Below are 144179 nucleotides of genomic sequence, written 5' to 3' on the forward strand. Positions count from 1 at the left end.
TTAGGTTTCAGACATTTAAATACACATAAGTACTAGCAAAACAATGATTTTGAGTTAGTAAAATACACACTGATGTCTATGGAAGCGGCAACAATAATCCTTTCCATTATAATAAGACGAAACGTTTTATTCATATCAGATACACATTGTGTAAGTAGCTTTACATTTTACCCTATTCTTCTCCCAGTTCACCGGCCACTTACTTTCATGTATTTCGTGAAAAACAACAGATCCGATTCTCTGAACTGTGAAACAAACTAACATGGCGCCGCCCGTCGCACATACAGCTCAACTAACGCGATCGTTATAAAGGTGTTTAAACAACAAAACACATCCACTTGCACATATTTGACAATCGGAATATCAGTGTTTCATGTTATAGCTAATACATTTGTTAATATTTTGAATAGAAAAGGGAAAAAGACATAAAAGCAGATCATCATTCATTCAGCTCTGTGTTGTGATTGCGCTGTGTCACGTGACAAGAAATGACGCGTCACCATGGAAACATTAAAGTGACAGGTTCTAAATAACGGTCGCCTTGAAAAACTCACGCTGGGGGGCATATTTTAAACTTACGTGTGAAAGGTTTAAGTGGGTTTGTGACAAGCTTTATTGTTCAGTCTTGAGCCTATATTACCTGTTGCAAACGAAGTCTGTTGAAGTTCAAGTCTTTGGACCCTTGTGTCTATTTTTCTTTTCACTGTTTCTTGGAAGCCTGGCTTCCTTTGTTTTGTTGTACTTTTCATCAGTAAAGATTGTCTTTTGTTGAAAATCTACAACTCCTTGCTTTTTGACCACCTCTCGGTGACTTTGAACATGAGAGACCCAGGTCCAATCCGCACCTAGAACAGCCCCGTTACAAGCCTTGATGTCAGAAGTCTTATTCTGAATATCTATATTCTAGGATGTAAACAGGATATTATAAACATGAGGCAGAATTTTGAAACCAATGCAATCACAGATGGGCAGAGAGCATACAGACTGAGTTAACAGATCTTTATGAAGCCAGATCCATCTGCACACTGCATTTCAGAATAGGCAAAACTGGATGTGGATTGAACAGTGTTTTACTGCATATGCCAAATTCTATGAGCCCCTTCCTTATCCTTTTATCCGCCTATAACTTATATGCCTATAATTTTTCACCGAAAAAATTATAGCATTCTGTCATCAATTATTCACCCACATGTCATTACAAAACCGAATGAATTTCTTTCATCTGTGGAACACAAAAGGAGACATTTTGAAGAATTGTACTGGTCACTCTTGTACATGCATTTAAATAATAGGGACTAAGGCTTTCAAGCTTAAAGCCTTAGAAAACTTTAAAAAAATTCAAGGAAAATACAGTTCTAAAAAAAACATAGCTAAGATGTAAAATTATTGATACTATTGTAATGACAGTGTATTTGCTCACGGGTGATATTTTGTATATTGTAGACCTTTTTAAATTCCTATAAAGAGTGCAAATGACTTTACCTTTCCTAAACATCATATCTGGATTTATTTATACATAAATTTGCTTGTGAAAGATACGCAAGCTCAGGTGTCTTGTTAAAGAGAGAGGAAGCTGATGTTTCATGGTGTTTTTATTTTGTGTTTGGCCACTTCCGAAAAGGATTTTATTTTCCCATAAATGCTGTTATTGCACTGAACCAAAACTTACTGACTTTGCTCACACACTGTATAACTTCCCAGAAATCAGGCTTTTTTTTTCTCCCACCTTCTTACACTTGTGGTGTTGCCAGTGAAAAAGGACTGGCCTACAAATAAATAGCTTGTAAATCTTTCGTTATGCTGTTATTGCCAAACAGGCTATCGGACTTGATATCTTTTTATCAACTTGTTTTCTTTCAATTGGCACAGGTTTTGTATTTCTTTTTGGAAATGATTGATCGTAGGACTCATCGATCTGATCTTACGCCTCACTTTTTTTTTAGGTGAATAAGCTTGAGTGAACTTTAGCATAGAGTAAAGGATTTTCAACACAGCACAAGGGTTAACACCAACTTCATGATAATAGCATTAATGCTAATTTAGTTCCAAAGAACACAAACCCGGGTAGCTGTCGATAAAGGGGTATTTAAGCCATACTGATGGGGTTCTGGGGTACAAGACACAAGTATAATGAATATGATGCTGATTTTTCTCATGAAAGCTTATTAAAGCTTAAAGCTTTGATTTTCCGTGCCATAGCAGACAAACTTTGCAATGCTTTGTAACTAAATCTCTGTGATTAAATGGCCACATTGAAGGTCAACACAGCATTAAGTTATTGCACACAATCATTTCCAGGCCTTTAAATACATTTGATGTGCCTTTCTGATAAAATAACAATTTCGAACCATTTCTTCATGTTCACAAGGGTTATTTATCCAGTATGTCTTAGAAATGACCTCCCCAATTCAGCCGCTATACCTCCAAAACAAAATTTCCACCTGTTGGCCTGAGATACCAATCAGAGCGTTGCTCCTTTGTTGTTGTTTCAGCTAGCAGAGTGCAGTAATCCCCAACACTACTCAAAAGGGCTGTAATGACAGCAAAAGCGTCATTCCGTAAGTTCCTCAAAATCCTGGTTTTGTGATGAAATGACTTTGTGAATGTACTTACAAGAAGCTTACACCAAGCAAAGCATCACTGAAGCACTAAACACAACCCCTTTGTCTCTATAAAGGATTACACAAGCCAGCGATCTCAGCCCAGAATGTTCCTGAGATGCATGAAGAGGCTCTGGGTAACTGCTGCTTTCCTAAGTCTCTATATGGGAGCATCAATGTTCATGTTACACCCACTACAGATGTTTGAAGCCTGCTGTTTTACTGTCTGAAAATGTGCTAAAATGCCTATAGCCAAGTTCATTGTTGCCTAGTGGTACAATACTACAAAATATTGCCATTTATTTAAATAGTTCGATTTGACATTACCGGTACTCATTTAATAAATCTACTGTGCATCTAAGATTTCTGAAATTTTGTGGGATGCAAACAGGTAAGGTGTTGAGCATAGCCACTTATTTTGGAATATTGATATTAATCAAAATGTAAAATCAAGAAATAAAAAAAATATTGATATTTAAGAACATGTCTCTCAGTCCTTAAAGGGATAGTTTACTCAAAAAATAAAATTCTGTCATCATTTACCCACCCTCTTTCTTTCTTCTACTGAACACACAAAAAAAAAATACTTTGAAGAATGTTGGTAATAAAACCATTTTGGTTACCATCAACTTCCACTGTATGGGCAAAAACAGTGAGGCGTTGCTAAAAATATCTTCTTTTAGAAAAGTCACTGGGAACATGGATGTCACTGAAGACTATCTTTTCAATTAAAATTTAACGTCTGAATTTGAAATGAATTTGAATTGAGGTAGCAAAAAAAAGATTTAAAGAATGTAAAGAAATTCAAAATTCAAGTGCATGGCCTAAAAAGGTTTGAGAACCATTAGCCTAGTTAGAAAATAAACAGCATGTGCATTTTACCACCAAGTCATCGCTGAGTGAACGGACTTGCCTAAACGTACTTTGGTTTGTTCCATGGAAACACATGCAATATTTAAATGCTAATGGTTATACTTTTGAAAAAGTGTAACAACTGCTGTGACAAATATTTCAGTTACGGTCAGAACTTCGTTGCAGACTAAAATTCATTGCAACGGTAATTAACTCTCTGTGAACACTCTAAGTGAATTTTTGCAATAAGAAATCTTTACGATCACTGAAATTGCACAAGATTTTTGAGTTTCCATACATACCACTATACACAGCCACACTGATTGAATTGCTCACACCTTTGTTGGATTACTCCAACAAGCAACACATTCTCCATCAGAGATAATCCAAATCCGACTGAGAAATGATGTGATTAATTGCAACATGAAAGTCCCCATTCTCATAATTTGCAAGGGTGGTGAGAGGGTTTATTCGGATTCCCACATGCAGCATAGCAGATAAATACAGATGAAGGACAAGAACAATGTGTTTGTACATTTCTTAGCTTTTAGACAGCTCGTAAGAGCATGTATTGAATAATTTGCACACTAGCTAGATCAATCAGAGAAATGAAGAAATGACTGCAGCTAATTACAATCCTCCTATTCCTTTCATTTGCACAATGGCTTTACTTAAGGTAAATGCATTGCAGAATAGCACAAACATGAATGCAGAATACTAAACAACAACTTCACAGTGCAAGTCAATACAGCATAGCAATTCTTCAGCAGCTTTAATGCATGCAGGGCTTGTCATAATGCAGTCCAAGGCATTAACCAACCTTTTAGTCATAGTCACAAGCACATTTTATGGATTTTGTGGGGAAGTGTTCACAGAACAACACATATGCATTTTTTTCTAAGCTTTTAAGCAAGTGTTGAACTTCATGATCAATTTTAAATGAGAGCTTTTGAAAAAGTTTGAAGCAGTGAAGTGCTGGCAGAGAAAGCCTTTCTCATTTGCCTCTGGTATATATTGCATATATTCTGTTTTTAAAGGCGAGTAGGTGTGTGGCTGAGGAGGATGCTTAACATGTTTTAGGAGAAACTTTCTGTCCCTCGGGTCTTATTCAACCCAGAAAGAAATTCAATTCTGCAAAGGCTATTCTGCATACATCTAAAACAAGACAACTGCTTTGGAGAGTCTGAACCAAATTTCATTTGAGAGAGAGGTGTGGATCTGCTTGAATTGACTGGTCTTGGTGATGCTAGCACTTCCTCAACAAACACCGAAATACAATTAAGAACTCTGGACTTCACACAACTCTCAGGCTACAGAGAGCCTTGCAGGCATAAACACACAACACTGCTTCATTTCATGTTTCATGGATTTTAGGTTTAAATCAATGTGCTACTGTAGATAAACAAGTACATAGTGACACACCATACCACAGAATGGAAAATAGTATAATATTAGTCACTATAGTCACCACTGCTATGCATTTGCATTTAAATGGAAACAACAATAAAACACACCAGATAGGTTTCCACTGTCGGACTTATGCTAATTCACATGCCACCCATGGATATATAAATAAATAATTGCACTAAAATAATCTCTTAAATTGACAACTCTAATAAAATATTTAATAAAATAAATTACGTTTTCATATTTTATTATTATTGTCAATTTAACAGATTCATTTATTTGGTGCAATGAATTATTTATTTATTTTAATAAATCTGTCATCTTTGTATTGCATATGCATTTCACTTTAAAGAAGTGATCAGAAAGTGATACAAAATGAATAGATATTTGTATTATGTAAAGGAAACGACATTGCAACGAATTATTATCTGCTCTATTTCTTTAAATAAATAGTTACAATCATTCAAAAGTTTGAGGTCGGTAAGATTTAAAAAAAAAAAATGTATATATATATATTTTTAAAGTCTCCTATGCTCCTTCAGAAATCATTCTATTATGTTGATTTGGTGCTCAAGAAATATTTCTTATTATAATCAATGTTGAAAACAGTTGTGCTGCTTATTATTTTTGTGGAAGCCATGATACATTTCTTCGTGTCTTTTTTGTCACTTTTGGTCAAGTCAATGCTTCTTTGCTGAATAAAAGTATGAATTTATTTATTTTAAATCCTACTTACCACAAACCTTTGAAGAGTAATATAAATTGCACAGTAAATTATTGTAAATTAATGTGATTAAAATTAAAAGGAAAGGCCCATTTGATAGTGATTACAGTATCATCATTAATGTAGCTGAAATAGAAATACCCCTTATGTTTATATATACTCACAATACTGCTCTACTTACTATATATAATACAATATATTGATATGTAAATTAATTCAAGTTAAGCCTCATGGGTGCAGATGTATTACTGATGTTACTGATTATACCTTACATCTTATGTTCATTTGGGAATGAGGGCTGACACACTGTTTAAGCATGGACGTCACAAGATTTATTTAAAGACTTGGAAAAGGGAAAAAAATACTATGCGTACGTCCTCTGGGTTACTACTAAGTGACCGGGCAGCAACGTTTTACTACTTCAGGATAATTTCCACAAGATTCCATTGAAAACTAACCAAACACACAGGACTTTCAAAGACTTCCTTTAGAAAAGATCAAAAACGTGTCTGGTATTAGTGCGGATGGCCACAGTTGCTAAGGTAGGACTGGCCATTAATGTTGCAAGGCGGCAGCAAAATGCATGCTAGGCAGAAAAGCACAAGTGACAGAGATAAAACAAATAATAGGCCAAGAGAGAAAAGAAACAAACAAACAGACAAAATTCTTTGCGATCATCGCTAACTTTTACAGTCAAGACTATAATGAAGTCCCCCCGCGCCGTGTTGCCGCACTGCTTTGGGGATGGATTGTTCCTCAGTCCTGTAGCATCTTTTCTGTTCAAAAGATGCATCATATTTTGTAGGCAAAACACAATTTCTCTCTGTGGCGAGACTTTCTACTGTCTTTTCTTCGATCCCCATGTGCACTTGCAACCCTAGACCTCCGATTTTCTGCATTGCCTCAAGTCTTCATGCTAGCAGTTATCTCTGCACAGTTGTAGCAACATTCTGTACCCTTTGTAAATTCAAAAGCCATCACCCGAACCCTGGCTAAGCTTTGCTATTCACAGCTGCGATGTGGATAAAGCCCTCCTCCGAGCTTCTCTCAGCAGCCTGTGGGCTGCATAATGAGCAAAATACAGTGACTGATTGCTGTTAGGATGCCAGCGGCTATTTGGCTAACCACAAGGCTTTTTCTAGTGTGAAAACGATGTGTAGACGTTAACATCATCCACACAGTGAATTTGTGTAATCTAGTGCAAACTGCTTTCTTATATACACTCATTTTTGTCATTTCAGGTTGTTACCATAGCATAAATCTATCGCCAATCATCTATAGATGTGCAACAATATCTAGAGCAAACTAAAATATGCAGAGGAAGTTGCATCCATGTGCTCGGTAACTTGATGATGGTAACAAATACCACCTTTCAGCCAGTAAATCTGATATAAAAACAAGCAGCATGTGCCCTATTATTCATTCTCAATAGCCTTTTACCATGAAGCACAATGATGAGCCAGTCAGAAGATGCAGAGGGGATGTTGGGATCAGTCCTGGGCCTGAGTGTGAAGTGTATATGACCTGATTGATTGTGTTGTTATTGTTAAGGACTCTTAACAAACGGGATTCTCCCTTGCTATTCATCCACTCGTCTGTTTGCTCTGGCTCTCATAAATTTCACAGGCAGAGCCAAGCTCTGCTGGGAGCTTAAACAATTGCCTTATTGATGGATGCCCACGTATGAGTGGAGAGATAATCTTTACAGGAGCTGCTCCTTGAGGTTTTGTGGATTGTCTAGTTTGCTGGCTTACATACCCTCAATATGTTCATTTTATTTATATATACACTAAGTTTGGGGTCGGTACGATTTTAAATACTTTTAAAAGAATTCTCTTCTGCTAACCATGGCTGCGCTTATTTGATTAAAAATACAACAAAAATCAGTTATAGTATTAAATATTATTCCAGTGTAAATCAGCTGTTTTCTGTGTGAATATATAGTAAAGTGTAATTTATTCCTGTGATCAAAGCTAAATTTTCAGCATCACCAGTGTCAGTGTCTTCAGTGTCAAATGATCCTTCACAAATCAGTATAATATGAGGATTTGATGCTCAAGAAACATTTATTATTATTATCAATGTTGAAACAGTTGTTGGTCTGTCAGTTGTACAGTTTTTTTTTTTTTTGGATTCTTTGATGAATAGGAAGTTCAAAAGACTTTTGTAACATTATAAATGTCTTTACTGTCACTTTCGATCAAATTAATTATTCCTTGATAAATAAAAGTATTGATTTCTTTCCTCCAAAAAATAAAAATAAAATTCTCACTGACCCCAAACTTTTGAACGGTAGTGTATATTAGTGAGACAGACCAACTCAAACACCACAGAAATGCTAAAAAACATTGCTGATATTTATCGGGATTTGATTAGCTGCGAAAATTATGTGTGAGTGAAAAGGTTGACTGAAATAAATACACTGATTTTCAGCGTGTGCGAGCGTTTGAATGTGCGCCTATAATTATTTCAATAATTAAGGGATATCAGACCTAAATGCTCCTCTCCTGAATGTCTCACCTCCGCAATGCCCTGCTTGTTGTGTTCCCTTTTTCAAGAACAAATACTGCTATAACATGTTTAATTCTTGCATGCATCAGCTCGAGGCACACAGTGAGTCAGTGGGGGAGCTGGCGAAATGGAGTGCTGAAATATTTATCAAGGAGTTGCATATTCAGCCTGAGGTCCTTTGTGAGTGCTCTTGTGATCTTCAGCAACACGTTCGCAAATTAAATATTGATGGCGTTTAAATAAATAGGCGAATGGCGCGCCCCGGCTCGAAAGGATGCCACGCTGAATAAGTGAAGATATCGGTGGTGGCTGGGTTGCTTTTTGTCATGAGGCACGGGAGTGATAAGGGGAGATTCGCTACTGTCTTCTTGGCCTGTCTTCCCTCTTAACATTGAGTAAAAGTATCGGTTCGGAGATAATGTTCACAAGTGATTTGATCGAATATGGTCATGACATAAAAAAAATAACCTGTCCGTAGGTTAGTGCGGAATTGATGTCTGCTCAATAGCTTGTAATGTTGTGATCACAGCAAGGCCGTAACCATGGGCGCTTCTCCTTTCTTATTTGTGCATCATCGTTTCCTTTCCTCGCGTCTTAGCTCCACCCCGTTAGGATGCAATGGAAGGATACACCTGTGTATCCTCGCTCATGACTCCTCAGGAAGCTTCCTCGCTCCTTATTCCTCGCCTCCTCGCTGTGCAATTAGAGAATTGAGATGTCCTTCAAGATGGCTGAGTTCGATAGGTTTCAGGGCTACGGACTGGAGAACAGAGGAGTGAGGAAACGAGGAAGCATAAATTTAAGTCTCATTAATCTTGAAGGACAGCTCATGAAGCTAGAGTGTTGTGGGTGGTTACCACCTTAACAAGTGCATTGATACATGGTTGTTAGGGTTGTTAGTGGTTGGTTGCTTAAAAAAAACTAAAAACTTTATGATATATTGTTGCTCTATGGTTGCTAGGATGTCTCTCTATAATATTCTGCTCCCTGTATATATGATTTGGGTCCCTCATTTAATGTAAGTCTATTAGAGTTTGTTTGCCTCTTTTACTGTCCAACAGACAAAACTCCCAAATTACATATTTTCCTTAACAAGCCACAGTTTCAGGTAGCATGTACATGACGTGTCAGTGTTTACTACTTATGGTTAGGTGTTTTAAAAAGATCTATGAGCAAAATAATGACTTTTGAAAAGCACATTACACAAACACTCCCAGTTTTACAAAGTCTTACCATTGACAGAGAGCACACGGTTTTCTGAGGTTGGATTTGCTGCAGACATGCAAGTGGTCAGATGCATTTTATTGATCTGATATATGTAATTGAACATTTTAAATAAATAAATACGGCCATATGCATACACGCTACAGAGCAACCAACTGTAATTTCACTAGAATGTATCACCTACACGGATGAGTAAATTCAAAGTTATGTTAAATAAAAATGCAAATTAGAACTGCCATCAGAGATAGAAAGAAAGAGAGAAAAGGATATGAGAAATAAAATCCTGCATCCTGTTTCTTCCATGTTTGGAGGGCAGCCAAAAGTTTAACACATGCACACATACAATAGTGCATAAATTTGGTGGTTCCATATTGTATTCCCTTTCAAAGGCGTCAACAAAAGCATGCCACACTATAATATGTATTGGTTCAGACAATGCTCTGTGAATCACACACACACACCACCTGGGCCTCACACTTATTCTAACCTACATTGAGAAAGATAAGCAAGAAAACATCAGAAGCTCACTCACTTCCTGTTTTCCATAGAACAGCAGCACCATGGGAATACAGCATCATTTATAACACTTCATATTACAAACAGAGCAGGATAAGGAGATGAATTCAAAGTGCTAGTTTGCATTAAGGTCTTGCCTTTCTGGCTTCTATGTGCATATGATTTGTTGTTGAGCATATAAATGTAGTGATCTTTTAGCTGTCAGATGCAGGCTAGCAGGGGTCTCCTGAGGTATGATCCAGTTTTAAAGATCCCCTTAGGAAACGCAGTGAATCCCTAGAGATGATACAATACACATGCTATAAATAAGCATGTGTCAAAATATGTAGAATACTGTACACTTATATTTGGCAGTTACTTTGTACCAATCCAGAAAAAGAGACTGAAAAAGGCAAGCTGTTTATTTGCACAGTGTTTCAACAGTATTTGAATAATGACAAATGAATAGTGGTTATCCTCAGCTATTAAGGAATAGGACCATTAATCTCTGATAATCAGTTTAGTGAGGGATAAGTCAGCTAGTCAATATCACACATCACAGAATAATAGGGCTACTCAAATAAATAAATGAAATTAATAACACCTTAATTTAAACACTTATATGGAATATTAATAAAATTATATTCTCTTAAAACAGATGTAAAACTCATCTCTGAATGCCACGAAGGACCAATTAGAATCAGTATTCCAGGTGCGTCCCAATATTTTGATACACTTTTTTGGTATTGCTTTTGGATATATGGATATAAATCGTCTTACCTAAAACCGTGTCGTTCACAAGATACACTTGGCACAAAATATTCTTCATCACTGACAAATGATTTACAAGTTTTGTTTCCAGTCAATGGACTAGGTAAATCCAGCATTTTTTTTTTGTAAATTGGGCTATCCCGTCATTATTTTGGTGTCACAATGAATCAAACTGAATCCCAAACGATTTCAGACATTTTTGCAAACCTGTTTGACCATTTAAATCATGGGTGGCCAACTCAGGCCCTCAATATCCATTTTTCTGTTTAGTTCCGTCCCTAATAAAACACACATGAACAAACTAAGCAAGGTCTTTGGGATTGCTAGACAGTAACAGGCAGGTGAGTTTGATCAAGGTTGGAGATGAACTTTGGGGCCAGATCTAGAGGGACAGAGTTGCCCAGCCCAGGTTAAGATCAATAGTGAATCATTCATGAATGTGGTATCACTGCTGGTTCTGATTCTAAACAGCTGACAGTAAACACACATGTATATTTCTGAAATATTACCAAGGAAAATAATTCTCAGGTCAGTATAGGTTAATCTCCATCATCAGACAAGGATTGATTATCAGTAATATTTTACCAGGGCACAGCTGTATGGCACTAAATGACATATTTAGGTATTTCAGTAAAAAAGGGTCTAGAGATTGTTTTATCTCAAGATGAAGTGAGATGCAATGGATTGCATAGCTGGCACTGGGTTTTTGAATGTTGCGAACATGCTCAGTCAAGGGGAAAATTCTTCTATCTGCCAAAAGAACCAAACACAGACACTAAACAAGCTCAGACTGTGCAGAGATAAGATTGATATTGACAGCTGCAACACTCAAAAAGACACAATAGATATTTCATATCTACGAAATCAACAGACCTTTGCTTATTGAGAGTCTGAGCCTATTTTTTTTATTTTTTTTGTATTTATGTATTTAATAGTCCACCCAAAAATGAATGTTCTGTCATCATTTACTCACCATTGTGTTTCAAACCCGTATGACTTTCTTTGTTCTGAGGAACATATACACACTTTTATTCTTGAGAATACATTGGAATACAGTGTATTATTATTTCCGCACTCGAGTCCATACTACGTCTTCTAGTCCGAGTCTGAGGAGTCAGATGACGCTGTCGGAAGGTAAACAAATCATTTCGATTTTCCATACTGACTTTCACGGGACTAATGAAAGAAACAAGACAGACTTTTCTTTTTTTCTGTTATTCTTTTTGCTGAGATATTGCACATCCATACAGTGAAATAAGCTTGTTGGGGGAAAAAAGAGTCATATAAAACATTTGTTCAAAAAATATATCATTTATCAATGACCAATCAATCAGTAAAAGCTTGAAAGACTCAGTTCTCATTCATTTTAATTGCACGCAAAAGAGCGACAATCTTTAGAATTTCTCCTTTTGGAAGAAATGGAAGAAAGTCAGTCAAGTATGGAAGCTTGTTTCTGCCACAGAATAAACTCAAAAACAATTGAGAGTTATAAACTCCAAATTCCAAGATATAAACTCGCAATTGCTTTTTTATTTTAACTCAAAAAAAAAATTCCACAGAACTGAGATATAAAGCCGCAATTCTGAGAAAAATAGTGAGATAACTGTGAGATAAAAAGTAGCAAATACCTTTTTTGTTTTTGTGTTTTATTCATGGCGGAAACAAGCTTCTATATTCGAGGGGGGTTGGAACAAAATATTTAATATTAAAGGACTCAGCAAGACTTTATTGGGGTAGAGTGTAAGACGTTTCAAGAGAGTCCACAGCCCTGTATTGTGCTAGGAATAAACTGGAGACATGACCACAGCCGTGGTATAATTTACACCTCAAATCATCACTCGGAAAACCATGTTGCCAAAAAGCCTTAGCGGGAGAGACTTAGGAGGGCACCTAATTGGGAGCAATGTCTGTCGTGGGTCAGAGCAGAGCGGTACAGATCTCCCTCTATTTTTAATTAATACCAGTGGGCTGTCACAGCCTCCGAACGAGAAGTCATAAAAGATGAGTGTGCAGCCAACCATTCAGCCATTTAAAAAAAAGGCACTACATTTGTTTGTATTGATGCCTCGTTCGTTTTCTGTTCTTGCTTCTCCGTTCACTGTTGTGGATCAAACAGTTTCAATAGGGCTGTTTGGTGAGCTGGACACGTTCAGAAATATTCCAGCAGCCCTTAGTTATGACATACAGTATATAAACGTGGGTCAGTATTGCACCATAACCAAACATTGACCATCATGTCACTTCTTCATCATACCTGCGTCATTAAAGATCAGTGCATAACAGTAAGTCACAAAGGGTTACCGTTTGACCACAAGAGGAAACCCCAACTATAATTTTGGTTGACATTGTGTCAATGAATGCATATGTAAATATGCATTACTTTAACGACAAGACAAGGCGATGTAGCGGTTATGGAAAAAAATTAATAAAGAATACCAGTTACGGCAGCAATCGATCTCCCCTCCGCCATAGGTCCGCCCATCTCGGGAACTTGGGTATCAAAATTATCCCCGAACTTCCCAGTGGTGAATACAACTTGAGAGGGAGTTCATATCCAATTTTTAACTAGGAAACTCATATTGACGATAATTCTGATAGCACGTGTAGGCAGCTGATTGGCTGTTTATAGGGTTGAAGCTGAACTATGCTGGACAGTGGACCAGGAGCAGGATTGGACACCCCTGACCTATATGATACAGTTCGATGGAAACATGAATAGGTACACAGCACTCTGGAAATTAATGTCATTTACTTCAGTGGCCGCAGCCAACGCGTGACACACTAATTAAGTTTTTCTGATATTTTCACTGTATTTCATCAAATTTAGCCTGAAAGAAAATGTGTTGAGGAGTTGATGAAGGTCATAAGCTAAAATTTGAAAAATGAAACCATATATTAAATGGTTCAGATAATATGGCATTGCAGTTTTGAAATAATTTTTGCAAGTGCTCATTTTTTTAAATATATTTCTTTTAAATAAGATTTTTTTTTATTTTTTTTTATTAAAACTAACCATATATATATATATATATATATATATATATATATATACTGTATATATATATATATATATATATATAGGTCAAGCATTCAGTTTAATTAAGTTTCCCTCAACAGTTTGATTATGATTGATGCTTATGAAATTCATGATTGATGACAAGTCATTAAAAGTTTCCCCAACTATTTGGTTATGATTAATGATGAGCCATGATTGACAGGTCATTCAGGAGTTCCATTACTAAATATATATTTTTTTAAAACCCAGAAATAACGATTTTCTTGGAATTCAGGGCATTGTAATTAGCAAATGGAGATTAATGGATCCATCAATAAATAACACCAAGCCTAACATCCCTCTTCTGACAAAATTTCCTTTGATTTGGGAATTCATCTAATTTAAACCCAATCCATTTATATGTGCTTTAAGTATATACTATTTTAAAATCAACATCAACTGTATTTGGAAACAATGTATTCTAACAGTATTCATGTAGATTGAGAAGAGAAATTAGAGAAAACATATCTCAAGATATAGTAAAAGCTCATCTGTGTCTCAAGAATGCCCAAGTAAGACATGCTGCACTGTCTAGAGAATACAATGAAAGAAACGTCATGCTGAATAAGCAGAGAGGTGCCCTTGATTTACCCAAAGTCTATAGGGGAACCAGATGGATCTGTCACCTGCCCAGCTTTGAAGTTCACAAACCCCTGCAGGATATCCACCAAATGAGGGATCAAATTCTGTTTGATGCCATTTTTCCCTCTGTATTGGAAGATGAAATAACGTGAGAAGATTTATTTTGTCTTTATTGCACATAGCTAGTGTCTTATCCTCAAGCCAGGATAATGAAATCTGAGGTTAGGGCTGCATTTCATAATAATGTTTGCTTAGACCTTTGGATTGCCGATTCATATGAGCCAATCTGAAGTTACTTGTCTATTAAAGACATACAATATTATGTAAGCCATAAAACCCCAAATTGCACAAGTATTAGTATCAGAGTTACACTTTATTTTAAGGTGACAGTAATATTATTTCACTACATGTACTAGAGTAGAGTTACGGTTAGGGTTTGGTTTAGGGTTAGTTACTTGTAGTTATGCATAATCTGTTTACTTTTTTACTTTGTTTAACTTTTTTTTACAGTGACCAAATCTGTCAAGCTCCAAAAAAGGACAAAAAAAGCACCATATAAAAGTATGTGACCAGTAGACAATATTCCAAATCTTTTAAAACCATTTGATAACTTTGTAAGGAAAAGTCTTTATTTAATAATAATAGCCCCATTTAAAATGAGAAAATCTTGTAATCCATTGAAAATGACGTGACGGTTGGGTGAGAATTTTCATTATGGTGATTTATTCCTTTAATGTTTATGTGCTGTAAAATATCAGCTCATGCTCACCTCAAGCTAAATGTCGCGAGTGACATGCTATAAAACTAGCCGATGCAGTCGACCATTCGGCTTCACTGACTGTTTCACAAAGCAGCTGGTCATGCGGTTGTCAACCGAACATGTTTTCTCCCATAGATGAGGAGCTCCTCAAGGTCCAGTGCACATAATTAAATGAAAAATTGTGCTATTATTTACCAGACATTAATCAAAGACCTTTTGCTCCATCTCTCATCACGGTCTCTTCTATTTTTCTTTGATTCTTAGAAACCACACTGACCTTTGACAAAGGGTCAAAGAAAAAACTACACCTCTGTGCCACAATACCATTCCATGAATCCAATCTTCTGATACCTCATGCTATATTGATTGACACTGTTAAGTGTTTGGTTCACTCTGAAAAAATATATGGAGGTATTTTCAGTTAAATATTTTTTGCAAAGACTATAAGAGCAGTACTTAGTTGAATTATAACAGTAAATTGATTTGCTGAAAAATAACACCTTAAACCAGCCTTGGACCAAATTGCAGAAAAAAATAAATTCAGTGTTGTAATCAAGTCTGGACACGACCGGACTCAGACGCAAGTCACTCTCAAGTCCATATTTCAGGCACGTTTAGACTCAGCTTCGAATAAACTGGTTTGATAGCCACAGAAAATAAGGCCTTGTACTCGGAACTTAAGCCGAACTTGATTCTAAGTCTAGACTTGTTCAAACTCAAGTACTAAAACACTGATTAGTTGGTTTTCAGTCTGGTTTAAGTTTGGTTAGCTGGTCTCTCAGCCTGACAAGGTGGCCAAAACCCTTAAAACCAGACTGGACAGCAGAAATTAGCCAGCTTGAACCAGCAAACCACCTTAGGCTGGATTAAGCTTTTTTTTTTTTAGTGGTGTACAGCATTGAAGGACAAAGGTTGTGTAAGGTTCAGAAGAGGAAAAGTGGCTGTGTTATGGTGGCATTCAGCAGTAGGGTGTGCTGTTTTGTAGCTGAATTCCAACTGACCTGGAATAGTAGGGTTATCTGACATTCACTAGTTTCCTACTCAAATCATGGGAGACTGGGGCTAATTGTCACACATGGAAGTTCGCAAGGGCTATATGTCAGTAGCTATAAGGTTCTGAGGCAAAAGTCCAATTGCATATTCTCTCTATAGCTGTGGCTTTGTATGTTGGCTACAAAGCAATATTACAGTAAATAATAATAATTAAAGAATTATGTCCTCCAAATTAAAATGTCAATATCTTATTTCAATAGTTGTTGCTTTTTTAAACTAACACAAAATAACATCTTAAAGTAGGTTTGAATTTTTTTGAAGTTGTCACATATATTTTATATGTAATTTTATCTGTAAATTATATTTATTAATTAAAATACTTTAAATGTTTTCTTTTTCATAATTTTGCTGTTTCATGAATTTTGTTATAATGTGACAACATGCCCCATTGGGTTGATTGATGTGTGTTCAATGAACTGTTTAATTGCTTTTTTTTTTTTTTTGCAACCAAGACTTTAAGGTATTTGCCTATAATTGATTTTCAAAAATAAACCTGCCCTGCGAAATATTCACAGGAGTAAAACGTGTGACAACTAGCACCCATCTCACTCGAGCTGTGAACAAACTGAAAATGCTACAGGGAGGAAGCTTTCGTGGAACAAATTAATCTTCTTACATTTTAGGTTTATCTTGAGCTGCCCTTGCCATATCTGAGCATAGCACACATAGATAAGCTTTATGCAAATGTAAGTGGAATTAAAGCAGAGACATTATGTTATTACAGTTCTAATATTGCAAATGAAATTCTTAAGGGTCCAGTTTATGACATCCCAATTTTTTATTACAATATCACAAACCAGAAATGGCACTGAGAGGTCAGGCGTTAGACAAGTGATGCAAATGATCACTATCACATACAAATCTTCCCTTTGAGGCACTTTGCTCATTGAATTTGGGGCGTGCTTACAGAGACACTCTTAGCTGGAGGGGCAGCAGCATGTTAGGTACCACAACTGCGCATTTCATCCACTGAGAGACTGCTGGAGGAGGGGATACGCATCATATATACCTAACCAACCGTCTTTTGGATCACTCTGCTGGTTGAAACCGATCACGGGGCACGTGTGTGCGGTGGATACGCCAGAGCGCTGTGATTCGTGGACTAATTGCGGGGCGCTTGCGGGAATACGAGGAGCATCTCTGTCCGCGAGAGGGAATATCTCGTTCTCCTGACCGTCTCCACAGAGTCTTCTATTTAGAGGGCATTTATTTTGTACTAAAAGTGAGAGAACGATATCAGGAAAGATGTTGCCGACGACATTATGGGGTTAGAGGTGCCGAGATTCAACCCATCACTGAATATGGAGTAAATTCCCACGTCTTCTCTAATTTTGACTGGGAATACAGTGAACGGGAGCGCATCACGGTGACTCGGTGAGTTGATTCATTAGCTAGTATGCACTGCAAGATTATTCAAAGTTAAACTGTTAGCTCAAGTTTTATTCGAGATGCCAAATAATGTAAATTATAGATTATCGAGATATTATGAATAATGATTTATTTTAAATACGAAAATTAAGAGCAGTTTTACACATGGAAACCTACAACGACCCCTATGACTTCTAGAATGCAATGAACTGATAATTAATGGGATTTAAGGAATTCAACGTTTTCTGAGTCTGACGAATCTTAACGATTCCACTTGCAATCTCTAAGCCTACTTTTAAGAACGGCATAGGCTATGCGGAAATAAAAAGAAATGCAATTCTTAATGAATTTTAGCCTTATCGGCAGTCGATGCGATCATTGATTTCAAAAGAACAGGCTATCTATTTAAATAGAATTCTTTCAAAAGGCGTTTAAACAGACTTTACCGACTTGTTTTAGACTAGAGTATTAAAAACACACAATGTGACATTCCATTCATTCAGTCATTTGATGCATAGGCTACACTATAGAACTCGTGTGTAGCCTATCAACACTGACATTTGAGTCTCAAGATATGTAGGTACAACATAGACTAGCAGTTCCTGGTTTGTTTAGCGGACATAAAACGTGCGATTCGGTTCAACTCACAACAAAAGAATCAGATCACTAGAGTCGTTATTCGTTGGGGAATCGGGCTACCCTGCTGCATTTTATTCACTGGGAAGAATCGGATTACAAAAATGAATCGTTCTTTTTGACTATAAAAAGAGAATCAGGAATCGTACTACGATCATCGCACGTTTTTTTGATTCACTAATCATAAACGCATGGTTCGAGAATCAATCAGTGTAGCGCAGCAGAATATTGTTTGCCTGAAGAATAGCCGGGGAATAGTATTAACTGCAGGACAATCTGTGTCAAATCAAAGCACTGAATTTAATTGAGGACTTACTTCTTGATCGATGATGGGCGGTTAGGTATGCAGGTGTGTGGTAGTCATAGTCCCTGAGAACATCCGCCATCTTGGCATGATGACCCATGTTCTTTGACCTATGACATATCAAAAACAGTGCAAAACAATTTAATCAGCTGTTGTTAAACCAATTTAAACAGCTTTCTTTGGGGGATATAGAAAGTGAACACTTAAAAAAGTGTATTTTCGAATTATATATGCGAATTCTGACAGCGCCTTATGCTTTTGTAGCAGCGGCACGTGTGATTTATTAGGTGAACTGCACACTGATCTCAGTCATGTAGGGCAGAAGATCACATGGGGCACACACATCACTCTTACTGCAGATAACCTCATATTTCCTCAGACTCAAGATACAATGTATAAGGGATAAAAATAAAAACTGGCAGGTGCTGTTCTTCAGCATCTCCATTCTGATACTAGTCGCCCGTAACACAATTCTCTTATAATAAATCCCTCACAATAGAAGCTACATGTATATGGAATTCCAAGAAGAGAAATTTCAAGGAATAGTTCTTTCCATGCCCAGCCCATTTGCTCTTTTCTAAATATATAATTGGTTAGATATTGTTCTTTAAAAAAAAAAATAGAATATTACTTGTCAGCATGAAAAACCATTATGTCTGTTGATGGTCCTGTTGTCAGTGAGAGGGTAAAACACATACTTGTGTAATACTTTTATGATAGTGATCTGATCTGGGTTGGTTGCTTTTGAAGTAAGCCCTCAAACAAGTGTTAGGTGGATCAATAAACTATCAGCCTCTCCTCAGATCAGCCAACACTCCTTCTATCGCCTGGTTTATAATCTCACAAAGGTGTGACTAAGCTTTGAGAACTTTAGTGCCATTATGTATTGCAGGAGTGAGACAGAGAAAGGAAGGACTCACATGAGAAAATACACATTCGGCTCTCTATCCACACCACATCTGCTATAGGAATGGGATCCTTCTCTCGTGTGTTCATGTTTATTTATGGATGCATCTGGGATGCATGTCTCATCTCATTTTGTTGCTAACAAGCACAGCCAAATTAGAGGTGAGAACACTGGGAAACAGCGATGTGCAGAATTCAGTCGAACCACTCCACAGCACAGCTTGGCTTCCTCCGAGACTATTTATTTCTCTCATTGTGGCGTATAAAGTTTATTTAAAGACTGACTAAAGATAAATTTGAACATGTGGGAGGAATTCATTAGAGATGAAAGTAATGTTAGTTTATATAATAGAGATTTTTTCCCTCTTTCTTAATATCCATCTTTCGAATTTGCTTTTTGCAGTCTGCATCACAAAATCTTTGTGCGTTTTCCATATCTTAAAAAAAAAAAATATATATATATATCTTTCATTGAGGCCTAAAGGAAAATTTCACCCCAAAATGAGAAATTGTCATCATGTTCTTCTAAACCCATGACTTCCATACTTCGTTGGAAGAGAAACAGAGAAGAAAGTATACTTGGTGACGCTGTATTTTAAGTCTTCTGAATTCAAGTTGTTATTTTTTTCACTAATAATCTTCCGCTCCAGTGAACCGTTAACTGATCAAATCATTAGGTAGTTGAACTTGAGAACGGGATCAGTCTGATTCATAAATGAATCTTTCTGAGTGATTTAATGTAACAGATCAAGCAATTAACTGACCATTTGCCTCAAAAGAGCAATATGCACAATATATCGGTACACCAAATCAGTTATCTGCCAACATTAGAGTTTTTTTTTATTATAATTATTGTTGGTGTTGTATATTTAATTGTTCATTTACAAACTCAGTTTTTACAATTAGATTGCAGTGTTTCCCACAGAATTTGATTCTATTTGCGGTGGTGGGGTGTCGGGTGGGGCGGGTTGGTTTTTTTCGGGTGGGTCGGGGTGGGTTGGTGTGGGGGGTGGTAGGGGGGTTAATTAAGGCACAACAAAAGGGTTAAATATATCATATATTTTTATTGACACGTATCTTTCTATGACTGCTCCACAGACTTCTTGTTGCAAATTTTGCACCCTTTGTTTGCACATTTAATTTTACGGGACTTTCTGAAAAAATATTCCAATGCCCTATCATATGGGAAGGCCTCAGGACAGGGTCCATTGATGGAGATCCTCAAGCAGGCAGCCAGGTGATCTCCTTGAAGCTGGTTTCGGAGGTCTGTTTTCACCTAAGGACAAAGCAACAACAACAAAAATTCCCACAAAATGCACTAAAATAAATAAAATGTATAATTTGATTGAATTTCGCAAAAACTCCCATTTATCACAAAAAAGGTTTTACGCTCGCGTGAGGTGGTTTTTCAGGCAATTCGGATTTTTTTTTTTTTTGCAAAACTGCAATGGAAACAGTTTTTGCGCATTTACAGTCACCTGACTTAGAAAGCGCAGTGTGTTTGGACAGAATACGAGACAGAGTTCTTTATTAAATTCATAAAAGACAAAATAATTACAGGAATACTGGATTCTAAACCTTAAAGAAATGCCACAATCAAGAGCTCGGAGCAGAAATGAGTGAGAAAACACCTCATATGTGCCGCTCACAGTATAAGGGTCTTTCCTTGTCATTAATGCTTGGATAACACGCGGCCTACGTCTCTTTACATTAATAGGCTAATGATAATAATGTCTAGTGCGGTGGCTGTGAAATTAACCTACCAACGTCCGTTGCCATGATTTTTGGAATGACTGATCGCGAGAGGAAAAAAAGGACGTTTTAGTCCCGCCGTCATTTCGCAATAGTTTTTTTATCGATATTTAGAAAAAATCTGTAATGGAAACGCGACAGCGTTTAACATAGACTAACTTCTCAGAGTTATGTTGTGCGTATACTAACCTTTCAACTCCGGGTCCGGATTGATTTCTGGAATCTTCTTCGCTGGGGAATAAGCACCATCCTCCTACGCATGCTCATGTTTTGATGCAGATCGTGCTCGAGGAGGAGGAGGGGATATTCGCGCGCGCGCCTCCGTTGTCAGTTTGTGTGTGTGAGAGTGAGAGAGAGGGAGGGAGCAAGCTAGCTGCGCGCAGCTCTACAATAAAATACTATTTACCCATATTAAATAGTTAAAAATTTGAAAATCAATCCGTGGCGGTCAGCGTTGCTATTGTGGCGGGCCGCCACAAATTAATGAATGTATGGGAAACACTGGATTGCCTTTGCCATTATCTAATGCTCACCTAAGGTTAATCTTTAAAAACACTAATGATTTAAGAACACTGTTAATCTTTTGGCAATCTCAAAATAAATTTTTCATACTGTAAATTGTAAGGTTGTGATGCTAAATTCACATGATTTTCATCTTTAGTGTTTTGTTTTGAATGTAATTTAACAAACTTTCAAGCTTCAAAAAGGATGCTAAATTATTATTTTTATTTTATGGCTGATAACCATACAATTGATGATATTAAAATGATTTACTATTTTGAGTCCCCATTCATTGTTGCACGAAAAGAGAGGGATGGATCGCTGGCTGCCATCTTACTGTTAAGTGCACTTTCTCTCCTTGCCCCTCAACACTAGTGGTGGAAAGAGTAATGAAAATGTTCACTAAAGTAAAAGCATTGCTACTTAAGAAACAATTCACTTGTTTCATGACTCAAAAAACATGACTCAAGAAGATGTGAAAGGGAACTCAATTTGGCACTTGTGCGCTTTTTTTGTTCTGCGCACACATCCAAAGCGAGAACAGAGAGACGCCTCTCAAATAGTGCACAAATGCTGAATTGATAATAAATAGCCGCGTTTCCACTGCCGGGCTAGGGCCGGGCCAGGGCTAACAGCGAGCCGAGCCGAGCCAGTGGCCTCGGGCCTCAAGCACCAGGCTTGCGTTTCCACTGCCGGGCCAGTAGCCCCGCCCTAAACCCTGCCCCTAACATGCCTTTCTGGATCAAACGTCATACAACGCAACCCATTCCAGCGGGTTTTATGAATTTATTTATTTTTTAACTTAGGAAGATAGCATGTATATTAACTCACCGACCGTGGCTGCAATAGTGTCCCGCAGCACACCGTCCATCAAGTCGATCCATGGAAAATCCCTTCTCTGAGCTCCGCATTGTTCATTGTGCGTTTTAATCGCCTTGTACAATACTGCACCCGCAACTTTTACAACTTTTTTCCTGAACTTGAAGCGTTGCTCGCTGAATGCTTAGCTTAGAAAGTTCAGCATTGATGTATTTTATAACGTCCTCGTTTCTTCACACGCCGTCAAATTGACGTTGTGCCCTTTCTTCTGCCAAATTATGTCAAAATAGCCTCGTATACGCAGTCAGTTTTGTCTTAAGTGAAGGTGAACAGTTGGGAAAGAAAACACGCGTGTACCAGTATACTGGATCTGTGCATTTGGCTTTAAAATGACAGCAGTCTATAGTCTATTTGCATATGAAAACTATACTGTGTTATTTTACATTTGATTACTTTTGATTTCAGTTTCTGTACCTGAACTTTGTTCAGTAGCATTTATTTGTGCTATTGATAATTTTTTATTTGTTCTTATTTTATTACTGTTTACTTTAATTATGTTTAGTGTAGTTGTTTTTTCTGGGTAGTTTTGGTATAACCACAGGCTAAAGTTCCTCATGTAAGTGTTCTGTAGGCTGCTGATTTTTGTTCATCGTATTCAACTGCAACAACAAGTTTTTAAAAAAGCCATCATAAATATGTTTGATATCTAAACAGCATGCTATGTTTTGGAATTGTCTAAAGTAAAATCTACAGATAACAGCCTTATCAATGAATCTCAAACTTATTTGATACAAATATACTGTATGTAACTTCAGGTTTAGTGAAAGAAAAAGATTGAGAAGCTCACTGATGGACTGGATCAACAGAACCATGAAAAAGATAAGCACGGTACAGATAGCCCCACAAAATGTATTATACATAAAACATATTAGATACAAACGTAACTTGAACATATTTAAACATTTGTTTTGTTAGTCATTCAAAGAATAAAGATTAAGACCGCCCCCAAAACATTTAAAAAAAACACCATAGTGATACATTTAACAACTGTTTAGAGTGAATGTTAAAACAAAATGTGAGCAACATGCATGATGATGGTACAACCAGTAACAAAGAACAGGAGCAAGGAGAAGTTATTGTAAAGTGCTGTCAGGTTATCCTTCCTCTTTCAATGATTTGGGCGTCAAATGTCTAAAAAGTCTTGAATCTTGAGAAAAGGATGGTAGCTGCGATAAGCTCAGGGTCATCCATCATTTCTCCAAATCTCTTTTGAAATCATTCTTGTAATGCTTGCAGCAGTGACACACACAATTTACTGGAGGCCTCCATTCTCCTCAGTTTTGCCCTTAGTGCAACACAGTTGGGAGCAAGCATCCCATGTAAGACAGTGAGTGCTAATGTAACAGGCTTCATCACTGCTACATACTCAGCCAGAAATGCAATCTCAGCTGGATTCAACCTAAATTATATTATTTATTTATATGCAAACCAAGCTTTAGTAATAACCTTGATTTACAAATGCAAAATATTCAGTTAAATAACTACAGAGAGCAGTTACATGTTTACTTTGAAGGCTCCACACACATTCCGAATCGCCTACTCAGCATGGTCTTTAATTATATGGACCACCCTTTCGACAGCCAGGTGTAGTGAACACCACTGAGTGTAAACTGCAGGTGGCACTCAGCGTCTACTTCCTCAGAAGCTGCTGAAGATCTTGCAGTTTTGTTCCACATAGCATTGCACTTAGAAAAAGCAGAGCATTATAGCTTTCTGTAGATCACATTCTGAGTTTCTGCTGCAAAAGCCTAGCTGTTGCCACTAGGTTTAACAGTTGGCATGCACATTGCTGGTGTTTTGGAAGATGATATTCTCAACCAGAATCAGCTGCCAAAATGATACTCTACTTCCTCTTCATGTTCAGTGTCATCATCAGCCTCAGTGTCAGCTGCTGTCACGTCAGTCTCTTCCTGCACGCCAAAGACTCTGAAGGTCTTCAAAAAATTCGACCCACTGTCTGTAGTTGTTCTTGTCACGGATGTGAGATTGGCTGTGGATATAATCAAGGGTAGATGCGAGTACATCGAGTGTGTGGCTCCCTCTGAGACGTTTGCAAGCTAAAGCAGCAGATCTCCGGTCTACTGTCTCATCAATCCAGTGAGCAGTGACCCTGATTTAGCTTCTCTGCCTCACACTCCAACAGTCTGTTGTTGTTGACACAGTCTCCACGTTTCTAAGCTTAACTGTTATGGCTTTTCTGACATGCAAGCTTCTTGAATTCTCAAACGCACCAGTTAACCAGGCTCTTGAAGGCAGGTGGTTCAACTACTGAGAATGGCTGAAGGCCTTCACAAATAAAGCTGATGACTAGCTTATCTAGCGTGGTCCGATAATAAAACGATCGGGTCAATTCTGCATTGCTTGCTTGAAGATGTAGAAGATGGAGTCTCCTTTTTTTCTTTTAATTCGCTAAGCAATGCAGTTTTCATAATCTTTCATTATGGGTGCTTTTAATGACACATTTAACTTCATTAAATATTATGATGTACATTTTATAGCATTTTTCTCAATTAAGCTGATAATTTACAGGGAAACATTTAAAATCTAGCCTACTTGTTGAAAGTTTTATTCCTCTGATTGATAACTAATAATAGTGCAGGATAGGCAGTTGCTTAAACTAGCTATATAGTTTTTTTCAAGGCTTTTTTGATGATGATGAAATGTAATTAAAAAGCCCTATTTCAGCTTTCACAAAATTAGTACTTTAGAGTAATGCATGCCCCGTTTCATTTTGCCCTACAGGCTCTAGGTGAAGATCACATGCAGTTTTTATCCAATTATATAATGAATTTGTCAATGTCATGTTTCACTGCAGGACAACCCCTGACAAAGAGTGTTTACAATTAACAAATAAACGGGTTCGGATCTACCAATTTTACAAATATAATTTACAGATGATCAAATTAATTCAATTAATTTTGGCAGTTACTAACTTATTCTGCATATTTAACTTCAGCTTACCAGTTTGCTAGTGACTTAACTCAATTTGTTTGTGCAATTTCAGAGAGGAGTTGTGAAAGGCTGATATTTCCACATGCATTCATGAGAATGCTTTTATCCTTACTGCTTCGGAAACTGAATAGCGGAGAAAGATGCAGCCAGGGATGCTTATCATCATCATAGGATCTGTTGGTCTCCTCTGCAGACATAGCCATTTCGCTGTATCTTTTTTCTCTCTTTTTTTTTTTTGCAAAGCCATACCTTCTTGTTGACTAGTGCCTTAATTGGCTCATGAATCTTACAAACTTTACTGTTTCACTGAATAGGATTAGAACGATGAGGGATGTTTTTTTTTGTACTTAGTACTTTGGGTGAGAAGTAAATGTGGCAAAGTTGAAAAAAAAGGCTTCTCCCGCTTGCATCTGTAAACCCTCGCTTCCACATTAATATTGAGAACCACCATATTTATTTAAAAATCTTTTATATATTCATATATTTCTGCCATATTTAAAGTAACAACAGGTAACTTTTCAGCCTTCATAATATATTTCCAAGTCTCTTGTGATGGTACATCGACTTACAATAGGTTGAATGACACGTCTGCCATAGCCTGACGGGGTCTGTAGCGTTTTTAATCGTACTTTTAAACTTTGGGTTTCGGGTAGTAACCGGCGAACAAAGAGAACTACAAAATTCGACTGCTTTACGGCATATACGTCACTTCCACCACCACCCCCACTTCCTTAAAATCGGACTTGCGAGCCAAATGTTATAGTCATGGCCCAAGCAGCACAGAAAAACAAGAAAGCAAAGGTTTTATCGGAGCAAAGCAAAAAGAGAAAAAGAGAAAGTGATCGCGTTAAAGGCAGAACGAGGATCAACATTGCAGAGCTGCCAACTCTCACGCATTGGCCGTGAGACACCCGCATTTAATTGGTTTCACACGCTCACACGCCACACCCCCGGTTTCTCACGCTAAATTGTCAACCCGGTCGGTCAAATGCCTGAAAGATGAGTTTATCTATAGATCTCTACCTGTTGAGCCACTCGTGATCGACAAGTTATACCGCAAATTAGTTCAAATCTCCCGGAATCTAGAGCGAGCGCGCACGCGAGACAAAGACTGTGCTCCAACGCGCGCGGACGGCAGAGAGAGAAAGCGAGCGAGAGACCTTGCGTGTGCAGGGAGCATCGAACCCCCCATCGAAAAAAGAATGCCTCTCTCTAATCTCTCTAATTCGCTAGAGTAATAGCGAATTATCAATCTGGTAGCTAGTAAACGATATTCTAGTTTTTGATGGTTAGCTATCGCTAGTATTCTCGTTCTGATTTGAACTTTGCAATCGATGAAATGCAAATAGCATATGTTTGACCTAAAAAGTGTAGTCTACTACTCAACATGTACAAAGAAAGGAGGAAGATTATTAATAAAATCATATTTTAGGATACCTAACATGTCTGTGATATTTGTTTATTTGTCTTGCCTCAAGCTATAATGCAAATCGATTTGTAAAATTTGCAGATTCATTTATGGTAGCTTGATATTATAATATTGACGATATATGGTTATTATCAACTACTCAAACATTGCATTGAAGTATCATATAGATTCAGTAAAACGGTAACCAATAGACTAGGCTACTATAATGGCGCTGGCTTGTAAACGCGATCATTTGTCGTTATAAAAAAAATAAAACACATGAAATTATATTCATATGACATGCTGAAATATATGCCACTGTACCTGGGATGAAGACATTTCACACACGCGAGAACACCTGCATGTGACCTCCTACAGTGTTCAGGGCTATCATGGTTGTCAACAAATGCATGTGCATGTAGGATGACAGTTTACGACAGTAGTAGAGGACAATACTGTTTCCCAACTGTAGGGGGAGCCCGAGAGCAAAAAACGACCTGTTGTTACTTTAAGTCCCACTTGAATGCTCCTCGACGAGAGGTGGTCCTTCTGTGTCCAAAATGTATCAAAAGCATCTTGGGACAAGGTTTTTACACTGACAGCTATCATTGTAAGACAGTTAGCAACTCTGTTTGTTTGTCCGAGTTCGCAATAGTAACTAAGGGGGGCGGGGCTTAACAATAGATCAATTCTGTCTAAACATTAACCAAAGGAATTTTGGAGTCTATACATCAATTCCTATAGCACCAAGTTGCATCCTTGTTTATGCTAATAACTTTTGAACTGTAAGGAATTGATTACTTATTTCCTTGGCTCAAGACGATTCGATTGCATCCTATGATATCATTTTCCGGCATGAAATTTGTTTCGCCATTTTAAATTTTCCGAAAAACTACTTTTTCAAACTCCTCCTGGACCGTTGCTAAAACCATTTTTAAATAAGACGCAAATTAATTTGATGAAGAGCACGCCAGAATCAACTTGATTTTTCCTGTCCACCATTTTGATTTTCTTTTTTCTTTAAAAAAAAAAAACTTTTACGAACTCTTCCTAGACCATTTGTCCAATTTTCACCAAATTCGAGTCAGATCATCTTCAAACCATGCTGGCAGCTGATTCTACCTTGAATTGCTATGGTTTGATGCATGGAACATGATTTATTACCATTGGCTAAAAGACAATATACAGTCCACTTTAGCACATTGTTACAAAAGCTGATGATTTATAACAGGAGTATGAAACCAGCTCCTACACCAAATGTTACTACCAAGCAGTTGATCTACAGTAATAAGTCTAAAAGTACACATAATGCCCAGGTTCAACTGACACTTTTTCCCAAAGCATCTTAAAGCACACTTATTAAAGAGAAAATCCCCCTGGAGTGGTTAAGTGGCTTGCGCAAGGGCATGACGGGATGGTTTTAGAGGCTGTTCCCTCTAGAACTTCAGCTTGTCAAGAGATGACTGAGTTTGCCAAGTAGGACGTGTTCATTAATCAACATTAGTTTTTGGTTTTGGAACAACAATCTAGCCAAAAACCATTGTTTTTCAGGGCTGTCAGGGTTACAACTCAACAGATGAGAACCACTAGCTTACACAAAATCTAATTGACTAAAAATAATTTGGTTTATAAAAAAATATAATGTTGATCTAGGAACACATTAGGGCTTGCATAGACTAGTTGGGGTAGTCAGTTACTTCAAATTCAATATTCATTATTCTTTTTATACTGAAGACCTTTGAAATGTTATATGACGGGGCTAATGTTACAAAATAGGCTAACTGGGCTAACTGTTAAAATTTTAATAATGTATGCACATAAAACGTGGATGTTAAGGTTATAATGTTGCACAATTTTACAAACCCGTTATGTTTTCAATTACAATACATGTAAGAGAAATAATTGGGGCAAATATTGGGCTGACAATTAATAAACACTTGTTGATACAAACTATTACTTTTTATGTCTTTTTTAAACGGTAACATAAACCACAAGTACTGGGGTATTGTTTTGAAGTAATCTACTAACTGAGGAATCAGTAGACGTCCTACTTGACAAAATCGCCTAACAAAATGTTAGAATCAGATTGACATGTAGGATTTATTGCATAACCAACCACAAAATCACCATCTATCGTGGAATCTATTTTATAGCTTCAAGTGGGAGATTTACTCAATGATTGGCTCAATATATAGCTTTAATCATCAACCAGTGGGCTGCTGGCCTATATGCACCATAATGAGACCAACAGTGCTTGGCATGTTGATCATCCACTGTATGTAATACATTGTGTTAGTGGATTATAATTACATAGACCTCATGTTGCATGTTGGTCCAGTCCTCACATGTATGTATGAAATCAGCATGAATACCGACCTTTGATCCTTTACAATCATTTCTTGGGGCAAAACATATGCCTTTAACCACTTCTTATATCAAATATATATGCCAAAACAATGTTCATGCTAACCAAGTAGTGATCTCATTTTCTGGTGCAATAGAAGCATGCAATGGTGCATAGCACTGTTGCTGAGGTGATGCTGCACTGCCTCATTATATTTGCCAGCCAAATGCTCATCATTTTGCTTAATAAGTTGGTTGGAAGCTTGTGGAAAAATCACACCCCTGCTCAGTTTTTTGGGAGGATCATGAGAGATTAATTGTAATTGCAATTCATGCCCTGTCTCTCGTGTTGCTGGATGTGACATGCAAGCTATTTGAAAACTACATCTATTTTTGTTAACCCACATTTTTTCAACAGAAATCTGCCCTTGAAAGCTTTGCTGTCAGATGTGGGTTGTCCTTTATTTTGTTGATGTGCCTGTTAGTGTACTTTTTGGGGGGTTGCATGCAGGCATAAGCGTAATTTGTGGGTTGGACACCCCACCACTTTTTTGCCATGGGTTGATATTGTCCCCACCAATTTTTTTAAACATCTCGCAGCACTGAAGTACATAATACAACAAAAAACTTCTCTAGTTGATTAGCAATTTGTTCGTTAGTGTTAAATAATAAGCGCTCTGGCAGTGGAATGTGTTGTTTTTTAAATCATGCTGAGTGCTTGTTGCCACGCTGTTATCAGTGGCGGAAGGCAACAGTGTTCTATTGGCACTCATGCAATGCATGTCTTCACACAGTCGAGCGCTTCAATATATCGCTTAACTCTCTATTCATTCCGGTGAAATCACAAAACAAACTGCACAAAAAGTGTCCCTGCTCTTGATATACAATCACTGATGAACATCTTTGGTTTTAATGAGAACAAATGTGACCCCAGAACCTCTGGCACTCTTAACGAAAATGCAACTACCTGTCCATTTGGACAAACAAATCTATAATCTACATATGTATTCACTAATGTAAATACTCTCGAGACTAACAATATATTTTATTATAGTAGATGTAGGGATGAAACTATGACATTAAACATGGATTTTATGTCAATAAATGAAACTGAATGTACTAGTGAAATTGAGTTTAATTTATTGACTGAAAAAATTACAGGTTACATACAGGGGTCACAATGAGAAACAATGACAACTGAAATGCTTTTCATGGGAGGACTGTAGCTACAGTTCCTCTTCCCTCTTGTCCTGTGTAAAAAGCCGAGCTGTGTAATCCAATCTGACAGAGTTTCCTGCGGCATAATGCTCCCCCAAACTTAAGAGACGCCAGGCAAATCCTCCCAGAGACCCCCTGTCCCTGCAATTATGACAGACACCCAGCAGTTATCCCCACTAGGATACAGCGCTAAACAAGGGGCTCATCTGAAGATTATGCAAGTATAGTGCAAAGATAGCAGATTACCCTTCCTCTAAGCCTTCATGCATTTATTGATTTAAAGGGCCAGTATTCCAGAAATGAGTAAGCTTTATGAATCTGAACTAAGAAAAGGGTGTATACAAATGGTTTTAAGCCTCAGGGTGTTTAAAAAAGGCTGACTAACTGGCTCTGTAGACAGAAAAAAAATATATTGCCTCAGGCCATAGAGCTGGATCTGTGACAGTTAGGGATTTCCAAAGCAATATGAAGCAAATAAAAGAAAATCTCAAAAATACTAACAGGAGCGAGCTCCTCATGAAATGTTATAAAATCTTTTGTAATCTTTTTTTGATCCCAATGCCCATATGATAGCATATAAAAGAGCAACATATAAAGCATCACTACTAGTGAATAATAACTGAAATAGATGATCTATTATCGATATACATTCTTAAATATAAAGGTTCTTTAGGCATCTATGGTTCCATATAGAACCTTTAACATCCTGGAACCTTTCCATTTTACAGAAAGATCTTTATAGAGGAAACAGGTTATTTTCTTTAGATATTAAAATGTTCGTCACACTAAGAAAAAAAATGGTTCTTTTAAGAGCTGTTCACTGAAAGATTATTTGGGTAACCAAAAAGGGTTCTTCTATGGCATTGCTGTGAACACCACCTATTGGAACCTTTATTTTTAAGAGTGTACTTTCAAATTCATTTTATGTTAGCTGTGACTGTGCAACATTATCAAAAGTTTGGAATGTCAGTCAATTAAACATTGTAATCAGATGAATTACTCTGGCTTTTCGCCAATGAATTAATGAATCAAGATTAACTGTATCAATATGTTCTTTGAAAACTGATAATTCACGAAGGCTCTGTTATTAGGCACTGGTATTAAGATGCGTTTTGGTCGATCAGATCACAAGGGGACGAAGCTTATACGGGTGTAAATGGGGTCTAAAACGCTTTGAGCTTGACCACTTTCAGGTAGTCGAAAACGCGTTTCGATCGGATTGCTTTCGTAGTGTAAAAGCTTGCATGGTCAAAAGCGTTCGAATAGCCACAAAAGACTAATGCGAGGAACATTATGGGAAGCTCGCTAGCCAGATGGGATTTCAACTTTGTCAGCTGAAGATCCAAAATTGGTTTGAGGACAAAAAACATACCAAGCACAATGTTCTCCCACCATTCCTGATTTCTAACACACACTCACAGTGTTCGTCATGGTCTTGAGGCTATCAGAGCAGAAACAAAAGCTAATACTCTCAATATGTTTTTCCATCTATAGAAGAAATGAGGACAGAATAGAGACGGATTAAAATACCAGGTGTAAATGGGAAAGTTTAAAGTTTTAACTTTTTAAAGAAAAAAAACACTTTGAGGCCCCATTTCGAATGCAAGAATATTTCCTGCAAGATGGCATCCCATTGTAATTGAAACATGCATAAACCTCAAATGTAAATGGCTGCATTTCTGGTAATCAAAATGAAAGGTCCTCCGAGAAGTCATTGCGAATTATTGTGTCAGATTCAACCCTACGCAGGGCCTCCGAAGATGTCATTTTGCCTGTATATGTGGGTGGAATTCTATGTGCTAGTGAAAGCGACTAACAGTATTTAGGTTGGCTTCTAGCTCCTATTAATAGTCGAGAGAAAGTAGCTTTTGAGGTCAACAAATTCCAGCCCCCTGATTTCTCTGATGTTGCAGGTTTCTGTTTGTTTCTTTGGTATTGAGAATAATAATGCATAATTTAGACTGCATCAGGCTTCACAACAAAAGCAGAAATTCTCAAAAGCAGTTGTTACTTTCTTTTAAATGTGCAATGAATATTTTTTAAGGAGTTAACAGTTGGGGGATTCTAACTGTCTTCTTCTTGTTTTATTCTTCCATCGAAGCGACACTTCCATCTGTCATTTACACTCAAAATATCATTGCATTGATTTTCTGCACATTTTTGACTCTAGTCTCCCAGGGCTTTTGTTTGCAGAGCTTTAATATTTTAGTTGCTGTCACATAAAAAAAAAAACCTCAGTTGTTAACTTTCTCTTTGATCCAACAACATTTCACCAGCATTTGTTCCTACAGTCAAGGTGGTCGCTTTTAAACAGGAGTGTAATCTTTCAGATCTGTCAATAGAAGCAGCACGTCTGTCATATATGCATCAAAATGTCTTATTTTAATTATTTCTGTAATTACTTCCCCCCACAGATTATACTTCTCACATTCAAGGGAGAAATCATTCCATTCACAAGCAATTGGATGAGAGTCATACTTGCCCTTGGCAACTAAAGATGACGTTACTATGGAAACGACTTGTGGTGCTATCAATCATTGGCTGCCTCACAGGTAAATTATTGTCCTGCTGTTTTTTCTATTTTTTTCTGAATGTGTTGCAATGGACTGTCATGCAAGAAACAATTTCATTACGATCGTAAGCCTTCGATTCATTCAGTCCTCGGTGGAGGTTTGAGACAAGGTGTGATGAGTTGATACACACAGTCATCTTGAGAATATTGTTGTTTTGAATATCGTTGAATTGAATTATATTATATCCAGAAAATAAATATATTGAGGAAGTAATCCTTTATTTTTAAGTATACTAAACTTTAACAGGAAATCACCACTCACACACAATATAAATAAATAACACCTAACCCTAATTTTGAGCCTCAAGTTATTTGTCGTTATATATCTATAGTACTGGTCAAAAGTTTGGGGTTGTTAAGAAATGTATTGTTTTTGTCTCTTTTGCTCACTTATTTAATTAAACATACAGTAATATTGAGAAATTTTTTTACCATTTAAAGTCACTGGGTTTTTTTTAAATACGTTTTAAAATGCAATTTATTCCGATGATAGCTAAACTGAATGTTCAGCAGCCATTACTCCAGTCTTCAATATCACATGCTCCTTCAGAAATCATTAATTATTACTCAGAAATCAAACATTATTATCAATGCTGTGCTGCTGCTTACGAATAATGTGACAAAATCCGAAACGAGTCATCCTCAGAGCTTGGTTTCAATAAAAGCTGTTTAAAAGGACTTTTTTTTTAGTACAATGACCTCATGTCAATATTTCTTTCCAAAAGCGAAAATCTTACTGAACCCAAACATGTGAACACAGTGGCGCAAAAAGTGGGTATGCGCTATATGCGGCGCATAGGGGCGCAGCACCATGGGGGGCGCCAAAGCGATGGTAAAATATATATATATATATATATATATATATATATATATATATATATATATATATATATATATATATTGTACTGCTTTTGTGCGTTTTTTAAATCATTTCTGCATTTCTTCAGTTATATAAAATTAGGCTAGAGTAGGCGCCCTCATGGAGAAGGGGGGCGGGGTGATATCGCGAGCGGGCGGGGGCGCCGTGAGCGCTGAGCGAGCAGGTACGAGTAGAATTCGTAAAATAAAATTCGTACATCGGCGGCCCATTCGTTTTTTTTTTTTGTTTTTTTTTTTTTTTGCTTAATTGACTGGGTTAGTGCCGGTGTAATGCATTGGTCAAAAAAAGTCAGTGTTAGTTTTTTTTTCTGACACATAATTTTTTTCATCATGTGCTTATATCTTTCAAGTATAGAAATTAGTACAAAACTAATTATAAAAAAAAAGTTTCATTTATTTTTTAGTGCATTTGTTTTACAATATAGGCCTATGGCTATAACTATCATGGGATTAATATTATAACTATTATTATGTAGTTGTGTAATGTAGACAGACACTAATTAAAAGAGGTTTGAATTTTTCTTTGTTTAATTTGCACCCTGAATATGGGTTCGAGCTTTTAATTTTGAACTCTCAAAGTGCACCAGACTGCTGAATTTAACATTAAAGAACACAAAATTTTCTTACGGGGGGCATGCCCCCGAACCCCCCTAAAGAAACAGAGGTCCACCTACCACAGTTTTACCTAAAATCCTGTGACAAACTCTGGTATTGCTGTTCCAATGGAGCTTATAGTTTTTTAGGGGGGTTCATCACGGTGGAGTAGCTATAGATTAATTGTATTAATAAATGACAATTTTGCACTTTTATCTGTTAGCTCTCACTCGTTCCTACTCACTTATTACATGGCACACTTATTTATTTTTCTTTTTTTGAGGGGGGGGGGGGGGGGGGGGGGCAACTACCCCTCTGACACGGGGTAGTTGCGCCCCTGTGTGAACAGTAGGGTTTATATAATATATTTTTTCACTCTCCAGTCCTTTTATGTATCTATTTATGGTTGATCTCCACAAAGGCTGCAGGACAGGTAGGTTGCCAATACCCTTGTTTGTCAAAGATGATTATGGGATGGAGGCTTGTGACTTGTCTGTATCTTATTAGAAACTGCTGCGTCTTCCTGCCTCTCTGGATGCAGTTGATTACAAATGGAACACAGACGTCACTTATTTCTGTTCATTGGTGGCAGTGTTTATAACAGAAGTAACATTTGATTAATGAGAGTGCGGATCGTATTGTGTGGAGAAATAAAGACTTAATCATTTTCTTTTCATCTTGTATTCATGAAACCAAAACACAGAACAATTATAACCAGTACATGCATCACATAACGTATAGTAATGGTGTGTAATTTCAGAAATGAAACGCACAACTTTTTTCTGTTGATATTTCCACAACAGCAGCTGACACAGGAGTGTATTTTCCTGTAGTGTGGGGTTTCAGCATGTTTGCAGAATTCTCTGGCTGTCTCACAAATATGACTGCAGGGTGTACTGTATAATATTAATGAATACAGAGAAAATAATGACTGCAAGTGTTTTGAATTTATTTAGATAAAATTCTTGCAAAAGATATGTAAATTATTTACTGTAGTTCTGGATATGTTCAGCTTTCTCTAATGAAAGCAGCTGTCAAAGCATGCACAATATAATCAAACAATATTGCCGTTTTGCATCAGTTACATTTTTTTATCTATTCAAGCACTATATTTTATAATATAAGCACTATACTCGTTTGTAATATATTATAATGCTTTGATCTCTGTTTTGTCTTTGTGGTTAAAGACTTATCACAACAAACACCAGATTTGGATATTAAATGGATCATTGAGATACATTTATGCATCCAATCCTCTGAGTTTCCTTAAAGGGATATTTCACCCAAAAATGAATGTGTCATAATTTACTCACCCTATTGTTGTTTCAACCCCTGTATTAATGTCCTTCTTCTGCGGAACGCAAAAGAATATATTTTGAAGAATTTGGGTAACCAAAAAGTTGATGGGTCCCATTGACTTCCATAGTATATGGAAGTCAATGGGGATGGAAGTCAATGGGGCCCATCAACTTTTTGGTTACCCAAATTCTTCAAAATATCTTCTTTTGCGTTCCGCAGAGGAAAGAAAGTCTTACAGGTTTGGAACAACTTGAAGGTGAGTAAATGATGACTCTCCCTAAATGTAAATGTAAATTTTACTTAAATGTAAAACAAATGGGATTCCTCTGTCTCAGTCTCATCAGCACAAGCAGAAGACACAAAGTTTATTGGTCCAAGGTGGAAAACAGAACCAGAGGACCTGATACTGCCCATCCATTCCCCTGAGCAGGAGGCCGTTTTAACCTGTGAGGCATCTGGAGTCCCTTCCCCTCAGTACAGGTAGGAATGCTACCAGTTTATGCATCCTTTCATTGCTATTACAAACCATTTAAGCAGTTGGTTTTGGCAAATTGGCAGCTTATTCCCGTAAGGATCAACTTGAAAAGGATTGGCACCGATTGCTATTGATTTTCCAGGTGAGAGGCAATTTATCTGTCCTCAGGGTTTGCCATTGCATACATCCAGTAAACTACTGTATTCCTAGCAGCCAATCCCAGTGGTATCCGACTGTGACCCATTTTCATTTGCTTTCCAGAGTTTCACCAGTGTCAACAATTTTAAATGTGCATCAACTAGCTTCGCTAAAGACTGATCTAAAAAAAATTACAAAAGGCAATTTAGCCTACTTCCGAAGATATGTTCAACAATCCATTACTCTGTGTACACATCTCAGCAAGAGCTTTAGGAATTAGCATTCCAAATTTATCTTTCTAAGAGGGGTATGCATGCTACTGTAAGGACGGAAATTGGCTTTGAAATTGGGAGGGATCTAAATGACTAATTTGTGCTAGAGATTCTAAGATACTGTCCCGCATATTCCCTGGTGAGGCGTCTGCTCTGAAAATAGCAGTGTGCTCTATAGCTCTGTGGTATATTGTGTTTCGTAGCTTGGGTCAGCATCATGTAAATGCTCAGGCAAGCACTAGGGAGGGAAATAATAACCTTGTGAGTGACATTCGATTTAAACGCTTACATTTCCCTTTAGTGCATCTTTGCGGAAAACACCAATTTAACTGAACATTACGAGGGTATCAAAAGGAAGAAGAGCACACTGACAGTTTAAGTCATGCTACCTTTACTTTTGAACAAACAATACAGCTAGAGTCTCCAAGGTCGAATAAGTTTGACTTTCGACCCAGATCCTGTTTTTTTTATGCAGATATGTAACCATAAATAAACTCTGGTGGAAAGGAAATGAAGAGGCTTATGCATATATTCAACAACATGCAAAATAGTCATTTTCAGCTTTGTCACACTGAAGTACACTGCACTCCCTTAATTCTTTAATTCCTTTCTCACGGATATTTGGTTTTGGATTGTCATAAAAATCATTTTCCTGAACCAGCTGAGTGTGTGATTGCTTCTAAACATTTTGTACATATAACTGTTTCATTTTTTTTGTACAGTAAAAGAGAGGAAACTGTGAAACCATGAAAGTAGCGGCACTACTAACTACATTTGTCAGTAGCATGACAGTAGTTCAGTTGTTTTTAAAATAAAATCCTTTCTGGTAACAAACTACTTTTTCGAATGAGTAAAAATGTTGCAATACCTAATAAAGTATTGGAAAGTGGTAATGAATTAGTTCGTACCGTTCTTGTAAATGAACAAAAAAATGCACAGATTTTCTGTGCACAATTTTAATTCTTTAATTGAATTAATTATTTACGATTTTTTAATAAAAATGTAAATATATTTTCTTAATAAATCCTCAATTTAATTATTTATAATTTTGTACATTGCTATCGATTCAACTCTCTCTTTTTAGTTGCATCTGTTCAAGTTGTACATTTCAAAAAAAAAAAAAATCTGTGCTTAGAGTAAATGTATCTGTTCAAGTTTAACGTGTCACCCTAATTGAGATTTTTTTTGGTGCCATTTTTTGATAATATCATAAATTGTCATTTGATAGTTATACATTTTTAGTAGTTTGTATTGGTGATATAAAAAAAAAAAAAACATGTTACTATACTACAACTAATGTACTAAATATGAAAATGTACTCTATTAAAAATTTGGCAAGCTACAGTTTCAAAGAAGTTTCCCCAACACTTGTACCAGCTGTGTATTGTCTTGCTTTCTGGGAACATTTTCTCTTTCTGTGTCTGATAAAACCTACACCAATCATTCAATGAACTTTACAACAATACACCCAGACACTGATAAGATTGAAGACACTCTAAAGATAATTTCTTGACCTTAAAAAAAGAGACATTTGCTGAGTTCTCTCTGACATTAAATTCTTCAAGGCGTGTCGTCTTATAACATCCCATCTGGTCAAGAGGCACCCGCAAAGTTCAGTCCACCCCAGCAGTCATTTCAAGTGTGTTAGCAAAGAACAGTTGAGGCAGCTAATGTTGTCTGAAGGTTGGCCAATTCTGCTGCAAAACAGTAAGAGGAAGAAGAGTCTCCAATGAGCATCCCGCTACTTTCTTTGTCAAAAGAAATCGTCAGTGTTCCAACAGAGACTGGTGGTATTTCAGTGTCTGCAGGGGCCGGTGTGAACTTTGAGAACACAACGCGCCAGGCTATTTTGCATCTCAGTTTCAGATTCCATAGAAAAGTAACTCAGAGCTGAGTCAGAGAAGTGCACTTGGCTGGCTTCGGCTCTTCTCTCAAGAAAGCTTTGTAAAGAAAATTGAGTTGCTGTAGTCTTTTGCACGTCTAGGATTATATAAGAACCAAGAAATGATATACCAAATCAAAAGTTTTTAATTCCAAATTAATTCCTTTATGCTCACCGAGGTTGCATTTATATGATCAAAAATACAGTAAAAAATCAAGTAATAATGTGAAATATTATTACAATGTTTAAAAAACTTTTTAAAATAAAAAACAAACAAAACAATTCCAGTGAAAGCAAAGCTGAATTTTCGGCATCCTTACTTCAGTGTCACACGATCCTTTAATCATTCTAATATGCTTATTAGATGCTCAAGAAACATTTTTTCTTCTTCTTATTATTATTATCAATGTTAAAAACAGTTGTGCTGCTTAATATTTTTGTTTAAACCAATTTGGGATTCTTTGATGACTAGAAAGAACAGCATTTATTAATAAAATAAATGCTTAATAAAAGTATTCTTTTTTTTTTTTTACCATTTTGAACGGTAGTGTATATTAGTGAATGTTAATAAATCTAGTTCCGACTGTACCCTTGACTAGATCACAACTGACTTTGCTTCTAATGAAAGAAGTATAATTTAAATATGATTTATGTTTCCAAAAAGCCTTCCTCCTAAATTTCACAGTTGTAGAATCACAGATGTAATAAAAATTAAATAGATTTCCTCCTCCTCCTCCTAATATATATTTCTGTGGAAATAGCCTGGCTTCTGTTACTAAGGTTTAACCATGAGAAATTGTTGTAAGGGTGGTGATGTGTAGTTTGAAAAGCCTTCAATTCTGTTGGTGTTTCTCCACTTTATGTCAGTGCTGTTTGCTAAGGCTGTCTAGCTGTTTAAGGTGTTTAGCAGAGTTATTTGACTTCCTGCTTTAAAGATAAAAAATTCTCAGTAGAGCTCAAATGTCTCACACAGATTTAGTGCCCTGTGATGTGTAGCTAAAGTGATAATATTTAGCACATCTACAGAACATGCTGCTGTGCTTTATTACATGTAACAAGGCTTCATGCCACTTGCATGTAACAAGGCTTCATCCGCCCCATAGATAATTGGTCCGCGCTGTGAATAACATTTAGCTCTTATCATTTAAAAGCACAGAGCAAAAGCATGCCAACATTTAGCGTAAAATGTACAATGCCATAAAAACACTGACCTTTGTCTCTCTCTAGTATTCTGTGGTTTGTTCTTTTTGGTCCAGCAAAGTGAAGTAGCATTAATGTGTTAGTGTCCACAGGGAGGCATAAAAGCAAGCTGTGAGGCAAATTGAGGCCATAGGACAGCCATGACTCCATGACACAATCCTTTGTGGGCTCTTGTGGTCGGCAAGCACTCATACAGCAATTATTTACATGTAAGTTTTACATTAGTTTCAACTACTTGCATTCAGGCTATACAATTTTTATCAGCTTATGCTTTCCTATGGAATCAAACCCATGACCTTGGCGTTGTTAGTGCCGAAAAGTTCTGTTTTACTCACTTTAAGCCTCCCTTTGGGGCTGTTTTAAAACCTTTGAAACAGCCAAGAATCTGTTTTCCCAACCTACACTTAACCTGACAGGTTTTTGAACCTGCCCAGCATGCTTTTGAGATTGTAAGGATATGAAACCTGGTCCATGGAGCAGGCAGTCATCAGAGACGAGAAAGTGAAGGAGAGCTGGTTAAAATGCAGAGATTACACTGAGAAAGTCAGAGGTGCTCCTGTGTCGGCCCTCATTAGCTCGGCTCTACCATGATCTTTGTTGAATGCAGGTTGCTTTCCCGGATGTAAGAAGAAGTGCGGAGCATTCTTTTGGAAAGATAATTGGAGCTGACTGTTTTTTATTTTTTGCACTTTTCACATCCATTTTTCGTGATACTTTTTTCTAATGACCAGGTGTAGGCTTTGTCTCTGGGCAGTTTGTTAATGTAGTCTGAAATAACATAGAGATTATAATGATAATTTTTATGAGGCGATGCTAATAGTGACAGTAATAATAGCGGTGAGGATCATAGCGACAGTGATGCTGATGGAGGCTTGGACAGTTTGCTGTGCGGGGGCAGCATAATTGTCCATTAAACTTCTCAGAGAACTTTTTTATACTCATTATCTGAAAATACTTTGGCTCCCTGTCACTACTAAGCCTTTTTGATTCTTGTTAAGGGGCTCCTTGGAGACCGGATTGTTTGTAACTATTTGTCTAGCCTTTAAAAACAGTCATTCATGCAGCAATTACCATCAGGCTGAATTCTGTTACCTTAACCTACCACTGTGATTTTGACCATTGTGGTCCTTTAGTATGACTTCAAATAGAACTGAATTCAAAGACTACTTCATCCATGGAAAATAAATAAATAATCTTTGAGACGCAGAGTATATATATATATATGATATTAGGGTCTTTTGAATCTTTTAAGATAAACAGACTCAATGTGCTTTGTGCATTCAAAGGGTACTGATTTGTACCGGTAATGTTTACATGTCTCCAAAAGTGTTCGAACCAGGTAAACAGCCAACAGGAGCACGGATAAAGCCATAGGTGTCATCACATCATGGAAACGGCAAAATGCACCGTTAAGGTACTAATTCCCTGTATAGGTAGATACGAGGGTACTTTTGAGGTACTGCCCCAGTAACTGCCCCGCCCGACATTTTTTTTCTCTTTTCGATAAACCATTTCACTCGGATACACATTACAATACGGAAGAAAAGATCTGACTCTACATACATTGCATTGCAGACTCAATGTGCTTTGTGCATTCAAAGGGTACTGATTTGTACCGGTAATGTTTACATGTCTCCAAAAGTGTTCGAACCAGGTAAACAACCAACAGGAGCACGGATAAAGCCGTAGGTGTCGGATAAACATGTTTACATGTCTCCAAAAGTGTTCGAACCAGGTAAACAGCCAACAGGAGCACGGATAAAGCCATAGGTGTCATCACATCATGGAAACGGCAAAATGCACCGTTAAGGTACTAATTCCCTGTATAGGTAGATACGAGGGTACTTTTGAGGTACTGCCCCAGTAACTGCCCCGCCCGACATTTTTTTTCTCTTTTCTCTTTTCGATAAACCATTTCACTCGGATACACATTACAATAGGTAGGTAGATACGAGGGTACTTTTGAGGTACTGCCCCAGTAACTGCCCCGCCCGACATTTTTTTTCTCTTTTCTCTTTTCGATAAACCATTTCACTCGGATACACATTACAATACGGAAGAAAAGATCTGACTCTACATACATTGCATTGCAGACTCAATGTGCTTTGTGCATTCAAAGGGTACTGATTTGTACCGGTAATGTTTACATGTCTCCAAAAGTGTTCGAACCAGGTAAACAGCCAACAGGAGCACGGATAAAGCCATAGGTGTCATCACATCATGGAAACGGCAAAATGCACCGTTAAGGTACTAATTCCCTGTATAGGTAGATACGAGGGTACTTTTGAGGTACTGCCCCAGTAACTGCCCCGCCCGACATTTTTTTTCTCTTTTCGATAAACCATTTCACTCGGATACACATTACAATACGGAAGAAAAGATCTGACTCTACATACATTGCATTGCAACTTTAAAGATACTTTTTTTATTTTTTATTATAGCCCCCTCACTAGAAAATGTATAGTTAATGAAATGAGTTGTACTTTTGAAAAAAGAAAAAAAAAAGATTTATGATAGATTATTTTTATAATTTATATAATATGAAGAGGGGGGAGGGGGTGGGGGAGAGGGGATGGGGGGAGAAAGGTTGGAAGAGGACATGATATTTTTATTAGCATTAAATTATTTGTCATCATTGAAAGGTGACCGTATATACTCATACAACATCTCAGCACGTGTTAGAAATCAATAATTCATATTTCCATATTATTCTATGGCTATTGATCCATCAGAAGTTGCTCCCATCCGAGGGCTGTGATATATCCAATCCTCTAGTTGAAACTGAAAAAAAAAAATATTTAAACAGTTATAGCTGAGGCAATGAAACAAACGGAGCCAAGACTATACCACTTATAAAGAGTGGAAAATCTGCATATTAACTCATGTTTTTCAGATGCTGCTCTTGTAGGGTTCTTGCATAGATCTGCAAAATGGCCAGTCAGGACACAAATGATGGTTTTACAGCATCATGATTCATCTTAAATGCTTATTTTAGTTATAATAACGGGTTTTGGTAAGAGTATTTCCCAAGCATGCTGTTAGGGTGTGGTGCAGGCAGAAGAAGATGAGGAGTCCAAAGTTCCAATGCAAAACGTTTACTTACAACAATAAGCCTATAACTCAAACTGGTACAGACAGGCAGAAGATACACACACGTAGTAGGATGGAGAACGGACAAAGACTGACTGAACAGAAGGGAACTAAATACAAACACAGATGAAAATTGATTGACAGAACACAGGTGAAACAGATGATGATGATGATTAACTAAACACAGGTGATGCAGATGAACTAAAGGACAGTAACCATGGAAACAGATGAGTGGCGGGAAAACAGAACAAAGGAAGACATGTGACTAGTGACAACGAGATCACAAGCATTACGTTTGTGAAAGAAATTTGAGGAACTGTTGTTGTGTTCAGGTGGTCTGTGGATGTCTGATCAAAGTTGCCTAAATTGTTTGAGAACCAGATAAATTGATGACAACATTATTTTGTGCTGGCGAATATGTACCAACACAGATGATATTAGATTCTTTCAGTATAATAGACCAGTTATTTCATTCATTTTATATACACAAGACCCCACCGTATGTTAGATGTAGGAGCTTTGTTGATTTATCACGCTATTGAAAGTGTAATGGAAAACTAGATTAGTTTGATGTTGTAATATAATATTTGACTACTTTGTGAGAACACAAATATTGTCTGTATTTACAGCAAGCAGCCTCGCAGTAATCAACTGTGTAACCCTGCAGGCCGAATGTCACAGTAAATGATATCAAATACAGTGGCTGGCTATGATATTAGACTCACAAATGATGACTAAAGGAGTCAGATTAACTCGCCTGCCACACTGAGATCTATAAATAATGTAGTAGAAATGGGCTTCGAAGAGCTGCAGTAGATCTATGCTTTGTTGTCTGTCAGATCTGGGAGAAACCGCGTTGTCCACCCCACTCGTTTTTTTTTCACACAAGTGGAATAATGTACATCCTGCCAACACCCTTTTCCCCATTGTTTCTGTCAATTCTCTTCTGCCAAGTTTTGACTTCATCAAACTACAAATGTCTGATTTAGCACAACAACTTCAAGGTCAATTCTGAATAGTAAAGTTCTAGATATTGAATATCTTGAAAAGGTACAAATTTATGCATTTTTCCATGCTACATAAGTTGGTATACATTTTATGATTGTGCTTATTGGTTATGTTGGTTTTCTGATGGAAAATGTGCCTCTTTGTAATATGATTATCCTACTGTTTAAGTAGAAAACAATATAAACCCACAAAATTACAGCCTTCTTTGATGTACAGTGGCTCAGAAAGTAGGAATGTAGGAACGTCATTGCATTAGATAACAAAATATTAAACCAAATGGCTTTTATTTTAAAGCTCAAGCACATTTTTCAAGCATCTTACATAAAATGTGTTTTCTGAATGTTATACATGGCCATAGTCCAACATGTCTGCTACAATTGAGGGTGAACTAACTTCATACTTCCTTTAAAAGTTGGGATCAGATGTTCATACATTTTGTATAAAATGAAATCCTTTAGCAACCAGCAATGATTACTGCATTCCGAATATTCTTAAGATATCACATTATTTTTTTGTCAAGCTGTCCCGAGTTGCTAATTTGCTCTTTTTCTTCACACTCCATGTTGAAAATTTGTATATTACACATGCAAGTGTTGCTAAATAACTGAAATCACACTGAAAAATAATGAACCTTTCATAGTTGAGTGTGAAAGCTTTATTTTATAATTAGAAGGTAAAACCAACCTTCTCACAACTACACATTGCACATCTTCAGGGTCAATAAATAATTAGGCATTTCTGATTCTTGAGTGCTGTTTTGCTTGCTTTTATCAGTTATTAGTCAGACTGTACTGCAGAAGAACAAAGAAGGAAAACAAATGTCAGCAATGAGCTTTGTTTCATGCTGAATCTGGCTGTATAATGAAGCTGGCTTCATCAGATCGATGCATGTGATGGATATTGGTTAGTTAGCTTCTCAGGAGACCACACTCCTGATTGTGTTTGCGTCTCTCCAGATGGTCTCTAAACGGAACGCTCATTGATCTTCATGGTGACGAGAGGCGTCGCCTGTCTGGAGGTAACCTGATCATTACTGGCCTGGATCGAGACCAAGACAGTGGTGTCTACCAATGCACTGCCTCCAACGCCCGGGGAACCATTCTCAGCAAGAGAGCCACACTACAATTTGCATGTGAGTAATGCAAACGCATACAATTTTAAAGATGTCAGTTAATGTATTCAACAATATGTTTTTCGAAAGCCACAATACATACATACATACATACACATACATAGACTACCATTCAAAAGATTGGGGTCAGATAAAAAAAAAAAAAAAAAAAAATTAAGAATTGAAACTTTCTCGAAACACGATTGAGTTGATCACCTCCCAATTTACACATTCCCTTCACCCATCCCTACCTGGATTCACCCACAGATCTATATGGTTTAATATGAATAATTATCATACAGTATTATACATGTTTGGTATCATTTAAAATGTCTCAGTTCAAATGGTACAAAGGTCTCATTCCCACAGAAGTAAACCAAAAAGGTAATAAGGTGTGGAGAGTTTAGAGATATCTTGTTAACTGCTGTGGATGTGCCCCCTTGTCAATCAACTTCTGTCCCCAGTAAGTCTGGGATGGTGATTAATGCAGATTCCCACTGTGAACTCATGTTTACATTTGAAAAGAGGTTTCTGCCTTGGTCTGAGTATTTAGGGAGATGCTGAAGAAGGCTCGTGGCGATTTGTAACTCAAATTAGCCCGTGATGCAGAGTGTATGCAAGACACTCCGCATCATGTAATTTATTATGTCAGGTAAATGTATCATGCCAATTTCATAATCAATTCAAATATAATAAATACAAAACATCAAATGCTCTGGAATAAAGAAAGAAGATGCGAACCTTAATATAGATTAGCTCAATCAATGCCATTGAGTTTGGGGCAGGATTAAAAATGTGTCCAAACAATGGCATCTGGGAGGAGCGCTTGGATGTATATAAGCGACATTGTAAAAGCACCAGCTTTGGTATTTGGTATTCACATGGCATTGCTTAAGAAAGAGCAATCAAACGAGCTGTCAAATGTGACAATTTCACAGGGTGAAGCACCATTTCATCGACTTCAAACTTCAACAGCATCTTTGTACGCTACGAATTGACTCGCAATATTAATACCCGTACTGTCTGCTCCACAAAGTAAACTGCCAAGTATGAGAATAGCCATCTATCCACCTGGCCTCTGTGCCTTTGATTTAAAATGCTGTCCTTGTGCATGCTCAAAGAAATCAGATGCTCAAGTCAGGTTTTCTCAGAGATGGGAGAAGGATTGTTTGAGATGAGAACACACCTGACCACGGACTTCTTTTGTCTGTCTCGAAGACTCCTCACTCTCATGCCGTCTACCTATTGATCCACACAGAGCATCATACGTCCCCCTTAGGAGACAGATTATCATCTTTATGGGTGGGATAATGAATCTCACTTCAGGGCATTGGTGAACAGGACTTGCTTGACATTTATTTCCTATATTGATCATTGGTTAGTCAAAGGGAAATTATGATTTTAATAAGATGATAATGCCGCTGGCTTTGATAATATGTCATTGTGGCATTTCTTATCTTTCAGACAGCTGTTGAAAACTGCATCCCGTTGCGTTTGCAAGCCAGTGTGAAATACATGCTGTAAAATTTGTCATTGGGAGATTTATTCCACAGTGGCTTTCTATTGGCTGTGTATTGGGGTAATCCTCTCCTGGGGCGAGTTTGAAATGAGTACCTTTCTCAAGGGTGCAATAGCAGCAGAGTAGATTTGTGACCTGACAAAGCGTGGCTCACAGAAGCTCTCTAGAATTCAAAGCCTAGTTGTGACAACTGGGATTAGTCGGATCATTAACCAGTAGACATATATATTGTGATGGGGTGATCATATGCATGTTTAATTTGTGTTTTTGTATATTATCACCCCTCAATACACCAGCATCCACCCAGAAAACCTAGCAATGCACTAAAAGCCACTCCATTTAGCAATCGCATAAAAATGATTAGAACAGCAACCACGATGCCCTAGCAACTATGGTTATTATTGGTTTAATCTATTTCAATTTAATTCATTTTTAATTTGTTTTACAATTTGCCATTTCAATTTAGTTTTCAATTTATCATTGTTTGTTTAGACAAACAACATTGTACATCATCATTTCTCAGAGTCTGAGAACGGTTAGATCGAAGCCTCTCTAAACTCCTCCTTTCCACGACCCTACTCTGCTCTGAGTGGTCAGACGGCAAAGTCTGTAGTGATTGGCCTACCGTTTGCAGATCATGTTGGAAACAAAACGCCCATTACCAAATCTAAATTTCAGCTCCGGAAGCTTCCCCAGGCTTGATAACACAGTTATCCGAATGACGGCGTCGATTCCAGCATGAGTACTTAACCTTTTGAAGTGCATGCAAAGTGGATTTGCAGGACTGAAAACAGCATCTTCTCGAAATGTCGACAACTCTTCCAGGCCTTTAGCTACAACTACATTGTTTGAGGGCTGGTCAGAGTAGACATCTTTCGTGGGCAGCCAATGAAGACCACAGGCTGGCATTTTGCAAATTTGTTACATTGTTACAACTGGAATTACTGATGACTCATTTCAGCAGTTCAGAATTGTTTATGTCTTTTAGGAGACAATAACTTTATTTGCGGTGAACTTTGATCTTTAAAACTTTGCAGAGTTTGTACATTCACAAACAGCTATTACACACTGCATGAAAGGTAATATTCGAAAAAGCATAATAGGGGCAATTTAACAGGATCTTAAAGTTGAAAGTTCCGCCATCTTATTAGAAAGAATCAATAAACGTTCTCAAAATTAATCCATAAAAGCTCACATCTTGACCCTCACATATGAATGTTTTCCATTTATGAAGCAACGGCATTCACTGTGAAGATGTCTGACTTACCACCCAGTCTACAGCCTTCACATGAGTCCAGCCTTATAGATTTTAACACAAGAGACCATTAATCAGCATCTGTGGCTCTGCCGCTCAGGCTCTAAAGCCATTCATCCTGTTACTATGAGCCGAGCAAGTCCTGCTCTTGCCACTTCCACCACGGCTCAGTACTGTGTGGGACTTCTTTTCAGTCAGGAGGGGATCTCTCATTAATCTTTCTCACTGTTTTCCACCACCTCTCCCTAATCCTGATGTTTTCTTCTGCTTGTTTTGTTTTTCTGTTTCCCCCCCCCCCCTACTCTGTAATTTGTCTTATCGGTCACATTGACTCTATATTCTTTGTGCTGGGGAGCCTGGCTCTTGGCTTGTTTGCTTAAGGGTGTGGAATTGGCACAGCAGGCCACAGTTACAGAAGGCCTTCTCTGTCACGATACAAGGAGAAGGTTTTTATCATGCCAGGTATACGAGCAGGCTGCCAACTTCCTCTCCTCCTGTTAATTTGCGAGGATGAATCGTGTGGACATGTATTGACAGGGAAGCTGCTGGCTCAGTGGGTGAGATTAGGATATCTCTGGTAATGATGCTGGTAGGTGGAGGCAACGTTAGCATTCCTTTTTTCATACAGCCTCATACTGTTTCACTAGACTGCATTGTCAGACACCCACTGTATGCTTTGGACTTTTCTCAATCCCTGATTCCGTTTCCTTCTTTTTACTTTCTGAAATTTGAGCGCTACTAAAAGATTGCAGTTAACATTGCTTTTCCACTGCTTACTTTTTTCCACATTTGATCTGTTACAGATCTGGAAAACTTCAAAACGCAGACAAGAAGTGCTGTCAATGTCAGGGAAGGCCAAGGGGTTGTTTTGTTATGTGGCACACCTTTGCATTCTGGAGGTAAGTCTGTATATCTCGCCATTTAAAGCAATTGAACAATTTGTCATATAGTGAATAATTAATTGGTTAGTCAAGCAAAAGATCTGTTTTCATAATCTTTAATCAAAATGCTCTTCCTTTTGCAATCACATTGCTTTTCCTTTGATGTCACTTTTAGCATTTTATACTATAATAATATTTATTCATATTTCCAATTACTTTATAGTTTTGTTTTTTCAGTTTTGATTTTAAGTACAATTTTAGTCATTTTGTTATCAGTGTCTGATATTTTTTATTCTTTTTTTATTTATTACTTTGTAGCTTTGTCAAGGCAACTATTCTATTTTTTTAAGTTTTAAGTTTTTAATCTAATATTTACATTTTGTTTTATTTCAGCTTCATTTCAATTGCTGAAAATTATTTTTAAATTTTAGTTTGTTTTAGTTAATAATAACAACACTGGGTTACACAAGTTGTTAGATAATGTCAACCAATAGCAAAATAGATATTTAGGCCATTTTTAATTCTTTCATTTAGTCTAGCTACACTCTAGTATGGGACACACACTTCTCACCATCCAGTGAGCCATCAGGTCCTTATGGATGAAATTCCTGCCCTACATTTTTTTCTTTTTTAATATCCTGCTTTACTTGAAAATGTCAAATTATGGAAGTAAAATGGGTTTCAAATGGCGATTCACTTTTGACTTAAATAAACAAAGCAGTCAGAATCTGTGAAGCGCTGCATACATACATGTACTTGCTCTTAAAACCATAAAATGCTTCCTTTTATCCCATTGCATAACATGAAACCATTTTCCCTTGTTTCATCATGCCTGGGAAATTATACGAAACTTGCATAGAGCTTTTTTAGATGAACTGTTGGTGATTAAATTGTAAAAAAAAAACAGCAACAACAACAGAACAATTGTTCATGTTTCCTCCATTGAAACTACTATTTAAGAAGTATAATAAAGAACACTCCAATGTTGTTTCCAGGGGCGGATCTACCGGGGTGGCACTCTAAGAAAAAGCATTGCCACCCCATCTGCTACCTCAGATTTATCCCAGTATAAAATATAAATGTAAATAATGTTTTCTGTACTTCATTTTTAGCAGCTGTGCTTTAATGTGATGACATAAAAAAAGATGTACCCTCAAAAAATGGCATGAAAACACTTCTGCTCCACCGGATGCTCACAATGTGTGTAGTCAACTTCATTAACAGGCGACTTCATTCTTATGAACGGGTTATTTTTGTGAGTCAAAAACACACAGCACAACCAGTGTAGCTCAATTCACGAACAAATTGACTGTTTATCCATTTGTTCTTTAATCCAATCCCGTTCGTATAGTCTGGTTTTGCGGTATTATTTTCCGCAACGCTTCTCGCTTTATTTTGACTGAGTTGTTACTAGTTGAAAGTCTCAGAAGTCTCATTTCTGCTTTGATATTTTTGCTGTTCTTTTTTTCTAGCGAATTCAAACTTTTTTGTTGCTCTTAAATTTGATGCACTAAAACTTGATTTTTATGTCATCAAAGTAGCCTACATAATATTAGTTAACTCTTCTTTACTCTAACAAGCTCAGAGACATTAAGAATGTGATTTTTTTTTAGGGGTCCAAACACTGAAAGTGAATTGGACCCCAAATCAATTTATATTGCTAACTGCAAATTCTAATCTATCAGCCATTTCAACTGAAAGATGAAGGCTGCAATTTTAATGTTGTCCACTAGGGGGAGCCACAGGATAAGGAATATTTTAAGCCTAATTTTCTATAATTTTTCATCCCTTTGAATGGAACTAAATACATTGATCTATTTCATCTGTATGGCAGTATAGTTTTATATAATTAGTGTACATAGAAATATGTGAAATGGTTATATATCATTAAATATTACATTTTTATTGACAGACATGATTAAATATAACGCTGTCCGTTTAAAATGAAGAGACCATTTTATTTGTCTTTTTCAAGATTATACATTTTCTATAGAGACACTTATTTTCTATTGATAATAATAAAGCAATTTTTTAATCTCTAATAATAATAATCTTTATTATTATTTTCTAATAATAAAGCAAACACTTAAACTGCAAGCATAAGGTTAGGCTACACATATTAAAGAAAAACATTAATTGAAATGGGCCTTAAGTAAGTCTTAAAAAATGCTTCAAGTTTTTGAGCAACAAATGATATGAAATTGTTCTGTGGCATCCTATGACATGTGATTAATCTCAATTTAAATGTTGATACACACCACATCTATTAAAACGACAGTAAACATTTTTATACTGGGTTTGAGTTTATTTTTTTATATTTTTTTTTTACTTGTCTTTTAATCTATCAGTAAGAGGAAGTGATTTCTTTTGAATTTCAGTTGTCCCTTTACACACCAGTATGTTGCTGTTGCCTAACTTTCTGTGAAGATTCGAGACTTTTCCAACTTGAATCAAAACACATCATAAGATACATTTCAATGGCATCATTAATCATTTACATGGGACATTGGTGTTTGCACCCCGATGATTTCTGCTTGCGGCTGAATTTTGTTTTTAATTATAGTATGGATGTAGTATATAATGTAGCTTGAGTATTGCTTTCGTGTTTCTCCCCCCCCCCCCCACTCTCTCACGGTCCTCATGTCACCCCCCATCATTTTCTAGATCCACCCTCGTTGTTTCACAGGCTGGAACCAGGAGTGGTGGAAATGCATGTTCGCATGATAATTGTGCTTCTCTTAGGCATATATGCGCCTATCCTCAGACAAGACTGAGGTTGTAATTCAACCAGCTGTAATTGGACAGAAGTCATTAGACCCCAAGTGCAAACAAGAACCAGGCAGTGAGAAACATCAATATCAATTAGAGGTCGTGACTATTACTGCGACAAATGAGATGTCAGAAATGAGAAGATGTGAATTTGTTTGATAGGCTGGCAATTATAGTTTGCTGTGATAAATCTGTAATTAACCAATTGTTTAATTAGAAAACCCAGAAGAGAAGCATTTCATATGAGAATACTCCAATGTTTGGCTTTAATGTCACAAGCGATTGAAAACGTAGGCTAACTATGACTAAAAAGCCAAAAATAAATCATTCAAAAGAGCTCGAGAAGGCAGAAATTTAAATTGTGAAGCAGACTCGTTTCTGGTCATTTTACTTGGAGTAAGCATGCTGGTTAGCATTAGACCTTCTAAAGAAACTAATTTACTATGGATTGGAGATCCTGCCATCGTTTGTTTGGCTTCAATTTGTTTTCTCATTTGGATCACTTTCTTTTCAATCAGACCTGAATCTGGAGGCAAATGGAAATAAAGACCTGAAATTGAAATCTCAACCCAATTAGTAGGAAATATGTTTTTTTTAGACGAAAGCTTTTTTTTTTTGTGTGTGTGCTGAGTAGGTAATCAATAGTTTATCACTGAAAAATGCAAACAAGAATGCTAAGCTTTGCAAATTTCGAACTGATTCTATTATAAAAGTTTTTGCTGTGCATAAGTTGGAAGAATTACAATATAGTTGGTTTTTATATGTTTAGATTAGGCTGCATATTGAACTCAAAAGACAAATGGGTTATTATTACCAACCTGTTTTATCGTGGAAGAAGCTATATTGTTTTACACTTGTAATATTTAAAACATCTAAGCTATTTTCTCTAAGAGCCATGCTGAAGATTTTCATTGTTGTAAAACTGCATGTGATCAAACATTTTAAAAGCAAGTTTTCTCTGCTCCTCATTTGCAGTTTCCTGCTAGATCAAAATGTCTTATCAAAGTACCCATGATATAGCTGTCTATTGAGATTGCTGAACTCAAAAAACGAATTGGTTATTATTACCAACCTGTTTTGTCATAGTGGAGGAAGCTATAATATTCTACACTAGTAATATTTAAATCACTTTTTCCCAGGGCAACTGTTTTATCTGTTGGAAATGTAGTGTGTTATCAAACCAATTTCTCTGCTCTACATCTGATAAATCAAATGGCACAATATCAATCCACATACACTACCGTTCAAATGCTCAAGGTCAGTACGTTTTTTTCTTAAAGAAATTGATCATTTATTCAACCATGTTTAAATTGATCAAAAGTGGCAGTAAAAACAATGTAAGATTTTTATTTCAAATAAATGCTATTTTTAGAACCTTTGGGGGTGGAAAAACTATCATGGTTTCCACAGACTGGTTTCTGTTTTTTTGCTGTAAAATGCAAAAGACTTCGGACTTCGGAGTGGCTACAGAAAAAAAGAGACTGCAACCGGCCCATGTGAAAACAAGGATACATATCGGAAGGACATTACATGTAGTCACGCAATGCTGACGTTGTTAACATTAACAATTTGAGAACAAAGTATAATTTGCATGGTTTTGCGTGATATGATAAGCGATTGTTAGATTTAATCAGCGTGATTTTACTGCAATGTCAGAACCAGAACAAAAGTGACAAAAGTAACAAAAGTTACTTACTTGTTCAGATTACATTTTCGGGTGAAAATTCTTATGTTGGTCATACTTTCAAAAAGAATAATCTGTGATTCTGAATGCCAGTATACAGACTGGCATTCAGACTATCTTTGCGCCATGGCAGGCGCGGTGACTGACAGCTGCACGGCACACTCTCCTCAAACATTGTGTTCATCCGCGCTGTGCGTGTCGAGGGTGTCGAAGTACAACTCACATAAAGTTTATAATTCTGCGAATAACTGCAATTACAGATTTCGAACAGAGATGGCGACAAAGAGTAAAAACTGCGGACTGCAGCTTTAAAATATATTCACATTGAAAACAGTTATTTTAAATTGTAATAATATTCTAAAATATTGCTGTTCTTATTGTTTATTTGATCAAATAAATTCAGCCTTCCTTCCAAAAGCATTCTTACCTACCCCAAACTTTTGAATGTAGCATTCGATTTAGCTATGAATTGAGCAGTTACAGGCTAACTTAGAGTAGTTAGGATTTTTTGGCTCTTTTTGTTGCTGAATATATTTGTTGCTGAATATATTTTCTATGAATTACATGTATAGACATTAGAGGTGGGCATAGATTAATTTTTTGAATCTAGATTAATCTAGATTAATATTGAAATTAATCTAGATTAATCTAGATTAAAATGGCTCATTTGAATTCTCCCGAAGGCATTCAGAATATGTGTGCTACCCAAATAATGACTAAAAGTAAGTCTTTGAGAATAGTTTGCCTCGCGTAGGGATGTGCATTTCTGCCAAAAATGCCATTCGACAATCGAGGAGCAAAAGTCGAATATCGTTAAAAAAACAAAACAAAAAAACGCAATGACAGAAAGGGAGGCCAATTTCATCTTTAGCGATTTGTCATCAAACAAACTGTTTATTAATTGAACAAGTAACATGTTTTCGTCCTTTTTTTAACATAGTAGGCTAATTGGAAGAAGAAGAAAAAACAATACGCACAACAGTCCGTTTTTGCATCGCCAATGCTCGTTAGATCAAAAAATAATGTCATCATATGTCATAAGAATTTTATGTGAACCTGCCTTGTTACTGCAATAGCCTCATTTTTAAACAAATTAGTTTCAATCAATGTAAACTATTCGTGTGATTATGCCACTGCGCAATACACGCGCAATACACACACAATGTATTACCTGAATGAAATGAAATCGAATGTATCGTCCTGTGGAATCATTCATTCACAGACAGCTTACGAAGATGTTCAACTAATAAAGATCTTCATCGCTGGCAAAAATATGATGCATTTGCAGATTTGCATTCACTAGACTAGACTGTAGATCGGCCACTTCATCCAACGCTCTTGATGCTCTTAAATCTTACTGTTTCGACTCCGAGTGTGAATTGAAAGCGCTTCAGACGATTCAGTGCGCGAGGAACTGAACAGATCAACTGATTCGCGAACCGATTTAGACAGATCATCTGACAACTTGTTTGATGAAGTCTTTGAACAGAATCGACTCAAAAGAGGGATTCATTTGTAAATGAGCATCGCTCATGCCCATACAAAGGACACAGCGCGCTTGGAATAAACTCATTTAACAACGTAATGCATTAAATTAAAGTAACGAGAGGAACGTCGTCCAACGTAACAAAGTAAAAGTACACCTTGTGTCCCTGACAGGAAAATACCCTACTGCGCGACCTGTGACAGTAGGCGCGGCATCATACTACACATTAGAATTGCGCGAAAATATAACGATATTCGAAAAAGCTATTTATGATCCCAACCCAACTTTGATTAACGGCGATATTTTTTTTATCGCCCGATAAGAGTCTCACGTTAACGCAGCACGTTAACGCCGATAACGGCCCAGCACTAATAGACATACATATTTCGAATGAATGGTAGAGGATTCAGAGCATTTATCTCTTCACCTTGTCCGTGTCATTATTTTAAAGCTGTAGGCCATTTTCTCCGGCATTTTTGTTAAGCATCCCTTCCTTACATTGCCAGAGCATAGACAGCTCTTATGTATATCACAATGCCGAGGAAATGTCATGTACTTTCCCAGTGGTGGGCTCTTTCATTGTAGTTCTGAACAGCAGGTTTGTTAGTGTTTTCAGTAACAATTCTCTCTTTTCGATTGTTCAGCGCATTTTGACTGACAAGAGCTCTGATGCAAGGATTCCTGGGCCAACCCGATCATAAAGAATTGCTTTTAACTTCATGACATCCAGCCAGCCAGCGTGTTTCCCTGTCTTTTGATAGGCGGCGCGGTCTCGGGGGACACTTTTTGAGTGGCAGCCATCCCGTACACCTTTCCAACAGTTGCATCATGTGCACGAGCCTCTCTTTCCCATTCCCTTCCCCCTCTTAGTCTCCTGTAGATGACACGCTAATGCACTGTGGCAGGGCCCTCGGTCTTCTCTGGTTCAGCCTTTTTCAGCAAAAGCCAGCCATGCATGAATGACGCCAGCAGAGAAGCCTTCGTCCCTAGCCATGGTGAAGCCGGACAGGGCATGTGTCATAAGAGTGCCAGTGAGGCGCTTTAATCTAGTTTGTTTCGCTCCCTTTCCTGCCGCCTCACAAAGGAAGAGTCACTCTGTTTACTGAGCCTCACCTGCCCTAAGGAGGTCAGCCAGAGGCAAAGCGAGTGGTGTTATACAGACACTTTGTACGCTTTGTACTCAAGATTATAGTTTACCAAACAAAGTGACTCTACACCTTTCTGAAAATATAAATGTCTGTGTCAGAATATAACTCTCTGTTTCTGACATCTTTCTAGACCTCACATTCACCTGGGTCTTCAACGAGTACCCTCACTTCGTCCTGCAAGACAGCCGACGCTTTGTGTCCCAGGAGACGGGGAATCTCTACATAGCTAAAGTGGAACCATCTGACGTAGGGAATTACACCTGCGTGGTTAATAACACTATTACCAAGGAGAGGGTGTTCAGTTCGCCGACACCTTTAGTGCTGAGAAACGATGGTAAGAGGGTTGTCTGTCAAGTTTATGCACCAAATAGGAGCACACTGTAAAACGATTATTGTAATTTTAAAGTTAAAAGACTGTAAGCATTAGCCTGGGAAAACCCAGACAACTTCCGGCAAATTTAGATTTGCTCTGAAAGTTAGTCTGGCAAAGAGCTCATTCAAGCTCATTTTCAATCCGCCGAAATCGCGGCACCAATCAGAAACGTTGGGGCGGGCTTTACACGATGACGACAGCGCTGGGATTTTGAAGCAGATTTTGTAGCCTACATTACAAAGATGGATGCCGCCGTCGAACATCACTCGTTCGAATCAGCTATCGCGTCTGTTTTAAGCGATTTGAACGTTTCCCTTTTGTTAAAAACCGAGCAAAGAACAACACTCTGAGATGTTTCTCCCCCCGCTCTGCATACGTCATCTCCTTCGTCGCTCTGATTGGTTTTAGGTCTATCCGCGACGTCCGTTGGTGACGCCCCTCTGGAAATGATTTGTCTATGACGCTTTGCCAGACCATAACTCAGTTACAACTGAGAATGGTCTGGTTTTAACCAGGCTATGTAAGCATGCTACTCGAAAAACCTGTTACTTGGTTACCGGTAAAGGCCCCGATATACTTCAAACAAGACGTAACAATATCTAAGAACCAACTGAAGTCATTACGAACAAAATCAGGCGAAAACGAATGGCTTTTGGAGTTCGTTTTGAGAATTCGAAACAGCTAGCCAAAGCAACCTTTTTAAGAAAAGTTTGCTTGTTTGTTTTGTACTTTCATTGGTCCATGGCGATTACGAAATATGTAGGTGTGCGATGAGGCTCTGCCCCTCTTTGACGTGGATATCTTCTGTGGTTCATTTGTTCTGTTCAGCCCCTTGAGGTTGTACATCCTGCTTTATACGAGAGCTGCTTTATAGTAGAAAATAAAGTAGTAATTATAATTGAAAGCGACACTGTCACTGTTTTTCATGTTTAAAGGAACACTCCGACTTTTTGGGACTTTAGCCTATTCACCTTATCCCCCAGAGTTAGATAAGTCCATACATACCTTTTTCATCTCCGTGCGTGCTATAAGTCTGTTTGACGCACCCACCGCTAGCCTAGCTTAGCACAAAGACTGGATGTAAATGGTTGCAGCTAGCATACTAATCCAAATAAGTGACAAAATAACGCAAACATTTTTCTATTTACATGTTGTGATTTGTATAGTCACAGAGTGTACAAAAAACAAAGTCACATGAGACACAGACATATTTTAACCGTAAATACTGGGAACTATATTCTCTGAAGGCGAAGCACTGCTACTTGGGCGGAGTGATAACCGCAGCACCTTAGACGCGCTCTCTGCTCCTCACCACGGCGCGTCTCAGGTGCTGCGGTTATCACTCCGCACGGAGATGAAAAAGGTATGTATGGACTTATCTAACTCTGGGGGATAAGGTGAATAGGCTAAAGTCCCAAAAAGTCGGATTGTTCCTTTAATACTGTAAAGCTACTTGCTTTAAAGCAATATATTGAATAAAGTGCTATGCAAGTAAATATGACGTGAGGCTAAATTGCAGAGCTTGTGCATATACTGTATTCATTCACATCGCTATGTTCGGATGTTTTCTGAACTCTTATTTTCTAACTCCTGTCATTTTTGTTGTCTGTAATTTTGTTGTTGGGAGGAAAGTGCGCAGCATGTACATATTCATCTAAATGGCGCTCTCAGCAGCTTGGGCAGCATAAGGATGTTCATTAACAGTATACCGCTGCTCATGTATTTCTTTTTAACCCGAAGCAAAAAATGAAGACATATTCCCTATGTATCGGGGCCTTAAGAAACTATATTACTAACCTTACTCTATATTGTGAAAAACTGTAATAGATCTAACTGGACATTTCATGTAATTTTACAGTAAAATACAGTTAAATCTATAGTTTTTGTAAAAAAGAGCAAGTCATCTTATAATTTACAGTGAAAAATCGTAAATAGACTTTCCCAGAATTCTCGGTGTGACAGCTCACGTTTTTCAATGAAATATCTGTTTCTTCTTAGTTTCAGTTTATGTACATTAAGGTTTTATGTTACATCTTATGCTGTTAAATTAATGTTTATTACATTATTTTAGTGTGTTACCATGATAGTGGTTTGTTAGTATTAGTATTTACCTCAGCTTGTCGAAAAGCTACTTGTCGTGAAGCTTTCTCTTTCCCACCTGTGTTTTAAGGTGGTTGTCATTAAGCTTCATTAAGCTAAACAAATATATTTTAGTATTTGGTATATCAAAAAAAATTCAGTTAATGAAATGTAAGATTTTTTTACATATATTTGTTCAGTCTGTAAAACTTAAAATGTTAAAATGGTAATTTTATGGCAAAAATACTTTTTTTCAGTTGGGTCAAAAGAGCATGTGGCATTTTTTGAGAGATCTTCATTCGTAAATGTCAGAGATGTATTTATGCCACTGTCTTGAAAGCTAAACTGCCTCTTTTAAGAACACTAACCTGCACTCTTGACAATTTCTCAAAGGAGACCACATTTCCATTTGAGATGGATCCTGTTTTTATTATGTGTGTTCCATAAATCTTTAATAACATGTCTCTGTATTTTTGGCACAATCTTCTCGGTTCCCCAGCTCATTGACAGGTCTTTGTGTTTTGCCATTTGTTGTTGTTTTGCTTGTATTCTGGAGTACAAAGCTTGTATGTCGTAAATCATGAATGACAAAGCCGTTTGCATCTGTGGTGTATTGTCTGCCCATGGCAGGAGCGATGGGAGAGTACGAGCCCAAAATAGAGCTTCATTTCCCAGACACCATTCCAGCTGCTAAAGGATCCACGCTGAAGCTAGAATGCTTCGCCCTGGGAAAGTAAGTCCGACATGCACACACCTGGGTCTGTCTGCGTCCTCTCTCTACAAACTGTTGCCCGAGTTCACAGCCTTGCTTAGTGCTGTTTCATTTTATCCTGCGTTATAAAATACACCAAATTCGTGATCAGCACTTCAGGTTCTTTTTTAATGTGATTTGCAATCTGTCACGGAAGCTTTTTACAGCCTTTTCACTATAATGGCCTGCTTTGCAGAGAGCAATGACCTGCAAGATTTCCTCCTTAAATAGTGTGGAAATAGAGCTGCAAGCTTCTTTTCAAAAGAAGAGCAGAAGGGTTGTCGTTTAGAAAGGGCGTAATGCAGGTTTTCAAAAAGCGGGAGATGGTGGCTTTTCACACTATACAAGGAGTGCGTCACCCTAGATTCAATTCTGAATAAGATCCATTCACACTCAGATTTTCTATATATTTGAAGAAATAAGGGGGAAATGGATTTTCTTTTGCCAAACATTATGGAATTTCAGTTCCTCAGTCAACGTTCCTGTAGATAGTGCTAGCAACGCCGGTGTCATGGATTTGATTCCTGAAATACATGAACTGATCAAATTGAATGAAATTTAAATCAATTTGGATAAAAGCATCAACCAAATGCAAATGTACACTACCACTCTCAAAAGTTTGGGTTCTGTAAGATCTGTTAACATTTTTTGAAAGAAGTCTCATGCTTAGGGCTGCATTTATTTGATCACAATTAGAGTAGAAACCATAATATTGCACAATTTTATTACCATTTAAATTCATTGCTTTCAATTTGAATATATTTTAAAATGTAGTTTATTCCTGTGATGGCAAAGCTGAAATGTACGGTGGCCGAGAGAGCTCAACGCGCTGCAACTGAAGAAAACAATTGCAAATAGAAAAAAACGCATGCAAATAGAAAAAAACGCGTGCAAATAATAAAAAAAAAAACACATGCAAATAAAATAAAACGCATGCAAATAGAAAAAAAACGCGTGCAAATAAAAAAAAAAACACCCGCAAATTAAGAAAACAACTTCATCAGTTTCACAACACACATGAGCTCCAAATACTCACAACACCACCAAATACAGAAACGCGCTGCAAATAACACAGAGCACAACGGAAATGTTTCCAGGGGAACCAAATAAGTGACGAACCCGGGTGGGACGTGCTGGCATAGATATCCATAAATCTATGCGTGCTGGTGCTTACAGCTTAAAATGATACTTTATTTATTTATTTGTGCAAAACATACATAGATTCAATTTTTTTATGACATACAACTTGTATACAATGTACAAAATGTATTAACAATATGTTCAATGTCATCAGAATACAAATGAAAAAAGAACAATGAGCTGGAAACTAAAATAAATAAATAAAAAAGATAAAGAAGAAAAACATGAAGGAAAGATAATTATCTATACATCAGTTACACTGTACAAATTGTTTCATGTTATTACATTTTCATAAAGAAAAGTTTCGTAAGAAATGTTAGGTAATGTAGGGTCCAAAATTTTAAAGTTGAGACACACAGATATATAATGCATATTTTAAAAGCTTTTTTGTAAACTAAAAATAAAAATGTATTTGCATCCGTTATGTTAACAGCATTATATTTCTGTCGTAAGACCAGCTGATGGACACCGTGCTGCGTTGTCATGGGAACATCCCAGGTGAAAATAATGAGGAAATTACGTTGTCTTTCGTTGCTCCCTTCATCAAGTGCGTTCCACACGGCTGCCTAACAGTAGGGTTGGGAATCGTTAGAAATTTTTCGGTTCCGGTTCCGATTCCGGTTCCGCCAAACGATTCCGGTTCCGGTTCCCATTCAATTAAAATTATTAAAACAACTAATACAAATAGTAGTACGGGGAATATACACAATCCTTTTTGTGTTTTATTTCTGATATTTGTCAAATGAGTTTAACAGACTGGCAATGTCAACAAATGCAACATATTATTTAGCAATATTTTTTTCTGAAGGAAAATAAAAATTTTTGCATTCTCAAGGATAATTTGGGACCTCTCCTATATCTTATTGTATCTCCAGCAGTGGAATACCTCTCAGAAGGGGTAGAATATGCTTGAACACACATGTAAGATCCAGACAGGTGAAACATACTATTTTTAAAATCGGTTTGAATGATTGATTCATAAAAACTTCACTTGTTTCCTTACTGGATTAAAGTGCTCTAGCAGTAAGGGAACCCAGGCTGTCTGTGGGAATTTTCCCATTCATTTAAGTTGCCATTGTCATCGTAGGCACTCCGAAGTCCGCGTGCTCGAAAAGGACGCCAGATCCTGCTTATTCGGATGGTGAGTGGTACTCTTTCCGAAATCGCATATAAAGTAGCCAAAATCAGCATAAATTAACATAGGCTCTGTGTGGTAGCCTATAGGGGTGCCAGTGCACTACTGGGTGGTCCACCAAGTGCTTTTGGGGTCCGCCAACTACCTGCTCTTCACCATAGTCCTCCTCAGTGCCACGGAGGGCCTATTTCGACCCCTAACTACCTTTTCTCTCCTTCATCGCCACGAAGTGCCTGTGGGGTCCCCTAACCACCCAAACTTCACCATAGTCTTCCTCGTGGTCCACGAAGTGCCTGTTTCGACCCCTAACCGCCTGTCCTCTTCTTCATTGCTACGGAGTGCCTATGGGGTCCCCTAACCACCTGAACTTCACCACAGTCTTCCTCAGTGCCACGGGGAGCCTTTTTCGACCCCTAACCACCTGTCCTCTTCTTCATTGCCACGGAGTGCCTGGGGGGTCCCCTAACCACCTGAACTTCACCACAGTCTTCCTCAGTACCACGAGGAGCCTTTTTTGACCCCTAACAACCTATCCTCTTCTTCATTGCCACGGAGTGCCTGGGGGGTCCCCTGACCACCCGAACTTCACCATGGTCTTAGTCTCAGGCCACGTGCTCCTCGAAGGGTGGACAGAGAGGTCCGATCGGCCTGAAACTGACGTATGCGTCCCGTCACGGGCCCCTGGGACGGGTTCTAGAGTTCCGCGTCCCTCTGACCTTTTTTCGCGCTAATTGGCCACCAACAGCCCCATGGAACAAGTTGCACGTGGGCCGTCAAACAAACGGGGGCCAAAAGGGGTCGAAAGGTCGCAGCGGCCCCAAACTCGGCACGGCGGTAGTCCGGGGGCCCCCGGTTCTAGATCCTGGATTTGGTGGTTCTAGATCGGTTCTAAGTGTGGGTTCCAGCAAAGCGGCTTGTTGGAAAGGCCCGATCGGCCCGAAACTGACACACGCGTCTCGTCACGGGCCCCGGGGACGGGTTCTAAAGTTCCGCGTCCCTCGGACCTTTATTCGCGCTAATTGGCCACCAACAGCCCCATGGAACAAGTTGCACGTGGGCCGTCAAACAAACGGGGGCCAAAAGGGGTCGAAAGGTCGCAGCGGCCCCAAACTCGGCACGGCGGTAGTCCGGGGGCCCCCGGTTCTAGATCCTGGATTTGGTGGTTCTAGATCGGTTCTAAGTGTGGGTTCCAGCAAAGCGGCTTGTTGGAAAGGCCCGATCGGCCCGAAACTGACACACGCGTCTCGTCACGGGCCCCGGGGACGGGTTCTAAAGTTCCGCGTCCCTCGGACCTTTTTTCGCGCTAATTGGCCACCAACAGCCCCATGGAACAAGTTGCACGTGGGAAGTCACATAAACAGGGGCCAAAAGGGGTCGAAAGGTCGCAGCGGCCCCAAACTCGACACGGTGGTAGTCCGGGGGCCCCCGGTTCTAGATCCCGGGTCGCAGGGTTCTAGATCGGTTCCGAGTGTGTTTTCAGTTTGACCCTTCGAGAGGGAATGTCAGTCTATGAGCTCACTATGAGTGCAAGATGCTTTTGAGAGAAACTTGAACAAGGGAGGCAAAAAAATGAGCCCTGAGTTCTAGAGACTCGTCCCCCTGATATGTCGTTCGGGGGCCCGAGGGGGCCCGGCACGCAGCGTTTGGGGCCCGTGGGACCTCGGGGGGCCGAACAGGGGCCACTGACACGTGCGACTTATCCCATTCATTTTCACAGGTGTTTCGTGGAACGTGTGACAGAAAGGTCCGATCGGCCCGAAACTGACTTATGTGTCCCCTCACGGGCCCCTGGGACGGGTTCTAGAGTTCCGTGTCCCTCTGACCTTTTTTCGCGCTAATTGGCCACCAACAGCCCCATGGAACAAGTTGCACGTGGGCCGTCAAACAAAGGGGGGCCAAAAGGGGTCGAAAGGTCGCAGCGGCCCCAAACTCGGCACGGCGGTAGTCCGGGGGCCCCCGGTTCTAGATCACGGGTCGCGCGGTTCTAGATCGGTTCTAGGTATGTGTTTCGGCCAAACGGTTTGAAGGAAACGCCCGATTGTCCCGAAACTGACGTATGCGTCCCGCCACGGGCCCCGGGGACGGGTTCTAGAGTTCCGCGTCCGAAACAGCTCGTTTGCCCGAAAAAAGACCCCCTTGACCGGGAAGCGCCTGTGAAGTTTGCATTGAACAAGTTGCACGTGGGCGGGCGGAAATGCAGGGGTCGAAAGGTCGCACCGCCTCCAAATTCCCCGCCCTGGTAGTCGAGGGGCCCCCGGTTCTAGATCCCGGGTCGCAGGGTTCTAGATCGGTTCCAAGTGTGTGTTTTTGCAGTGCAAAAATCTCCTCACTTTGGTTCACTCTGACTGCATGTATGTCTATGTGTGAGAGAGGGCGGCCATTAATCGGACCATGTGCTCGCCGAAGGGTGGACAGAAAGGTCCGATCGGCCCGAAACTGACGTATGCGTCCCGTCACGGGCCCCTGGGACGGGCCCTAGAGTTCCGCGTCCCTCTGACCTTTTTTGGCGCTAATTGGCCACCAACAGCCCCATGGAACAAGTTGCACGTGGGCCGTCAAACAAACGGGGGCCAAAAGGGGTCGAAAGGTCGCAGCGGCCCCAAACTCGGCACGGCGGTAGTCCGGGGGCCCCCGGTTCTAGATAATGGATTTGGTGGTTCTAGATCGGTTCTAAGTATGGGTTTCAGCAAAACGGCTTGTTGGAAAGGCCCGATCGGCCCGAAACTGATACATGCGTCTCGTCACGGGCCCCGGGGACGGGTTCTAGAGTTCCGCGTCCCTCTGACTTTTTTTCGCGCTAATTGGCCACCAACAGCCCCATGGAACAAGTTGCACGTGGGCCGTCAAACAAACGGGGGCCAAAAGGGGTCGAAAGGTCGCAGCGGCCCCAAACTCGACACGGTGGTAGTCCGGGGGCCCCCGGTTCTAGATCCCGGGTCGCCGGGTTCTAGATCGGTTCCGAGTGTGTTTTCAGTTTGACCCTTCGAGAGGGAATGTCAGTCTATGAGCTCACTATGAGTGCAAGATGCTTTTGAGAGAAACTTGAACAAGGGAGGGAAAAAAATGAGCCCTGAGTTCTGGAGACCCGTCCCCCTGATATGTCGTTCGGGGGCCCGAGGGGGCCCGGCACGCAGCGTTTGGGGCCCGTGGGACCTCGGGGGGCCGAACAGGGGCCACTGACACTTGCGACTTATCCCATTCATTTTCACAGGTGTTTCGTGGAACGTGTGACAGAAAGGTCCGATCGACCCGAAACTGACTTATGTGTCCCCTCACGGGCCCCTGGGACGGGTTCTAGAGTTCCGTGTCCCTCTGACCTTTTTTCGCGCTAATTGGCCACCAACAGCCCAATGGAACAAGTTGCACGTGGGCCGTCAAACAAAGGGGGGCCAAAAGGGGTCGAAAGGTCGCAGGGGCCCCAAATTCGGCACGGCGCTAGTCCGGGGGCCCCCGGTTCTAGATCACGGGTCGCGCGGTTCTAGATCGGTTCTAGGTATGTGTTTCGGCCAAACGGTTTGAAGGAAACGCCCGATTGTCCCGAAACTGACGTATGCGTCCCGCCACGGGCCCCGGGGACGGGTTCTAGAGTTCCGCGTCCCTCGGACTTTTTTTCGCGCTAATTGGCCACGAACAGCCCCATGGAACAAGTTGCACGTGGGCCGTCAAACAAACGGGGGCCAAAAGGGGTCGAAAGGTCGCAGCGGCCCCAAACTCGACACGGTGGTAGTCCGGGGGCCCCCGGTTCTAGATCCCGGGTCGCCGGGTTCTAGATCGGTTCCGAGTGTGTTTTCAGTTTGACCCTTCGAGAGGGAATGTCAGTCTATGAGCTCACTATGAGTGCAAGATGCTTTTGAGAGAAACTTGAACAAGTGTGGAAAAAAAATGAGCCCTGAGTTCTAGAGACCCGTCCTCCTGATATGTCGTTCGGGGGCCCGAGGGGGCCCGGCACGCAGTGTTTGGGGCCCGTTGGACCCCCGGGGGCCGAACAGGGGCCACTGACACTTGCAACTTATCCCATTCATTTTCACAGGTGTTTCGTGGAACGTGTGACAGAAAGGTCCGATCGACCCGAAACTGACTTATGTGTCCCCTCACGGGCCCCTGGGACGGGTTCTAGAGTTCCGTGTCCCTCTGACCTTTTTTCGCGCTAATTGGCCACCAACAGCCCCATGGAACAAGTTGCACGTGGGCCGTCAAACAAAGGGGGGCCAAAAGGGGTCGAAAGGTCGCAGGGGCCCCAAATTTGGCACGGCGCTAGTCCGGGGGCCCCCGGTTCTAGATCACGGGTCGCGCGGTTCTAGATCGGTTCTAGGTATGTGTTTCGGCCAAACGGTTTGAAGGAAACGCCCGATTGTCCCGAAACTGACGTATGCGTCCCACCACGGGCCCCGGGGACGGGTTCTAGAGTTCCGTGTCCAAAACAGCTCGTTTGCCCGAAAAAAGACCCCCTTGACCGGGAAGCGCCTGTGAAGTTTGCATTGAACAAGTTGCACGTGGGCGGGCGGAAATGCAGGGGTCGAAAGGTCGCACCGCCTCCAAATTCCCCGCCCTGGTAGTCGAGGGGCCCCCGGTTCTAGATCCCGGGTCGCAGGGTTCTAGATCGGTTCCAAGTGTGTGTTTTTGCAGTGCAAAAATCTCCTCACTTTGGTTCACTCTGACTGCATGTATGTCTATGTGTGAGAGAGGGCGGCCATTAATCGGACCATGTGCTCGCCGAAGGGTGGACAGAAAGGTCCGATCGGCCCGAAACTGACGTATGCGTCCCGTCACGGGCCCCTGGGACGGGCCCTAGAGTTCCGCGTCCCTCTGACCTTTTTTGGCGCTAATTGGCCACCAACAGCCCCATGGAACAAGTTGCACGTGGGCCGTCAAACAAACGGGGGCCAAAAGGGGTCGAAAGGTCGCAGCGGCCCCAAACTCGGCACGGCGGTAGTCCGGGGGCCCCCGGTTCTAGATCCTGGATTTGGTGGTTCTAGATCGGTTCTAAGTGTGGGTTCCAGCAAAGCGGCTTGTTGGAAAGGCCCGATCGGCCCGAAACTGACACACGCGTCTCGTCACGGGCCCCGGGGACGGGTTCTAAAGTTCCGTGTCCCTCTGACTTTTTTTCACGCTAATTGGCCACCAACAGCCCCATGGAACAAGTCGCACGTGGGACGTCAAACAAACAGCCGCTCAAGGGGGTCAAAAGGTCGCAGGACCTCGAGATTCGCCACGGACGACCGCCACGGGCCCCCGAATCGGGCCCCAGAGTTTCGTGGCTCTAGATGCTTCCTGAGCCTAATAGGCCCTCTGATTCTAACTGCTGAATTGACCCTAGCAGACATGTGCTCCTATAGAGATCAATGTGAGACAGAGAGGTGCATAAAAAATAGCTAAAAATAAACTTGGCGCGTCTCGACCTCGCCCGCTCGGTATGTCGCAGAGGGCCACGTGACGCAACTTTTTGACGAGTTTGGGGCCCCTCGGACCCCCGGGGGCCGCACGGGAGCCACTGACACGTGCAACTTATCCCATTCATTTTCATAGGCGTTTGGTGAACCTTCCACCTGTAACTTATTTGACAGGGCCCCTTTGTGCACTCCGTGGACATGTCATTTTATGGCTAATATTGCATAATTATAAACTGTAAAGTACCCCAACATGTTGGATTGTCTTCCCTGTGCACTGTACTGGCTGTTTAGAGAAATAAAACATGTATAATTATGAAATATGACCTATTAATGCATTGACCACGGAGTGCATTAAGGGGCCCTGTCAAACAAGTTACAAGTGGAACCTGACACCTGTAACTTATTTGACAGGGCCCCTTTGTGCACTCCGTGGACATGTCGTTTTAAGGCTAATAATGCATAATTATGAACTGTAAAGTACCCCAACGTGTTTGAATGTCTTTCCTGTGCACTTTACTGGATATTGTAAGTAATAATATATTTATATTTACGAAATATGACCTATTAATGCATTGACCACGGAGTGCATTAAGGGGCCCTGTCAAACAAGTTACAAGTGGGACCTGACACCTGTAACTTATTCGACAGGGCCCCTTTGTGCACTCCGTGGACATGCCCATTTAAGGCTAATAATGCATAATTGTGAACTCTAAAGTACCCCAACGTGTTGGATTGTATTCCCTGTGCACTGTACTCTATTTTTAAGTAATAAAAACATTAAAAATCACGAATTATGACCTATTAATGCATTGACCACGGAGTGCACAAAGGGGCCCTGTCAAATAAGTTACAGTTGGTATGTTTTTTTATATATATATATCTTGGAAACCCGAGAAAATCTTGGAAACCAAGCCGACTTGGAGCTCGGGAAAATAGTTCCGCTGTGTTGACGGAAGGTGGCCTATTTTCAGGCGCTGTGTCATATCATTGTTTACTCCGTGGACATGCCCATTTAAGGCTAATAATGCATAATTGTGAACTCTAAAGTACCCCAATGTGTTGGATTGTATTCCCTGTGCACTGCACTCCAACTATTTTCAGGCGCTGCGTCATATCATTACGCCTGCTGCACTCATAGTACGGCAGTGAAGTTTCTTGATTATTACGCAGGAATGAGAGTATAGTTCCTAGCCATATCAGCCTAGAAAATCGCAACTTTACATTTTCCGTCGGTCTTAGTGCACGATGTAACTACAGAAGAGTCAAGTTTTAAATAGGAAAAATATCGAAACTCTTTGGTCATTTTTTTTTGAGAAATGCTAATGGTCTTGTCCACTTCAGTGATGTATGCTAAGCTATGCTAAAAGTGGTACCGCCAGAACCGGAGATCGGCTGAATGGATTCAAAAACGGTAAAACTCAACAGTTTAACTCTGGGGGAGTTGTAAAATGAGCCTATTTCCAAAAAAAGTGGAGTATCCCTTTAATAAACAGAAATGCATGTGTCTTGCGGAAGAACATTGTAGCCGGAGCTACTTCTCTATGTTTATGTCTATGACGCGGGTGAGTCACGCAGGCACTGGGCTACTCCGCAGCAGTGCCGAACCGACCAGTGTAAAGTAGTCCGAGTCTAAACGCTTATTACAGCCTTACCGTAGTGATTCAGGATAAGACAAAAACACGTTTTGAAAAAAGGCATTCATGATGTAATCGCTCATTATATACATTTTGTAAATTCTGAAGCGAATTTTCGTTATTTGAAGCGACTTTCAAAAGGTGATTAACTGTTTTGGTTGCTACAGTAGACATCAGTGTTTATTCTCGAACTATAAACTTTTATCTCAGTACTTCTGTGATCATTTGAATATTGTTAACACAGAAATATCGATACTGTGTTGTTGAAAAGACTGAAAGTAAAGCTAGCTGTTTCATGTAGAACTGCTCTCTCTGGGTCAGCGACAGCGCAAACAGATTTGAATGTCCCGGTGTGAAGTTTTTGTCATTTAGGAATAAGATCGCGTGGGTGTTCAAGATCATTTAAAGGGGTCATATAATGGCATTTTTGTACAAGCTAATATGATTCTTTAGGGTCTAAATTAAAAGTTTGTAATATACTTTAATTAAAAATTCTCATTAGTATTGTAAGAAAACACTTATTTTACCTGGTCAAAAACAGCTCTGTTTTCAGCACGCCGTTTCAGTGCATATGACTTTAAATGATCATGAGCTGCGCTCACTCCGCCCCTCTGTTCTGTGCATACACCGTTTGTAACACAATAACACAATAACCATAACGCGTTGTTCAGTATAAACGTGGAATTATGAATTATATTGAGAACGTCATACATAGAAAACATGCCGTAATGTACCCTGAGTGTAAACCTTAGACGCATTCGTTGTGAAGCGTGCAGCTAGCGATTTGCAAAGATTAATATATTAATATAAAGTTTAATAAAACGTTTCACTCACTTCCATTCTTCTGGAGGTTTAGCAGGAACACGAATATCTGGTACCGATCCTTTTTAGCAATGCTTCTCAGCAAATCCAGCTTTATACTGACCCTCGTTTATAAGCAGTCTGGTGTGTGAAATGATTCGCGCAAACATGAAAGCATTGACGTTGCTCGTGTGGAATATTCCCTTCGAAAACAAAACTCAGCCACTGCGTCTTCAGCGGTTCGGATTCAGGAACATTAAAATGACTGTGTTCGTTATTACACCCAAGAACAGAACACCACAATCGCTTAGACGCCATTCTACTCATAGACAGTGCTCCGGCACATCAACAATGACCGCGCCGGTCCGGTCCGCGCCGCGCAGACTATGATTGACAGCTACCTCATGTGCGAGGGCGGGTCTGTGTTGAAACGCTCCCGTCAATCAACAATCGTGGGAGGGGTGTCCGTTTTTATTGACGTCACAAAAACGAACGGCTCGATTTGAGGCAGGGGAAAACATATAAGGAGATTAAAACAAAACCACTGGATGGATTTTTATCATTATATGATGTTTGTGTACAGGCACTGCCAACACACATTTCAGTACAATCAACTTGTAAAAGTGCATGTACCATTATATGACCCCTTTAAAGATTAATGGTGCAGCTCTACTGTCTTTATTCTCTCTCTCTGCGTTGATATCTGACGCAAAAAAAAAAAGAAGTAACTTGTTATACGAATAGCGCGAGGGACAGTGCATTCATTACAATTTTAATATTCATGTGGTGAGACGTCGCTATTAAAGGATAAGCTCCCAGCACTTCGTCCAAACATCGCATCAGAACCGTTTTCGGAACCGAATCTCAGGAATTTCGCACGGTTCCGGTATTTTTGAAAAAACACTACCGGTTCTGCATAAGAGCCCTGCCCACTAGAGCCCTGCTCACTCCACAGTCCCACTTTAAGGGCTCTGCAATCTGCCCTTCGAATGGAGTAGGGCATAGGGAAGCTCACGAGCAATAAGCACGTCCCAGCCGGGTTCGTCACTTATTTGGTTCCCCTGGAAACATTTCCGTTGTGTGTTATTTGCAGCGCGTTTTCTGTGTTTGGTTGAGTTGTGAACTTTTGCAGCGCGTTTCTGTATTTGGAGCACACGTGTGTTGTGAAACTGATGAAGATGTTTTTTTTTAATTTGCAGGTGTTTTTTTCTATTTGCATGTGTTTTTTGCTATTTGCATGTGTTTGCTTCAGTTGCAGCGCGTTGAGCTGTCTCGGCCATCGTAGAAATGTCCTTCAGAAATCATTCTAATATGCTGATTTGGTGCTTAAGAGATTGTGTGCTGCTTAATCATTTTTTTTTTAGGATTATTTGATGATACTTTTAACTTGATGAAGTTAATTTAATAACAATACCAAGTCTTTACTGTAACTTTTGATCAATTGAATGCATCCTTGCTGCATAAAAGTATACATGAAAAAAAAAATCGTACTGACCCAGAACTTATACATTGATAATAATTATTAACAATAATTAAAAATTATGAAATGCATAGCTATAATTAATTTTATGACACTTTAGATAAAAGCATCTGCTAAATGGATTTCTACTCACCAAACATTACATTTAACCATAGTTCATAATTCTGGAACCAGACCATGTAATAGCTCAAATGGAATTGTGTGAATGAAAAAAAATTGTTTACCTGGTGGAAAATGAAGCTCGCAATGCCAAGGTCGTAAATTTGATTCCTACAGAATACATTAATGATTAAAAACCTTGAATGCTTTGAATAAAAGTGTTTTCCAAATGCATAAATGTAAATGCAAAATGCGTAGCTTGGATGCAATGTAGCCTATGTCACTTTGGATAAATACACTTGTCAAAAAATGTCTACCGTAGCAATGCCAAGGTCATGGATTTGTTTTCCAGGCAATTAACATACTAATTAAAAAAAAGTATATTTGCTTTAGGTGAAAGTATCTTTCATATGGATTTGTCTAACTACTAATGGTGGCTCTGCTTCGGTTTCACAGTCCAGTTCCTAAGATCAGCTGGAGAAGAACCAGTGACGTTTTATTCCCAAACAAAGTCAAACTGAAAAATTCTAATGCCATTCTGGAGATTCCGAGTTTTCAACAAGAGGACACAGGGACGTATGAGTGCATAGCGGAAAACAGTCGTGGAAAGAATGCTGCAAGGGGTCGCGTGTCTTTCCATGGTGAGTTGTTCTAGGTTATTTTCTTATATGTATTTGTCATTTAATACCTCTTTCTCTTTCCATCTTATATCATAAACACGCTTGTCAACATTTTCTACCTTTTGAATTTGTTATCCGATAAGTAAATAGATGCTTCTGTTGAGAGATCAACTTTTACTAATCAAGATTTACAGTAATTTGAAAAATTATGACTGTTGCCATATGGCAGTTCTGTCCCGGCTTGAAACTGGAGTAATAAATCAGTAGACAGTGGCATCAGTTATACTGCAGTTATTTATTCATTTGGAGGTGTTTTATAGAAATAAAATAAAATTTTTGCAGTGAGAACATTATGATTTATGTTTAATCTTTTGAGAAAAATGAACACAGGATAAAGTATTATGGTTGACTTAATTTGAGTTTGTAGGGGATCCAACTGCCTCCATATCAATTTATTAAAAAGACATGAATTTAATCAATAAAAAACATTTTATATTAAGACAGCACAGAATGCCACTTTATATTGTTAACTTTATTTATTTATTTAAAATAATTTATTTGCATTTTATTTATAAAAAAGATATTTTTGTTACTGAATACATATATATACATCTTCAGACATATATATATATATATATATATATATATATATGTCTGAAGAAAATATTTCAGTCATAATGTTTACCAGAAAGAAAGCAAAGCTATTGTAAGTTTGGCATGATTCGTTACCAGTTTTATAAGGTTCTATACTACCTGGAGTGGCATAATTATGACATTGTCTACTGCCATTATGGCACGTTAAACAGCACACAACCTCGCTATGCCATATATGTCATAACTCACATTGAGGACATGTCATAACAAGTGTCTCATTTGACTTGTGTCCTTGAGAGACATGACATTTCATGATTCACGTGATTGTGACCTTCTGCAATGAGCACCTCATTGTAGAAGGTCACAGTGGCATTCCATGAAAAGTCAAGCTTAATTTGAAATATATGGCATTGTTGTATTAATAATTGTATACCCTTTACCTTTATCCTCTCCTCAAATAATTTTTCTTAATTTTTTTTTAAATTGAGTGTTTATCAGAGTGGTACAAAACTTTGTGAGTTTTGAAATTGAAATTGGAACAGACACAAAAACAGTTTTTGTAGTTGTTGTATTAATAATAGTAACGAATCCTTTCCTCGCGGGTCAATTTGACCCCCATAGGAATGAATGGGAAATAAAGAAAACGGGTTTTCAGTACACACACACACACACACACAAATTAAAGAATACGACCACAGAACATCCCAAATGCAGAACACACTTACATACATTACACACACAAACACACACCTAGAAATTCCCTTTTTTTTTCTGAGAGTTGGAAAATATACAATTGTAATTGCGAGTTATCGGGTTCAATTCGAAGGGGAGAAAGTCAGCTCACAATTCCAAGTTTTTATTGAGATTTTAAATCTTGCATTTACCACAAAAAAAGTCAGAATTGCCAGATATAAACTCACAATTGCGAGGAAAAAAGTTATAAAGTCTTAATTGCAAGGTATAAACTCGCAAAATTGTGAGATATAAACTCGCAATTCTGACTTTATTTCTCAGAATTGCGAGTTTATATCTTGCAATTCAGACTTTATAATTTGCAATTGAGAGTCTGCGAGTCTTGCAATTCTGAGAAAAAAGTCATAATTGTGAGATAAAAAGTCGCAATTACCTTTTGTAATTTTTTAGTCAGTGGCGGAAACAAGCTTCCTTATCTAACACACAAGACTTTTTGAATTTTCTGTCTTTGCAATGACTGTATGAATAAATATTCATCTATATGCTGTGAAAACGGGAGTTTGCCTTGCCAAAGTAGATTGTCTCTTCCACTATTTGACTTTGTGCAGAAAACAAGCAGTTTGAAAAGCACTGGATTGGTGTCGGTCTTAAAGGATTCATAGGTCTTATCCTAGGTTTTTTTAAATGAACATTTGTGAAGAGAAATGCAATCATACAAATGTGTTAATTGATCTCAAGACTCTGTACGTGGCACTGGAGTGTTTGCCAGCCAAAAGGATAATAAAGCTTCCAGAAGGAGGTCAAAGGATTTGTAGCTCGGAACGGAGCATGTGCTGTAGTGTGATTGAATTGATTTATTCATTGAACATCTTACTTCAGTAGTTAGATTCATATTCACATGGCTCTTGTGAAATGAGTCGTCTATTGTTTGTTGTTATAGGAGTGTCAAGCATGCAGTCAATATTATACAGACTAGCAAATGAGTGTATGGCGAGCCTTTTTGGAGGTGGTGAAGCGGCTTATTCTCATATTGCAGCCTTTTCTGATTATAATTAATAATTCAGGGTTCACACTGTGTGATTAGAGCAATTTAATTGAATGTGGGATTTGCTGTCTGTAAGTCAACTAACTTTGAAGGAATAGAAAAATGGTGTCATCATTTTCCCACCCTTGTGAATCTGATTTATGGCAAAGTTTAAGGACAAGTAAGATTTTTTTTTTTTTAAGTAAAATGTATGGGGGGGGGGGGGGGGGGGGGGGGGGATGTATGCAAATGTACTTAAATGTATGGGTAAAAAGCAACCAGGAGAAGCCTAGCATCTCCTTTAGTTTTGCATAGATGAAAAAAAAGACATATAAGTTTGATATAAGTTGTAGGGTGAAAAAACAATGATGGATTTTTCATTATTGGGTGAACTTTTACTTTAATTGTTTCTGTCATCAAGGCCTTTGAATCTATTAGCCTTGTGTAATGTGGCGTGTTTTAATATGCAAGTGTAAAATTTAATTTATGTGTATCATTTAATATGTCCATCATTTACCCTTTATCCATTGTTTGATTGATCAATGTGCTTTCTTTCCACAGCAACACCTCATTGGCTGCAAACAACGACAGACACAGCATTGTCCATTGAGGAGAATCTGTTTTGGGAGTGCAAAGCCAATGGGAAACCAAAGCCCTCTTATAGCTGGCTGAAGAACGGAGACACTCTTATATCTGAGGTACTTTAGGGCTTTATCTGCTCTTACTGTACTGTAGTTCAAGGTCAATGCAAACATATTCTCATTGCTGACATAAAAGCGAGGGGGAAAAAAGCCAACATGTGTTTAAGTAGGAGAGACTCCCATCAACAAACAAAAGCAGTTATAAGGCAGCAGAAAGACTCCATTAGATGTGACCTGCATTCAAGCAGAGAGTGACCCGCACCTCTTCCCCTCCCTTCCATCACACATCACGTCAATCTCTCCTTGTGACTCTTTGTGCTGAGGTCAGCCCTTAAAAAACAGCCGATAGGCTTAAATGTCTGCTATGCCATTAGCAGAACCATCAACTCAACACCTCCCTTCCTGTCTCATATACTTTTCCGACTGGGTGCCCATGCCAAATGAATTGGCCATTAGTATTTTACTGTTATGTTCAACGTTTCTTTTCTGTTCATCGGAGCAGAGGGTCAGCATTTTTTCCCTCTTTCTCCTTTGTAACCTCCTCCACCCTCTCCAAACCCATCCTTAGATGTTCAACCCAACAGACTTTCAGTGTTAAAGTGTTTTTATCGGTTGATATTGGATATACATTGGCTGATATTGGATATCAAATTTTTCAGTTCCCATATTTTTTACATTTAAATGATTTAATAACACTGTCAAATGTATAATTTGTGGCAAGCCATCAATATCCATTTTCATAGTTTTAATGTTCAAGTTGCAATGGATGAATTCACTTGTAGCTTTTAAAATGATTGATTTTAGTTTTAAATGTTTTATTTTGAATTTTATTTAGACAAAATCCCATAGACACAGTAAATCAGTGTTATTTTTGTATCATTGAGATATTATAATAGTTTTTAATAATAATTTTACATTCGTTTTTATTTTTATAATTTTTTTTTTTTTTTTTTTTGGTCATTTTGTTGTTTTTGTCATATTTATTTATTTTATTTATCGTTATTTTATTTGTTTTCAGCCTATATAGTTTTTTCTTAGTTTTTATTTTAGTTTGAGTTACTTTAGTACATCAAGTTAAACTAAATAAAAACGAGAGGTTTCATTGGCAACTAGCTGAAATAAAATACGTTTTTAAGTTTTTTTATTACCTATAATAACCCTGCTTTGAAGGAGGGACCCAAACCATATCTAGTGACCAGAATATCATAGAATCTTTTGACTTTTGACCAGTAAGAAAATCAAGCAACCCAGCTACCGCATAGCAACCATTTTCCTGTGATTGTTTGTGTATGTGTCTACAGGGCCGAGTGCAAATAGAGAACGGCGCGCTCTCCATCTCCTCGCTAAACCTCTCAGATGGCGGGATGTATCAGTGTGTGGCGGAGAACAAGCACGGCATCATTTATTCCAGCGCCGAACTGATGGTGCTTGGTACGACCTCTGCGTTTCCACTGCCTGCTCTCCATCCTTCATTTGAATGATAAAACTTTGAGTAGTCACAGCCCAAGCTCAAATTACAAGGCAGTGCTGAAAACATCCATGTGATTAAGTGCTCCATTGTAACACTCATATTTCCCCCATTGATTCTGAAATGTATTCATTTTAATCAGAACACATTGGTCAGTATTGTTCGTACGAGGCCAGTGTCAAATAAATGGCGCCTTTTGAAGATACAGCACAGAATGGCACAGCAAAATGTAGGTTTAGTTAAATACAAATGGCCTGGAAGCAGCCAGTGGAAGCGGACAGCTTTATTTGTAAAGTCCTTTAGACTTTTCTAAAAGGCTTTCTTCCTTTTTTTTTCGCCAGAGGCGGTTTGAACGTCAATTGCTGTTCATCACAGATTCCATTGAGTGTGAGTCTGAGGACTAAATCTCTCTGTCTCCTACAGCCTCTGCTCCCAGCTTCTCCCAGAATCCTTTGAGCCGAGTGCTTAAGGCTCGCTCGGGTAGTGACGTTAGCCTAGATTGCAGACCACATGCTTCGCCCAGAGCCATTAGCCTGTGGAAAAAAGGGACTGAGATACTGCAAAGAAACGAAAGGTATTTAGCTTTTGAGTTTATATTTTATCACACTGAAGACTTTGGCCATGTGATTTATTGATTTTTTTTTTTTTGTGATGTTTATCAATTATCTATTACTCTCAAGGATTTCCCTCTTCCCCAATGGAACTCTTAAGATTGCCAACGTAACTAAGAGAGAAGGAGGTAGTTACACGTGCATCGCTAAAAATCAATTTGGCACTGCTAGCACAACAGGAAGACTGATAATCACAGGTGAGTCATTGTGTTTTATATTCTCGATCAAAGTGTTTTATTCAAATTCTGCTTGCAATATTTTCCAGATCCGGTTTCTCCTCTGTTTCTCTCACCTCACTATTTACTGTGGCCCTTTTCTATTTTCCATTACAATAATAAAAAAATAGCAAAAAGCCAAACAAAAAGAAAAAAAATTTATTCTCCAAGCAAAGACAAAATATAATTTCTTTGTTGTAAAAAAAGCCGATTCATTTCTTTCAAAAACGTTTTGGGATTCTTTTGATAATCATACATTTAGCTTTAGACTCTAAAGTAGCTTTGGATGAATAACAGCTTTATTTTTGCTGTGCAGAAAATACACAGCCCAGTTCACTCTCATTGTTGACTCAGATACTGTACTCTTGATGGTTTAACTATGATTAGCTTTGAATGAAATGCCACATCTGGCACGTATCATAATGCATTGCTTCAGCTGTTTCAAGAAATGTATTAGCCAACTGACATCTTCATTCTTCTAAGTTGCTGTTGTCATCGTTGTCAGCCTTTCAAGTCAAAAAATCACAAAGCATAAGTTTTGTTTTATATAATCAAGCAGACTGAGAAGTCTCACACAATGCCTCTACTCTGTTTCAAGACAAATAGCTTTTGTTGTCAAGTCTCTATGTGTAAAAGTTTTAAGAGATCTTTTCAAACTCTTGTTTAAGTAATAGTTCACCCCAAAATGTTCATTCTGTCATCATTTACTCATCATCATGTTGTTCAGAATCAGAACTCGTATGATTGGAACACAAAAGGAGAAAATATGAAGAATGGACTTACTGTTCTTGCATGGACTTACTCTGTTAATTTCTCATTTTGTGATTCACTGAAAAAATACAGTTTTGGACCGCTTTGGAACTACATGAAGTTGAGTTGAAATATTGATATTTTGTTATTGAATATTGAAGTTGATGAAATATTCTCTTTGGGTGAACTGGCCCTTTAAGTTAACCACCTATATTGTGGACGTTTAACATTGTCTTCTCTAGTTTAGTTCATATGCCCTCTTGCTTCAATCTTCCATACAGTTCAGTCCATGTTACGCTAATTGCTCATTGTTAAGGTCAACCTTAATTGCTGTGGCCATTATCCGTGTGGATTGTTATATCCTCGTTACGCTATAGGATGAATGTTATTCCTCACTTTTGTTCTTCATCACATAGGTTACGGGTTTAATCAGCAGTATTTTCATGGCAAATCAGAAGAAACTCATTAGCTATGTACCATTGAGACCTCTATGTGAGCCCATACGTCTTTTGCAGGGTTTCTCTTTCTTCTCTTCCTTGTATTTTTCTCTCATTATGTTTTTGTCATGCACCGGCAGTTGACCTCCATAATGTAATTTAATTAAAATGACCTTTCCCTCACAAAGTGCCTTCACCCAACTGTATTCTGTTCACAGTAGACATTCTGCCAATTCATTTGGCTCTTATTAAAATCCACTTTATGTTCTTCTCAAATTAATAGTCCCCATATGGAAAGACAGCAGCCAAAAATCTAAGTATAGCACCTAGAAATTATGATTATTTATTACTGCAATAAACCACCGCAGGCTGTGGTAAAAATGCTAACCCACAGCCTCGAGTGCATGGCCTACTGCTCATCAGGACCATAGCAATGTGTTCAATACATATGTTAATAATAATAATCACAATAGGGTCATTCTTACCATGCAGATCATTGTTATGCCCCAATCATGCAGTATTTGAATTAATATATTATATAGGCAAAATATTGTAACAATTTTTTTTGATGAAAGTTTTTGTTTTATCACAGAATCACAAAACAATTTAATTCATTTATAAATAATGTTTAAATAACATTGGTGTCTCATTTTTAAATTTCTAAATTGTAAAAATGAAATGTTTATGCATAGTGTATGTTATATCATAATATGTTATAAGCTTGGAATATGTTTTTTTTTATTGCTGATTCATTTATACATATTTTTTCCTCATGTCCTCAATATAATAATTTTAGTCTTTTGTTTACTTTTTAACAGTTCAAATGTGGCTCATCCAATCAAGCCTTGTATTATAAATAAATTAATGTATTAGTGTATTATTTGCATACAAGTTTGGGTTAAAATGTGACTTTTAACTATTTTGAAATATTTTTTATTGATGCATTTCATTATTTAGTGAAATATAAGTGTATTTATAATTGACATTTGTCTCAATTGTTGCGGTGGATTTTAGTATTATAATGCAGAATAGTTATGCAGCCTATACCCTTCTGGAACAGCCTTTGGGTCGGGAGCATGATGCCTTGCAATGCTTTCAGAGACAGCTCGCTAGGTTTTTGGAAGAGAGTGATTGTCTTGTTATTTGCCTGGTCATAGAAGAAGTTCTCTCGCTTTAGTTTGTGTCCCAGAGCTAAACTGACAGACTGTGTTGGCACTGTAACTAACAGAGCCCACGAGGATCAGCCAGGGCCCCAGCAGCACTGAAATCACTGTGGGGGAGAGCATCGTGCTTCTCTGCCAGGTGACTGCCGATCCAGCCTTGGACGTGGCCTTCTCCTGGGCCTTCAACGGTCAGCCCATCGATTTCCATCAAGACGTGAACCACTTCGAGCGAGTGGGAGGGGTGAGTATTGTGGTTTTAGGGCAATATGGCAACCTCAGCACCTTCATCCCACACCACCACCTCCAAACATGAAACATTTATAGGGAGCGTATCTTGGAAAACAGGATTTTTCTTGCTGTTTTGAAAAAAAAAAGGGGTTGATACTGTGTAGACATAATCTAACATTCACAAATCATTTATGGAGACTTGACTGCAACTGCAGGTCTGAAATGAATGACTAAATTGCAATAAACACAAGTGTATAAAAAAATAAATATGCTCCGAATTTGTAGAATATTACGCAGCCCATAAGGGGACATGGTGGTGGAAAAAAATATGAGATGGGAGGAAAAATAATAGATCTATGTTTTTGCATTCCCCCTGAGACACTTTGCGTTCGCGTTTCACGCGGGAACCCGAAACATTTGCGATTGAATGCAAAAGCATTGCCAAATAAGTGTTCCTCCCATCTCATTTTTTCTTCTTCTTTACCATGTCCTTTTAGGGGCTCCGTAGAATATGGTCCTTTTCATGAAGTACAAGAAATTTGTCATGAGAAATCTGTACAATAAATTGCGTGTTGTAATATCTTAACAAATTCAAAGTAAGATGAGTTTATTTGAGTCGGAGGGGATAGAAAAAAATAATTTGTATGAAAAATTGTTTTGTTTTGTTTTGTTTTTTGTGCTCATCAGTTGAATCAAACCAAAGAACCCAGCATGCAATGCAATTAATTTTATTGAATAAATCTCAAACACGAGCACTTGGACTACTGTAACTGGGTTTTAATCTTATCATTGTGCTGGACAGGAACAAGCTATTTGGACTTTGAATGCTCTCTCTCAAAGAGATTTGCCAGCTGTTACAGTATGTCTGTAGTTTGATATTCATCCCATTCTCGGGATGAATTTTGCCTTCTTGTTCTGGGTCATTCTGTTGCTGACCTACATTGAATGTGAATGATTCAACATGTATACCAAACAGCTGTTCTTTACAAACTCAACCAGGGAAAGAGGCCAGATCAATTAAGAGTCTTGTTCCCATTTTACCCCTCCAGTTTCACAGGACGTTTTACATCTCAGGGGAGACAATTCCTTATTGCAGCAGGACTCCAATGAATTAAAATCCTGCCTTATAAGAAATGCTTTGTGTTGTCACATTCCATTTAGCTGTTTTAGTTTAGATTTTTCCTTGGTTGGCTAGGGGTTTGAACAGAATAATAAACAGCTCTTGATCATTTACAATCAAGGATTTGAAACCTGGTTGCAGTCTAAGGTTCTTGAAAGCCTGTCTGAGAGGGCCTTTAGATGGTTCATTTAAATCAACACCAAGGAACTTTTCCTCAGCGGTCGCCCTACAGGTTGGAAGCGGAATTGTCGGAATTACCTACCGCAGCCTACTGTCGCACACGCACGCTCGCTGTTTATCCAGCACAGCTTTGGAGTCAACAATGGCAGACATCCCAACCTGCAAGAAGTCATTTCAGGGAGGTATATCTTAGTGACTGGATTGTTGACTTGGGGGGGGTGGGGGGGGGTGGGGGGGTGGGGGGGTGGCGGGTTGACTAGCTTTCGTGAGGCACACTCGCAAGGTCTCTCGCTCTCTCCCTCTCTGCCGTGCTCGCGCTATGTATGTTATGCGCGCAGTATGTTCTGTCTCGCATGCGCGCTCTAGATTCCGGCAGATTTGAAGTAATTTGCAGGCATCAGGGAGACGCTATAGACTTGGGATGTCTGCAATGGCCATAGACAATTTGAGGAAGTGGTGGGGGAAGTGACGTATGCCGTAAAGCAGTCGAATTTTGTAGTTCTTTTTGTGCACGGGTTCCTACCCGAAACCCCAAGTTACATAGTGCGAGTAAAAGCGATACAGACCATGTCAGGCTATGGCAGACGTGTCATTTAACCTATTGTAAGTCGATGTACCATCACAAGGGTCTTGGAAATATATTATGAAGGTTGAAAAGTTCCAAAGTGTTGCTTTAATAGGCAAATCGTAACTTCCTAAATTGTATTGAGCTGAAAAAGGAAATTATATTATAATATGGTTCTATAACTTATTTCTTTTACAAACATTTTTAGAATATTCTAAAATAAATGATTAAATATTAATATTCTTTATTATAAAATAAATACAAATAAAATATATAATTTTTTCCCCCACACCCCTTGGGTCCATTATCATGATCTTGATTCGGACAACTCAAACCCACGGCCAGGCCCTGCCTTTTATTGTCATGTGCTGGTGGCTGCGTAAAGTTCATACATGGGCTTCTCTCAAGGGCAATTACATATGACATTGACATATGCAGATGAGGGTTATAATGAGATATGGCTTTCACGGATTCACACTCTCTCTGCTCCCAAAGATTACTCCTTCCGTCTCAGCAGCCTCTGATGAGTGCATTACCATAATTAAACATCACCCGCTCCACAGTCTTCCCTGTCCAACCCTGAAATTTTGGAGTCCATTGAACCATTGAATGGGCCCTCTTAGTGATATTGATTGAGTTTAAGGCATTTTTTTAATAGCAATTGAACTTGATTGAGAGGAAACCACAGTCAAACATAAGTGCTGGTCTTGTTTTGAGAGCATGGAGGGCATCAGACACTTTTATGTACTATTACAGTAGAGTTAGTGGTCTGTGGTTTGGGGATGGTAGACCACTAGAGACATCAATGTGACATGTAGGCTTGCTATGATTTAGCTTCTATGAACTTCTGGGCATACTTTATTTAAAAGCCAGGGAGAAACACAGAGATAAATTGTGTCTGCAGTCTTGAAGTTTCATCATTTATTTTATAAAAAAAAAAAAAAAAAGTTTTATTTTAAATTTTTTATCATCATCTTAATAGGAAAAATAGCATAAATAAAATGTTTATTTATTTTTTATTTGGATTATTTATTTTTAGAAAGTCAATGTCGGTTCATCAAAACAACAGCATTCAATCAGAAAACCCTGTCAATTAAAGTCTTTAGGTTTAATTTAATTTGCTTCTTTAGCACGCGGTGCTGTCTTATGCTTAGCTGTGTCTTCATTTAAAACGAAGTCTGTACCAGAAATGCAGAGTCTTTATGACTTATCTGCTTATGCATATCTGGAACAATATTCACTCTCACTCTGCATGTTCTTTGTTCATTTACCTGGTCATGGCTTATGTAATTGTGGAATAATTAGTATCGTCTTACCAATTAGCCACAGTGTGTGTGTGTGTTTCACTGAGCTCCTAGTGTCTGAGAGAGCTGGATCTGAGTGAATCCCTGAGGCTAGTCACCGAGGCTGTTTATGAAGGTCCACGCATATCTCAAGAGCACAGCAGCCATTTTAAAGGGGTGGATGAGTGTCTAAGTATGCAGAAATCTGCAGATAGCATGACAGGGAACATTATTGCACCTGCCTTTGTTTTGGTGATAATTACTTAATAAAATGGCAGCAAATATTGTTGTTTAAACCCGGTTCTTTGTTACTCAAGCAAGCTATAATAACTCTGCAGTTGCAAGTGTCCCAAATATGTGTGTGACACAGATCTGGTTTGTTGGATGACTGTGTAAACAGTAAAAATCACTGGATGTGACATTTACAATTCTGAGCGGGGCCACTTACGTATGTGGGAATAGATCTGATTATTTTTTACATCAATCTAACGCCAATTTCATATTTATATAATTATAAAACTAGTGTTTATCATTAGAGATAGGTGTCTTGTGCTGTAACAACATGATAAATTATTAAAGCAGTAATCTTCATATTGTGTTTCCACTTTTCCAACAGAGCTTTTCCGGTGATCTTATGATTCGAAACATCCAGCTTAATCATGGTGGGAAATACGTTTGCCTTGTTGATACAGACGTCGAGAGTTTGTCTGCTGACGCAATATTAGTCGTTAAAGGTGGGAACAAATTGTCTTCGGTTTATGTCTACATGCACAATATTTGCCTTCTTCCACAGTGAAGAGCTTCCTGCGAGGTGTGTATTTCAATAAAAGGGCACTGCTAATGTAGCAAGAGTTCAGAGAGTGCTAAATGTGTCACTTGGGATGTTTTATGGGGCCTCGTCTTTGCTGCTGCGTTTTTTTGAGTCACATTGGTATTCATGGTCATTACACATCACGGTTCTGTCCCAGGTGTTTGGAGAGGAGCTGTTTATCATAGAGGATGTCTTTAATTGGCTCATTTACACATCGGCTAAGCAGCACGCCGGGCCTCAGAATGCAGTGCAAATGAAGAGAAAACATTTAAATGGCAGAGAGTTATTTGGAGGAGAAATATGAATCATTTAGTTGCGCATATACAAGCGTACACACATACACACAACTTGTTGCCCTTGCTAAAACTGATGCAAGCATACACAAGCACAAGCTTGCCATGTCTAACACCTTAGAACACACACTCCTAAACAATAGTCTTCTTCTAATCAGAGTGAGGCAGTTTCCAAGTCATCAGTATGCACAGTGCATGGGCCAAATGTAACATTTGAGCAGGTGTGAAGTATAATCAAATGCTCCTAATTAATTCAATTCCTTATGGGCTATGTGATTGAGTCAGGTCCCCCCAGCCCCCCAGACTTGGTCGTGGTGGAGGAGGTCACAGACAGCACGGCCCAGCTGTCCTGGAGCCCAGGCCAGGACAACGGAAGTCCCATAACAGGATATGTCATCCAGGGCAGGACTCCCTTTACTGTCGGCTGGCAAGCTGTCGACACAGGTACATCGCCCATCCCAGACACATGCCATTGTGTTTGTCTGTACATGGAAATAATATCCATGTGATCAGAACATGAAAAAAAAAAAACAATCTCAATGAAAAAGCTGAATTATGATTTTATTTTATAAAGTTATAAAAATATATATAAAGCCTACAATGTATGTAATATTAGTTTTTAGTTTATTTGTTTTCTATGGAAGCTTGTTTCTACCACAGAATAAAAATATTATAAAAAGGTAATTGCAACTTTTTATCTTGCAATTCTGACTTTTTTCTCAGAATTGCATGATATAAACTTGCAATTGTGAGTTATAAAGTCAGAATTGTGAGATATAAATCAATAGGATTCAATATAAATTTTTATGAAAGTCAGAATTGCGAGAAAAAAGTGAGGATTGAAAGTTTGTATCTCGCAATTCTGACTTTATAACATGCAACTGCGACTTTATATCACACAATTCTGACTTTATAACACGCAATTGAGAGTTTATATCTCACAATTCTGAGAAAAAAAAGTCAGAGTTGTTAGACAAAAAGTCACAATTACCTTTTTTTTTTATTCAGTGGCGGAAACAAGCTTCCATCATTTTATTTATTTATTTGTATTTCTGTTTTAATTTTAGTGCTTAAACTTGAACTTGTTTCAAGTTAGTTGCTATTGTATTTTACTGTTCTTCTTATCCTCAGTTCCTGAGGTGATCAATGGGAATACTTTGACTGCAACCGTTGTGGGTTTAAACGCCTGGGTGGAATATGAGTTCAGAGTGCTGGCCAGTAACAGTGTTGGCATGGGAGAGCCCAGTCCCCCATCTACCAAGATCAGAACAGAAGACGCTGGTGAGTATGCTAGTGTGAGACTCCACTGGATCTCTTTCTAGTTCAGACAGGCACTAAAATTGAAAGCACTGGAGCAAACCATACATCTGTCACTTTTACTCCACATGCAACACTCAAACCTATGCATTCTTTTATTCACACATTTCTAAAGGGGGTGGTTTAAAGAAGGCAGAAGCTCTGTGAGAGTGATAGTTTAGAGTCTTAATGTGATGAAAATTTAAATACACTTTTAATGCTCAAACTTGCAATGAAAAATCCCAATCAGAGCTCTGCCGACAGCTTTTTAATCTCTTCTTTGGGTTTTTGCCCGCAGTACCTGACACGGCTCCCACTGATGTTGGAGGCGGAGGAGGTACCAAATCGGAATTAGTGATAACATGGGAGGTAAGTCATTTGTCAGATTTTACTGCTACCTCGGCCAGCCTGGGCTAAATGCCGGTGCTTAATTGTGTAGAATGAAATGTAGCCATTTTATGATCGTTGTAGCCCTCCCTCCTGCCCTCTGGACTCCAGACTTTACTACTTCTCCAAATGAAAGTCAACTCAGGACCAGAGAGTTTCTTAGAAGTTTATTTCACTCACAAATAGGCTTGATTCTGTTCAGATACATAATGGAAGTTAGGGTTTAGCAAGGGAAAATTCTGACATTATTTTGCTGTTGAGCATAAGAAATTCTGCAGAAATTTGCTGGTGCATTTGAATTTCAAAGCCTTTTGTGAACTGTAGCAGTGATTTAGTGCGTTTAAGCTAACCTAAATACAAACACATGTCGGAGGGCCATTTTTGCACTATTCTGTAACTGTCCTGGTTCAACAATGACTGGAGTGGCACAATAGCAATTTCAGCAAAAGTGGAGTAATAAAAACAGTAAAAGACATTTGAATTGCTGCTTATTCAACAACAGTTATATGTCTTAAAGAAATAATTTAATTAATACTTTTATTCAGCAAGGATGCATTAAACTGATCAAAAGTGACTAATAAATTCATGTTAAAAAATTGTTTCAAATAAATGCTGTTCTTTTGAGCTTTCTATTCAACAAATAATCCTAAACAAATACATCACAGTTTCCACAAAAATATTAAGCAGCACAACTGTTTTCAACATTGTTTATAATAAGAAATGTTATCTTGAGCAGCAAATCAGCATAATATAATTATTTTTAAAGGATCATGTGACACTGAAGACATGAGTAATGATGCTGAAAATTCACAGGAATAAATGACATTTTAATGTATTGAACTAGAAAACAGATATTTTAATTAACAAAATGTAGCCGTGGTGAAAATAAAAGACTTTCAAAACCATTACAAATCTTACCAACCCCAAACTTTTAAACAGCAGTGTGTACAAAGTATTGTTTTTTAACCATATTTATTACCAAATTGCTTTTTTTTTTAGGTGAGTTAAGTCCTTTAAATGTTCCATATAGTCTCTCTATATAGGTTATGAAGAGGTTATGAAACTTGCATGTATAACAATAAAAAACGGACAATTGAGAAAGAAAGCGGTTTTTAAACTAAGTGCTAATAAAGCCCTGTTGTCATGTGGGTCAGTTGGTGTGTTGACCTCAATTTGTTTTAATATCACTATAGTTTTGTGTTCCACTTTAAGCCTGTTCCAGAGGAGTTGCAGAACGGAGAGGGCTTTGGTTATATCATTGCTTTCCGGCCAGTGGGCATGGTCACTTGGACCCGCGCCGTGATCTCGGCACTCAGCGTCACCCGCTACGTTTTCCGCAATGACACCATTCCACCATTCTCGCCGTTCAATGTCAAAGTGGGAGCGTTCAACAACCGCGGGGAAGGACCTTTCAGCACTATTGCAACAGTGTTCTCCGCAGAAGAAGGTAGAGCTGGATTTATGTACATCAACACTCACAAACACATGTGCATAGAATAACTTTAACCTTATTTTTTTACAGATTTAAAGTGATAAAAACAACTAAGGTCATTTAATTATATTTATTATGACTGATAACAATGTGATGGCCAGTATTATAATTTTTATTTTTCAAGCCTCTTTAAATTACAGACTAATTTACTAAAAGGGGTCCTATAATGCCCTTTTCACAAGATGTAAAATAAATCTCTGATGTCCCCAGAGTGTGTATGTGAAGTTTTAGCTCAAAATACTCCACCGATATGCTTTATAGCATGTTAAAATTGTCACTTTTTGGGAGTGAGTAAAAGCACGTAGTTTCCCTTTAAATGCAAATGAGCTGCTGCTGCTCCTGGCACAGAGGGCGGAGCTTTAAGAGCTTGGGTGTTAGCAGCTCCGATTTCCTCACACAGACATGTACTGAAAATTTCTAAAACTTTTAGCCTTCTATGTTCAAACCGGAGTCAGACAAAGATGGGGAGACTCAAGAAGAAGTGACAACATGTAGAATGCAACAGGACATGTCTGAATGGTTAGTTCAGGGGCGTAGCCAGTATTGGGCCAGGGCGGCACTGGCCCGCCCACATTACTCACTGGCCCGCCCAGGCAAGTTTGATAAAAATACATTTTTAATTTATTTTTATTCAAATGTATTTAAGAAAATATATGAATATATACCTGATTTATTGTTGACTGCTGTGTGTGTTTAATTCGTTTCCCGAATAAAATGGAACTGTCGAACCAAGTTGTAGAAAGCCTCCCTCCGGAACGTTATTGGTTGCTGGGGGTTCCGACAGGAAAACTCTCAGCGGCGCCGGTGCCACAATAATGGCTAAACAACTTTCTTTAATGTGCTATTTGAAAAAAGCAAGAGTTGAGGAAGAAGACACGCCACTGGCTTCATCTTCCGAGTCCACCCAGCCCAGTTCTTCAGACTGATTACCCCAGGAGAAGGCTAGTCAGGTGCTGGTGGCGGCGGCCGCTTGCTCCCTCTCTCCCGATCAGCCTGACGCGGGTTTACCCGCCGATCTAACTGCGATAATATTATTTTAGCTTTCTTTATTTTCGGGTGAACTGTCTTTGCACTGCTGACTAGCCTGAATAAAATAGACAGGTTATTGTCTACACTGGTTTGTCCAGCCTTTATTAAGCTCTGTTGGTTGAACATGATGATTTGCCGAATATAAAGGTGTAACTGTTTTTGCAGTTTGTCTATTAATTTTTCTACTCTCTAAGGTTAATTATTACTGAAGTCATTTTTTTCTATGAAAAACTATAGGCCCACTCACATTTTCACTGGCCCACCCAAAATACAATTTCTGCCTACGCCACTGGGTTAGTTGATGAATGTATGTAGCTGATGTGGAGTTAACTATCTTCTAGTCATTGATTAGCATATAATCTATAAATCCTGTTCCCGGGGGCAGGGTTTATGTATATTTTAGGGTTAGTGATGTTACTAACACATGAAGCTCATTGTAGTCCCTACCAGCCGTTTGTTGTAGTCCTTAAAAAGCGATTTCTGTAAAATAAAATATCTCCCTTTGCATTGAACTTTAAGCGTTGTAACTTTGCAGACACTAACTGAAGTTAAAAAAGTGAAATCATAATCAACCACCCCTTTAAGTTAAAAAACATATATTGAAACATTTACAAAAAGCAGTAAGTTAAGAGAGGAAGTGTGGCACATTAATAGTAATATTTACTATAGAAAATAATAGCAAAATAGTACAATTAGCCCAAATTGCTAGTCCTACGTATAAGCCTCATAGTCTAATTCCTGATGTTAGCTGCTTTCAATACTAGCCTAATCAACAGGAAATATTAATATAGGCCAGTGAACGATACATTGTGTGGGCCTGTGGAGCTAAAATATTAGGCACACATTCCGACTCAGCAATAGTCCCTTCACGTTCTCACACACTCTCGGTTCCCTCCCTTCACGCATACAGGTGTGACCTTGAATGAGAATAATGGAATAAGTTGATTGAGACAGCTTTCGCCCCTCCTCCCTCGTTCAAGCTGCGAATGACAACCTTATATTAGTTATTGCTGCTATAGGTTACAAGAAATCCTGCTAGACACTTACAGGCCTATTCATGTGCTAGAGTGTTAATTGAATTTTCCAAGCAGATTGTCTCCTTCTCTGTCAGTCACAGTTCCCATTAAAATGAAGTAGGGCCTCTCTCAGGTGAGACCGGGGCTTCTTTCTCTGACTTAATCCAATTTTACCTCGTTGGCTTTGGAAAGCTTTTTGAATAAGAGCCTCAACATGTCTCTGTTCCTTCGCAGTGCCGAGCGTACCGCCAGAGAGGGTGTCAGCAAAAAGTCTGTCGGCGGCCGACATCGAAGTTACCTGGGAGCCGATTCCTGTCACCCCTGAAAGAGTTCTCGGATATGAGGTTTGATTCAATTGTCTTGCCATTCACTGTAACGTTCAATGTCATGTTTTTCCTGTAATGATGCAATGCTGATCTCAAGCAATTATTAAAAGTGCTTCTCACCTCTCCCATGCCACCTCAAACATCGAGAATGCCAGTGTTTAGACAGCGCTTTGTTAAATGTCTGCGTCTCTCAGAAGCTGGATGAAAGCTCTCCGCTGGCCTTTCAAGAATGCAAAGAGTGCCTCGCTTTCTCACAAGCCACTCTCTCCATCTCTGTCACCCCTGCCCTGAGGCACAAAACAGCCACGTTGCCATGGTAGCTGCCGTATTGTCTGGAAAGAATAGAACTATCATGTCAGTGGATTCTAGATGAGGGGGAAAAAAGAAAACTTTCTAGGTTTTATTTTTGTCTCGTCTTTGGTTAGCAAGGACTGAAAGACCAAATCAAAGCAGCATGGATCAAGGAACTGCGCTGTACGCCGTATATACCATTTATTTGTGCTCAAGGTCCTTTGAAGCACCTGCAATATTTGAAATAGAAAATTCCTGTTTAAACCATCACTGCATTTCCTCTTTCACAAAACCAAACAGTGAGCTCCAAAAGTCTGAGACCACTCATGCAAATGCATCTATTTAGCATTTTTCTAATTTAATGCTTCTTTTCAATTCATGACTTCATTCTTTTCAGTCACACCCACAGGAAGTAAGATTTTGAAATAAGATTTTACATTGCAAACTTTGATTTACTTTGAATTGCAAATCAAAGTAATTCAACACAGGCAATGCATTCTGGGAAAGTGTTCGTCTTCCCTGATCTACAAAAGTTTATGAAATATGATAAAATATATACTCCACCGTTCCAAAGTTCTGTTTTTTTTAAAGAAATTAATTGTTTTTTTAAGCAAGGGTGCATTGAATTGGTCAAAAGTGAGTCAAGACTTTTACTTTGTTACAAAACAATATAATGCTGCTCTTTTAAACATTCTGTTCATCAAAGAGTCCTGAAAAACGGTTTTCACAAAATGATTAAGTGATTTCAACATTGATAATAATAAGAAATATTTCTTAAGCACTCATATCAGAATCATACAGAATACATATATCATAGAATACCTATTCTGAAGGATCATGTGACACTAAAGACAGGAGTAATGATGCTGAAAATTCAGCTCCGTCAAGGAATATATAAAAAAAAAAAAAAAAACCCAGTTATTTTAAATTGTAATAATATTTAACAATTAACTTTTTTCTGTATTCTTAATCAAATAAATTGGAGAGACTCTTCTTTCTAAAATATTACTGACTCCCAATTTTTGAACAGTAGAGTAAACAAAAATGTCTATACTGTAGGTAGCATTTCAAAAGTCTGTCTGACTCTCCGTGACTTTCTTTGAATTTGTTGATTTCTACTTCCTTACATTCAATTTTGAATTAAAATTCTGCAACATGTTTGCGGTCTCAGTTAAAATGTAGGAACTGAATTGGAATGAATAACTGAATTCTCAATTCAAGTCTGAATGACGCACAACCCTGCTGTATGGACAACATTTCTAAAAGTAGAAAATAAATAATTTAGAAATATTCCTCCCTTGGCTGGATCTCATTATTATCTAATCAAATACTTAATGCCTCAATATTGATATTACATAGGACTCAGGGTTAATAATTGATTATTTCATTTCCGCTATCTAATTGTTTTTCACCTAGCACACACAGCTAAAAGTTAATTGAAATTTCATATCCTTAAGGGAATCTCCATACAATTTTACTAAAATATCATATTACCAGATAGCCAGAGATATGTTCTCAAGCTTGTAAGCTGCAAAAAAGACACACATGATAAGCTGAATGAAGTGAATAGTGAAGTCAAATATCGTGAAATCTCGTAAAACCGTGTCATGTTGAAAGACTCATCAGAAATCTCATGCCAAGTGTAATGACTGTAATGCATTTTGTGCATATCATGTCTCACCTTCTTTGGCAGCAGATTAAAAAAATGTGGCATTTACTTTGTATATTATCCTGATATTTAACACTGTAAACCCAGTTAACATATTTCAGTTTATAAGTTTTGAGTGAAATGAACATGTCAAACTCTTATCTGCATAGTAGCACTTTGTGAAAATCTGCAATGTTTAGGGTCACAGTGGGTTGCAAGTAGGGATGGCCCGATACCGATACTGGCATCGGGGATCGGGCCGATACTGTCCTAATATACTCGTACTCGTACTCATAAAAATTCGCCGATACCACGCACCGATACCACGTACATTTTGCAAAACGAAACTGGCCGCCGCGAGTGCTTTGTCGAGGTGAACTGAGGCATAGGAAAGTATAATGCCGGCGGTTTGGGCTCATTTCAAGATAAGGGATGATGACAACAGCAAGGCAGACTGTGAGTTATGTTCAGCTAAGGTGTCGAGAGGAGGGAAAGAAAGTACATCGTTTAACACCAGCAATCTAAACATCTGAAGACGCATCATAGATCTGATGGCCGAGCGCGCGCGCGGGTGGTAATGCACTCACTCTGTGTATGCGGGTTACGGGAGAATAAAACGATTCGCGGGACTCCCGCAAACTAGAAATATCTATGAATAAAACATAAAAACTAAAAGATTTTTATTCATCTCTTGCAGAAAAGCAACAAGAACAACTACAACAAAATAGAAACGATTTACAGGACAGAGTTTCTATTCATAACATGGTTACAGCGTTGAGCGATGTAGCCAATCACAGACATATGTGTTGATTTCTGGAACGCAATGGCCAATCAGAAGCATTTAAGATAGACTCCCCTCACCGCTCAAAACGGACTTTTTTGTTCAGTGCTGAATTCTGTATGCTGGCAAATCCTCTAATTATAACAAACAAAGTGTGGATATTATGAAAGATTGATTGTGCAGTCAGCTTCATTGATAATAACAGAGATGTGTGAGATCGTGATGAACTGTCAGCTTTTAGGATTTATTAAGGGAGCGCACTTTGCGCGCATTCAGTCATGCCAGACCATGCACGCAGTAGCCTGCTTGCTTTTATGTTAAATTAACAGTGGTTTGTGTGTTAATACATTTATTATTTTACTAATTTTTTTTTATTTTTAGACTTGTTAAAACAAGCAGAGAAGAAAATAAAAACAGTCTTCTAACCTGTGTTCTAAAATAGTCGTCTTCTTTTCTGGGAGCCTATTACTTTTGCGGTAGAAATATCGGTATCGGTACTCGGTATCGGCAAGTACACAAATGTAAATACTCGTACTCGTATCGGTTTGAAAAAAAATGGTATCGGGCCATCCCTAGTTGCAAGAGTGAGTAATTGTATTGGCAGAGAGCTATTTACATGTAAAAACATAGTCAAGGATATATAAAATGCCCTTGCTGTGTGTCCTGGCGAACAGGTGGTGTACTGGGAAGATGACACCAAGCCGGATACAGTGGGTAAAGTGCGGATCACTGGAAACTACACAGCAGTGAATGTCAGCGGCCTGCAGGGGAACACTCAGTATTATTTAGCGGTGTGTGCCTTCAATACTGCAGGAACTGGCCCCCAGTCCGTACCTGTCAATGTTACCACCAAAAAAACACGTGAGTCCATTTTTAGACAATTATTCAATGTATGGGTTTTTACTTGGAAGATATTGGTAAAATATTCTTTGTTGAATGTAAGAAGGTTCAATGGAAGCCTGTTTCGATCTCAGAATAAAAATAATAGTCACACTTTAGTTCAGGGTCCAATTCTCACTATTATCTAACAATTATCTACAACTTTTACCACAATAAACTCCTAATAACTGCTTATTAATAGTTAGTAAGGTAGTTGTTAAGTTTAGGTAGTAGTGCGTAGGATTAAGTGATGTACAATCTGGTCATGCAGAATAAGGCATTAATATGTGTTTTATAAGTACTAATAAAAGAGCCAATATCATAGTAGCATGCATGCTAATAAGCAGCTAGTTAATAGTGAGAATTTGACCCTAAACTAAAGTGTTACCAAAATAATAAATTATCTGCGACTTTATATCTCACAGTTGTGAATGCATTTCTTTTTAAAGGGGTCCTATTATGCCTTTTTTACGCTTTCTCTAGTGTGTAATGTTGCTGTTTGAGTATGAAAAATGTCTGCAAAGTTACAGAGTTCACTCCAAAGGGAGTAATTCTCTATATCAGTGCACACTGATTCTGAACTCCCTGAAACGCCTCGATTGTAGTCTTGAGTTTTCTTCCAGAAACATATGTCACACTATTCTTTATATAATTATAAAGTATATAAGTAAATATATAAATAATTCCCACCAAAGGCATACAGTAAGGGGCGTGACATTTTCAAAACACGCTCGAAGCGGTTGACCAATCACAATACACTGGTCCAGCCAACCAACCAGAGTACATTGCGCTTTTCTGAAGGAGGGGCTTCATAGATACAGGAACTAAATGGAGTGTTACTGACTGAAGGGGAAGAGAGGCAACAATATAAAATATGTGAAAAATAAGCTGTTTTTTGAACATTCAAGCTTGAACACCTATTCTTGTAGACACCAAAAACAAAATCAAGACTTTGAAAAGGGGCATAATAGGTCCCCTTTTTAAAACTTTTCTAAATTATAATTTTTTTTATTTACTCTGCTGCAGGAATAAACTCCCATAACATTCAGCAGAGTTTTTTTAAGGACCATCAAATCTTTTAAAGTTGTCAAAGACATTTTTGCTTGAGGCACCGAGTAGTAGATAAACTAGCAGAATTGTGCTCTGAAATATTCATAACTTATAACTTTTGGACAGATCTACATATTGCTTGTAAATTTCTTTAGTGTTGTTGTTGAAACCATTCACAGAAACTGCTGAGACATGACTTGAAGGTGTGTTTTTTCCCTACTGAAGGAGTTTAACCATCTATTTTTGTAGTAGTCAAATGAAGTCAAGTCATGTTTATTTATAAATCATTCAGGGCTGAACAGCAGACAGTGTCAAACTGTAGAGGCTTAAAACCAAAATCAATTCTATCTAATTAGTATGGTATGAATCACAGTTTCCAAGTCCGTCTATGAGAGAAACAGTTAGCAATGGATATGGGCTGAAATAACTATCCCTGCTAACGGTACTAATGAGTTTGTTAAACGTGTTTGTGTCATTGAATGCAATAACACAATTGATTGCACATTGTGAACCTTTTCTTTCTTCTTCTGTCCATATCTTTCACACACACGCAAACCTCAGCGCCTGGACAGCCCCCTCAGAATGTAGAGTGGAATCTGATTGGCTCTCAGCTTTTGCTTCAGTGGGATCCCGTCATTGCTCTCGAAACTGAATCTGAGGTCACCGGATACATAGTGAGTGACATTATTAGGATGTTTTATGAGAGTTTTACTGGAAGTAATTCATCGCTTTCCCTTTAGCATGCAGGCATATCCATTGCTACATTGTGAGCCAAACAATGATGGCAGGAACTACAATGCATTATTGCGTCTGATACTATTGATACACATAATAAGGGTTGTCAGGTGCAGTAATTTAGCTACAAAGATATGCCCGAAACCCATTCATTTGTGTGTTTTTATAGATAAGGGCACAGCATATGCTATTTCATGTCTCGTTCCACCTCTCTCTTAATTACAAATGCATGCAATTAACAGCTCTCACAGTACTAATTTCCCCACAAGGGAAAACAGTCATGAAGCTCAGGGGAAAAGTACTACTAGCCATTAGCATCAGTAAACATTATCTACTGTAGAATAACAGGGCATCACCTATGTTTAACTCCTTTCATGGCAAACATCACTGCTATTGCTTATACTTAGGAATAGAGATTTTAATGAACCACTTTCTCTAAATCTTAAACTGCTACAGACACGAATGATGCCTCAAATCATGCAGCTTTTTGAGAAGAGGTATGTTATTATTTTTCAAAGCGATCTGACTTGGGTCAGTTCATAAAATAGGTTTGTATTGAAGGACGAATGTGATTCATTTCAGTTTTTATTAGAGCTGTCAATTTGATGCATGTAATTAATAAAAAAAAAATATTTTGTCTATGTCTATTATAATATACGGTATGTCTATTATAATGCCACAATAATGTAATGTCTTAAAAAATATATACATTTGGGGGCTTTTCTCAGCAAATATGTGACAAATTGCAATAGATCTAATTGATGAACTTATAACGTAATTCATTTTATTTTTTAAATGATTAACAGCCCTAGTTTTAATTCTTTTGAATGAAACTTTGATTGGGGTGCCATCATCCGCAGGTGCTGTACAGAAGACACCGGAATAACGACATGTACTCTGTCATCACCAACAAAACCTCGGTGGAGTTGACCCTCAATCCAAATGACAACTACGTCATTCAGATCAAGACCCTCAGTGAAGGGGGCTTGGGGGAAGGAAGCGAGCCTATCCACATCCACCAACTCAGTAAGTCTCATTTCCTGTTGCCGTCTTTTATTTCATCTTCCGCTGGCATTGATAAGCTCTTAATGGGGATTCAGTCGGTTTGGACGCCTAAATATTTTCCTCTGTTCACTTCAGTCTTTCAGTGAGTCATAGAATCCGACCTTTTAAGAAATGCACACTCCTCTGCTATCTATCTCTGTCACTGCGAAGCCCGAGTGGCATATAAATGAGTGAGAATCACCCCCAATTCCTTCTTTCCCTCAAATGGGCGGCAATCAAAACATGCTCTACTTCCCTCCCCCTTCTTACAGAGATCTGCTTACAGATTCAACCCGAGCATTATCACGGGATACTTTCCTCAATAATGGCTCTTTCCAAGAACAGGGTATGAATTGGTATGATGAGCATTAGATATGGTATGATAGGCACAGATCTCTTCTTTTTTTTTTTTGGTTAGAACTATTAGATATGCTAGATAAACTATCATCTATCTATAAAGTATCATGTTACATTTCATTCGTCTAGCTCTACCATTCTATCCAGCTATATATGAAGACTTCAGATGCAAAAGCCTCAAGTGCCACCTGAAATTTTCTTCTAAAATGCGCATTTTTATCAGGCTCGTATATTCAAGTTCAGTAATTTCACTTTAATGACAATTAATAGGTAATTTTCATTGACATTAAAGTGAAATAACTGAACATAAACATACAAGCTTGATAAAAAATGATCATTCTAGAACGATAGATTGCACTTAGAGGCTTTTGCATCTGAAGTCTTCATATATATACATATATATATATATATATATATATATATATATATATTTCCAATTATTTAAAATAATGTAAATAATTCCTGCAACAAAATATATATAGTTTTTCAAATAAAATACGTAAACAAAAATGTACATTATATTGTCCGTTACATCGGGTCAATGTAAGTTAATAATAAATATAATGTATATGTGTATGTGCGTTTAGATATATTTTGAAAATATATGATTATATATATATATATATAAATTCTAATATATTAATTGATATTGGCTTTGACTCCCTGAAACTGACAATTTTCTGACCATTTATTTGGAAAAGGAAAAAAAGTTATTTTTTAAGACTTTCAGAGTATAATTTGTTCTTGGAAATTGCCTAATAATTTATATTGTGGAGCTGATCTTATACAATTGCTCTTTGATTCAGGAAAGAGCTGTCTGCGAATTGAAACCACAATGCTCTGTCTGTCTGTCTCTCCTTTGGGAGGTTAAGTAGTGTTTCTTAATGGTTGTGTTTGCGTTTGCTTACAGGCATGGGTGCACGTGGATCCAGAGCGGGAAGGCTGTGCACACTTTCTCTCTCTCCGCTCCTCATCTGCGCTCTGTCGACGCTCAGTGCCTCCTGATGTTCGCCTCCCATGAGCACCAGACCAGGCCTCACCGAGAAAAACATACTTTCTGCTCTTTCCTTATACAAGGCTTATGTTTCTCATTACAGTCTGACTTGATGGGATTCACCAGCTCCGGCAACATGTTTGAAAGAGCCGGATATTGAAATGTCATGGGAATCTTGGGAAATTCATCTTTAGTAAACATGGCAAAGGCCTGCACAAGAGTAATTAGGGGTTTTGGGATGGACTAGAACAGACTGCAAAAAAATATTTTCTGAATCAGTTTTTTTTTTGGGTGTTTTTTTTTTTCCTGTAAGAATATCTAAACATCCTTAAAAAAAAAGTTAATATTAACTTAAATTAAATGAACTTAACCATAAAATATTAAGATACTTTACAGAGAATATAGCTTATATATATATATATATATATACTGTAGCTTTTATTATTTTCTTATCCCTCTGGCAAATATATATATATATATATATATATATTTTTTTTTTTTTTTTTTTTTTTTTGCTGTCATAATTTGTTGTGCTTAAAACAAGGAACATTTATTTCTCAGTGGGGTAAGAAAAATAAATTTACTTTTTAATATACACATATATATATATATATAGATAGATAGATATATATTATAGATAATTAGGTTATATAATAACTATATAACTAATATTATAATATACTTAATGTTTTACACAGCTAAAATGATCTTGTTTTCGTAGTGTTTAGATATTTTTATAATTGGCAAACAAGACAAACACACAGTTTAAGAAAATTACGTTTTTGCATATAATATTATATGTTCCTTTGGCACTCTAAAACCAGGGGGGGGGGAAAGCTTTTGCTTTTTGTATAATACGCTTCTGTATGCTGTGTGCAACATCTTTTCCTCTGATCTTTGAGAACAATCAATGCCTTAAATTCATGTACACACCAAAGTAGATATAAAAATAGTTTTGCAGTTGAGGACAAGGGCTAAGAAACCAGTGTTGGTGGGAAGTTGCTCTAATATAATGCAGATTTTTGGATCGGTTTGTGGCTTCTTTTGTGCTGAACTAAGTTCTGCGTCTGGGTTAACAAAGCTGAGCATTGATTTGTCTTAATGGAAATCTCCCATTAGTTAAGAAATGATCGCCGCTGTCCCGTCCCGATTACAGTGCCATCGACTCCAAAGGCTCCCTCTCAGTCTCTTTGATGGGTATTAGCATTTTGTTCGACACTTCATGACAGTTAAATTATTGATGCATTAAGCATTAGACACTCTGCACAATTAAGGCTTGCTTTTCCTGTGAGAATTTGCTCCTTATACGTCATCCAGCTGAACCAGTTTCACACTTTAATTTCCTTTTGTTAGTCCCGCCACACTATATTGCTATTCACAATCCATTCATGCCTTTTGAAGTGCCCCTATTATACTTTTTTAAGGTTCCTAATTTAGTTTTGGAGGTTTCCTACAATAGGTTTACATGTACGGAGCCCCTAAAGGGACCTTTGCAAAAATAAAAATATACAGACTTTCACGTGCTCACGAGAAACTATTCTCTACAGGCTTTCTCAGCACTTGTATACACAGTGACAGGAACTGTAATGATGGCGTCGGTTTTACCATGTCAATTCAAGCCTGAGTCGTCATTCTTTTTGAAGTGAATTTGCTTTCACAAAAAAACTTTTCCAGGCCTCAGCTACAACTATAGTGTTTGAGGGCAGGTCAAAGTAGATGTTGTTCACGGGCAGCCGATGAAGACCGTAGTCTGGGATAAGGCAAATGTATTACAAACCTACAGAGGTTTGTGCAGGAGGTGAGACTGGAATTACTGACGACTTGTTTCAGGCACTCATACATGTCTACCTGTACTTGTCTCTGTGCATGTTAGTAAACTGGCATAAACTGCAAAACAAGTTGTCAAAAACTAAGTGACAAGATGTGGAACACTGCTGGAAGTGGGACTCGTATCAAATTTTTATAGCTCTAATGGCCTTGCGGATGTGAAAAGATTTGAAAGCCTTGCAAACAAGTACAATGTGTGATAGCCCCCAGAGGTCCCTATCAAGGTGGTTCTCCTTTCTGGTCCTGTATTACTGTGCAAAAGTCACATTATGATATTGCATTACCAAAATATGGAGATCATATCTCATGTTGATGCCCATATAATGCGCCTTGAATTCTGAATTTCTCATTTGTACCTTCAATGAGACAAGAGGCCGGGACGCTTCGGGGGTGACCTTTTAATGCTGAGGTTCGCTGCCAAGGAATAGTGCCTTCACTGGACAATATGTTCCTGGCTCTGTCGTGGCAGTATCAGGCTGTAGAGTCCATAATTTGCACTTGTTCTTCTCAAAGTCATAAGAAAGCACAAGGTAGTGAACCACGGTGACACAGCCTTTCAGTCCAAGACTCCAGAACAGGTGCAGAACAGCCCATGAAGACATGTCTAAAAAGTTAGTGAGGGAGATTAAAAAAGTGAGGCTGCAGAGTCCAAATCAGGACAGCCTATCTGTTCTCCTTCAAGCTTTCATAAAGGTCTGGGCACCTTGATTAGGCTGCAGTGGCCCAGTCAATGGGATATTGATTTTTCTGCTCTGTCACAGTGCAGACGCTTGATTGACTGATGTCTGTGTTTCTGTCAGCCATCTTGTGTGGAGTTTGTGCTTTGAGTGTCTGAGATGTCCTTGCCCTCTTCTCCCATTCAGTTTTTGGATGGACTTGAATTTGGCAAAAAGATGCTGAGAACAATGCTCAATGTTTCTTGAAGAAGAATTAGATACATATGACAAGTCAGTGCAAGGGAAAAATAACTACATTTCAGGAGTTGCAGACTACCATTCAAAAGTTTGGGGTCGGTGAGATTTTTTTACGTTTTTGAAAGAAGGCTCGAATGCTCACCAAGGCTGCATTTATTTGACCAGACAATACAGTAAAAACAGTAATATTGTGAAATGTTATTACAATTAAAAAAAAAAACTGTTTATTATTGTAGATGTATTCCTGTGACAGCTGAATTGTCAGCATCATTACTCTAGTATTCACTGTCACGAGTCTTCAGAAATCATTCTAATATGCTGATTTGGTGTTCAAGATACATGTCTTATCTATGTTGAAAACAGCAGTCCTGCTTAACATTTTTGTTGAAACCTTGATAGATTTTTTCAGGATTTTTTGATGAATTAGAAAGTTCAAAAGAACAGAATTTATTTGAAATAGCCATTTTTTGTAACATTGTAAATGGTTTGCTGTCACTTTTGATCAATTTTATTAATCCTTTCTGAATAGTATTTCTTTCAAAAGAAAACCTTACTGACACCAAAAGTTTGAACGGCAGTATGCATTTAAGCATCATTGAAGTCATTTAAGCATTTCTTAATACATATACCTGGTTGCATTGTGACTAATTTCAAATAGGCTCCGCCCCTTAAACAACTTTCCATTTCGACTGATGTCACCGAGTTCTCTTATTCTTCAAGACCTTTAATATGAGATGGCGTTTGGTCTAAATTATCCCTGATGGATAAATTGCATACAATTCTGCCCTATGTTACATTATAGAAGTAAAGTGGGTTGCAAACACTTTTCATTTTAAAGCCAGTATCATGAATAGTTTTACATTTATTTTATGGTCATGTGTTCTTTATAGTTCTATAGTTGAGTTTATCTCTTTGGAATTGTTGTCTATTATTTCAGACATAGCATTCATTGTTCGTTTCTTTTCAGCATAGGAAAGTGAAAATAAATATTTGATATGTACTATAAGTATTTCATATTACAGTCATTTAAAAATAGTGCTGCTTATGACACCCTCTTTACAAATAACATGTTAGTTTTTCCATTTGCTGATTTTCTCCAACTAATGTGCCCCATCAACCCTCAGTTACAGTCTCTGCGTAATGATGCATATAAACACTGAAACAATAATTGTTGTTTAATAGCAATGATTTCTTTGATACTCTTAAAATTGTGAAGTCTAATTTGCCTAATTTTGTGTATGCTGTATAATCAGTGAGTTTCATTTCTTCACATTATGGTTTCCCTTTGGCAAAACTTTGATATAATATGAAAATCTGAGCTGTTAATGACAGATCTTATCGCTACAATCCAATTATGTTTCTAAGTAATCTGAAATGAAAAATGACGAGACCTTGGCCTGATGTAAATAGTGACTATATATTTTTAGAGTCGGCCAGCATTGATAACCTAACGTTTTCTACTGCACACGGCCCTAGGAATTTAATACTGATGTATTAGTGAATAATCTCTGTGAGATGACTTACATATAACATGAAATTTTCACATTGAAAAGTAACTGTTTTGTCTTGTATACTAAAACTGTGCATGTGGATAAATGTTTGGTGCATATGTGTTGAATTTTATAATTCTGTTAAAAACTTAATAAAAATGTCAAAAGCCCGCTGCTTGCCGTATCTCATACAACGTTCTGTCATGAAACTAGATGGTGCTGGCTGATAGGTCCTTAACTCAATCTGATTACAATCACGTCACTCTCTATAGGGCACAGCTGATTGGTTCCTGCTTTATCAGTAGCTAATGAGCTCGCTGCTCAACCTTTAAATACTTGGTCAGCATTTGCTGTAGCAGTGCAGCGCACTTCCAGAAACCCTCCACCTTCCCCAGCTCCACCTGTATAGATCTGCTACGGGTAATTCATGTATGCTATATTGTACAGCAGCAGCATGTCTTGCTTGCTCACAGCAGCTTGTTGTGTATACATTGCAGTAGAAAGTCCCATACTTGCTCTACAGCAGCAGCAGCGTAGATCTATTCTGCCAAGACCAAACATATCGACATTATATCCTCTTTTTAAAAAGAGGACAATTTAATTAATTATATTTATTATTTTTGCAATCAGAACAGTATTCATCTTGTATAAAAACAAGAATCTCAGGTGATGCCATTTGTTTTACACCAAATACAACCGATTAAACAGAAAACTAATTTACCTGAAACAGTAACTACAGGCATCATGCGATTTAATATTCTGCAATTTTGTAAAAAAAAAAAAAAAAAAAACTTTTAAATAATGTTAATAATAAATTATAAAGAAAGAAATATTTACAAAATAATATTAATTTAAATAATTATTAATTTTTAAATTTCGTATATCACTACAAAAAAAAATACTTAAAATGTTGAGCATGCATTAAAATAATAAAATTATTATTAACTTTGGGAAAAAGTACCACTACTTTTAAAACACTGTATTGTAAACTAATTTGATAACGGGAAAATCGATTTAAGCGCTGATGTCATGTCTCTATTCGCCATATTTCCTGTGCAGGACAGAGAAATCAATAGCTCATATGTAGCTCCTTAGATGTAATCTAATGCAAGATTGTTTAATTCAGAGCATCTTTCCTGGGCCAGCCTCAAACTGTACATGAATAATACACTGGCCGTTTTAATCTGCAGGATTTAAACTGGATTAAGCTTTGCCATGGCTGCTTGTACAACAAAGTAGAACAAAGAGTCATGTGATCGCTTATATTCATTTTAAATGTCAAGAGTAGTTAAAGAGTTTAATAGCTCCTTTGAGAAGCGATATTATCCTGATAATAGTATGGCCTACTAATGGTAATTTAATTAGCTGGACTTGCTAATCAATATTTGAAGCAGCTTGGGAGCTGATGTCTGGACTCTAACCTTCGCTGCAGATAAAGCTGAGTCATACCGACTTATTTTTGGCCAGTTATCGCCGCTTTGTTTGATACGCGGTGATGTATCACTCCCCAAACAAGCCTAATTTCAGATGAGTGTGGAAAGGGTTGGTCTGGGTCATCTCCAGCAGCTGGATGAATGGTGTATAATTAAAGGTTCAGCAGACCAGAGTGTTTTCCTAATTAAGTATAAATGCCAAGCTCGTCAGGAAGACGCCCAGGCTCCATCTTAATGCCAGCGAGAGATTTTATTACTGAACGGCATGTCTGGAGGAAGTCTGCATCTCTTCCCTAATTGCAAATACACACTGACGTGGCACATACACATACCACTGCGGTTGGTCAAGACTGGCATTGAAAATAAACAGTGGTGGTGGTAACTCATTTGTTTCAATCAACAATTGTTTGAGTGAACCAGTTATTTTATGTCATGCTCCTTTTTATCCTTAATATTCAATTAATTCAATTATTTTTAAATTAAATTTCATTATAAACAATAAGTCACACTTTATTTTTCCTTGCTCATTTCAAGTCAAACATGATGGTCAGATCATTGGCCATGAACTGGATCACTGTAATGTCTGAATAAAACATTGGTCTAATTTGCGAACCAGTTCAACTGATTCACAGAGCAGAATCTAAACAACATAATTATTCAATCACAAATCAGACATCACTAATCAGATATTCTATAAAATATCAAAATCTATATTTTTCTCATCACATATACAAAAAGATGATAACAAAATGGTGGTAACCAAAAGTGTGTGAACTGTCTAAAAAATAGAAGGACATTTAAAAGTTTCCTGTTTCCTGAATATATTAAAAACCATGAAATGAAAATTGCATTTGTTTAATTCCGCTAGGTGCCACAGAAACTACATACTGTACTTAACCATTAAAAAACCAAGAAAATGCATTTAAAATGTGCAGTCTCTCAAGATGGACCAAAAATATTAATGACTCATCTTGCACAACAAAATCTTTTGTCCAATAATGATCTCTACGTCCCCTTCCCCTAAATCATAAATGGCTTATCAGCAAATCATAGTTCGTCGATGTGTCATTGGGTACATTGACACTTGGACTTTATTTCCCATCCATTGATCAGTTACATAGGAATTGTCTTTTAAATTCAATTTAATTTGCTTTCTTAGACAGAACAAGCTGTCAAGTCCAGTTTTGACATAAACCAATACGAGCCCTTCAGTGTGTCCTGTTCCAGCCCCCTGCAAAAATGTCAACAAAGAAAAGAAAATGGTGATCGTTAGCTAATTTCATAGGATTTGTATAGGTCTATAAATGTAAAAATTAACTCCATGTGATAATGGATGTTTCACTCCATGCTGATCTTACAAATACTCTACATGATATGTACACTTAATGTATTCATCTCAAAACTATAACAAGTTTGTGTTACGGAGTGAAAGCACATTGACCGGTTCATCACGCTGCTGTCAAAGTGAGTTGCCCAAATGTCCTTATTATCCAGATAATATCTCTCTTGTAAGTCTCTCGCTGTCTGTCTCAACGGACAGATATATTCACTCATTAGCCTTAAGGTCTTCAGGCATGCACTCCGCTTGCAGTTTAAATTCAGCATATGATTCATGACAGATTCTATCATATGCTGGCACCAGTTTCTCTTGGAAAAAGCCTGACATGTTGGCGTTTTGAGAGCTGCTTTAGGGCTCTGCTCGGGAGAGGGCTAATATTCTTAATCAACATGGTCTGCTGGCACAGACGTAGATCCTTTGAAGTAGTCGTATGAGTGAGGACGTGGGGCGATGCTCCTCATTATAATGGCTTACTGGTTCGTATCTGGCGCGAGAGACTCTTTAGTGTGGGTTTTAAGATAACTACAGTACATCTTTAGTTTGACTCTGCAAGACAAGATCTGCTTGCGTTCCTGATGCGCATTGAGACAACCGGCTGCCATTTGCTCAGACGACGCATCACTCAAATTAATTACTTTAAATTCTTGTCATGTTTGATTTTGTTTCATGGCAAAAAGCATGGGAACTGCTGTCAAAGGTTAATTGGGATTTTGGACGTGGGAACCCTTCAAGAGTCTACAAAATTAAACTTTTTGTAAGTCTACATTGTCTGGAATTTTATGTATTTATAAACATTTAGATCATTTTAAAAAAATAGCGTACAAAAAATAATAACACAGTTAATGGAAGGATAAAAAAGAGATACTGCTTTACAGGAACATTATGAATGGAATAGTTTTTCTCAATAAAAATCCTGCCATTTACTGTACTCTATTGCTAACAACTGCTCAAGTAGGGTTTTGCTAATACAGTTAATTTTATTATTCAACCACACTGTAAAAACTATTTTAGCTATTTAGTTATTTCAACTTATTTTTTGTGTAGAGATAACTAGATTGTCCAGACAACAAGAAATTTTAAGTTTTCTTGTCCTCAACTTATCGAAATAAGTTAAACTAAAAAAAAAACATGCAAAAAGATAACACAAAATAATGAGTTTTTTTACAGTGCAGTATTATTATAATTGATATACTATTATAATTTTGAATTAGATTTTGTTTATATATTTTCTGTTTTCATTTTAATTTTAGTTAACATTTTAGTCATTTTTGTTTTTGTCATTTTTAGCATTTATTAGTATGTCTATAGGCCTATAATTTTTATTGATATATATATATATATACACTCTCCGGCCACTTTATTAGGTACCCCATGCTAGTAACGGGTTGGACCCCCTTTTGCCTTCAGAACTGCCTCAATTCTTCGTGGCATAGATTCAACAAGGTGCTGGAAGCATTCCTCAGGGAGTTTGGTCCATATTGACATGATGGCATCACACAGTTGCCGCAGATTTGTCGGCTGCACATCCATGATGCGAATCTCCCGTTCCACCACATCCCAAAGATGCTCTATTGGGTTGAGATCTGGTGACTGTGAAGGCCATTTTAGTACAGTGAACTCATTGTCATGTTCAAGAAACCAATTTGAAATGATTAGAGCTTTGTGACATGGTGGAAGTAGCCATCAGAGGATGGGTACATGGTGGCCATAAAGGGATGGACATGGTCAGAAACAATGCTCAGGTAGGCCGTGGCATTTAAACGATGCCCAATTGGCACTAAGGGGCCTAAAGTGTGCCAGGAAAACATCCCCCACACCATTACACCACCACCACCAGCCTGCACAGTGGTAACAAGGCATGATGGTTCCATGTTCTCATTCTGTTTACGCCAAATTCTGACTCTAACATCTGAATGTCTCAACAGAAATCGAGACTCATCAGACCAGGCAACATTTTTCCAGTCTTCAACTGTTCAATTTTGGTGAGCTCTTGCAAATTGTAGCCTCTTTTTCCTATTTGTAGTGGAGATGAGTGGTACCCGGTGGAGTCTTCTGCTGTTGTAGCCCATCCGCCTCAAGGTTGTGCGTGTTGTGGCTTCACAAATGCTTTGCTGCATACCTCGGTTGTAACGAGTGGTTATTTCAGTCACTGTTGCCCTTCTATCAGCTCGAACCAGTCTGGCCATTCTCCTCTGACCTCTGGCATCAACAAGGCATTTCCGCCCACAGAACTGCCGCTCACTGGATGTTTTTTCTTTTTCGGACCATTCTCTGTAAACCCTAGAGATGGTTGTGCGTGAAAATCCCAGTAGATTAGCAGTTTCTGAAATACTCAGACCAGCCCTTCTGGCACCAACAATCATGCCACATTCAAAGTCACTCAAATCAACTTTCTTCCCCATACTGATGCTCGGTTTGAACTGCAGGAGATTGTCTTGACCATGTCTACATGCCTAAATGCACTGAGTTGCCGCCATGTGATTGGCTGCTTAGAAATTAAGTGTTTACGAGCAGTTGGACAGGTGTACCTAATAAAGTGGCCGGTGAGTGTATATATATATATTAGGGATGCAACAATACAGTTAGCCCACGGTTCAATACATACCTCGGTTTTTTAACCACGGTTTTCGGTTCGGTTCTGATGGCTTGACACATAAGAGTGGTTTTTTGTTATTCTATGCCTAGCCAATAGGAACAGTAAGAATTTAAGGAGAATAAAATACAAACGATTTATTGCAATACTCCTTTATTTTACTTAAAAGCTAAGAAAAGTCCACTAGTTCCTAGTGTATATTAGAATATAAAATTAACACTGACATTTCACAGCTGCTGATAGCCCATGTACAAACTGGGGAACACATAAATTCCTAAATTTTGAAAATAAACATACATGTGAAGTTGGTAAACATAAATTGACCATTTCAAATAAACCTACTTGCACTTCAGTAAACATAAATAAACCATCTTAATTAAACTTAACAGTACTCCAGTAGGCTACAGTGTCCCTCAATCAGAATGTAAAGTGCAATTTCACTTAGGTCAGCTATCTATTCCTGTATTTTGAGGTTTCCGTTTGAGTAGGCTACACGTGTAAAACAATGCTTGCACACAGTCATTTTTTTGTTTACCGTTTTTTCTTCCTTCCTCGGTATTATAGTCAACGGCAAAACCGGAATGTCCCCACACCACGGATTTGAAAGACGCCGGCGCTTCCTCGTACTGTAGTCTCACTTCACCGCCGCTCGCCATGTTAAAGTGTGGAATGATGGTTAAGCCGCGCACGCGCCCCCTAACTTTACTCGAGGCCGTCGCGGGGAGGAGTTTCCTCATCTCAGCTCGTACAGGCACACACAAACAGTCAATTTGGAGAGAAATAAAACGCACATACATTTAAACGTAAAACCGAAAAACCGCAATTCAAGCGGGTATTGAACCGTGGATGTCGTACCGAACGGTTCAATATTATATTGAGAATTGTGGCATCCCTAATATACAGTATATATAGCTATAATAGGAAAACTTCCAAGGCCACTCCCACCAGTCTGTTATGTATTTGCTTACCAGAGTAAAATACCGCCTTGCTTTAGTAAGAAAAACATCTTAGCAAACTTTTAGTCATAATGGTGTCAACTTGTTCCCAGGTGCAAGAATTCAAACAGTAAACGTTTAGCTTGAGAGAGTTACTTTCGGTTTCCAGTGAAAAATCCAACACGTTGTAGGCGGAGAAAACACTACGATGGAAAATCCGAAAAGCCTCCATGTTTGTACTCAGCATTTCAAACTGTATTACCATGAACACAGTATTTTAGGCCAAAAAGAGGGGAAAAGCTGAAAGAAACTGCCGTTCAGTCAGAAACAAAATGTTATCGCAAACAGGTAAGAAAGACCTATAGAGTTACATTATACCATAATGCTGTTTAAAGAGTAGATATAGTACGATACATTTTTCAGTTTTCAAACCTACTCTTACAATAACTGTTCTGTTAATAACCCTCTGTTGATCCGACTGTCCGTGGGCGCTTGGGCCGGGATACAAAAATGCAGAAGTACTGTATAATCTGTAGCTTTCATGAAAGCCCTGGAGCTGTCAAAGGCTAGATTTTGCTGACAAAGAAACGTGAATTTCTCGGTCCAGGTAACACAGAGAACAAGTAAATATAATTCACTTACGTATACTACCATAATTGGAACAATACAAAGGGGGTTGAAAATTGTCAAAGTCACACTTTAAGTTCTAAATAAACCTTTGAAGGGATCATTCAAATCCCTTTTTCATATTAAATATATTTTCTTTTCAAAGTGTCTTTTTGGGGATAGATTAAATCTTAATTAAGAAGAACTTTCCTTAGAGCTACTCTGAGGAATCATTTACATGTGCCTAGGTTTGTGTGAATTCATCACAATTGTCTCTCCTTATTTACTGTCAAGCATTTTATTTCTGGGTTTTCATTACGATTTACCGTCCTCTCTGATGCGACCTGTACATAACAACATCAAAGGCTTAATACAGATCATAGGTTTTTGTTTGAAGCATCAATAAATATACTGATTTAGCATTGTGCATGTTATGCTGGCTGACATGGAGGCAGTTTACCATATTGAGTGTTGTAAGACTCCCCACCAGGGTAATTATCTTGCAGATTGCTTCTTGCTAGACATCCTGATACCCTTTCTTGACAACATGCTGGCACCATTAAATCAAGAGAGAGAACAATTCTCTCACATTGAACTCATACTGACAAGGATGAAAACTTGATATTGCTTAAGGTCGATACATGCTCTGCATACATCTAACCGGGACCAGAACCAATTTTAGCCATTCAGATGCTGAACGTCTCTTTGAGTTAATTTTATCCCCTATGAAATCGCTCAGGGTCTGTTACAATCTGCTTAAGGGCAGATGTTATTTGAGGATGAAGGTCGTACGTGCGCACCACCTTAAGGAAGTGTACAAAATAGCAACACTCAAATAAATAAATAAATAATGCACAATGCACAAACAAATATTGTTTCCCAGGAAAGAAGTATGACTGGGCAGCACAGAACAGAAAAACATTGAGCAAGGGCAAACCTAGACTGCCTTGAACTTGCCGTCCTTAGCTATGACATGCTGCGTAACTCAATAAAACAATCCAAGGACATTTCCCAAGTGAAAAAATGTACTTGGTACAAGTCATGGCATGTCTTCTTGTTCTCAGGGCATAAAGAGCTGCCTTGTTTTAAAAATGGTCGTGCCTGTTATCCCATTGAGTATTCTGTGATGTTAACCGCGGGGCGAAGTAAGCCACACACGGCACACAGGTGTAAGTACTGAGGTTAATAGGCTGCGAGCACCTCTCATCTCTTCTTTTTGTATATGATTTAAGTGCACACCAATGCTAGTCATTTTATTCTGATGTTCATGGATAATTCTAACTGAATTATACAGATAAACTAGATGTTTTAATGAAGTGAATATTTAGTGAATATTTTCCTAGTGAAAACAAACTCTTGAGTCATTTATTTACTAGTTTTTTTAATTAATATTTCAAAAAGACCATGCCAGTTTGAATCAGTCCAAAGTCCCTTTAAGGCAAGTCATTTCACTTGGCGCAAGTTGGCGGCCATCAATGAAACGCGTCTATTTTAGTCATGCAAGTGCTCCTATCTCTTTGAATGGGGAAATATCAATTTCTCCGAATCTGTCCAACAACTTTACGAATAAATTTCATATATGAAATCACCAATGATATCTGACAACAACTGTCTAATAAAATGTTGTTTTTTTATGCTCAAATAGAATTTAAAAACCTATAATTCAGACTGGTTCTGCCAATGCAAAGCGTGCGTCTCAGGACATTGACGTTTTTCTATAGCAAGCCTAGCTTCTAAAGGCAGTGCAATATGAGTGCACCATCTTTGTATATCTAAAATCTTTGATCAGTCTAAGGCCCTGTTTACACCTATTATTAAGATGCCTTCTTGGTCAAACGGATCTCAAGTGAAAGACACTAAATGTAAACGGGATCAAAACTATTTTGAGCTTGTCTGAAATCGACCACTCCCAGAGGTTGTCAAAAACACATTTGACCAGATTGCTTTCATAGTGTAGACGTCTTGGTTACAACTGTAACTCTGGTTCCCTGAGAAGGGAACGAGATGCTGCGTCTGACGACGACGCTTTGGGAATGCTTCTGCGTGATTGCGTCTGAAGCACTTATACAAAGTTCTGTACTGAAACTCTAGATGCCGCAGGCTAAAAGATCCTTAACTCAATTTGCTTGCAATCAAGCTATTCTCTATAGGGCACAGCCAGGGCCGTTTGAAGGAATTTGGGGGCCCCAAGCAAAATGGACATGGAGGCCCCCATAAGCTATGAAAAAAATCATGTTCCTCTCCCTTTTTCAGGTTAAATAATGTTTATAGATGGGTAAGGTTACAAATTATTTATTAGGTAAAAAGACTGTTTGCTAACAGTTAAATGACAATTAACTAAATATTAAATAACTAACAATTTACCATCTATTAATGATTGTTATTATAAAGTGTTACAGAAAACTTAAAGATATGTTACCATTTCCATATTTTGATATTAGAAGGGAAGGGATGCTGCTTTCACTACCAATGCTTAAAAACATCCCAAGCTAATGTTTGATGCACGGAATTTATTGTGTGGTTTTCCTAACCCCCATTTGTAAATAGATTATCACGGTGGAATAGTTATGCTATGCCACTTTCATCAAAACCTATTAGCTATAGCAATGTCATGTCATTAAATACGATAAACAGTGATTCTGGAACTCCTTAAACCGTTAAAAAACATTGTGGTGAGCAGGACGGCCGAGGGACGTGAGAGAACGTCGCGAGGCCGGTGGTGCGATTGCTAATGAGCAGCACCTGTGAAGCACACCGGTCTCGCATCTCTCACGGAGGAGCAGAAGCATAAAGGAGGAGCGACGGAGTGGATGATCGAGAGAGGAACAGGCCTGCTTTTGTTTTATTTTATTTTGGTAGCCAGCAGTCGTCCGTGAGGGGCTGCTGGCAGGTAGTTATATTTTATTTTGGGTAGCCAGCAGTTCCGTGAGGGACTGCTGGCAGGTATTGTGTTTATTTCATTTAAAATAAAGTTTTATTTTGATTGTTCTCCGGTTCCCGCCTCCTTCTTCCCTGAACCTTGCTACACTGGTGCCGAAACCCGGGAAGAGGGAGGAACGCGCTGTCCGAGGGTCCTCGCCGCTGTGGGGAATCCGCGGTGCCATCGAGCATGGTGCGCGAGTCGCCGCCGCGGACCGGAGCCTGCTGCCGTCCGCCGTAGAAGGGGAGGAGCAGGGAGCGGGGGACTCGCAGCCATGGACGCTCGAGGCGGTGCGCTGGGGTGAGTTGCCGGTGGGACGCCCGAGCTCGCCGCCGACCGCCTGGGAATGGAGGGGCGGCTGCCTTCCGGGAGGGAGAGGAGGAGTCACCGCCGCTTGCCGTGGGCCGGAGCCTGCTGCCATCCGCCAGTGAAGGGGAGGAGCAGGGAGCGGGGGACTCCTGCCGTCTGCCCAAGGCACCCGAGGAGCCGTCGCCGTCCACCGGGGGCGGGGCAGCGTCGAGGCGTCCAATGAGGGCCATCCAGCGTCGCCGCCGGGCACCGCGGAGGAGATCGCCCAGCTGGTGAGGGACAAGATGGTAGCGCGTTGTGGGAGCCGGACCAATTTTTTTTTCTTTCCTCTCTCTCCCCTCTCTCGTGTCCGTCGCTCCTCGTGCTTCCGTCTCCGTTTCCCTCGGCTCGTCGGTCCATATCCCCCAGGGATCGCCGCCGGGGGGAGGGAGTAGGCACAGCCCGGGTGTACCCCCCGGCCTGTGAGGGGTGATGGGGGTATGTGGTGAGCAGGACGGCCGAGGGACGTGAGAGAACGTCGCGAGGCCGGTGGTGCGATTGCTAATGAGCAGCACCTGTGAAGCACACCGGTCTCGCATCTCTCACGGAGGAGCGGAAGCATAAAGGAGGAGCGACGGAGTGGATGATCGAGAGAGGAACAGGCCTGCTTTTGTTTGTGTTTTGTTTTATTTTATTTTGGTAGCCAGCAGTCGTCCGTGAGGGGCTGCTGGCAGGTAGTTATATTTTATTTTGGTAGCCAGCAGTCGTCCGTGAGGGGCTGCTGGCAGGTATTGTGTTTATTTCATTTAAAATAAAGTTTTATTTTGATTGTAAAAAAAAAAAAAAAAAAAAAAAAAAAAAGCAGGCCTGTTCCTCTCTCGATCATCCACTCCGTCGCTCCTCCTTTATGCTTCCGCTCCTCCGTGAGAGATGCGAGACCGGTGTGCTTCACAGGTGCTGCTCATTAGCAATCGCACCACCGGCCTCGCGACGTTCTCTCACGTCCCTCGGCCGTCCTGCTCACCACAAACATATTACAGTATGTAACGTTAACCATATTCCGTCCGTTCGAAAAAAAATTTGCACTAACTGTTCGTTACAAGCAGCATTTGCCGTCAGGCAGGTAGCTAACATAAACATTTTTTTGCTAGCCTAATGTTACCTGCTGCAAAATTACACCATTTGTACAAGACAAGTAGAGCTATTTTTATGCAGTGTAATTTATTACTTTACCACTATCTGATATTTTTCTTAACCTTTTTTTTCCTTTCTTTTCTTTCTTTTCTGGCTTCCTGAAGCATAATTCCGCTTCATGATAACTCCCGAGGAGGTTTGTATTTTGCCGGCAGCAGAGATCGCGTGGTTGGCTGGCTGCTGTCAGCGACTACTGAGGGGGCCCCCTTGAGGGGGATTCCGATAACAGTGTCATTGCACTTTACTGCATTGACTATCAAAGGGGCGCTCACAGTTTGTCGTTGCATTTTATTCTTAAACAGTCGTTGTCTTGGGGCCCCAGTCCAGCTCGGGGCCCCAAGCAATTGCTTGGTTTGCCTGTCCTGTTCCGACGGGCCTGGGCACAGCTGATTGGTTCCTGCTGTATCAGTAGCTAATGAGCTCGCTGCTCAACCTTTAAATACTTGGTCAGCATTTGCTACAGCAGTGCAGCGCGCTTCCAGAAACCCTCCACCTTCCCCAGCTCCACCTGTATAGATCTGCAACGGGTAATTCATGAATGTTATTTTGGATAGCAGCAGCATATCTTGCTCACAGCAGCAGCGTAGCAGATCTATTCCGCCAAGACCAAACATATTAACATTGTCATATCCATTACCAAGCCAAACACCCAGAGAGTTGTCATGACAGAAGTGTAATCACTCATTGGTGGAACGCCATCCCATAGGGCATGACGTCTTAACCAGGAAGCTTTAAAGGATACCCGGACCAAACATTGCCAACTTCTGTTTAACTGAAGTAAGTCACTCACAGGCATGTCGGAAGTATGGCTAGGTGATGCAGCATCTCATTCCCTTCTATGGGAACATTAATGTTTTTATTTTATTTTAAGGTTTAGTAATTTTGTTATGGTCATTGTCATATTTATTAGTTTTGTCTGTATGGAATCTACCAGATAAAAAAAGGCAAGTCCAATTGCTAAGTAGAAAAACAAATCTGACATTTTTTTTAATATTACATATTTTTGTTCTGTGTATCTTTAGCTGATGTGGTAGAACATGGCACAAGTAAAGCCAAGCGGATGGGTTAAGCTGAATTTAATGTTTACCTTCAATTCGCTGCAATTTGCTTTGCATAAAATAGTCAGCCAAATGAATAAATAAAAATGTAAGCAGGTAAATCTGTTGAACGATATTCATACTGAGCCAGGGGCAAAATGACCACTACACAGCAAGTCTGGTTTGGGCATGCATGGGACATTTTGCATTCTATTTGCAAGGTCAGTGCTGCTTGTCTCCTGTCATTTGTGTTAAACAAGACACAAAAGAAGTGATGACATTGGATTTTCAGCAAAGGGTCACAGACTACCAATATTTTTCAAAATGCTGTGACCCCAAAGGGACATAAACAAACACTGGATCGATAAAAAGGAAGGATTCTCGCTGGGGGGAACGCAAGTGTCAATAAGAAACAAATTGAATCACCTTCATAAATTTGGTCCCCATGGCGCTGATCATATTTAAAATTCTTTATTCAGACACTGTGGGAAAAGTACAACCTACAAACACATATTCCTCCCCTGCTGCTTAGCTGTACCAATAAAGACTAGATGGCACAGGTCAAAGAACAATAAATTGAGGTGACGCATAGCAAGATTATACATTAAAACAGTATAGTGTTGTTGTTTTGATCAATAGACAAATACTCCTGTAGGACAGATGAATGCATAACTGATATGTGGTGTGATGAAGGGCTGTGGTATATAGCCAAGACTAGACTACAACAATTTAAATGATTTTACACAACAGTTTGTTTCGGTCCTGGAATTTGACAGGCTATCAGTCAGTGCATTAGTAATGGAGACATCCAAATATCCTATAGCAGCAGTGAGGCCTTAAGATTTTTAACAACAATTTTTGTGATTTTGATATTTAACGATAACTTTACTGTGAGCTATGAGGTTGTTAATTGATAGTATTTGCTTCTGTTGAAGCCGTTAACCCACATCATTTCAACTTAGTTTTAAAATAATCGTGTTTAACAGCAGAATTTGTGGTGAAAAACTACATTACCCTTGGCGCTGAAAATACTTAAATTTTTGAATATGCATTTTTTCCAATAAACTTAAACTATGTTGTTTTTATATAGATAATTCATATTTTTAAATGGGTAGATTTATATATTTCTCCTCTTATATCTGTTGTTTTTAATTCTTATAAAATTTAATTTTATAATGCTTTAGACTTTAAGACTTTTTTTTAAATCCACATGTACTTATTTATGTACTACATGTATATACTACTACTTATACATGTACTACTTATCCATTTTCTTGCGAGTGCCGTCAAGATTACTCTTTGGTGCTGTGCACTTGCCGCGAGACTCCGCCCACATGCTGTTCTGATTGGCTGTGGGTTTTGATTGATTTCGATGCATCTCGCAGTCGCGTTGCGCCTAGTGTGGACAGACAAATGATTTGTCGCTGGAATCTTATCGCATCGTGTCTGGTTAGGACACGGTGTAATCAGGGCAGGACTTAGGGGGCTGGGGGCCCCTGGGCTTGAGTTTATATTTGGGCCCTACTTACGCTACAAACATAATTGTGGATTAGCACAAATTACACAAAAATTAAAACATGCTTTGAGGTTCCTAGAACAATTAATATGCAACATGCCTATAGTCAAAGTTTAGTGGTAGGGCTAATATTAAATAGTCATTATAATACAATATAATGCAGGATGTTGTAAAGACTCAAGGGCGGATCTAATCCGTGGGGAATTTGCATATCATAATTAATAATTGGTAATTAATAATTATTCATGCATGTTTGGATTAGATCAGTCTTACATGTTAATAAATCTCCCGATAAGGGAGGATCTGTCATTTTACCTGCATGCATGCATGTGAATCCTTGAAATTAACCACAAGTTGATTGCAATTAATTACACGGACCACGTTTCACAAAACAGGTAAAATGAATTAGCTCAATTGTCAGGATAATATTTGTGGGGCTCCACAATATCATCTTACTTTATAGGATTTCAGGAAACGCAATTCTCTGGCCAGAAGAATTGGGTTTCCCGCCCTATAAACACATACTCTTTAAGGTATATTTAATTTTAGTAAGCTTGTAGCATAAGATCTTTGGCACTTAAGGGACTTGAAACTGAGCAAAGAGACAGTACATCAATCAAATGAATATATAATTAATTTAATAGAGGCATGACTACTTATGTATTTACTACGGTTACACGGGATATATGTATTTACAAACACATAGACATCAATGAACAATACAATAAGACATCAATGAATGAGAAATGTGTAAAGTTTGGACAATGGATAACTTACACGCGTGAGCGAGTAAGAGAGAGAGAGAGAAGGGGATGGGGAGAGAGAGAGAGCAGTGGCAGAATTTTACCTAAGACATTCACCTCTCCGATTACAACACGAAACATCATCTTAAAGCTTCTTAGAAGCTCTATAAAGAGATTATACTTGCACAAGTTATGTTATGGTCTCTCGGTGTGTCGAGGCATTCCCGTACGGCCCTGTCTGGCCGCGTGAGCTGAGTCCTTTGTGTGTGAGGAAGCGTCACGTGGGCTGCTTGGCGCGCGTGTTGAACGGAGGTTCAAAGTCTTTGGGGTAACATTACCAAAGGGAAATAGTTCGGCTAAGTTCGTTTCACTTCGTGGAAGTGAACTGAGTCAACTACGGAAAACAAAACTTTGACTAACAAAAAAAAAAAGAAATAAAGATCTCTACGGGGAAATCACGCGGAGTTAACGTTACATATTTGCATGGCTGGTGAAGAAGCGCGTGCGTTGCTCGGTCCGGCGCGTCACGCGGTCACGTGCACGTGTTTCTCCTTCAAAGCGAGCGCGCTCGTTTAAAGGTCCCTTGTAGATGGATTTGCTGAAGAGATAAGTCACGCGGTTTTCTTTTCACTCGTCGATTGGAAGTAAACACGGAGACTTATCTAAAACTGAAAAACACAAACGAAACTAGAAACAAATAAAAAGAAAGGCGAAGAGCTCGCCCGGAGGCGAGACGTTACATTATAACACGAGGACAAGGGAGGAAGAGAGCGAGCGGAGGGGGGAAGCGTCATTTATCACTTTAGGAGAAATCCAGCCTCTTCCTATTGGCTGGGCCAATTAGAGGGTTGGAAGTTTACAGGCGGGACTTTGGGTTTTATTTCTCTTTGTCTTGTCAGACTGCTTGTCTAATTAAATTATGACCTGTGTTAGGAATGGTCATTTCTACTGCAGAGATGTGTTATGCACATAATCATACCTTTTACGGTGTGTTCATACATATATCTGGCTGAGTCAAGTCCAGGGCATTTTTACGATATCAAACACGACTGTTATAGGTAAACATTTACATTAAAATACATCTAGGGTACACTGTAAAAAAAAATCCTAATTTTACAGAAAATAACTGTGATTTTTTGACGTTCATTTTCTTTCATTTTAAATTGTACTCAAAACACTGTAAAATTAAAAATAATATCTGTCAAATAAAAATGCAGCTGATATTTTAGGTATTGTGACATTAATGACAAATTCCAGTCAATCACATTTTTTTTACAGAAAATTGATTGTATTTTTCATACAATATTTTTCTATTTTCTTAAATTACATAAAAATGTATGTAAAATTACAAATATAATCTGTAATTAAACGGTAACAAAACAGTTAAATGATTACATGACTGGCAGCCCAAAAAAACTGTAACATTTAAGTAAAACATCATCAATTAAATAAACTGAAAAACACTGTTATTTACAGGTATTTCCTGCATTATTATGATCAAATACCTTCATTGTAAAAAAATCATAAAAAAATGGTCAAATGACTGGCAGCTATGGCTGCAAAACAAAAACCATAAAATTAAAGTAAAATATTCTAATTTAAATAAACTAAAAAAACACTGTTATTTCACAGGTATTTCCTTCATTATAATGATCAAATACCTTCATTGTAAAAAAATCGTAAAAAAAGGGTCAAATGATTGGCAGCAAAGGCTGCCAAACAAAAACCATTAAATTAAAGTAAAATATGTTAATTTAAATAAAGTGCAAAAAACTTTAACAGACATTTGATGTCACCGTGATTGAGATCAGTGTTTGCTTTAGTTGGGCTCTTGACCTTTAATTTTATACCATTCGTTTTTTCTGGCTGTTTTAACTGTGTATTCGATATACATTAGTTATAGCAATTAAAGCAGGAGAAAGTATCAACTGATGTTGGTCATTTATTGGTGATGTTATAATCATCATATGGTGACCTGATTCACTGATATGACAGTAAAATACTTAAGTGTATCTGTTGAGATTACGCTATAAATAGACGTGCTTAAGTTTTAAATAAATTCAATGATTGTCATACTTTTTCCCATGAACCTTGATATGTTGAAATAAGATTATTCCAATCTGAAATTTATGAAAAATATCTATTATAAAGAAAATGTTTGAGCTGGTTTATTTTTTTATGAGTATGACATCAATAATCAACATATGAATCTCAACAATGGTGACAATCAACAAAGCCTTTATGTGACTTTATAGTAGTTGATCACCATTGTAGTGATTCATACGCTGATTCTTGATGTATGTGTGAGTAGGGCTGCACGATTAAATCGCACGATATTGTTATGCGCATCTAATCAGTAAAGCCGGTTCCTTGATTAGTAGTAAATCACCTTCACCTGCTTTCAGATGGAGCGGCATTTACTACGAAGAGCCGTAGTTCACTGACAAGCTAAACCAAATCGCGTTAAAATCGAGGACATATCGCCAGCGATATTTAATGCGATATGGCTCAGCTTGTCAGTTAACTACGGCTCTTTGTACACAGCAAAAACTCACTGTTAAATGAACACACCTGGGAGTGTATATGAGTCCACACTCAAGAGTGTTAAAGTTAATGAGATAAGTGATTAATTGAGTGATGATTGAGCATTATTGAAGACACCTAAAGCAGAATCACTGAAGGAGAAAACCGGAATTTCAGGTCACCCTTATGGAGATGAGTGTTTGCTTTAGTTGGTCTCTTGACCCTTATATTATTAACTTTAGATTTTGTTCAGCTGTTGTATCCGAGTTATACCTGCCAGATGAACAAAGAAAAAAAAATATCTAATGGTGTTGGTTAAATTATGACATTCATCATTTGAACTAATTGTTTGTGATTTAAGCTGTTGGTTACAGCATAACTGAGATTCTGCATAAATATCCAGAATTTGAGATATAATATAAAGGATTTCTTAAAAGTTGTTAAAAAAAATCTTTCTTTTAGGCACACACAGATATCAAGATTCAGTCAATGCATCTCAACAATGGTGATGAGCACAATATTCAATTAGGAAAAGTAAATTACATAGACAATTCAGATCATAATTTATTCATGCCGCAATGCATGATGGGAGCCATTAATGAGTTGTGATTGGTGGCAACAAAGATTATTATTGTCACCACGGTTGAGATTCACAGGCTGATTATTGATGTCTGTGTTTCTAAATAAATGCACTTAAAAGTGATTTGATCAGAACCATTTTTATTAAATGTCTTGGATTATAAGAAAAATACAATTATCATATGCTGTAGAACCACTAAACTGTTGCTATCAAGTTAAACCAGATCACCTGAATGAGTTTCATTTTTCAGATCACAGCATGATTATGTCAAAACATAACCAACACTATCAGATCACACTTGTCTTTGTTCATTTGACTGTTATAAATCAATAACGGCAGACAAACAAAATTTAAACTGAAAGTATAAGGATCAACAGCCCAACTAAAGCAAACACTGATCGCCATAACGGTGGCTTACAATTTGTGATTTTCTCCTTCAGTGATTCTGCTTGTTAACATCAGGTGTCTTCAATAATGCTCAATGATCACTAAATTAATCACTTAATTATCTCATTAACTTAAACACTCTTGAGTGTTAATTTAACACTCTGCATCATATCGTCCATCTGAAAGCAGGTGAAGGTGATTTACTACTAATCAAGGAACCGGCTTTACTGATGAGATGCGCATAACAATATCGTGCGATTAATCGTGCAGCCCTATGTGTGAGTCTGTATGATCCGGTCAAAACATTTTCTGTATGACTTGATCAAATCTTAGTATCACGGCACTGCATGATCTTCTACAGTATTGGTTTGCAAAATTAACAACTAATATTTAACAAATTAATCAGATATTACACTCTTCAGGTAGCATCAATAAAGCATTCAACTACATGATGACTATTATCACTAATAAGTGACCAGATCTTCTGATCTGAGTTTCTCTTGGATTCCCCAATATGTATCGGCGACACACAGTTAAAGCGGCTAAAGAAAAAGTAATGTTAAAACCAAAGGGTCAAGAACCCCACTAAAGCAAACACTGATCTTCATCATGGTGATATCAAACTTTATTATTTTCCATAAAAAAACAACTTCTAAACATCTGTTAATTCTCAGTAAGAATGTTAGTATGCAATTAATAAAGTCTGGATTGTAATAAGTGAGGATGCAGAGATCTTGAGAGATCTGTTAGTGTTTAATGTTCTGTTGGGATGTAAATTGTTTCTGTATGGTGTGTTTTGTGTGTCACCATTGTGTTGAAGAGTAGAGCCTGTGCTTCAGTTCAGGATGAGCAGAATAACACTGATGATATGCTGCATGTTGTTTTATTTAACTGACAGTAACTGTGTAGTTGCTGATACAGTGACGTATAGTCACAGTAAACCATGCATCACCTACATGTTTCTTAATAAACACATCTGAAAATATGTGAAATAACTGTGTTTCTGTTAAAAAGCTTAATGAAGATTTCTACTTTTGCACTTATTTAAATTAGGCTATTTTACATTTATTTTATGTTTTTTTGTATGGCAGCCATTGCTGACAGTCATTGACTGTTTTTTATGGGATTGTTTTTACAGTTAGGGTGTTTGATCGTAATAATCCAGATAATAACTGTAAAATAACAGTGTTTTTCTGTAAAACATTTAAGAAAAATATCTGTAAAATGTTTTTGCACTTAATTTAAATTAGGATATTTTACTTTATTTTTACGGTATTTGTTTGGCAGCCTTTGCTGCCAGTCATTTGACCCTTTTTTACGATTTTATTTTTTACAGTGTATTTATAATTCACTTTTAAGTTACGGAAAAATTATAGTCATTACAATGTGACATGGGCAAATGGACACACATAAAAACACATCGAATATATCGGGTTAAATGTCTTTTAAAGAAAAGAAGTTTCTTTCTCTTTGGAATCACATTCAAGTCAGCCATAAAAATGTCTCGTAACTGGACACCAAGCTCTGTCCTGAGCGTGGTCTTCACTGGTGGGGGAATGCGTGTGTGTGTAAATTTACATTCCAGGCTTTTTGGGTATTTAACAGGATGTATTTAGTTATTCAGATTCACCCTTTTAGCCCAGTCCTTACAATGTGCTCTCTCGGTTGACAGAAGATCAAAACTCTAATAATAAAGCCAAGAGAAAACAGTATTTTTAAATTCATTTCCTCTTATGTCAGATTCTTAAATTAAGTCAACAAATTCAATCAGAATGCAAAGACACGGTGTATGGCTATGATGAACAAATAAAACGAAGTCAGTATCAATAAAATCCATTTTTGGATTGACAGGCTGTTTAGACATGGCATGTATGGATTTACACAGCAAATTATAACATGGTATTACTGTGCTCAAATGGCCTGCCAACTCTCCTGACCTGAACCCCATAGAGAATCTGTGGGATATTGTGAAGAGAAAGTTGAGACGCAAGACCCAACACTCTGGATGAGCTTAAGGCCGCTATCGAAGCATCCTGGGCCTCCATAACACCTCAGCAGTGCCACAGGCTGATTGCCTCCATGCCACGCCGCATTGAAGCAGTCATTTCTGCAAAAGGATTCCCGACCAAGTATTGACTATTGCATAACTGAACATAATTATTTGAAGGTTGACTTTTTTTTGTTTGTATTAAAAACACTTCTTTTATCTGTCGGATGAAATATGCTAATTTTTTGAGACAGGAATTTTGGGTTTTCATGAGCTGTATGCCAAAATCATCAGTATTAAACCAATAAAAGACCTGAAAAATTTCAGTTGGTGTGCAATTAATCTAAAATATATGAAAGTTTAATTTTTTTCATTAGATTATGGAAAATAATGAACTTTATCACAATATGCTAATTTTTTGAGAAGGACCTGTAGGTGGCGGAAAGTCTCCATCTTAATGAGGGAGTTGAATCCTTTATTCATCAGATTCGTTCAAAAATCCTAATTCGTTTAACCTAGCAAAACACTGTATTTATGAATGGGTAGCCTAATTGAATAAATTACTCGTCTGATTCTGTCAAAAATGCAGATATTTTGAGAAACAAAACACGTGTTGCTCGGAGACAATAGTGTAGTGATTAGTCTTTATTATTTCATACTATATAGTGTTACAACAATAAAAAAAGCTTTGTTTTGTTTGATTCTTTGTGTGTGTATTTTCCCTATACTGCTTCCACATACCAGGTAGCCTATTTCTAAGCTCGTCTCTGTTTGAGTTTTTCCTCTTTCACAGCAGGTGGGCTACATCTACTACACCATTGAAGTTTCAACAGTGGGTAAGCTACCAATATATTTAAAGTAATAACATCTTTTCAAAAAACATAACAGCATGTTAAAATAAATCATACTGAGGTCCACCATAGATCAAAGCACCCGTAACCCAGCTGCTGACTGAGAAACGGCTGGTTTTCGGATGCGTAGGAACGTGGGTGGAAAAAGAAGTTTACAGGGAGAGTGTTGTGCATATTTATTGTTTTTTTTATTCATAGTTTTTGAGCTTTTATTGAAAACTGAGGATAATGATGGCGATGATGATATTATATATTAATGAACAAGACAATAGTGGAGCTTCCCAAATCTTTTGATGTGGACGTCAAAGTCTAACAATACCCAGCCTAATTTGGTAGATGCGCAGCACATCTGCATATTGCATCACATGCGCTCATCCAAGATCATTAACAAAACTACAAACCAGGAAAAACTAATATGTAATATATAAATTCCAAGGGATATTTAAATGCAGGTTCACTTGGATAAACTGATATTCTGTACAGAATGCTATAGGTTTCTGAAATCCTAAGAAAATCCTAATACATTTTGGGGGATTTATTTTTTATTTTTAATGAAACACATCCAGTGTTTTTTGAAAGTGCAACCTCTGAAATATATCCTTACAGTTCTTCTGGTATGCTAGAAGACTGTTAATTAACTTAACCTGGTCAGACAGATCAATACAGACTTCTGCTCTTGTTTAATTGGTCCACGTCTTTTGGCACATGTCCACCATACATGTTAATGTTTCTGGGCATGATTTCAGAGTGTGAAGAAACACCAGCTGTTCATGCTAATAAAGACTGAGAGGGAAGAAAGACGTGATGCAGAGAGGGAGGGGGGGAAGGAGGGGTATTTTACAGAAGCTATTTTAAGATTTTGTAACAAGGGATGTATTTTAATACTGCATGGCATTTCAGCAAATCATTCTGATTAATATTTTCACAACCTTTCTCATTGTGACAGTCCCTCAGGCACAGATGAGACATATTTATGAAGTCTTGTCAGAGGTCAGTGTTTTTATACAATGCAATTATTTTCTCTTTCACTGGTCAGACAAGGGCACTACTTAGGGATCAAATGAGTCTGACAAAATGATGTACTTATTATACTTCATGCACATTTTAATCATGAATCATTTTCATGTGCCCCAACAGCATTTGCATTGTCACCAAACCTGAATAACCTACAATGTTGTTCACTCACCTTTAGACATATGAAGTTCTCTTCCATATCTGAGTCCATCAGATATTCACTCTCTTCCAAAACCTAGTGAGCTTCTTACATGGACAGCATTTTATGCATCTCAGGCACATGGAAATGGCTGCCCATATAAAACATTTTAGACTTATATATTATATTTTGTATAGAACATTTTATTTCAAATGCATATACTCCTCTTTAAATTACATGATAAACTTTATATGAATAGTTTAGTTTATAATTAGTTTGAATTAATATTTTCAAGCTTGCATTGTTTTGTTTAGTGTCCCTAATCAAATGTTGTGGACACAAATGGCACTCCTTCTTGTTAGTTTAGATAAGTTAGGACTGCTATTTGTCTGACACAGACCCTGCGTCCCAATGTCCATCCTAAATAGTATGAGATTAGAATAAGTGTGCCCTAAAGCATAGTTTGTTGAAAAGAGTGTCAAAATTCCCCTGATGGTCTACTATTTCCAGTAGATTTTCGAAGAGTGGAACCATACACACTATACAGGCAAATATTGCCCACAACCCATTGAGCTTTGGAGGAGGATTCAGTTCAGAACTACAAACTCATTAAAAAGTGTTAAAAACATGGCGGATATGCACAACCTACTGCAGAGGTTTAGATACAGGGTTTGAGTGACTAATAATCAAAGTTTAACCTGAAATATTTATTTAATGTTATCCGTGTTATATTTCATCTGCAATAACAATGTGGACCTTTATAAAGATCAATTTGGCCATTACCTTTTAAATGCATTGTGCTTTAATATGAGGAGAATTCTCCGCATGAAAGACCAGCGACTACAGATCAACGGGCTACTGCGTGCATTTCTCTCCGATACGGTAGGAAATGGAATGAAATGAAATGAAATGGAGGATTTTAACAGTGACAATATGATTGACAGGCCAGTTTACAGTGACAAGATGCGACAGAGAGCGACTGTTAAAGACGCAGTTGTATGACGTGATAGTATTTCCCAAAGCTTGTTTACTCTTTTGCTACACACTCAAAAGTATGTACCTTTTCTTAACAAAAAGAGTACATACTTTTAGGGCAAAGTAGGCGAATTGGGACGCAGGATGATAGTTATTACCATAGTGTTCCAAATCAGCGACCATTTCAGTTAGGATGATGCCGTAGGGGCTGTTCACGCACACAACCCACTCTTGCATTGAAAAACAGCTTGGCAGAGCGCAACAAGCGTGAAACAGAATGCAGGTGTCACAAGAAAGTTTCTAAAAACATGGTGTCCTTAAAAACAACCAAACGTGTCGAAACAGTTAGCAAACTTCACATAGAACAGTGGTTTGCTCAACCAGAAAACTTCCAATGGGTCCAGAGGATGACGTTTTAAAAATATTCACAATCGATTCACAAATTTCTAAAATGTATTTTTATTTAGAGTTATCACTAAAATATCTTAACCAATATTGGGCCTGTAAACATTGTCAAGTAATAAAAGTTTGAGAACCACTGATCAAGACCCAGACAGCAACATAGTGTCGGCCCAGATTCGGCCCACATCTGGTATGTGTTGAATCCACTTGTACCAGATGTTGCCCGCATGTTTGCATAGTGTAGAAAAAGCAGATGTACACAAGCACGGGTGTTCTGTAGGCAGTACACAAAAAGGCAGCTTGATAGATTTTAGGACCAAGCTTCTGTGTGAGCTGAGATTCTTTTAAATTAATCGGGAGCCAGGACACTTTAATACAGGGAGGACAGCTGGCTGTCAAGTTCGGTGGACAGACCGATGGCTAGCAGTGTGATTAGTTCCATTGTGTTAATCATGGCTCTCAGAGCATCTGTCTAATGACCGTCAAAGCAGAAAAAAAAAGGAAAGCCGTTCAGTGAGTCGCAACAACAACACAGAAAATAACAGGACCAGGCCAAGCATTCTTGGAGTGTTTCTTTTTCAATCATTCTCAGAGCAAAGCCTCGAGTAGTGATCAGTTCCTCGATCAGTGACCCAGTTTTTTTTACCATGCAAATAGTCGGAAAAGTAAAATAACACCTAATATTTTATAGATATCACATGCTTGTCCAAAAAAAATATTTATTTGCATTGTATTATGAATAGAATGACATGAGAACTGATTTCCATTAAATGTACTTGTACAAATCTACAAACCCTTTAAATGCACATTTGAATAGGCCTGCATAATGTCACATGTTAAACGCATAAAACATGTTTGATGTAATGAAAATGTCATTTTATGAAGCTTTGAGTTATGATCATTGATCATTAGGTCTATTAAATAAATGCACGTTCACTAAGCAAATTGATGGGTAAACATATCAGCCATGAACATTACACTGAATACAAATCTATTAAACGCTGTAGTTGTATTCACAGGCAACATAATTATATTGTTTGCTCATAAATTAAAAATGGCTTTTAACATTTAAGAGAGGCACTGGCAGGGGTTTGCATTGGAATGAATGGCACAAACCCAGATCCCATGGGTTGACATATGTTAATATGTTCTTTGGCTACACTCTAATTCGCTGTTCTGCACATAAGCCTCAAGCAAACAAAACTCAAGAAGTAAATTATACATGAATTATACATATTCAACACAAAAAAAATGCAAAGTCATTGGCATTCAAGTCACAGACACTAAAATGCTGGATTTTATGAATCTGTTTGAATTCAGAGACAAAAATGTTAGAGTGTACACAGAGCATGTTTTATTGGAGTGATCGCAAAAGGTCACACGTGTCCACTACAAAATACCACCCTGCCAGCATGCCATGAATTTAATCAAATTCAGTTAGAAAGAAATATTTAGCTGCCATGGTGGATGGTGCAAAAACCAGCAAAGAATAGCTACAAAGATTCTGAGAATGTCTCATAAATGTGCCATGTGTACATTTCAGTATTTAGGTTTCCGTTTTCTATTGATCAGTTTAGGACATGTCAGGGAACATAAAGCAGAACTGACAAGTGGTTAAATATGTATGGAAAGTTTAAATAAAATAAATATAAGAGTGAATCACTGAATCATTCATTCATCGATTTATTCAAACACACAGTAGGCTTCTATCGGGTTTCATTCAGGAATGATGCTGACTGACTTTTAGTGACTCATTGCATCATTTATTAAACCGATTTGTTCACAAATTAATTAATTCAGAAACTAAATGATTCATTGACTTAAATGATTTGTTCCAAACAACTGGGTTGCAGTGGTTCTACTGTTGCTTTGATTTTAACTATTCTTGTTGACGGAGCAAAAAAGATAAAATAATAAACAAAATAACTGCCAATATTGTGTCTAAAATGTAGCACACACGCGCACACAGGCCACTTATTAGGTACACCTGTTCAACTGCTTGTTAACACAAGTATTTAATCAGCCAATTACATGGCAGCAACTCAATGCATTTAGGCATGTAGAAATGGGCTGAATCCAAAAACTTTGACAGCTGACTTGTTCCCTCGCTGCCCTATCAGAAAATGACTTTGCAGGCAGCGTTTGCACATGAAGGTACCTCACAAAACTGATTTTGAACAGGCTTCTGATGCAGCGTAATGGTTTAATGATCTACAGCTAAATAGAGCGAGCTTTGGTGATAACTGAGCGAATATTTAATTGACATCAAAAGTGGAAAACATTAGTCACAAACGTACGTTTGCACACAAACTGACCACCATCCGCAACTTTCAGACGCAATCTTTATTTTTTAGCTCAACTGTCACAGAATGGAAAGCACAGGATTGTGGGATATCAAAGGCAACGAAGGATATATCTATGCTGCCTTCAAAAACCGATCAGATGAAGGGATCTCAGGAGACAGGAAGTGAAGCTAACATTGTATTCGGACATGCCTTAATGTCTTACCTTGGAATGCGTCCTTCGAAGGCAGCATTTTTCAGCCCGTTCTCATCCCAAGGCATCATCTAACTGACGCTTTTGACCATGCGTCAACATGCCGACGCACATGGTACCCCTTAAGCGTCAATATGAGACCCGCCTCCTAGTGGTCTAACCCTAACCCTACCGCAGACTTAAACCTACCCATAACGGAAGCGTCATCTAACTGACGCTAAAGGGTGCCATGTGCGTCGGATTTAGACGCATGGTCAAAAGCGTCAGTTAGATGACGCCCGAGGATGAGCGTCTCATATTGACGCTTAAAGGGTACCATGTGCGTCGGCATGTTGACGCATGGTCAAAAGTGTCAGTTAGATGACGCCTTGGGATGAGAATGTGTTGCAGTTTTCAGTTTTTGGATTCGGCCATGGTCAAGTCAATTGGCTGAAGTTCAAACTGAGCATCATAATGGGGAAGAAAGGTAATTTAAGTGACTTTGAATTTAGTATGGTTATGGTGTGTAATTCAGAAAACAGTGATCTACTGGGATCTTCACGCACAAACATCTCTCATTAAAATTAGACAACAGGAGATTGGAAAAGCATTGCCTGGTCTGATGAGTCTCAATTTCTGCTGCGACATTCAGATGATAGGGTCAGAATTTGGCGCAAACATCATTAAAGCATGATCCATCCCGCCTTGTATCAACGGTGTAGGCTGGTGGTGGTGGTGGTGTAATTGTGTGGGGGATATTTTCTTGGTACACTTTAGGCCCCTTAGTACCAATTGAGCATCATTTAAATGCCACAGCCTACCTGAGTATTGTTGCTGACCATGTCCATCTCTTTATAAACACTGTCTCTGATGGCTACTTCCAGCAGGATAATACGGCATGTCACAAAGCTCAAAACTAGTTTCTTGAACATGACATTGAGCTCACTTTACTCAAATGGCCTTCACAGTCACCAGATCTCAATCCAATAGAGCATCCTTGGGATGTGGTGGAACGGGAGATCTGCATCATGGATGCGCAGCCGACAAATCACCAGGAACCAAAATCTCTGAGGAATATTTCCAGTTTTTTTTTTTTCTATTTTAATATATTTTAAAGTTTTATTTATTCCTGTGATGGCAAAGCTGAATTGTCACCATTACTCCAGTTTTCAGTGTCACATGACCCTTCAGAAATTATTCTAATATGCAGATTTGATGCTCACAAAAAAATTCTTATCATCAATGTTGAAAACAGTTGTGCTGCTTCATGTACTCAGCAAAAAAAAAAAAAGTCCTCCCACTTTCAAACGAAAGCTGTTCAAACATAAGCTTCAACAACCGAGTAAAGACATTTCATTTGATGAACAGAAATGGAATAATGAGTCCGTGATCAGAGCGGGGTTCAATAGTGGCCACTATAGTGCATCTCATCTTAATGGACTGAGCCAGATTTGCCGGTTCTTGCTATGAGATGTTACTCCTTTCTGAATAAAAGTGTGTGTGTATATAGCCTATATATACACAGGTCCTTCTCAAAAAATTAGCATATTGTGATAAAGTTCATTATTTTCCATAATGTAATGATAAAAATTAAACTTTCATATATTTTAGATTCATTGCACACCAACTGAAATACTTCAGGTCTTTTATTGTTTTAATACTGATGATTTTGGCATACAGCTCATGAAAACCCAAAATTCCTGTCTCAAAAAATTAGCATATCATGAAAAGGGTCTCTAAACAAGCTATTAACCTAATCATCTGAATCAACTAATTAACTCTAAACACCTGCAAAAGATTCCTGAGGCTTTTAAAAACTCCCAGCCTGTTTCATTACTCAAAACCGCAATCATGGGTAAGACTGCCGACCTGACTGCTGTCCAGAAGGCCATCATTGACACCCTCAAGCAAGAGGGTAAGACACAGAAAGAAATTTCTGAACAAATAGGCTGTTCCCAGAGTGCTGTATCAAGGCACCTCAGTGGGAAGTCTGTGGGAAGGAAAAAGTGTGGCAAAAAAACGCTGCACAACGAGAAGAGGTGACCGGACCCTGAGGAAGATTGTGGAGAAGGACCGATTCCAGAGCTTGGGGGACCTGCGGAAGCAGTGGACTGAGTCTGGAGTAGAAACATCCAGAGCCACCGTGCACAGGCGTGTGCAGGAAATGGGCTACAGGTGCCGCATTCCCCAGGTCAAGCCACTTTTGAACCAGAAACAGCGGCAGAAGCGCCTGACCTGGGCTACAGAGAAGCAGCACTGGACTGTTGCTCAGTTTTGCATGTCATTCGGAAATCAAGATGCCAGAGTCTGGAGGAAGACTGGGGAGAATGAAATGCCAAAATGCCTGAAGTCCAGTGTCAAGTACCCACAGTCAGTGATGGTCTGGGGTGCCATCAGCTGCTGGTGTTGGTGCACTGTGTTTTATCAAGGGCAGGGTCAATGCAGCTAGCTATCAGGAGATTTTGGAGCACTTCATGCTTCCATCTGCTGAAAAGCTTTATGGAGATGAAGATTTCATTTTTCAGCATGACCTGGCACCTGCTGACAGTGCCAAAACCACTGGTAAATGGTTTACTGACCATGGTATTACTGTGCTCAATTGGCCTGCCAGCTCTCCTGACCTGAACCCCATAGAGAATCTGTGGGATATTGTGAAGAGAAAGTTGAGAGACGCAAGACCCAACACTCTGGATGAGCTTAAGGCCGCTATCGAAGCATCCTGGGCCTCCATAACACCTCAGCAGTGCCACACGCTGATTGCCTCCATGCCACGCCGCATTGAAGCAGTCATTTCTGCAAAAGGATTCCCGACCAAGTATTTACTATTGAGTGCATAACTGAACATAATTATTTGAAGGTTGACTTTTTTTTGTATTAAAAACACTTCTTTTATTGGTCGGATGAAATATGCTAATTTTTTGAGACAGGAATTTTGGGTTTTCATGAGCTGTATGCCAAAATCATCAGTATTAAAACAATAAAAGACCTGAAATATTTCAGTTGGTGTGCAATGAATCTAAAATATATGAAAGTTAAATTTTTATCATTACATTATGGAAAATAATGAACTTTATCACAATATGCTAATTTTTTTTAGAAGGACCTGTATATATATATACACACATCAGGCGGTCAGTGAAAGTGGGTGGTCCGTGTGGTGCCTTTTTATGATCTGACAAAGGTCTCAGACACAAAACAAGATATTTAACAAGTGAACGGCCATGAAAGCATGAGACTGGGTAGCTTTTGAAGGTATGCACGGGTAGCTATGGCAACAAAAAATTCCTTGTGCAGTGGCTTAGACCTCTTGTGACAGGACCACTGCTTATTGGGTGATTGGAGAACCTGTGATGCTTGTTTGTTTGGAAAGCAGCAAAGGCTGCAAAACTCCTGAGCAAAAAGAATGCAGTTCGGCAGTAAACCTTGTATTACAAATTGTTTTTTAATTTAAATCCCTTTGTCCACATCATAGCATGTGCATTTTGCTCCAATTTGAGCAGGCATTTCAGTCATTTAGACTTCAATTCTGTAGCAGGTTAATGATGAAAACTGACAGACAAGAAGAAAATGTACGGCAAGCAGTGTAGGCAACCTATTACCGAACAGCATAACTGACAAGAATAACATGTAAAACTATCCATTCAAAACACCATTATAACATCTCACAGATTGAATGCAGTCATTGTTAGCAGTAAGTGGCATCATTACCCAGCGTAAGGCACGAGAGAGCTAGGGATCAGAAGTGTCTATCATGAGAGCTCCAGGGCGCTGTGACTCAAAAAAGATCAGTACTCTAAGCTGACTGTAGCACTGCGGCCTGCTCATAACATACTAATTAATCCACTCCGATCGGCCGCGTATGCAAGCGTTGATAATGAGGATGCACATGCCTTCCCCTTTCGGGCCCATGGGATTGCTGTTTTTCCCAGGCAACAGGCGAGACATCATTAGAGTCAATGTGCATGGTTACACATGCCGAGGTCATGATGAATCTTTAATGGAGCAACGTTTACGGTATAAGACGCACAGCACAAGACATTCACTGCTCAAGACATGCAGCAGGTGAAGATTTCATTGTAATTTCATGAGGAAATGCATTCCTCTTCACCGAAGATTTTTTATACTCCACACACTTCAGCTGCACTGCAATCACAAGCTGTCCGCAGTTTATCGCAAAGCCTGATTTCCTAGTTTCTGATTGGCATGAGTACTGATAAATTCTAATGAGGATGTAGTGAGATTCATATATGGTAGTTTCAATGATGAACACTTCTGACCAGATCACAAAACGCTGTGGATCCCGTTTACACCTCTAATTAGAGCTGTTGGCTTGTGATCCGATGTAAATACCAGGTCCAAAAGGGGCCAAAGGTAATAGAGCACCACAAAATCTTTGTTGTTTGACAAACGGTTAGCGGTTCAATAGATTGCAGTGTGCAAGGGAAACTAAATTCTCTGAGCCTTGTAAGACCTAACAATGCCTTTTAATTTCAGAGCATCTTATCTTTAAATGGTTTTCTTTATCGCACCACAATGTCAGGGCTAAGATTTCATACTCCACCTGAACATTGTTTTGGCTGCAGTTCTTGGCTCTTAAAGTCATCATGGATGCGGTTGGGTGTATCTGTGCAGACAGTGCAGGGCTGTGATGGTGGATTCATCCCCAGTGACAGGTGTTTGATTGCAGGCCATGATTAGAAGCAGCTCTGCCTTGGAGAGAGCTCTCCATTCTCAGCTGACAATGTGAATTAGAAAGTCCAGCACCTCTGAGCCTCTGAACACTGAACGCACACACATAAACCTGAGCTTTAGTGGGAACACACCTGCATGCAGATCCATACGTGTCCGCATACTCCGAGACTCTTCACTGCCACTGTCAGAGCTCTCAACATCATAATCATGAGCTAAACTCATGAAACTAAGAGGAGGAGCTGGAGCTTTACTGTGTATGAGTGAAAAAGTTAATCAATTCATTTCTATTTTCTTTTAAATTGATGTGATGTACTAGTGAGCATTTTTTTATATATAAAAAGGTTACATACATATACATATATATATATATATATATATCAAATAGTCATCTATTTCATAATTGTTCTTTAATTTAATTCATTGCTCCAAAAAAAAATCAATTAAATCCACTTCTTTCAGAGGTATTTTTTTTTTTAAAGAGTTAATTTCATGAGTGAACTGTCAAGATGATTTAGACTGAATCACTAACCAATTCAGAGTGTTTTACTAAGCTGTGTCCTGACTCCTGAATCTGGAAAAAAATGCTAGGTTCTCATAAAAACTAAAAAAAATGAATTGCTATTGCTAGACAGAACAGTAACCTGGGAAAGAATATTCTCATTCTAGAGAGTATTTTATTAGCATATGCCCCCTTTGATACAAGATGAGTCATCAAGATTTTTGGTTCATTTTCCAGGAAAAGAAAGACTATAAATCTTAAATACAGATCTGCAATACTTGAATGCATTGACTTAAGACCACTGCATTCCAAGGTTGATTTAATGGAGTATCAAAATCACTGCACAATACAATTCAGTTCAAAATTATTTGAATATTACTTTTCAATACAAATGATTTAAAAGCAGATTTACAAAGAACAAAATCCAAACCAAAGTGAGCGAAGCCAAAGTCAACTATACAGCAAGAACAAACTCCCTGTCCCTTAGATGTTTAATTAAAGAAGAAAACTTGTAATGAACCACTGTAGAATCTCTCTCACCTTAATTTAAATGCTATTTCACAGAGGATTTCATATTTCTAATATCACTTACAGATTTTGTATATAATATGACTCCCAGTAGGTACTTTTTTGCTCAAATTCTGGTCATTAGTTTGGGCACAGCAGCGTCCTCCTGCAACCTCCCGCAGTTATATTTTCTGCTTTCAAGGCATCCTCAATTTGCCTCAGAAGACACTGATGAATTCTGACATGTTTGTGGTTCAGTGTCAGGCAGGCAACATTTTTACCTCCACCTGACAGTGTTGCATCACTTGTCTTCCAAAAACACATCAGAGAATATTCCTTTGGGAGACACCGCTCCATCAAAAGATGGAACAACATTTCAGATGTTTGGAGAAAGTGAGTAATGCTCCCCTGCATCTCTGATACAGTACTGCTGATGCTCTGCTAAAAGAAATTGGCAAGAAAAATTAACGGCTTTCTGTTTACACTGACACTCCCAGTAGAGTTTTGGCAACATTTGAGGGGTACCTGACAGTCACATCATGAACAGGAAATCTTCATTTCATGCACTGATTGAGAGATGACTGCTGAAATCCTTACAGAAAAAGTACTCCCAGACAACAACAGTGTCGGCACAGATCCGGTCCACATCTGGTACACGTGGAATCCACACGTACCAGATGTGGCCCGGATCTGGGCCGACACCATGTTGCTGTCTGTGGCAGTACTGTGGTACAGTGAAATTATCAGATGGTGGTAGAACCTCTTTGGTACTTTACTTTATATTCTTTACACATATGGGTCTTTTAAGAACTGATCACTGAACGGTTCTATGCGGAACCAAATATGGTTCTTCTGTTGCATTACTGCGAAAAACCCTTTTAAAAACTTTATTTTTCTTTAAGAGTGCATCTACTGATTACCATGATAATGATTATCATATTAATGTCATTTATATGGTACTTTAAGATACTTAAATAATCCTATGGTACAATACTTACAAAAAATATGACCCTTACAAAAAAGTATTACAATAAGGTCTTATTTGTTAAAGGTGCCGTCTGTAAGAATGGTTGAATTAGGTACCGCAGTCCAAATTCAAAATATCGGAGATCTTTGTGTCCCCCGCCCCCTCCTCCTCGACGCTCACGCGGGTTGCCAGTTTGAGGACACGCAACATGAACGAGCGCAATTGACAACGAAAGCTGAGGAGACTTACACACACTGTATAAGTTGATGAGTGGATTTAACCACATTTTAATATGCTCTCGTTCATAGAGATTTTTAGATGGATGCCGAGGCTTTTTAGGTTGGGTATAATCTGCAATCTCTGACCCAGTTTGTTTGCTGGCTGCAATGGCTGCAATACACTGTGTTTCATGCCAACTGGCATCCCGGGGTGTCGAAAAACTATTGGGTGAACTGGCAGTGGGCGAGAGCACACAGACCAAAACAAAAACAGACATTCCAACATGGAACGCACATTTCAAAGTAAAATAACTGGCTGTAGAAGTGGTTTTCAGAGAAACGATATGAACTCAGCAAACATATGGTATTTTTATCCTTTAGTAGAGTGAAAAAGTTACATACAGCACTTTTATCATTAGTTAATGCATTAATTGGCATGACATATGATCAATATATTCTTCCAACATTTATTATCCCTTGTTGATGGTAGTAAATAAAAATGTTCATGTTAGTTTACAGTCAGTTAAGTTAACAGATACAACTTTTGATCTTAAATCAATGTATTGGTAAATGTTGAGATTAACATGAACGTTGAAAAATATTTCCACAGCATTTATTATTCTTTGTTAGTTCATGTTAACCAATGTAGTTAACTAATGTTAACAAATAAATCCTGATTGCAAAGTGTTACTAATTATAGTAAATTCTATGATACTTTTAAAAATGCCATGGTACTAAAATTCCATCAAAGTACTATGGTACTTCCAGGAATACTGTGGTAAACCTGATATAATTTCTGTACCATGGTACAACCACATTACTTTTTATAGATTCATGTCCAAACAAAAAGGAAAAGGTCTAAAACAAAACCTCCAAAAAACATGAACCATGCAGGTCTGAAAAAAAAGACTCTTTTTTTTGTGTGTGTGCAATTTTCAAGCAGAAATCTGATGTAATTATTTACATATTTATTTGGTGGGGGGTTGGAGGATGAAAGGGCTGATTTCTCTCCCATCCTTGCTGCTTACTCTGTTGTTTAATTGCCCTTTGATCATGATGTCTTGAGATTTAAAATACCACAAAGATCCATCATGCAATGAGCCATGTGAGCAATACTTAATATTTCCATTGATGTGAGAGATTTAGATGAGTTAGATTAATTATAAGCTTCATGTCATTTGAGAGCCTGTGATCATGCAGCTATTAATAAACAATAAACCAACTATTTTAGAGGATTGTGCTTCAAAGTAGACAATGTTGAAATCTACACCCCAAAAGCTAATTTATCTCTTTTTGAGTTTGTTTTTTCACAAAACCATGCCTTGAATATTAATGTGTGTTTTTTTTAAAGGGGTCATATAATGGTACATGCACTTTTACAAGTTGATTGTACTGAAATGTGTGTTGGCAGTGCCTGTACACAACCATCATAAAATGATAAAAATCCATCCAGTGTTTTTGTTTTAATCTCCTTATATGTTTTCCCGTCTCAAATCAAGCCGTTCGACCGTGTGACGTCAAACGGTCGGAAGCCCCTCCCACGATTGTTGATTGACAGCATCGTTTCAACACAGACCCGCCCTCGCTCGTGAGGGAGCTGTCAATCATAGTCTGCACGGACCGGTGCGGTCATTGTTGATATGCTGGAGCACTGTCTATGAGCAGAATGGCGTCTAAGCGATTGTGGTGTTCTGTTCTTGGGTGTAATAACGAACACAGCAGTCATTTTAATGTTCCTAAATCCGAACCGCTGAAGACGCAGTGGCTGAGTTTGTTTTCGAAGGGAATATTCCCTACGAGCAACGTCAATGCTTTCATATTTGCGCGAATCATTTCACACACCAGACTGCTTTATAAACGAGGAGGGTCAGTATAAAGCTGGTTTTGCTAAGAATCTGCTCCTGAATAAAGGATCGGTACCAACTATTCGTGTTCCTGCTGAACCTCCAATAGAAACTGAAGTGAGTGTAACGTTTTATTAACCTTTAATATTTATATTAATCTTTGCAAATCGCTAGCTGCACGCTTCACAATGAATGCGTCTAAGGTTTACACTTAGGGTACATTACGACATGTTTTCTATGTACGACGTTCTCAATATAATTCATAATCCCATGTCTATAATGAACAACGCGTTATGGTTATTGTGCTATTGTGTTACAAACGGTGTACACAGAACAGAGGGGCGGGGTGAGCAAAGCTCATTATCATTTAAAGTCATATGCACTGAAACGGCGTGCTGAAAACAGAGCCGTTTTTGACCAGGTAAAATAAGTGTTTTCTTACAATACTAATGAGAATTTTTAATTAAAGTATATGACAAAGTTTTAATTTAGACTCTAAAGAATCATATTAGCTTGTACAAAAATGGCATTATATGACCCCTTTAAATGCAAGCATTCACAACCAAAAAATCCAAACAACAGACTCACTATCACTAAAACAATTTATATAGTCAAAGGCTGTGTACCAATTTGCATACTATCTGTCCTAAATGTGTGTTAGTGCAAGGCAGTTTGTGGTATAAATACTCATTTTTAGACATTGCAGTATTGTGCATATATGCAGATTAGGACACAACCAGTGTCTAAATGAGGTTAGATCCTGGTTCAAACACTTATACACTTGAGTAAATGTTGTGTAACATCTTCCAGTCACATCAGGAGGTAATAGACCTCTGATATCAACCTAAACCACTAAATGTGAATGAGGACATGACCCTGTGTTATATCATAAGCTTTGCGATTGATTACATGCCATACTGACTCTCAATCGGAAAATATCTCTCAGTCAGAGATGCTTGTTTTCACATAATCCTTGCTTTTTGAAAGACTCCAAATTCATTTAGAGTCAAACCTCCCTCTCCTTTTTCACAGCACACTATCTTTCTCTCACTCAGTGTTTCTGGGACACAGCAGACAGCTCAGATGAATGACCTCGGCCATGGCATTGATCCACGCATGGTGCATGCCAGTATACACACAGACTTGTCATGCCAGCAAGTCAAGAATTTGATAGAAAATGGCCCTATTAGCTTCAGATGCTGATCCTGAATCCATGTAGAAAACACTAAAAAATATATATGACACCTACCTAAGCCCAAAACCTAAAGAGCTGTTCAACTGGGTGGGCTCTCAGATTACGAAATTAGGTTGCAAAAAAAGAATGATCAATTCTGAAATATCTCATTATGGCCCATATAGCTGGGTTTCAGTCACGTGATTATGATGACGCGCGAAATTCAGATGGAGGGCAGGGAGTGAAGAGCGCAATGGACGAGATGGTGGAAAGTCCGCACTGTACTACTTTACACGCTATTACAAGAGAAAGATATAAACAAAAAATCAAACATATGTTGGACGTGATCCTTACGTTATGAAGAGGAGCGGTTTTTCAACTGAATTGAAAGATTTTCCTGCCATCGAGGCGCTAGATATCAGCAACTACCTCGTCTTACAGACATACTTTGACTTTACAAAGTTCGGAAACGTTACACGTTACACAAACATAGACACTTAAGTTGTATTAACTCACCTTTGACGAAGTGATCATTGCACACATGGGCATTTTCCCATTCGGCTCCACCCGACCGTAGACGTAGGTTTGCAAGCCGTTTTTCCGTCAATTTCTTGCATTTCCCCCCTTATTAACAACAACTTTTGGTACACGATAAAAACTCCTCGTGGTTTGATCGATTTAAGTAACCATAAACGACGCAAAACATAGGCACTTTGAGTTTGTTATAGAGCTTTCTAAATACAGCAAATCACTGCCTGCCCTCCATTTGCATTTCGCGCCATGGCAACGCAGTGGCGTGACGTCATATGAAAACAAGCTATTAAGACATTGCGATCAGTGTCTGAATCCAAAGCTTCCTGTGTTTAAGTGGAAATGAAGACGTTGCATCACTGAACTACTAAATATTACTTCTCCCACATAACACAGCAATGTACAATAAACAGCAAGAAACATCAGTTAATGTGATTTTACTAAGTACAACAAATTCCTGGATCAACATCTTTATTGATCCTGAAATAACATTTCAATCAACCAATCGGATTTGAGGGACAAGTTTACAGTTTAGGCTATGTCAAGTTTTGGCTTACAACCAGGGTTAGGTGCTTCTCTCAGTGTTTTCACCTATCATTTCCCTCTGATTTTAAGGAAAAGTTATGGGTAGGGATAGGACAAAATGTTCGGACAGGAATTTTGTTCCAGAGGAACGTGTCTAGGCAAAACCACAGTGGCCAAGAGGGATCTTTTTTAAAAGTAGAAGAAATAAATAAGACCACTGTAATTTAACCATTTCAGGTTTTGTATTATCCTCTTATTTTATATTATCAGCATAATTGCATCATATTTTGCCTGTCGAAACAGTTTGGTGTTAATGATCTATATATATTGATATGGATTCAATTAATTGTCATATACAGTCAGCTCCCGGTCATACATTGGGGCTTTGGTTTACTGTGGTGGAAAAACCATTCCATTAGACTGAATTTAGCCAGTTTATTTTTCGCTGTACTTTGTTTTACCGGTTATAAAATCTGCAAAATAATGAAACACACATATAAATACAAATATTGTTCAGAAGTTTGGGGTCGGTAAGAATTTATGTTTTTGAACAGTCTTTCATGCTTACAGAGGCTGCTGTTTTAATATATTTTAATGCATTTTCTTCCCCTGTGATGGCAAAGCTGAATTTTCAGGATTGTTTGAGGATGTCAAAAGAACAACCTTTATTTGAAATAGAAATCTTTTGTAACATTATAAATGTCTTAACTGTTACTTTTAATTGATTTAATGTCATCATACTTAAAATTCCATAGTGTACTTATTTCTGAATTGCTGATGTCTACTGCAGTCTTCTTATAGCTTATTGTTTTACATGTTTTACATGTTATCAAGGAATACCTCAAATTAAGCATGATTTCCATTCTTAAAATACCCAAATCTATTGGAAATTTCTCTTCATGTCTCCTATAGAATGTATGGGTAAGTATGATAACCGTGATATGATGCATTGCCAACTAGATCTGTAACAGAGAACATTGTTTGCTGATTCTAATATCTCCATTACATGCTGTTTATGTAGATAACTACCCACGTAGGCATTAGGCAGCAGTGACACTGAAAAACTTGAGTAGTTGCAATTCAAATGAGGTTTAGTAAAGAGAAAAGAACTGCAAGAATGTACAGTGCATGACATGTGCCTCACACAGGCTGGTATGCCTTAATCTCATTAGTTAAAAAAATGAAGTCTTGACTCTTGATTATTTTCATGTTGTCAAGCATATCCACCTCCATTACTGGTGGCAGGCAGCCTGTTCATCTGTGCCTTTGACAGATTTAGTGTGCAGACAAGAAGGCAGCACTAGCTAATAAACGTCAACATGAATACCCGATATATCTTATTCACATCACAGTTAGAAAAGAGTAAAAGCATGTATTTGTAATACATAGACAAGCTGCTATATTTGTGCATATCACATCTCAGGTAATTAACCACCTAATGGCAGAATCACACAGGGAAAGAAAACATTAGCTCAGTTTGTTGTGATAGGCAATGGCACAACCCTTGTGAAAATCTTTCTGTATTTATACCACTTTATTTTATTGCAGGTTGATTTAAAAACATTTAATCTGAGACACAAACACCGGTTTAATTACATGCAATGTTTTTGTTTACAATTAAATAAAAAAAATAAAAAAAGATGTTAACCCATTCAAAACTAAGTTGTTTTGAGTGGTAGCTATGCGGATGCTAAGGTGCTCTAAGATATGTTAGTGGGTTGCTATGCAGTTGCTAAGGTGTTCTGATGCTGTGTTCGAAACTGAATACGTCCCTACTATATTACATGCGGTATCATATTACAAACTTTTTTGTTAAATGCGATTAATCTCGATTAATCGATTTGACAGCACTAGTCCAAATAGTATTCGAAAAACAGTTAATTCTGCAGAGATTCTGATGTGTGCATTCGATGGACACTTTATTATTCCATGAGAACACGGAGAGGAGTTGTGAATGGCAGTGAACCAACTCAACTGATGCAATAGGTCACATGACAGTGACAACATGGTGGATGTAGTATGTCTGAATTTCATCTATACAACACGCAGTCATAGAACATGCCAAATGTATGTATAATGTATACAGTATGCGATTTTGGATGCAGCATAAGAGCGTGGTAGAACGTTGTTTACCGCAAATCATCGCAAATCTAAACTTGTTTTTCCGTCCGCAAGGGGAAAGTTGTAAATTCAATCACTCTGACAAGTAATAACACACCTCTTTGCAACATGCCACATTATTTGAGGTATCTGTAAGCATGACACCAAAGTTGAATTTTTAGGACTAGAGGTTCGTTCAATCCCTGGCTTAACAAGAAATGTTACATACATTCACATACGTAGATTCAAAATGGAAACTGGTATGCTTTTTGACCCTCTCGGGATTCCTTCAAGAATTTCTCATGTTTTTAACGCGTGTTTCATGTTTCATCCATCACAGATCATTTTCTCACTCATGTCATCTCTTGTGTGGCTGTCAGTAGAAACACTGCTGTGAAGCTCACACCTGGGAAAATTCGGAATAATTTTTATGGCGAGACACTGAATTGCCTCCACTTACATCAGTCTTTCTATCCTTGAATGAGAGCACCTGTGAGAAAACGGTTATCATCTAGACTAACAGTTCATTAAAAATATTAGTCCTATTAATTCTTTTTTAATGTAATTTTGGCCTGAGAGTGGTGGTTATTCACGGAAAGAAGTCTTGAAAGAGGATTATTCATGAGTGTAATGCGTTCTGTAGAGGCCAAGCAGACGCCTCAATCTCAGCCACACCATTCTTTGAGAATGTGTTCGTCTACCACCGGCAGCAATCTAACATACCGCACTTCTGAATTATTAACCACTCCGATGGGGAAAGAAAGACTTATGGTCAAGTATGAGGAATCCATAGTCACCCATTGAAGCTGAACGCTGTCAAATATCGAATTTACAGTCTTGTTTTTGGGCAATCATTTACATCTTTAAGCAACATTTTTATTTTGGCTGTAATTTAACACCCCAAGAAAATTCTCCAAGTGTTTCAAAAGAAGGCACAATGAAAGCAGCAGATATTCGGTGAACGCTAGATGAGCCATGTCTTAAATTATTCATTCTACACACTCTCTTCCATCAAAGCCTTCGAATAGATGCAACAAATAAGAAAGGAAAGGGCCTGGAATTGTCTCCCTTATAATAGTTCTGATGTGTGGCTCTTAATTGTTTGGGATTTTGAGCGGGGGATGAACTAGATTTTAAATGTTCGTGGCACATTTCCCAGGAGCTACGTTGATTTTTTTTTCAGCCCATTGATATGTACGTCTCTTCTTCAAGTTATTAAAATTCCAAACAGCTTCCACAGTCCTGCATCTGTTACTACCAGTGAGAAATTCATATCAGGAATCACACAGTTCACATTCTTTAATTTATTTGTACTACATTTAATTTTTTTTAACGAAGAAAAATGCATACCCTTATGAAAAAGAAGTTTATTCAAGTGTTCTATTAGTATACTTATTTTAAACTGAAAATAAGAAAGTATACTTTTAGTCTACATTTTATATACTTTTCAGAAATATACTTAAAATTAAACTTAAGTGTACTTGACTTAAACTGAGAGAAAAGTCCAAGTAGCCTACATTTAGCCTGTACTTGTACTCAATCTTTTGATCTAGATATACTTAAAAGTATAATTAAGTATTCAAAGTACTTGGCTTGTATTTGTGTTAACTCTTTTGATCAAGTAGCCTATTAAATATACTTTTTTTACATATGAAACTTACATTGTTTGAAAATATTGATTAGAATATTGATATAAAACAGACGCGTTTCTAATTCTGCGTATCTGAATTTTTGTGTAGGCTAGTCCACTGATAGTGTACATAGGAATTTACTTTAATTCTACTTGACTCTTTCCCCACAATTGACTGAATTTTCCAGCTATCCATGTTTTCACTGTTATATGCTAGGGCGCTATGACACATCTAGTACAGAATCTCCGGATCAAAACACAGGAGAAGAAGAAGCTGAAACAAGTGATAGAAGATTGCTCACGCAAATGTAAAATAACATGATCATCAAACATTAAACAGCATGTAAATCAAAACTGCTTAATGTTTCCAAATGAAATGTAGAGAAAACGACTGTGAAGCTTTGGGGGTGTTGGACTCGATCTACTCCATCTGTGTTTTGATCATCGTTCTGAATCTGATCAAGGCGTCTTTGACAAAAATGTGATTTTCTAAACTTTTTTGTTTAAAATGTTGCATTTCTTTATGAAACTTACCGACATTCAAGTGTTGATAAAAAAAGGATGCATAAAATTAAAGTACAGTTAAAGGTATTTTTCAAGTATAAAAAAATGATATCTACATTTGAACAGTAGTATACTGAAAGTGCAAAAATAATACATCAATAGTAAACTATAAGTATAATGTTACTATATAGTTATGTTCACTTAAAGAAAACTTACAAGTATACTTGCAGTATAAACTACAAACTATTAGTTTACTGAGAGTACACTTCAGTGTGTACTTTTATAAACTAAAAGAAAATGTACTACTTGTATTAAAATAGTAAACTACTAGTATACTTTAGTACAGATGCACTACAAATGAGAAACCTAGTTGTGTACTTTAAGTTGTTACACTTATAGTACACTTAAACATACTTTTATATACTAAAAATGGGCCAATTTAGTCCCAAGCAGTATTGAAATACTACACTAACAATTTTACTAGTACACATTGATATTAGTATACTTCCTAGATAAAGTATACTTAAAAATATACTTGAACATTACTTCATAAAATGAACTTGAAGTATACTTGTTCGAAAGGGTATACATACACACACAGGGTTATGCTATATTGTGATTTCATTTTATTCAGCAAAATGCATTTGTATTCAGGGCAAACATGTTGAGATTGTAACAAAAAATGTAAAATCACCAATAATTCTTAGCAGTTTTCTTCATAAGATGGAGTGCAACATACATACCTCCCAATGCTGCTTGCATGTACTGTACAATCAGTTTCCTGACCCATATCCTACAGTTTTCAAGAAATGGGTCACCCCCTTTTCCCCCCCAACTCTGATGAAAGCAAATAGAAAGACACTTGTGTACACTGAGGTATAATGTGTACATTGTCAAAACGGAGTCTAAAAAGTCTGCATCAGCCACTTCCCCAGATCTGCATCCTGGAAACTGACACAATGGGGCTGCAGTGCCATCACTCCTCTTAGAGCGCGTTTAATTAAAGCAGAAACACAGAAGAAGGCTTTGCCATTGTAACCAGCCCATCAGATTTCAACTACATCATCTGAGAAGAAACTAAAGAAAGCCTTCAACAAAGTGCTCTGACACTGCTCTGGCAATGAGATTTTTTGTAAGTTAATGGGGAAAATGGCTGTTAGGAGACCAAAATGGCTGCTTGATCTGTTTTTATTTAGGGGCTGTTTACACAACACCAGTTTCAACTAAAAACTTTATGCGTTTTGGCCATTTATTTACACAATAACAGCGATTTGGGGTCCTGAAAATGCAAGCCTTTGAAACCGGCTTTCAAAATGCACTTATTTGGAAAATGATTTCGTTATAGTCTCCTTGTAAACAACAAACGGCGACGTCATGCGCATTCCGTGTTCAGTCTATAAGCGTGTAGTTTTTCTTTACAAAGTGACATCGCCAACTGGCCTGGCATGTTTAATAAAATGTTTTAATCGTTTCCGTGGATCCGTGTGAACAGGATAGTTTTGAAAACGTTGTCTGTATGAGAAAATCCCAAAGCAAAAACATTACCATTTTTAGTACATCGTTGTCATGTAAACGTACCCTTAGTTAAAATAAAACAACACAAATCTTGATTGTTTTGTCACAAAATAATTTCATTGTTGGAAACTGGATTTGCAGTTTGCAGCATGCTTTGCATGGGACTGGATCAGGAGTGTAAATGTTGAAATAATAGTAAAAAATATTATATTTAGCATAATATTATGTTTAATATTAATATGAAATAGTATCGTTTAGGATTAATATTAGTTAGATTTAGCACACAAAGATATGCTGCCATATAACGTAGCTTCCAGTCTGGTTAAGCAGCTCACTTGGTTTAGGAAAGAAGTAAAAATGTCCCCCATAGAACATTCTTCTAAAGGAAAAATCTCAGTTTATGTTAGTCAAGCAAGGAAATAAGAGAATGCAGGTTTTTTTTTTTTTTTTTTTTTTTTTTTTTGTCCTTTAGGCATTTGTCACATTTACCAACAAGCAATGTTTTCACCCAAGGTCAAATAGAGCTGCTTTCTAAGGAAACTGACCTACTGTATGGTGGTCTGGTCACCAGAAAGAAATTCTGCTCAGTCTCACTCACATTCATAATTTAATTCCTGATGCCCTTTTGCCACAAGACCTTTAAAATTAGATTATTCTCAGATAGGAATGCAATGTCGGGGGTGGGGGTGGTACTTGCTCAAGTGTCCTCTCTAACAAGCTTGATTCTCTCTTGCCTGTTGTCCTTGTCTGAAACAGATATGTACAAGTATACATAGATGCCACATTCCATCTTGGAACGGCCAGTGTGTCGTCACTCACTGTAAGAATCGATGATGCTA

At 38.2% G+C, this 144179-nt stretch overlaps 1 protein-coding gene across 1 annotated transcript; it reads left to right on the top strand.

Moving 5' to 3' along the window:
- Positions 1-16849: 16849 nt before the first annotated feature.
- cntn3b (contactin 3b) lies at positions 16850-96749 on the top strand. Its single transcript, XM_056256216.1, has 23 exons — positions 16850-17408; positions 32716-32853; positions 35981-36125; positions 44667-44842; positions 48399-48494; positions 55694-55897; positions 58646-58748; positions 70902-71086; positions 73938-74074; positions 75319-75448; positions 75909-76059; positions 76166-76293; positions 78727-78902; positions 82654-82771; positions 83427-83585; positions 84273-84422; positions 84736-84806; positions 86037-86271; positions 88596-88705; positions 92082-92268; positions 93898-94010; positions 94932-95097; positions 96383-96749. The coding sequence occupies exons 2-23, from the start codon at positions 32799-32801 to the stop codon at positions 96475-96477; spliced, it is 3090 nt and encodes a 1029-aa protein (XP_056112191.1). The 5' UTR covers positions 16850-17408; positions 32716-32798; the 3' UTR covers positions 96478-96749.
- The last annotated feature ends 47430 nt before the right edge of the window (positions 96750-144179 follow it).

The sequence above is a fragment of the Rhinichthys klamathensis genome, unplaced genomic scaffold (genome assembly GCF_029890125.1).
Source record: "Rhinichthys klamathensis goyatoka isolate OS25496 unplaced genomic scaffold, OSU_Roscu_1.1 h1tg000124l_1, whole genome shotgun sequence".
NCBI lineage: Eukaryota > Metazoa > Chordata > Actinopteri > Cypriniformes > Leuciscidae > Rhinichthys > Rhinichthys klamathensis.

Coding starts and splice junctions, on each gene's coding strand:
- cntn3b (XM_056256216.1), top strand. CDS start 32,799: ATGACGTTACTATGGAAACGACTTGTGGTGCTATCAATCATTGGCTGC. Junction 44,843..48,398: donor AGCCACACTACAATTTGCAT/GTGAGTAATGCA, acceptor GATCTGTTACAG/ATCTGGAAAACTTCAAAACG. Junction 78,903..82,653: donor ACTTCGAGCGAGTGGGAGGG/GTGAGTATTGTG, acceptor CTTTTCCAACAG/AGCTTTTCCGGTGATCTTAT.